Below are 142,812 nucleotides of genomic sequence, written 5' to 3' on the forward strand. Positions count from 1 at the left end.
TAAATTTGAATTTAGAGATGTTTTGTTGATATCATATGCCTGAAAAAATGTTGTATGGTGAGCATGAAAAACATAATGTTTATCATAAGGCAAAAAAACGGTATCACATGGACATCGCAACCGAAGGGCGCACTGTATAATTGCTATAATTGAGGGTGTCCTTTTACACCCCAAACTTACTTTCATAGCCTTAGAATTTTACTATGTTGTTATTGACTGCTGTTAATTATTGTAGTACTAGCCAAAAAGTTGGCTAGTACTACAATAAAAAATAATAAAACAAACCATCAAGTTTTATAACTCATAAAAAGATACAAAAATTAACAAAAGGTGAAAACCTGACACTAGTTTGTAAATGAAATTGTCTTCTCCTTATCAAAAATAATATATTTATTTTGATTGGGAACAGATTTGAAGCGAAGCTGAGATGTCTGTCCTTTTCCTTTCGCTCCTCATTTTAGTAGAAATGTAAGTGTTTAACGTCTATTGAATATGTACATAGCATAGAGTTACCCACATTGAGTTACTAGCATAGAGTTACCCGCATTGAGTTACTAGCATAGAGTGATGTTATGTTGAGGATTCAGCCATGATGAGTTAACTAACTAGTAAAGGCAGTAAACGTGTACTCACTCTTATGTCTGCTGGTATGGGAAGAGGACAGTTGCGTTGACAGCGTCTCCCTGGTGCCGCCAAAACCAAGTAGTCAGAGAGTTGCATTAGCACGATGAGCAGCAGGAAAGCTTTAGAGGTATATCGTAATGCGCTGTACATTTCGCTAATCTGTCGTGTCAACCAGAAGGCGTCTTTAAATTGGTGCGTCCAGAGCTTAACTGGCAGATGAAAATTCTGAACCAGGAGAATACTCAGCAGTTAGAATAGTAATAGTTAGTATGAATCGGTGAGTTGAAGGAGTCAGGCTGAGATCGACAACAGGAGAAGACTGAGAGTGATTGCGGTTTGAATTGCTTGTGGTTTCTGCTGACCATATATACTAGCTGAGCTTACTGTAATGCCTCAAATATTTGCCCTCCGGTAACCATGAACACAAAGGGCTTTTACAGAGACTAACCAATTATTTTGCTTGCATCACTTAGGCCGGTAATGTCGTCACCTTCTGATACTTCCTCCAACAACCAACAACCATGAAAAATATTGACCATATTTACTGCTGATCAGTAATGCATGAACAATACTGTAGGAAAAACTTTTGTCCTTGCAACTTATGAAAAAGTTAAACAGTCTCGTTTCATTATACGTGGCATGAGCGATTGCTGCAGATAGCATCTTCAACTTTGTATAACTCTTGAGTCAATTGGAAATCGGCATGCAAGGTTAACATGATGAACAGCAGAATTGAAAACTTAAAGATGTTCTTAGATTTTCTACCTGTACTCTAGAAGGGTATATGTGGCCAAATATTGAAAACCTGTCTATTTTAAAAAAGTTTGTGATAATCATTTGTTTAGTTATGTGCTTATACATAGTCTTGGAGTTATCTTCTCTAAGCTGCCGTTAACGACATAATTACCTAAAAACATAAAGATAATTCTAAAGATCCTGATACACAGCTGTTAATGCTGCATACTGTTGACAAACCCAATTCTGTTGTCACCTGCTCTGGGAACTGCACCTGCTCTAAGATAAACCGCATAATTTCCTCAAATTGTGGGGGAATGTGATTGAAATCCAGTTTCCTTGTACCTAAACCACCCACTCCATAGGTGTAGAGGGTCCAAAAGTACATCATATTTCCTGGTTCATAGCCTCTGCAATAAATTGCAAAGCTAAGTTTTCTTTGAAGTTATCTTCCCTATTTTATTAGCAAAAACTGTATGCCCAAGTCTCTCTACACAGCCTGCTGAAGACACTACAATACTTTTATTAAAATCATGCAGTGTTTCAAACCCATCAGAAGTTGCCAGTTACAGCAAGACACTTCAGCAGTTATTTCTGAAGACACTACAATACTTTTTATTAAAATCCTGCAGGGTTTCAAACTCATCAGAAGTTGCCAGTTACAGCATTACCTAGTTACGCATGATATTCGCCACAGTGCTTGGAAGTGGAGGCAGTTTATCTACACAATTTTTTTAATATTTTTTAGAAACACGATATATAGGCATGCATGCTAGTAGTACTGATAATGCACCCTGACTTTATCCAGTGAATACTTTGAGATGAATGATAGAAACACATACAATGAAATTGTGGACTGCAGGCTAAATGCTGCGCAATAAACAAACCTCTTCACCCACATGTACTCAGCAACAGACTACAATCAGTTGAAGAATTTCTATAGAGGTATTTTACAAAATGTTTTCGTGTGCAGATGATGTCACAGAATATTGACTTCGTAAAACATCATCATCAATGCGACATCAGGTGTCGTATGAATCATTGTTCTTGCAATGTTATGATAAACCTGCAGAGGATGATCCGTTACTCTTCCTTCTTGTTCACAGTTAACAGCTTCTCTCTAAAACTTGGTTTAATCATGATCATAATGAATACCCTTTCTGCCTCACCTGCTTATGGTTGTCGCATCTAAACAAGGTGTTTACAGTGTAAGCTAGGAGGCGGCAGTCAGAAATATTGGCCATTTGCCAGCAGAGGCGGAAATGGTAAGGGAGAAGAGCAGAGGTATTACGGTGGCTCTCGTCCCACGCCAGTCAGTCAGTTAATAGCTGGGCCTTAGAGTAACCACAAGCATTGGCTACCTTAGTCTACGCATACAATTTTGTTTAGCCGCGACAAAACAACCTTGAATAAGGCTTGATCAGATCCTTTGATAGGGAGGCGAGTGCCAACATTTGCATTGAGTGTCATTCTGTAGAACTAATTGCTATAGGAAGTGGTTGGAGAGATGGCCAGCCACTAGCGGAGGGTGGAGTTAGAGCATCCCAACTGCTCTAGTTCCGTGGCAGGACCGAAGAAAACAGTATTTGTTGGCATGGCATATAATAATAAGCAATGCATTGGTTCAGAGTTGTCAACAATTAACTGCACAAGTTGGCTTCACATTTCCCTTTAACAAATAACATGAAGATTGGGCAAAAGATGTAGAGAGGCTGATGAGCTTCCTAGGGGCTGCCTCAGAATGCCCTTTCACTGAGCCAACTGAGGGACCCTCTCAATTTGCTCGGCATCCTCAGAGAGTGCAGATTGATTTGCTCAAAGCGTGCCAGATGAGAGTGAGAGAGCAGAAGGTCAGGAGTGATGGCAGCTAACAGCCCAATTAGTAAAAGTATCCAATTACTGAATTGCTTCTCAACAAAGACATTTACTGCGATTAAAAGTTTCGTGAAAGCGGCCAATCATATCTTGGCTATTTACTGATTCCTATGTACGCAATGGAGTTGAACATGTGAATATGACAGAGTACAACAACATATATTTTGATGATAAATAACTTTATAAAAATAGTATAAAATAATATATTTCTAACAATCTATTGCATTTTTCCAATGATTATGAGAACGCCAGTCTGAGAATGCAGATGACTGCCTCCAAGCAAGACAGCAACGCCTACCAGCATAACTAATATGAAAAATAAACGGTGAAACAGGGCAACAACATATAAACATATCGGAAGCCATATTGAAGAGGAATCATGAGTTGCCTTCCCTCTGCATCTATGATGACAACAAAACTTCCAGCGCAGAATGAAAGCAGCCAGTAGTTCTCGAAGGAACGTTCTAGAACCATGATGATGAGAATCTCCAGCAGACAAGAACTCGTAAATCATATCAAATGACTGACTGTCTCCCGGGGCACCTGAAAGTAATAACTGTCTTACGGTGACCACATCAATAACTCTCTGGGCCACCATATCATAACTACAACTGAATTCTTCAGGATAATACCATAAAGACGACCGAGGTCATAGCCATAGGTGTTCTGGTGAACAAAAGCATTGTTATCTTTTATGAGCTCAAGTGTTGCCACAGGTAACTTTGTAGAAATCACTACATAGCAATCCTACAACTCCCGACAATCCTACAACTCCCGACAATCCTACAACTCCCGACAATCCTACAACCGCAGTACATACTTCAACTACCATGTTTGATGTAAGCCTATATTCTTAACAAAATGCTTGCAAAGGAATCAATAACCGATGCAGGGGAGGTAATTGTAATATTTAACACAGTGAGCCACCCACATCCAGGTTCGTTGAGTGCAAATGTCCAACTTGGTTGAAAGAATAAGATTACAATAGCACCCAATGTGCCTAAGGGCTCTGTGGGTCGTGCCTAAGGGCTCTGTGGGTCGTGCCTAAGGGCTCTGTGGGTCGTGCCTAAGGGCTCTGTGGGTCGTGCCTAAGGGCTCTGTGGGTCGTGCCTAAGGTCCCTATGGGTCGTGCCTAAGGGCTCTGTGGGCCATGCCTAAGGTCCCTATGGGTCGTGCCTAAGGGCTCTGTGGGCCATGCCTAAGGTCCCTATGGGTCGTGCCTAAGGACTCTTTGGGCCGGCAGTAATGACAGGGTAAAAGATATTTCATCTATTTCATCAACTGGTTCGAATTCAGGACCCCCCCCGTTGCTCGTTGAGAGGCCTAGCTATGATAATCACAGGCCTGTCCAAGTCTGAGCCTTTACATATTCATTAAATATTGTATAATATTTTGTGATAAATAATACAATTGTGCAATATAATTATTTACTACCATCTGATAAAATCACGATGTGACACTCGCATGACCTTATGAGTACAGTCGTACCTTGGCATAGGAGCTTAATGCGTTCTGAGACTGAGCTCGTATGTCAATTCTGTCATATCTCAAACCAAATTATCTTATATAGAACAACTAAATACAAATTTATCCGTTCCCATCCCAAAAAAACTACCTAAAAACAGGATCCTACAATGTAATCTTAATTGTTCTAATGCATCACCTATGCTCATACAAAAACATACATGTAGATCTATTTAGTGGTTAGGATCTGTTATAAAATATAACACTATTACATACAGTACTGTATGGAGTTCTTACCTTTGAGACAGATGTAGCGGCTAACAGCATTGTGAGAGAGACTTGATGGCAACACATTCAGTATACTTTTAGGACACAACGTAACGTAACATAAACTTTAAATTTAACCTAAATAAACTTAGCTTACTACAAATTTTAGCGTTATGCTAAACTTAGTGCTAAGTATTTTTGCTTTTTCAGTTTTTTACATTTTTCCTTCCAGATTGGTTATTTTTGTCTTCCTTATACGTTCACCTTCAGCTGACCTTTAAAACTTTCAAATTGATCCGATGAGGAAGACCGAGCGATGCTTTACTCATGTTCTTGTAAGCGGCCACCTAGCCACTTTGAGAATCATCCCGGATGCTCGTATCTCAAAACAGCAATTTGCTCAGAACATTCTTCCTGTCTCAAATTTCTCGAAGATTGGGACACCAGCATGTAGAGATATGATTGTACATTATTTAGTAGTGAAGACAGCTCTGTTTCTAAATACATTTAATTCAAAAAATTCAAAAAACAGCAGTCGCTCCTATGCTAAGAGATCATTGAGACCCAGCGCTGGTCTACCATCATTCAATCATACAAACTTACACCAGGTACATGACTAAATCTAGAATCGAGGTTGTAGATACTGCTGAAAGTAACTGTAACTAGTTGCAAGTGTAATCTATCTTGCACTAGTACATATAAAATATGGATCTACGATTGGACAGAACCTTTTGCATGCAAAACATCCACATATTTGCCAAAGACCTATGCTGAATTAGAAAGAGTTGTCTGCCCTAAACACTTTTCCTTCCATGGCCTAAAGAGCACCAGAGTTGAAAGCCAACGCAGTTAATGATTTTCAAGGTCCGACAATGAAGAGATATTTACCTGCATAGCGCTTGTACTACTTTACGTATGGGTGACTCAACAGTTCCTCTATACTGCCCCTCTCTTTGTAATTCCTTTGGAAACACAGCTAAAACAAATATAATGTCTCCTGGAACAGGTAGCTGAACTAGCTAGAGGTCTCGTTAAACCAAATCCAAATGAAACAATCTGTTAACACCATGTTGTTAACACCATGTTGTTAACACCATATTGTTAACAACATGGTGTTAACAACCTGGTGTTAACAACCTGGTGTTAACAACCTGGTGTTAACAACCTGGTGTTAACAACCTGGTGTTGACAACCTGGTGTGAACAGCCTGGTGTTAACAACATGGTGTTAACACCAGGTTGTTAACACCAGGTTGTTGAGCAGAGTCTGTTATGTAGAATCACCTAATGTCAATTAATTTGAAGCATGAGTTATCTTGTAACTGGCTATCAAGCGTACCATAAAGTGTACCCGCATACAGAGCAAGTGTAGCATGAAGTGTACCTGCATACACAGAAAGTGTACCATAAAGTGTACCTGCATACATTGTCAGTGTACCATAAAGTATACCTGCATACATTGTAAGTGTACCATAAAGTGTACCTGCATACATTGTAAGTGTACCATAAAGTGTACCTGCTTACATCGTAAGTGTACCATAAAGTATACTTGCATACATAGTAATTGTACCATGAAGTGTACCTGCATACATTGTAAGTGTACCATAAAGTGTACCTGCATACATCGTAAGTGTTGCATGAAGTGTACCTGCATACATTGTAAGTGTACCATATTGTGTACCTGCATACATAGTGAGTGTACCATAAAGTGTACCTGCATACATAGTAAGTTTACCATAAAGTGTACCTGCATAGGCCTACATTGTAATTGTACCATGAAGTGTACCTGCATACATTGTAAGTGTACCATAAAGTATACCTGCATACATTGTAAGTGTACCATAAAGTGTACCAGCATACATTGTAAGTGTACCATAAAGTATACCTGCATACATTGTAAGTGTACCATAAAGTGTACCAGCATACATTGTAAGTGTACCATAAAGTGTACCTGCACACACTGTAAGTGTACCATAAAGTGTACCTGCACACACTGTAAGTGTACCATAAAGTGTGCCTGCATATTTAGCCATGATATGAAAAACAACTCAAGGTTTTGACCTATCATTCGCTGACAGGTAAAAGAAATTTCACGCTATTGTTTAGGGCACCCGGTACATGAACCATATATATAAAACGTGCAAAAAACGATAATTGAATTTTTCAGTTATCCTACTGAATGAAGCTAATCATTGTCAAGGCAGATGAAGGGCTGTCAACAGTTGCTTCTCCTTAAATCATTTTTTAGAAAACTACACTTTCAAAGAGCTCGTAGATTTCTAAAATTTTTTTTAGCGATGTGTGGGCGAAGCTTGTCATTCAAGATCAAGTCTAGGGCTGGTTTCACTGAACTTTATCAATGCCTACACGAATATACCAATTCAATGTTCTGCACATACATCGGCCCCTGCCGTATGACATTAATTCATTCCGGTGTTGTCATCGTAAGGCGAAGATGTCATATAGAGAGATATAGAAACCCATAGTAATTATCTAATGCAAACACCCACTGGTAAAAACATCAAAATTACTGTACCTACTGTACATATTACAAATTATTAACAAAATATAATTCTAATCTTAGTAACTATACCTACTAGTAACTATACCTACTAGTAACTATATCTACTAGTAACTATACCTACTAGTAACTATACCTACTAGTAACTATACCTACTAGTAACTATACCTACTAGTAACTATACCTACTAGTAACTATACCTACTAGTAACTATACCTACTAGTAACTATACCTACTAGTAACTATACCTACTAGTAACTATGCCTACTAGTAAATATGCCTACTAGTAACTATACCTACTAGTAACTATACCTACTAGTAACTATACCTACTAGTAACTATACCTACTAGTAACTATACCTACTAGCAACTATACCTACTAGCAACTATACCTACTAGTAACTTTAGTGTATTTAGTGGTTATGAACCGCAATAAAATGTAACATTACATTGTATTACATGTGTAGTAGGTACCGTGGGGATTTCTTACCTTCAAGATAGACACATAGATAGTATAACATAAACTTTGAATTTAAATTTAATTAATTTAGCTTACTAAACACTCAAATCTGAGTTGGTATATATTTTACTAATCAAAACTTTAATTTTGTAACCTAACTGTTTACAGTTCCATTATCACTGTAACTTATAATAAATAAAGCTAAACTGAGAACAAAGTATATCTTTCAGGCGTTGTGGGAGGGATTTTGGTGAATATCATAACAGCATCTTTGTAATTCTGACGTATTCAGCACACCGACTGCCAAATTTGAATTCTAAGAAAGTTTTTGGTTGATGTCATATGACGTGGAAAAAACTTTGTACGATGGGGATGAAAAAACAGCGTGTGTGACATTGGAAGGCAAAAACAATAAGAGAGCCATCGTAACCAGGGTGCAATGTACTTTTGTACTATTAGCAAACGAATTTTACTCCAAAAATAGATTGTGATTGGTTGAATTATTTATGAACTGGTGCTAGCCATCTTGCTCACACTAACGGGCGCAATTCGTTTTTAGGTCACCAACTGATTTGTCGAAACCGGAGTGTTTTTTGAGCTGTAGATGGATGTACATTTGAGCCAACTACCAAAAGCTGATGGTTCAAATTACCTGAAATTAGGTGATTCCACATAAGAGACTTTGGTTAACAACATGGTGTTAACAGATTGCTTTATCTGAACACGGCATAACAGAACCTTTCAAGTAAGCCTGCATTGCGTAGCAAGAGGAAACAACTCCAAAGCAATAGCTTTTACAAAACTTTGCTATTGTATGACAAGCTTCATGCTGCCAGTGCAAACACCTGCTGAGTTAGTCAATAGCTCAATGCCGAGGTGAGTCATGGCACCCCACGAGGCAAAGGAAGGTAAAGAGGCCAAATGAATCATCAGATCATATGATGCCGCTGTCGAAGATGAAGGAATTATATCTACCTACTCGCTTGCACAATTTCCCCAAGCTATCTGTGCAGGACTCTAGAAGCAGGCGACTATCGAGCTGTCACATCACTTGCGAAATACTCATGGAATGTTGGCAGCCACCAATAAAGCATATTGCCAAGCTGCCTCTTAGTACATTTGTAGTATATAGTTGCATTATGTGAAAAGGTCATGTAATCTTTCACGCAGCATTCATCAAGCCTTTCACAATGGGATATGAACTTATCTCACCATAGCCTGTCCATAGCCTGACTCCTTTATGATGAATGATAGGAGAATCTGAGGGCTGCCACTGCTGCCATTCGCTAGACTAAATTTTATCAACATAACTTTATAACTTGGCCCGTTTTCTCTTGCTTGTATAGCGAGAGCTGAGAGCTAAACAGACAACAAGCCTTGTCTTCTGGCAAGAGATGTACCGATTAGCCTCATTTTTTACTTATAAATCTGGTAAACAGAACTAATTCCAAATGTGCGGCTTAATTTCTTGAAGTGGAAGCATTTGGAAGCCCAAAATACCTGACAGGTTTTGGAAATTTTTTCTATCCAAGTAAAGGAAAGATAAATAGCGGTTGTGAGCTGGTTATTTCCATATACAGCAGCACTCCGAGCAAACTGAATCTGGATGCGCTATGGAAGTCACAACAGCCTAGATCAATAGCTGTGCCAAACCTCTCTCCAGTAGAAACGTGTTTACATAAGAACATGGTTGACCGGTTTCCTGTTCCTTCCGGTCATGTATTGACACTCTCACGTTTTTCACTTGGCGCCCACACATTTTTGCAGATAAAGACCAAAAATATTTACTTAGTCTGTTGCGAAACAATATTTTCAATGTAATAAGTAAGAAAGGAGGAAATAAGCGTGTAATCTACAACCGGTCTGGAACTATCCAGGGGACTTTCTAGCGCTGGGTTTTTCCGTAAATGAACAATGAATTAAAGAAATGTTCCAGATAATGCTTATAGTTCAACTTTATCTCACGATCTCTACTAAATTTAGCCACTTTTTAGAATTGAATCTCACGCGTGTCAGTACGCTAGTTATATTCAAGAAAAGTCAGACAGGTTCTGAGTCTATGCTGAGGTTCTGAGCCTATGCTATGCCTATGGTTCCTATGCTATAACTATAGTTCCTATGCTATGCCTATGGTTCCTATGCTATGCCTATGGTTCCTATGCCATGCCTATAGTTCCTATGCCATGCCTATAGTTCCTATGCTATGCCTATGGGTCACAGCGCTATTTTTGATGCATTTTAAAACTGCCGAGCAGCTAGGAGCAATTTTTAACATATAAATAGTTCCGACTGCTTTATTCTTGGCAACTTGAAATCCTCCGAAAAATAGGATACGGTTGATACAAAAGCATTTATCAAGACAGGAATCGCTTTCTCCTGCAAAATGTTAAATAATTCTACACTGACGGTCAAATTCAAGATTGACTTTATTCTAGCAGACATCAGATATCCGGGTTTAGTAAAACGCAGGACGGCGTGATGAATTGCGTGACGCTGTGTAATGGCTAAAAGCTGTGTGATGTCTAAAAGCATGCCAGATCATCATAAAATTGCTCCCAACAGCTTACCAGATACATTTTAAGTAATATCTCAACAAACCAGTGATTTTCTTTTCAAGTTTAAATTATTTTCAAGCTAATACAGGTCGAAAGTTTTTTTTTCAAGCATTTGTGAATATGACTCCCGACAATTTCTAATAGATTTTAAAGTGTTATTAGCTAGGTTAAGTACATTTTGGACCAATTTCGACCCTAACATATTTTCCTAGTTTCAGAAAAATCTTAAAAAACTAGAAAAATACATGAGGGTCAAAATTGGTCCAAAATGTATTAAAACTAGATAATAACACTTTAAAATCTATTAGAAATTGTCAGGAGTCATATTCACAAATGCTTGAAAAAAAACTTTCGACCTGTATTAGCTTGAAAATAATTTAAACATGAAAAGAAAATCACTGGTTTGTTGAAATATTACTTAAAATGCATCTGGTAAGCCATTGGGAGCAATTTTATGACGATCTGGCATGCTTTTAGCCATTACACAGCTTTTGGCCATCACACAGCGTCACGCAATTCATCACGCCGTCCTGCGTTTCATTAAACCCAGACATCTGATGTCTGCTAGAGCTTTACTCTGCCAGACATGAGCTGTTGTGTACGTGTGAGAGTACATGAGTACCTGTAGGGTGTCAGTCAGGTGTGGCTCCCCGACATCTGGCATGTCTATCATGTGCTGGTCATTGGTTATAGCTGTGACCTTAGCAATGAGTGAGGAGAGAGACTGAAACGGTGTACTACCGTAAGTCATGTAATAGAGAATACAGCCCAGACTCCATACGTCTGCCTTCCTCCCAACCTGAAAGTGAGAGAACGACGTGCTTTGCGGGCGATGAAGCAAGGATAATGATAACAGGAAAGGCCAGATTTTAAATCATGACAGAGCGTACCATTTGGAAATTTTTATCATTGTGGGATCGTCTTTGTTCAAGATACAGTAAACGCTTCTATAATATAAACCTCCTTTTACATAAATTCTAACGTAAAGAATTTATGTTAAGTTTTTGTTTCGTGTTATGTAAAAAATTTCATATAATATAAAGCATCAAGTCGGTGCTTGTCCTCAAATTCGATTTGAGTAATGAGAATTTCATAAATAACATTAAAAACATTGTTTTCTCTCTTGTCGTACTTGAGAAAGAAAACGGCATCTAGTGGTATATTTATTATATAGACTAGTACCCCGGTAGTCTAGCGGTATATCTATTATATAGACTAGTACCCCGGAAGTCTAGTGGTACATCTATTATATATACTAGTACCCCAGTAGTCTAGTGGTATATCTATTATATAGACTAGTACCCCGGTAGTCTAGTGGTATATCTATTATATAGACTAGTACCCCGGTAGTCTAGCGGTATATCTATTATATAGACTAGTACCCCGGAAGTCTAGTGGTACATCTATTATATATACTAGTACCCCAGTAGTCTAGTGGTATATCTATTATATAGACTAGTACCCCGGTCGTCTAGTGGTATATCTATTATATAGACTAGTACCCCGGTAGTCTAGTGGTATATCTATTATATAGACTAGTACCCCGGTAGTCTAGTGGTATATCTATTATATAGACTAGTACCCCGGTAGTCTAGTGGTATATCTAGTATATAGACTAGTACCCCGGTAGTCTAGTGGTATATCTATTATATAGACTAGTACCCCGGTAGTCTAGTGGTATATCTATTTTATAGACTAGTACTCCGGTAGTCTAGTGTGCCATGAAAGATCGTCTGGTGTGTCGATAAAGCGCAGACAATAAGTAGCTGCACAAGTATTCAGAATTATCACAAAGCAGTTGATTGCGGCAGGTGTTAGAGTGTAGGTCTACCGAGATGCTGCTATATTTTTGACTATTTTAGATAGATTATTGTTTTACTTTATTTTAAGACATACATTTTTCTGCATCGCAGATCTTGCTGGGTAGCAGAAAGTTCGATTTAAATTGACATTGAAGACATGCGCTCCCCTTAACGTGAGATTGCCGCAATCATGACCCTAAACGAGGTGAAGCTGATATGAAAAAAAAAAGAAAAGTTGTTGATAAAACCGACTGATTTAAAACTAATTTAAAGCGACAAGCATTAAATTATTAAATTAAATATTAAATTTTACAGTTATTAAATTAACAAGTTAAGTTTTGTTATTCTTTTTTGAAAGAACAACGGAGTGAGTTTGGGCAGATGTTAGAACGTATTAGACAATTAAACGTATTTTACTGTTCATATAATGTATAATCCTTTCAACCTAAACGTTTCCAGAACAGATTATTTACGTTATAGGATAATCTACTGTAGTGTACTTGGCAATTATTACAATTTTCTCCAATAACCATTGAAATGAATGAATAAGGTGTGGACCTCAACACAACTGTCTCTGTCTATGAGCATAGATGGTGATAACAGTTATAGTCTAGAACAGTGGTTCTTAACCTTTTCAGTGTATTTCCCACTTTGACAAACCACACTTCGAGATTTCCCCCTCTCTAGCAGCCGAAAATTGTGGTATTTTTGCCACTATCAGATTGCAGGAGGAGGCTTTTCAGATATCATTTTGCCATACAGTCAAAATGAATCAATTATTAATTGAACTGTGACAGAAATCATATTTTATGGTTAGTTTGTCATGATATACTTTTTAATTATGGAAAAATAAAGTTCAAGATAAACACAACAATAGAGTAATTTAATTATAATAAAAACAGCACAGTACAAAGTTAGCAGTCATGATCTTAGTGGGCTCTCTGCTGCTGTTTATTTTTTACTAGCTCTGGTATGTTTGGTGTATGCTTGTGCGATGCCTCAGTAGTATGGTAGTGACGCATAGCTGATGCAATGTAGACTAATTATCCAATAAGCTGCTCGATACATCACCAGGCTTGGTTTCCGTATTTATACAGTTTTACCCACAATAAAAGCATGTATCTACACCATGTATGTGGTGAAAATACAGTACAACAGCTATATCATTGCAATGCGCGTAATCAATACTCTCAATCTGAAGCTTGAGAATTTCCCACCTCAAATTTCCCACTGGTGGGAAATTTCCCACTGGTTAAGAACCCCAGGTCTAGAAGTTTCAAGAGAGGTATGGTGACCCTAGAGGTATAGCGGAAGAGATGACCATATGACAGAAGAAGAAAGAACTGCTTGGTCTATCCATTAGATGGCCTACTAGTTTTAGAATGTATAAATCTTTGTTGAAAATCGTGATTGAGAACATAACGAATGGAACCGTGTAACCGTAAAATATGAAACTCGATAACCTTAATTTTCAGATTTCAGTTCTGACTCTTGTAGAAGCTCCTTACAGACTTTGGTTGCATCCACCGCGATATGCACACTTTACAAGCATCAGGTTACTGTATGTCCAAACTTAAGACATGACAGGAAAGCGAGTTCAGCTTATACAGGCTACTAGCTGTGCCACCCGGCGTTGCCCGGGTAATAAAAAGTCTTTGGTCAGAAAATTGATTGATATTTAACATATAACAACATTTGCCTTTCACATACTACATATCATGAAAAATGTGTTTTGTGTAATTGAAATAAATTAAGAGAGAAAATAAAAACAACTGTAAAGGTTTTCAAACAACTATTAAACTTTATATCATAAGAAAAATGCTTCGTGCAGGTCAAATAAATTAAAACAATTAAAACGACTATAAAGGGTTTAGATGTAAATGTGAAATAATTGACAAGTAATAGCTAAATTAAGTCTGTTTTGCTACGATTACAATATGAGATGATTCGGTAATAATACAATTAGTACGAACTGAAAAAACAAAATAAAGATCCTGAATATATGTAGAATTAATAATAACAATTCTTGCATAGAAGTGTGTGTGTGTATATAAAAAAGGTTACTGTTCCACCAGAAGCTACCCATCAAAACTTTGAATACGGCGATACGTAAACAATATAATTGTCCGCTCGAGAAGAATTGACTTTGATACCAGATATAGTAATCGAATCTTACGAAAAATATTCCTTAAAAGGGACGTCATAACGCGTGGCCGCATCGGTAAAATAATCAGCGTGCGCTACAACTATAGCCGAAATGACAGATCCATAGACATACTTTGAGAAATATATATATAGATGGATGATATCGATTGAGAGACCTTGAGAACTAACGATGAAAATCAATGTAAGTGGATAAAAGACTGGTAAGGATACTATACTGAACCAGAGCTTGAACTGGTGATAATCAAACATAAATATTATTGATATTAATGAACTTTCTGTAAGCAAAATTAATTGAAGCAAAAAGTTTACGCGTATCAGCGTTTAGGGAAAACACGAGGAGACAACTATCATAGCTGCAATCGCTTCCTGGTCTCCAGCTCTTATTCAGAATGCATAAATTATGAGGAAAAGGCAAGACACAAGGTCCTGAGGCTAGGAGAAAGGACAAACTCTCATGAGTATTCAAATAACTCCTTTTTTTATATATAATTAAGTAGATGTTATTTTTCAGCATCTAAAGTTAACAAAGAGTTGTCTTCTCAAACAGTAACCTCTACAAACAAGCATTGAATGCATTTAGTTGTTTTACTGTTGCAGATCACTTGAACGCTATTTCGTGAATCACGGTGATTATCATTAATACTGCCAATGCAACTCTCTGTTTACGGATATAAACCTTTGGAAATACGCAATTTGATGAGTCGAATCACACAATTGCCTAACGAAAACCGAGTTCAGACTGAGTTTTATGGCTTTGTACTTTGTTAACACAAAAAATGCTTTGAGGTCAGCATAGATAGAAGTGACGGCGTGTAACAAACAACAGACTATCAAATAAACCGTAGTCACCTTGTTTATGATTACTAAACAGGAATATGTTCTACGTGATAACCAACAGTTAATCCATTAATACAGAGGTCAATGTCAAGGTCAATGTGGTTTCACAACACGTGCGCTGATGTACTTGGTATTTCTGGTTTCAACAACATCCTCTATGGAATAGGTGTGTGGCTAGAGACTATGTGTGTGGCTAGAGACTATGTGTGTGACTAGAGACTAGGTGTGTGGCTAGAGACTATGTGTGTGGCTAGAGACTATGTGTGTGGCTAGAGACTATGTGTGTGGCTATGGAATTGGTGTGTGGCTATGGAATAGGTGTGTGGCTAGAGACTATGTGTATGACTATGGAATATGTGTGTGGCTATGGAATTGGTGTGTGGCTAGAGACTATGTGTGTGGCTAGAGACTATGTGTGTGACTATGGAATTGGTGCGTGGCTATGGAATTGGTGTGTGGCTAGAGACTACCTGCGTGTGTGGCTATGGAATAAGTGTGGTCTTGTCTGGTGGTGAAGTATGCTATGAATAACCTCTTCCGTATTATCCTTACAATACGAAATCAAACTGCTTTTTGTAGTGCTGTTAGTGGTACGTAGAATTGTTGTTATATACCTGGATATACGTATACGCGCAGTGAAATAACTTGGCAAGTCATGGTTGTAATAGAACTCTATAAATGGCATTTAGTAAAAAATGTTTTTCTTTCAAATTGGTATGTCAACGAGCAATTTTTACATTGATTTTCTAAAATTATATTGACTGGTTTCATAGTGCAGGAAAAAACTCAAGCCAATACTGTGTAAGATGTTAAAAAGAATTCGATGTTTTCACCAGTAAACTTCATAACAAGTCTTACTCAGTTTTATCCTTGCTACAAGTAATATGTGTACTAGTAATACCTCAGCTAGTAATATGAGTACTAGTAATACGTCAGCTAGTAATATGAGTACTAGTAACACCTCAGCTAGTAATATGTGTACTAGTAGTACCTCAGCTAGTAATATGAGTACTAGTAAGACTTCATCTAGTAATATGAGTACTAGTAAGACTTCAGCTAGTAATATGAGTACTAGTAAGACTTCAGCTAGTAATATGAGTACTAGTAAGACCTCAGCTATTAATATGAGTACTAGTAAGACTACAGCTAGTAATATGAGTACTAGTAAAACTTCAGCTAGTAATATGAGTACTAGTAAGACCTCACCTAGTAATATGAGTACTAGTAAGACCTCAGCTAGTAATATGAGTACTAGTAAGACTTCAGCTAGTTATATGAGTACTAGTAAGACCTCAGCTATTAATATGAGTACTAGTAAGACTACAGCTAGTAATATGAGTACTAGTAAGACCTCAGCTAGTAATATGAGTACTAGTAAAACTTCAGCTAGCAATATGAGTACTAGTAAGACTTCAGCTAGTTATATGAGTACTACTAAGACTTCAGCTAGTAATATGAGTACTAGTAAGACTTCAGTTAGTAATATGAGTACTAGTAAAACCTCAGTTAGTAATATGAGTGCTGGTAAGACTTCAGCTAGTAATATGAGCGCTAGTAATATGAGCACTAGTAATACTTCCATTGATTCAGCGACAGAAGTAAGTAGAGTGACTACTAGTAGCATTTGATAAATATTTCTCAAACCAGTGAGTGCTTTCCTGTCTCATCGGTTACAAACCTCTAATAGACACATTAGACATAGACAGACCTCTAATAGACCCATTAGACATAGACCTCTAATAGACACATTAGACATAGACAGACCTCTAATAGACACATTAGACATAGACAATTTCCAGTATTCCCACGACCAAACGAGCGGATGCGAGGTTTGGGAGTTTTTATGATAAATGCATGTGCACACAACTTACGAAAATTATTCATCAACAATGAGACGAACTATTGTATTAAAATTTCATCAACAAATTTAACCATCGTTTTGTAGATTAGTTAAAGTATAATAACGATACAAAACACATATAGGCCTATTAAAATATGTTACCAAGTCTTTGTAAATTGTCGAAATCCTCAAAAAAACTTACCCATCTGATCGGATTATACACAAATTGACAGATTTATTTGGACGAAAATCGTCACAAAACGCTTGAAAAGCTTGGTTTAATAAAAGTTAAGACCGGAAATTGAAACGCCGGTCGACAGATATTAGAACGATTAAATCGTGCGCATTTCGCGAAAAAATAATGTGCATTGTCGACGGTTTCTGTCACTAACGTAGGAGTACTGAAGTCGTTTCATCTTTGCCGATGTCAAAGTATCTGACTTTTTAGAAACATTCGAGTACTTTGGTATTCTAACTGATGTCCAACGCAGTGTAAGTATAGGAAATGACGACGATACTTTTTTCTAACGATTCTTATAAGATTACGATATTTAATTATAAGCTTGGATATTATTCTTGACACTTCTTGATATTGTTAGCTATGACGTTTTTAAATGTAAACAAAATTGTTCATTGGTTTTCTATTATTACTGTATTACTATTATAAGTTTGGATATTCTTTTTTACACTTCTTGATATTGTTAGCTATGAAGTTTTTAAATGTAAACAAAATTGTTCATTGGTTTTTTATTATTACTGTATTACTATATTAATAATATTGGTTATTCTAATAATATCAGTGCATTTTAGTTCTAATATTGCATTTCTCCTATTGCAGCGGGAGAGATATAAACATATAATCTTTTCCTTTCATTATTGCTGTTTGTCATGATCAAACACGTTTTTAAATAGATTTTCTAAAAATCTATATGAATATCACTTCTTGATATTGTTAGCTATGACGTTTTGAAATGTAAACAAAATTGTGCATTGGTTTTATACTATTACTATATTAATAATATTGGTTATTCTAATAATATCAGTGCATTTTACTTCTAATATTGACCAATATTGCATTTCTCCTATTGCTGGGGGAGAGATATAAACATATAATCTTTTCCTTTCATTATTGCTGTTTGTTGTATATAATAACACCCACACCCAGTACATTACAGCTACCATTGCAGTTATCCTATTGCACTGCAGTGCCATTTGACTACTAATATTACATTTCTCAACCATCAATACCCTTTCTTTTTTCCAATATCACTTTGGTCGTGGGCTGTATGACAGTGGAATATCTTTTTGGTCGTGAGCTGTATGACAGGGGAATATCACTTTGGTCGTGAGCTGTATGACAGGGGAATATCACTTTGGTCGTGAGCTGTATGACAGGGGAATATCACTTTGGTCGTGAGCTTTATGACAGTGGAATTTCTAGTTACTATTCGAAAAGCAGCTTGACTTGAAAATTAATTTTTTTTATAAGATTCCAAATATATTTATTAAAAGTTAGCATGTTTTCAAATAAGCAATTGTTGTACAAAGAACCATCTATACCGCAAGATACGGCTGTTGCAGTGGGCCAGTCAGTCTCTCAGTTCTATTCTGAGTCAAGGTTGCACATCAGCACAGTATCAGCTAACCGTACGCTTGTTTATTATATCTGTGGTAAAAAACTGACCAATCTTTAATTGGTTAACTGAAGCATTATGAGAGTATAAGTAGAACAGGTATTTCTGGCCACCACTTGATAAAAGCTCTGATTCCATCATAATGGTTGTTTACTAATACAATGGTTTTAAAAAGGCTGTATTTCGACTGTCTCATTCTAAGTGTACAAGGTGTTGTTACACAAGTTCACATCCTGAGGATATAAACAGCAATTGTGAGGAAATAAAGAGACAAAGGGCTTTAATTTATTTATTTAATAAATTTAATTAAGTTATTTAATACTGAATCATATAATCAAATCAGCCAAGAGATGCCACCATTGTAACATAAGATCCTCATGTTTTTATATTTATCTAGAGCTCACAAACAATTAGAAAAATTCATCACAAATGGATTGGCTAATGAATTATTCAATAAGATTCAAGGTTACTTGTGCTATTTGGGTATGGCTGAAGTTTTACAATTTTGTTCGCAAAAGCTGATCCCCCAGTTGTTGTTTAATCAAGGTTAGAGCTTCACTTTGATCCGTAGTATAGCCAAGCTCCAAGCAGTGTGCCCATCCACGAGCCTACAGCTTGATACGGTGTACGCTAAAAGGTCTCCTATTACCTCAATGAAAAGATAAACGCGAAGTGCCCAAGTTTTCAAACTCTGAAATGAAAGGGAGGGAAAAGGGCCATCCCGCCATGACTTGCAGCAAAAATTACTGAGCTACGCAAACCAAACGGATCAAAAAGTGCATGAAAATTTTGGTACACTGCCAAAGGTTTCGGCGCCGAGCCAATTGGATAAAGGCCAACTATTGTATTGTGTCATCACCTTTTCTAATACGTATGTTGCGTTTATATCGGGAGCCACCTGCCTACAGCTGCCACTCTTGATGGATTGATAACACAAAGTATTGGAAGTATTGCATCATATATAGCGAGGAAAAGTCCATGAAGGCTTGCAGTGTTGACAGGTTCAACAAGTGAGTGCCACACAGCTTCAAGTACTGGGATGTACCAGAGCCATATAGCTTCATAGAGTCCCGCGGCAAAAAACCGGAAACAAAAACGCTTGATTCCAAACAAACCCGATCGATCAACAAACTGATCTCTAATGGAATATCCATACTTCACTTTCAATACCGCTCTTTTTTGCATTTACTTTACGTATTTTACAAAAAGTTATTAGTAGCGTTTCATAGGGAGTTTTGTCCTTTTTAAAATGGTGTATCATACAACAATCAATTTTAAAATGACTGTCAACGGAAGTAATTTTTGTTGGTTAATGTTATGGCCTCTCCATTATAACTTATATAAAAATAGTAGACGTGGCCTGACTGTTTGGAAAGGAGCGAGCTCTAATATACGCTTTCGTTGGTCGAGGGACTCTGTGAAACTATACGGCTCTGGGATGCACAAGGAAGACAGTCAGTCAGTGAAATAGCCATGTGGCAGCCACAGTTCACCACAACAATTATAATAATTATAATACAAAATTAACAATTTTAAACAGTTTTTAAATTGGTTGGCTGAACTTAACCAATTCTTAACACCTTTAAGCCTAGGTTTGTATATACGAGTAGGACCCCTGATCACAGACCATATTAGCAACTTTCCATCTGTGAAAGTACTTAGCCTACATGTAGAATAGCACAACTCCTTCTATACTGAATACCATTTTCTAAGCTTGCAGAACTCAATGGAAAAAAATCAAATGGAACCAATAATTTTTTTCGCATTCTTTTAAATACACGATGTTTTAGAAGTAACTGAAGAAACACAATGACTGCAGTAAACTGAGTCAGATAGAGTGTATATTTGTTAGGAACATAAAAACAAATAGATTTTGTATAAAGTTCTTGTTGCTGAGGAGAAAAAGTTTTCTAGGAAATGTCTTAGCTGAACAGAAACTATTATCTTCACATTACAGCGATATCCGATGTTTAAACATTATTTTATATTTAAGAATTCTTCATTAGGGGAATGTTTCAATTATAAATAGCATCAAAAAACACAGCCATAGCAAATGCAGTTCCGATAAACAGACAACCAGACAAAACATACTTGATGGTTTGTTAGCGTGTATGCACTACTAATATATTGATTAAAGTTCACCGCTGCTTTCAAGACATTTTATAATTTCATCAATAGAAGCCATTATTGCCATGGATGGTTTATTATATTTGACCCTTATTGAAAAGGCACAGATGTATTTGGTGCTGACTGACTCAAGGTTGCAGCACGCTCGTGGTCAAATGAGAAGAATTACAATTAGGGCTAGCGTCATCCTTGTTATAGGCCTACGTGAAATTATTTGACCTTGACATTTACAGAAACAAATATTTATTATAACTTTGTAACAAAAATTGTATAATTTTATCAATTTATCAATTTTAGCAATTTTATTCATAAATAATTTTTTTAAAAGAGAGTATAATAAAAACTTATGATTTGTTTATGATGTTCGGCAAAATAAAAATTGGTAAGAATAAAAACAATTCTCGATTTTACGTTCGACTGTGCTGGTACCTGTAGCTGTAATATGTTTTACCTTGCTGTCGACACCCTTGGTGTTGAGACCCTGCAGCACTTCTGGAGACATGTAGTTTAAAGTGCCAACGCAAGACTCCAACATGACCGATGTAGCCTCTGGGTCCAGCTGCTTCGCTATGCCTGTCAGTAGATAGCTAAATAAATAAATACATGTTCACTTCCTGTCCGTCCTCTATGCCTTCCCTGAGGATGCTCCCTACGCATACCACTTACGAACAGGAGTGGATAATATTTATTATTAAAGATAAAAATCGCACAGACTTTTAGCACATTTCATCTGAAGGTATTCGTATTTTACTAACATTTGTGATTGTTTCTGATGTTTGAGGTGTTTTGACAACCAGAATTTTTGAAAGATTAAAATCGACAAAACTTGATTGCGGTTAAAATGCTCTGATCAAGCGAAAGTGAAATTATGACGTCTATAGTTTTAACTGCGATCAAGTTTTGTCAATCTTAATCTTGAAACATCTTGGCAGTCAGATCACCTCAAACATCAAAAATAATAACAAATGATAGAAAAATACCCGTACTTTCTGATGAAATCTACTAAAATTGTATGAAAGTTGATCTTGAACAGTGATGAGTGATAATTGAGGCATTATAAACTAGGGACATCTTTTACAAGCCACCTTCAATTATCTTTCAATTAGAGACGATCCAAAGACTAACACAATAAAAAACGTTTAGTGTCCACCTAACAAGGGTGTTTACTACAAGCAATTGGATATCAGAGCCTAGATCTCTGGCCATCGGTTCTGCTATTCTTGCCGACTCAGTTACCAACCAACCGCCATGTACTCCGTGTACTCCGACCATCCTAACAACTACTGTAGTACAATTGTGAGGAACGTGGGATTAAAATGCAAACTCCATCGAGTGTACCCCATACGCTTAGGGAATCTGAGAGCAACTCAAACCTTAGCAAGCCTAGACTCAAAGTTGGCGAATGAATTAGTTTGGGGAGTCAACAAGGAAGGCAAGAGTCGCTTTGGTGTTACGGCAATGGCAACAGTATCCTCCTATTCGCACGGGTCAGACGACTTTGACATGCGAAGACTTTGAATAAATGTTCTGATAAAAATGACTGACTGCCTGGTAACATAAATACACGACCAGACAATTGCGATCATATTCCTTTCCGTCTCCCCCAAACCGATGAGTCAGAACTAGAAAGAACGAACGTTTACAACAATGAACAGTTTATTGGTCAATCTAGCTACCAATGGCAATGGACAGCACTGAAAAGAAGTGCAAGCACGGGGTGATTGCCTGCAAGGAAATGCTGGTCCCACTTGTCTTCTGCACTGACAATCTCTTTTCAAAGAGGCTAAAATAGATGCTGACATGTCAGCAAATAGGATAGTGTGAGCAACTGACAGCTCTGCAATGTTTTGAAGTGTTGTGGATACAGATGCTAAGCCTGCTCGTTTACGACAGCAGAATATGCCCCATGTCATTGCGACGCTCTGCCTCTCGCTGCCAGGGAGATATTTATAGCGCCAAGTTTTCACCTTCTGGGAGTCGCGTGAGCAAGAATAGTATGAGGCAGGAAGGAAGTGGCGCTACTAGACACAGCGTGTGATGTCAGCAAAGACTGGCCTATGAGAGGCAAGAACTGGGGGGAATGGAGAGCTATATTTACATGAAGCATTGTAGATCATAGGGAAATATTGTAGCTATATGAGGCAATAGAGAGAAAGAGAGAGGAAATGATATAGGCCACCCGGTAGAGTGCGAATACAAATCATACGCACTTAGAGAGGTGAATGGATTAATGACAATATCAAAGTCAATGACTCATGGATGCCGTAGGACTCACCAAAGTCGATGAGCTTGACCTCTCCTCCAACGAGCATGAAGTTAGCCGGTTTGATGTCGCTGTGTACAATGCCTACAACAGAACAAAGCTAGGTAATCCCTCCCAGCCACAAACTTGCATCAGCACGACCTTTAGCTGTGGGGTTAAAACGACTCAATTGGGGTAAGGAAATGGTCATAGTAACTGGACGAGATCGAATTCATTCATGAATTGAATTGTACCAAATCATCCACAGCAAGATCAACTTCACACTTTCCCTTAGCCTCATTTCTGAACATAGAACCTGGGCTACATGAGCGCTAAAGGCAGTGTAACGCTATACCGCTGTGTGTCGGAGTTGTCCTCTCGGTGATTATTCGTTGACATTGCGCACTGTAAACTGATGACATTGTGGATGCAACACGGAACTTCGGCAATGGTGATTGGATGTCGTAGATTGTTTGATCTATATTTATTTTTATAACAGTTGCTGCGGGACCGCGTCGTATAATGCAAAGGCTGTGTAACGAACTATCCACTGATGTAAATGGATTAGGTTGTGATAGCGTGAGCGCTGCTATCACAGACGATCACCAAAGTTGGTGATCACAATCACCAAAGATTACCTTATGGCATCAACGCCGAGATACGGTGATGCAGTGTGAACCAGCTTTGTGCTGTGATCCCTAACATATGCAATGAAGATATATATACCAACCATTCCTCACAGTATCTGCTACAATAACATAAGTATTTAAAATGCTGTCTATCTCTGCATAACAGACTGACTGAGTAATGGAAGATTTATTAAACTGGTGTATGTTGTTTGTTACTGATGCATCTTGGGAGAATCTACGGATGTTATAAAGATAGTTGTTCTATTAAAACTGGAGGTTTCTTGGTAGAATGAGACTGAGTATTAACTTCGTCATTTCAAAAAATGATAAATCAATAGAGTTAATTTAAAAAAAAGGGTCATTGGAAAAAACTTCCCATGCTCGACGCTGAGTTGTCACGATGAGAGAAGCAGTTTTTCTGAAATCCCCTTGACCATCATATTAACACTTAAGACCGCCATGTTTAGAAAATGTCTCCAGCAAATTGATAATCATAGAAATTTTTAAATGATAATGATCCATGAACAAATTTTCAAAAATAAATTGGAGTTGCCTTTCCTAGTAAATAAGAATATAACTCCAAAGGTTTTGTCTTTATAAATTATGTTATTATTAAATTTTGTCAATATAATAATTAATCACAATAAAAAGCACAAAATACTATACAAAGTTCTATAGTTAAATTAAAAGTTTACGAAGAGGAACTGTTCTGTAAATACAACAGAATGGTTCTCTGATCTTCTGCCCTTGTAATAATATATTATTTATTAAACCAACATGATTACTGTTAACCTTTACTATTAATAATAAGAGAGTGGGAGCAGTGTCCATCTGTTCGAAGCCATGCTAAGAGCGGTAAGAAATAATGAACACCTCGTACAAGAATTAAACTTGGATACTCCGACTAGAGTCCGGCGGTGTAACCATTATACCACTCAGCCACCTCACCACTTCCCTTCACAAAATAATTATGCATGTACTGATTACTCATTACAACCTCTCAAGGTCGACAGGACTGTCAAGTGAACTAGTAATTATAATAATTGATGATGATTAAAATAACATTTGTTTATTTTTGTGATGAAGAGTAATGACATCTAAAATTACCATATGATCGCGGCATAGAGCTACGATCATCCAACAGTGTTGACTAATGTTTACAAATAGAGCAGTACATGATTCTCTGTGTTTACCTACAGTTAACACTTAGAGGTCACATAGAGGTCATGTATATACAAGAAGGTCCCCTGATCCCAGACTATACTAACAACTTTCCATCTACTCTGAAAGTAATTAGGAGAGCACAATTCCTTTTCAACTAATTAACATCTTCAAGTTTGCAGAACTCCTAGAGAAAAACAGAAATAAAATATAACTTTTTTTCACATTCTTTAAAAAATGTGATGTCTTAGAGGTAACTGAGCATGATGGTTGATGTACACAGAGTCAGAGTGAGTATTTTTCTTATGAATAGTTTAATTGTGAAGCTTTTAATGCTGAGGAGAAATCTAATAGTTTTGTCTAATTTTATATTCATTACTAAGAACTTCCATCAGTGTGTCATAAACTAATGCTCTGTCAGCAGCAATTCTTTATTTCTCAGTCGGTTAGAAGTTTCCTTGGTATTTTTGCAATATATTATTATTACAAGAACTAATAGTTAAGTTATATATTAGTTCTAATTATATAATATACAGTATACAATTATATAATAGAAACAATATATAATTATAATTATTACAAGAACTAGTAGTAAAACTATATATTAGTTCTAATTATATAATTAGAACAATATATAATTAAAACTATATAAGTTTTGATTCTACGTTCCTCAGAAGTACATAAAGAGCTTATGTTCTGTCGGCCGCCATTTGTCATCTCGTGGTCAATTGGAAAGGCCCTCGTATTTTGGTGGTATCACAAGTACTAATTGCCTCGAAATAATTTCAGAATCATCTTAAAACTTACAGCGCACAACATCACCAAATTTTTGTAACGCTCTGTAAACCAGAAGTCCGTAAAAACGAAGCAAAACTACGAATCCGAGTTTACTCGGGCGTGGGATCAGGAGGCAAAATATTTTCCCGAATAACCGCAAGTGTTAAAGCTCTGCATAAAGTTTTTCTAAAATTTGGCCAAAAATTTGAGCAAATATCTCACTCTAAATCTAATCTCATAATCGTACCTACCTCTGCGCACCTACCGCTATACCTACTCTATACTTACCTCTCACCTACCTGCCTATCTCTGCGCACCTACCGCTATACCTACTCTATACTTACCTCTCACCTACCTACTTATTTACCTCTATACCTACCTACCTCTGCTCACCTACTTACCTATTTACCTCTCGACCTACCTGTCTATCTTTGCTTGTCTACCTACCTATCTCTGCTCACCTAGCTGTCTATCTACCTACCTCTATACCTACTGTCTATCTACCTGCCATTAACCCACTACCTACAACTGAGGGCCAGGAGGTACTATTTTTCAGGTATCTGAAAAATGTAAATGCATTGCTTAGGAAAAAGTTTTTTAATCACCTTCAACTACCTGCTACTACTAACTGCTGTATTATTATTTCTATGCATACAATTAGCAGGCATGTATAATATTAATTTCTGATACTGTTTGATTCTGACACTTGAGACTCACATTTAAAAATTTGATGATCATTTTAATTTTTAAAGAATAACATCATTTAATTTTCTGATTTAGGCAGCATTGGCAATTCCGCCTCCCTTGGTACGTTTTTAAAATGTCGACACATCAGACTAATGCTCTGCAAAGCTAACCAACCATAGTTCATGTTTATATAGCAAAGCTAAAAAAGGGCAGCTAAATATGTAAACTTGACATTCATGTTCAATATATTCAAATGTGTTTGACACAAACAATTAGCTTCTAAAATTTACTAAGTATCAACATAAGGTGGTGCACCTTGAAGCACTCATGATAGACATAGAATACAATAGAGAATGATTCACTCATCAACAACTTGGTACTAGAGGCATAATACAAGTTGGTCTGTCTAATAGTGAACTTCATCGACAAGGTGAAATGATGACAAGAAATAGAAAATTAATTATTTTTCTCTGAAACAAAATGCAGGTATCCACCTCACGCAGCTTATTACTGTTGCACCACTTCTTGTAGCTATCAGTTGAAGCAGCAGTCAGTTACTGGAATTCTTTTTTATTCTATTAGCATTATAAACAATATTATAATATAATACTATAAACAGCATTATAATATAATACTATAAACAATATTATATAATATCAAAAACAATATTATAATATAATACTATAAACAATATTATAATATAATACTATAAACAATATTATAATATAATACTATAAACAATGTTATAATATAATACTACAAACAATATTACAATATAATACTATAAACAATATTATAATATAATACTATAAACAATATTATAATATAATACTATAAACAATATTATAATATAATACTATAAACAATATTATAATATAATACTATAAACAATGTTATAATATAATACTACAAACAATATTACAATATAATACTATAAACAATATTATAATATAATACTATAAACAATATTATAATATAATACTATAAACAATATTATAATATAATACTATAAACAATATTATAATATAATACTATAAACAATGTTATAATATAATACTACAAACAATATTATAATATAATACTATAAACAATATTAGAAACAAAAAGAAAAACGAACATTCTTCACTCATCTTTCACATAAATGGAGGGTTAGGAAGGGATTTCAATTTACTAGAACCTTGTACATGTACTAGTTTCATCAAGGGACAATCAAGGGGAGACAACTGGTGCAAACATGCCATCAACTTAAGCATAAGACCAGCCTAACATTACCATTGTTCCAAAGAAAACTGGCTATTTTACATCATAAGGTTATAGCCCTAGCTCCCTAGCTTTATTATGCCTCCACTCTAAACAGGACTGTAAATAAAGATGCTCGTGGATTCCCAAGGCATGAGGAACTTGTGAAGCACAGGGGAACATGTGCGTGTGAAACAGCCAATATAATATAGCACGTGAGCTCCTTATAGCTTTGAAAGAGATATGGTAGTTTTTATCTAAATTGGGGTACACGATGGCACACGGCAGGTGTCGGGTAGTGTCTATTGCCCGTGGATGATAAGTGCATGATGTAGCTCGAGATCTTTAGAAATACCATAAAGGAGGCATATAAATGCATCCATGTACCTCTCATATAATGAGTTGTTTGTAAATATATCATCTAGTTTATGTGATGTCACATCTAATAGTGTAAGTGCAGCTCTTGAGTGCGGTGTATCCCTCTACAGTACGGTGTACCCCTTTCGGTGTATCCCTCTAAAGTACAGTGTATCCCTCTAGAGTACAGTGTATCCCTCTAAAGTACAGTGTATCCCTCTAGAATACGATGTGGAAAATTTAAAATCGTTCTAGTGTATCCCTCTAGAGTAGAGTGTATCCCTCTAGAGTAGAGTGTATCCCTCTAGAGTAGAGTGTATCCCTCTAGAGTAGAATGTATCCCTCTAGAGTACAGTGTACCGCTCTAGAGTGTAGAAAATTTAAAATCGTTCTATACAGTAATCCCTGGCTACTTCGCGCTTCAACTTTTGGGGTTTCAGCACTTCACAGGATAAAATACTATTTAAATCAAAATACACAGGCTAAACCACATAAACCTCTGTCATACTCTTTTATACTTACAAACATGTGACTTTCTTCTCACAACGAACCCAGTTAATCACCAGCACGAATATTCCAATCAGAAGAAGTACATACTAATGCTTAAGTGCATTCTCCGGCTTAAAATACTAGAACTGAAGCTGAAATATAAACTGCAAGTCAGTCAAGAAAACTTCAATTTATCTACTTAATATTATTAGATGTATATCTACTTATTAGATAAAACTCCACAATAAATACGACAAGTATAGAAAGCAGTTTAAATGTTCCGGCGTTAAAATTGTGACTCACAATTTAAAAATTAATTTCTAGTTTCGGGAATTTTCCCTTTTGGCAGAGGAAGCCTGGTCCCGGATCAACAGTGAAAGTTGAAGGATCATTGTAAAGACGCCGGGCGCGTCTAAAAGTACCGAACTTGGCACTCTGCCCGGATTGGCTGATAAACACTTGAAATGCTGGTCAGGCACTTGCGGAAGATTCCACAGCTCCTGCCATTCATAAACACATGTAATACTCGCTGAATGAATGAAATCAACTCAAGCACTTGATAAGGCGACAGCCTTGAGAGGTGGGAGGAAAACAACAGACCTGTTTGTTATTGCTGCGCGTGAGGGACATTGAAGCAATGCTGAGATGTGATACTCTAAATCTAATCACGTTAGCCACTGTTCATACTTCTAGCATTCCTCAACCTCTCTGTGTCTATATACTCACACCAAGTTAATTGATTTGTTTTTTAGTTAAGCTTGTGTTTAGGTTCTGTGAAACTCTATGACAGTTTACATGTAATAACTATATGATAGTTTAAATATAATAACTCTATTATAGTTTAGGTGTAATAACTCTATGATAGTTTGCATGTAACTCTAAGATAGTTTACATGTGATACCTATATGATAGTTTACATGTAACTCTATGGTATTTTCAATGTAATAACTATATGATGGTTTACATGTAACTCTATGATAGTTTACATGTAATAACTCTATGATTCGAGCTGTCTCAAAGTCTGACAATCTGCCAAGTAGAATAAGAAAAAATGGACAAGCGAAGTCTATTTAACCTTGACCCTAGTTTAAATTAGACTAATTCACTCCTCATATCTCCATTAGCCTGTTTCTAAGGTCAAGTCAAAACACAAACCTCTTTTATAAAATGCATTGTATTGGTACTATGCGCACTTTTCTGCAGAATGCTATAGGCCTAAGTATTATCTGCAGAATTTATTAACATAAAGTTATTAAAGCTGCATACCTCTATGAATCACTCCTCTACCTAATCCCTTTTACGTACCAATAGATGTATCAATATATCCGTAAGCCTTCCTGAATATGCATGTATGGGTAAAAGTTCTACTCTATGACTATGTACTCATGTGTGTAGGCAAGCATATTTTAAAGGTTGACTTGCAACAAAATTCACATTACAGTTATTTGATATGAAAAGATTTACCATGTCTTACTCTGTTGTGTTGTAGGCGCAAAATATGTGAAAATGTAATTACAAGCTCTTAAAAGCTCAAAAACGAACAGTTAATCGCAGCCACACGAGACTGCCGTAGTTTGGATTTTCTTTCCAAAACGGCTCAAATGTGACGTAGCTGTGGTAGATGGTTTCTGTTTACACTTTCATGCAACCTCATTCGTCGAAATTTTTTCACAATTATACTTCACGCATTCAATAAAACCATGTCTATTGTTCTTATGCATCTGTTTTATCGTCATTGTAATGCTGTCACTTTTAGCAGTGATATCTTATAACTTACCATAAAAATTCATTTAATTTTTTAACCTTAGCTCGAAGGACAAGACGATAACCAAACTGTAATGACTACGTCAGAGAAATAAAGAGATTCAAATCTATGGCGGCTTTTCGTTTTTGAGCTTTTAAGAGCTTGTAATCACGTTTCCACATATTTGGCACCTACAACACAACAGAGTAAGACATGGTGAATATTTTGATACCAAATAACTGTAATGTGAATTTTGTTGCAAGTCAACCTTTAACAACAGCTTCTTTGGTTTCTGTTATATTTCTTGTATTATAACATGCATTATATTATGCATTTGTTTAGGGAATCTATATAAACATATTATAAGCAAATATAATACATAACACAATATACATAAATTTATATACATGTACATGTATATGCCATACATAATATGCCATATAAATATACATAAACAACATACACAAACTTATATCGATAATTATAGTAAGTATTGTCTAATATTTACTATGAATGAATACATGTACACACCTATATTTTTTAAATATAAAAATAATATATAATATACATAAAGGTATATATATGTATCTGTTGGTACATAGATTAGTAAGTGACGATTGATTACAAGCCTATTCTAGTATGGCTGTAGGATTTAACACAAGTTTCTATCCTGCGAATGAAGAGAAAGACCTTTTCTTATATAGAAGGGTAATACGACCTTGTATAAAATGGTCACTACTCCAACAAGCAGGCTGAGAAGGCTATCAGATAATCGACGATTTACTAAAGTTTGCTGATATGACAACTCTCGATGAACTAAGTCAACGAGATCATGTGACCGATCAATCCTATAGTAGGACAGCTGACCTAATTAAATTGTACATATTTGTAACAAAGTGACTTGCAAACTCATAAAAAATGCACTTGTATAAAAAAGTGATTTGTTTACATTTGATGTTAGCCAGTGATATTAAGAATCAAAATTATACAGATTTCTGGTAATCGTCTCCTCTTTGTCTATAAAGGACATGGTTTTGGTTAAAAAATATTTTGCCCCACCGTATTTACTGCTAGACTGTTTAATACAAAACATTTGTTTGAAGAATTACTCAGCCAACAATCAGCACAAACATAGCATTTTAAAGGTGTTGTCTTCTCTTGTGAAAATGCGAACATCCTTATCCAAACAGAACCAATTTGGCTGCCAAGATAAATGGCAGCACTAGAATGCTGCCTGCACTACTTAACTGATCTGTTATGTAACCTATTATCATCAAAGCTCTGGTATGTCTACCAACATGCCAGAGCTTTGGCGATAATAAAAATATATTGCGTTGTTTTTCCTCCTATCAATAAGGTTGTCGGGCTGTAAAAATTGTAAATATTTCTTACACGACTGCATGACGTTACCTTTTTCTATAATGCTGGAATGTTTTGACAACAATAACAACAAATAAAAACCCAACTGCGAGCAACTCCAACATTTTCACTCTATGAACTCCCATCTTCCTGATTAGCCTAAGCACCCCTCCTATACATCTACACACATTTTAATTGGGTTCCTGTCCTTGCTTGGTTTACTTGGGGTTAATTCATGCCCTTTTATCACAGAGAGCAAGCTTTTAGAGTATCAATTCATGACTCATTGGTTAAAGATTATTAGAATCTAGGAAGAAGAAAGTGGTTACAAATATAATAACCGCCGATTGCACAAAGCACATCTATGCAGATCTCACAGGAGACACGACTCCAAACACATCTGTCAAGCATCAGCAAAATGGAACTGGGATTAAAAAACCAGATTTGTATGATTATTGAATTGATCTACTGCTTTTATACTCTTGTATGATTTGTTAACATACCATAAGTGATCATGTCATGCTCTCACATGATTTCCAAGATAAGCTTTCAACATATATTGGCGACAAATTAGAGCATTCTCTAGTAGTAGCATTCTCTACTAATTCTCATTAGTAGCAACTACAAACCTGAGAAATGTCATCATTGCCTTTCGTTTGTTTTCATTAAAAGTGATTGAAGCTGGGCACTAACCCAATTTGTAACGCCGTTGAACATTTTGGTGAAATTCCTTGACCTTTCAAGGTCGTAGAATTACGCTGAATGCGCATACACTTAGTTGTACATTATATACTAGAACTGGTAAAAGTCTAGTTAATTGTGACTAGAATGTGAGACTATGTGTGCAAGTAATTCCTTGTAAAACCTGACTTAATTTTCAACTATAAAGAGCAGACAATTTCTCATTAGCAGAGTAAAGTTCTTTCAAGGTGTTTGATATGATTGATAAAAAAACTGCTCTCATAGAAGGAATGTTGAATCATCAGTTTGCTAAATGTTAGAGGGAAAATTTTAGGTCAATACGGTGTGCGTTATTTAAGAATATGCACACAAACGGGCAGAAGAGCAGCGAATAATGACCACCAACCAAGCAGAGCAAAGAGGTCTACGTGAGTGAAGTGGATGAATCACCCAAGAGGCTTGCTAACGGTAATAAGAGAACTTCTCAAGAGGATGTTGCACAAGAATTGAACAGCTCTTATGACATCATACATGTCTAATAAACTTCAATCGAGAGGCAATCCAAATGCAGGCAAGTACAGACTAGCCAGCCGGAGAGGATCACACTAAGTCTCCTACTCATGAGAAGATATCGTAAATTCCGGAGTACATGTCGACGTGGCGTAAAAGTCAAGCTTTATAAGTTTGGTTTAAAAATCCTAGTTTTGGCAAGTACCTGTCGTATATGTCATTCCCTTCTCTGGCTCAAATCGCTTGATGGGAGTATTTCAGTTGGCATTAGAAGCCGGATATGCGTAACTAAGAAGATGGCATTCAAAAATCAACTGCAGAAAACCACCATGTTGTTAGGTATCGTCGGCAATACAACAATTAATAAAAGAACGAGAAAAGACTTTTCTGGTGAAGACTGCAGGGCACAAAAACAACACTTTATCGTAGTATTGGTCTGCCTCCCACCTATGATGGTCTCTGGTCCCACCTATGATAATATTTAAAAGAAAAGCGCAAGTCTGTTGCAAGACTGAGTTAGGCCAGGATTGTGATTCGCTTATCAGAAAAAGATGGATGAACGATAGATAGTCGATGAGTCAAATGGATTATCAAAGTGTGGATCAGCGAATGGGCCTACTACAAAAAGCATTAGATTAAAAAAACACATTGTTCCTGAAGAAATTCCTAGCGACGAGAAATTGAATGGTGAAGAATGGGACTCTTGATTTATCTCATATTTAGCTGGACTTTACTATTATATAATATTTTACTATCTTATAAATAAATTCCTACATGTCATATTATGTGATTTTGATATGCTATGATTTTCTCGAATCTGAATTCACTAAAATTTGTTTAATGAAAAAAATAACTGCCATACAAGTCGAGGATGAATTTTTAAACTGGAAAATTGGAGTTCGATTTCCGATTTATGCGCCGGAATTTATGGTAGGAAACTTTTAATCAGAGAGAAAATGTTATTTTCCATAGAGACAGCATTGACAGCAAAATAGAAAAGCAAACACCAAATAAGTATAACTTCGGAGAATTTCCACAGCGTAAAGGAATTTCAAGCAAACGAAGATAAAAAACAATGAATGATCTATAAGAATGTTAGGGAACAATCTAATAGAAACAGCAAAGGATTGAGTCCATCACAACATAGAGGCATCACAACATAGAGGCATCACAGCATAGAGGCATCACAACATAGAGGCATCACAACATAGAGGCATCACAACATAGAGGCATCACAACATAGAGGCATCACAACATAGAGGCATCACAACATAGAGGCATCACAACATAGAGGCATCACAACATAGAGGCACCCACAACATAGAGGCATCACAACATAGAGGCATCACAACATAGAGGCACCCACAACATAGAGGCACCCACAATATAGAGGCACCCACAAGAAAGCCCCATTTGATGGTATACTATGATGGTGAGTTCCTATAAGCCAAAGATAGCCATCCCTGTTTTCCTGTTTGGTCCTGCTTGCACACTGGAAGCAACGCTTTAAAAAAACTTACCGAAGACATCCAGAAAATGGCAGAAAGATGAAATGTGTTGAAAAGATTATGCAAGAAATATTATAACCCTCCTTGCCTTACAAATATAACTTGAGATTTATATACAGTACTATGTATCAGGCATATAAATGCATCCGTGTACCTCTCATATAGTGATTTGATATTTATAAATACATCATCTAGTTTATGTGATGTCGCATCTAATAGTGCAAGTGCAGCTCTTGAGTGCGGTATATCCCTCTAGAGCGCAATGTACCCCTTTCGAGTATGGTGTATCCCTCTACAGTACGGTGTACTCCTTTTGAGTACAGCGTACCCCACTAAAGTTTCCCTTCTAAAATAAGATAACCTGGAAGGTCAAGGTTTAACTCTACTGGTCTGCATTATCATGCACTAAGATCAACCGTAAAAATTACCTGACTTTACGCTGAGTCAGGACATGTGACCCTCCGGTGACACCTGCTAAGTTTATAGACACAGGTTGATGCTGCCGCTCGTCAGCATCACCTGTCAACGACCTCTGAATCAATCTTGATAATGATAGTAGCAAGTGAGGGATCTCTTTCAGCGAGGCAATACGATATCATAAGCACGGACATTATGCATATCAAAGAGTTGTCCAACCTTGTCAAAAACATTCAATGCGCAGCTTACTCTGGTTGCACTGCCTGCTAAGCCTGGCCTGTTGATCTGGCACCTGCAGCGCATGCCGAATGACATGCTATTCCTACCGAGTTTGAGTAGCACCTGCACAACTTGTCATATGTTATATAAAGGCTACCATGTTCAAATAGCACATATAATACCGAGTTACTAGACATACCTTGATCATGTAGCACCTGCACTGCCCGTAGCATGTCATACCAGAATATGCATCTCTGCATTCGGTGCAGACTATTATCCTGAAGTTTCTTCTTTAAGTAGACAGCCAGGTCCGTATCTCCACATTCCAGCAGTAAGTATAAATGCTCTGAGCTCTGTTCACTACAAATAGACGCAATTATGTACATGAAAACCTACTGTTATGGGATTGTATGACTTTTAGAGACAAGTTACATGTACAACAGATCACGATAGCTTTAACATACAAATGTTCCAACATACGAACGTTTTAACATATGATGTAAAATTTGATTCAACACCCAAAGTATTTCTCAACATCTTAATAGCTTCTCAAGACATATCGGCAAAAAATTAACTAGAAATTCCCCTGTCATACAGCCCACGACCAAAGTCATAATGGAAAAAGAACGGGTACTGCCGGTTGAGAAATGCAATATTAGCAGTCAAATGGCACTGCAGTGCAATAGGAGAACTGCAATGGTAGCTGTAATGTACTGGGTATTATTATGTACAACAAACAGCAATAATAAAAGGAAAAGATTATATGTTTATATCTCTCCCCTGCAATGGGAGAAATGCAATATTATAAGTAAAATGGCAAGCTGCTGTGTAATATACACAGGCTGGGGGCTGTATATCATTGGTCATAGCAACCAATATCAAGAAGTTGTGATATTTATTTAGATTTCTGTAGTTATATCTAAAATATTATGCTGAATTTAAAAATCTAACACATTTCAGCTGGTTTTCATAGAGATAGATGTATATCTATAAGAAAATGTAGGCCTATTACTTAATTTTGCAGATATTAAAAACGGCTTGGCAGTACCGCGATTTGGGCACAGCAGTAGTATCAACAAAATCTTTAAAAAATAATAACAGAAACTTTTCAAAGACTCGGTAACATATTTAAATATGTGTATATGTGTTTTGTATCATTATTATACTTAAACGACTCTACACCAAAATGGTTAAATTTTTTGATGGGATTTCGATACAAGGGTTTGGTTACGGCGGTTGACGGATAATCTTTCAGGAGTTGTGTGCGCATATGCATTTATCATAAAGCTCCCACACAATCGCTTCGCTCGTGTTTGGTCGTGGGATTAAAAACATAAACGGACACAAAGTATAAAAATAATAAAACCATTACGTTAAGGATTACGTTAAGCTAGGTTTAATTTTAACTAGTTTGAGTCAGACCATCACTTAATCGAACTCTGAACATATTCATTGCTCAGCCTACACTTCCATTTCTCTAATCTAAACTCTTCTTATTGACTACTTTTTGATTGCTTCATTATTTGCACTTCTCTTTACATCTCTCTATGAAACGCGTAAGACATCTCTCTATGAAACACGTAAGACATCTCTCTATGAAACACGCAAGAAATCTCTCTATGAAAAACATAAGACATCTCTCTATGAAACGTGTAAGACATCTCTCTATTAAACCTGTAAGAAATCTCTCTATGAAACACGTAAGACATCTCTCTATGAAATACGTAAAACATCTCTCTATTAAACCTGTAAAAATCTCTCTATGAAACACGTAAGAGATCTCTCTATGAAACACGTAAGACATCTCTCTATGAAATATGCAAGAGGTGGGGTGACTGTACAGCACTGCTATCTTTCAATCCAACAGTGTTTGCGTAGTAAGATACAGTCGTGTGCAAAATAAACCGGACTACTTTGATGGAAAACCAACACTCTCATTTACACCATTGTTACTTATTGTAAATTTAGTCGATAGCCATAAATTATACCAAGTCATATGAGTGTTCCAAGAAAAATAAATTTTAAATACTAAATTATGAGCATATATTTTATTTTATCAGCTGCTAGGTAGTCGAGTACGCGAGAGGCTGCTTACGGGAACAGCATCACTTGAACTTTGTCGTAGAATCAGTTCGAAAAAGTTTTAAAAGAACCGGCTAAAAGTGTAAAAGTGGAAGCGAGGCAAATGCGAAATAAAAACACTAAACCAGAAAAAAATCAAAACAGTATAATTGAAAACGAAATTAAAATAAATTTAACGTAAAACTTATCTGGACTGACTCCATATCTCTATTCTCACCTCTACCTACACACCCTGTCTTCTGCATCGCTACACAAGGCTGTATCTTAACTCACAATTTCCCCGTGAAGGGGATGAAACAAAAACCTGTTTATGAATTATTACCTAGTTTCTTACATTTAAACTACAATTTGTGCATTTAGTTTTGCACATTGTTTTATACTATGTAATTTTTTTTCATGTTATAAGTAATCACTTGGAGTATTTATTGTTTTTGGCTTTGTAATGGATTAAAACAAAATTCTATGTGTTCTTATATGAACATGTGCTCTGGCATACAATGGTTTTGACATACAAAGCAAATATCAAAATAGAATAACCTAGAAAGTCAAGGTTAAACTCTACTCGTCTTCATTATCATGCACTAAGTCTACCGGAAAAATTACCTTTCTTTGCACTGAGTTTGGACATGTGACTTCAGGTGACATGTGACCTCAGGTGACACCGGCTAAGTTTCGGCGTTAAGGAAAAAGTAAACAGTTCGCTTTTCTTTGTTCGAATATCGTTCTGAGTTGTTTATGCTTCGCACCCAGCCGGTTCTGACCAGTAAAAGTAGGTCAGCGCTTACGTCAACGCCTTATGTTCTGTTTTTCCGCCCAACCCGCCATAAACACAGCAAATACGTGAGCGCATCTGAGAAACAGGTTATCATCTTGTGACCAACAGAAAATTTAGTTTTAGAGCAAACAAGGAAGTATAGATTGAATAGAGCAAATGTTCTCAGCTTGTTTGCCCACACGAGTGCTAAAGGATCGGCTTACAAGATAGCAGACACTGTTATCACTCAAATCATAAAAATACCCGAGCCAAAACAGAAAGCTTATGCAATACTGACCAGTAAAAAGGGTGTAACAATAAAGGCCAGCAGGTGCCAATTCAAATAAAGTACAATTACAAGAGCGGCATGAAAACATGTTATCGTATTGAGATACAGAAATTCCCACGGGCGTCAGTAAAACGATGAGATTAGCCCTAGGCTCAGGTTGCACAGAGGTGAATCACTCCACTACTCAACTATTTTTTCCTCAAATTGAATTATCTCGACGAAAAGTAAGACGACTCCTCGAGAGCTCTTATCGCCTTCATTGTTTATAACAAATATGTTTATGGCTGAGAACGTAATACTGAGTGACGGAAACACTACGATGTTGGCAAAGTTTTCTTCTCTACAACAGCAAGGAAAGGCAACTACCTAAAATAGACAAGAAAGCGGCATTTGGATGCAATGTTTTGAAAATCAATGTTGGACATCAAAATCATAGATGAGATGAGCCCACCTTTAGCAGGCATCATGATAGTAGATAAAACCCATCCATACCAATAGAATTCATAGAGCCTTATAAAAACTGCAATGCATTTTGTTCTATTGATTACCAGAGACAGACAACTACTAACTAGTTTGTAAAATATGACTAATACAGACCACAACCTAATGAGCTATGATTGACGGTGACCACTATCTATTGAGCTATGTATAAAGAGGGATACTTACAAATCCACTGTTTTTTGTGACGATTACTATTCTAGTAGTAGTGACAAAGAGAGACAGCTACTTACTAGTCTACCAAGGTTATGACCCTCTCGCTAAACTCCAGCTTTTTCAGCATCTCTATCTCCTTTTTGAAACCAAGAACTGTCTGTGGTTGTTGCCCGACGAGATTTACCGTCTTGAGTGCCAACCGCTGTGACCTCTCGAAGTCAAAGACTTGTTCAACCTGTAGAGACATCAAGTAGAGACATCAAGTAGAGACATCAAGTAGAGACATCAAGTAGAGACATCAAGTAGAGACATCAAGTAGAGACATATAGGCCTTGTCAAGTACCCCGATGTCAGAAAATGTACACTGATCTCCACACAGCAATCAACTCTATATCTCACCTTTGAAGAGCCTCCTTTACCGAGGAGATTGAGCACTGTGTAAGGTCTGCCATTCACTTTAACGATATTTTGGTTTGTGTCTGCTGCCACCTAAAGAAACCAAGTGCTCACATTTGAATTGTGTGTGTTACACGCGGGGCAAGTAATAAATTAGAGAGGTATGTCCCGCAGACATAAAATGTAGGTGTAAACACAAGCTATAATAAATTTTAAAAACTTCTTTTGCTTCTAATAGCGTGAGATGTCACTAAAATGTTGAATCCAGAACTATCTCAGAAAAAAACAACAGTTGAAGTGAAGGAAGACAGGCTAGTAAATAGCAACTTGGCAATGTGAGCAAAGAAGAACAGAAATGCTGAGAAACAAGAGTGAAAAAAAGAAAAGTACCATAAAGTAGTAGTAGAAGATAACTCCAAATTTTGCATTGGAAATTATTCTTTGCTCATACAACTATCCGAAATTTCCAATTATAATCGGTTGTCTTTTTAGCAAAAATCCATCACAAGTCAGACAAAACCTAATATCAATCAATTAAACCAAGTATCAACTGCTTTGTTTTTTTCAATCCAGTGGCGCAGCTCAGTGAAATTGGAACGCTATTTTTGATGCGCTGCAAGTCTCGTGAGACAATGACAGACAAAAAGTTCATAAGGACGCCATTGCTAGCTAACACAGGTTGCTATAGCGGCAGTGTAATGTATTAACTAGTTTGCCTTTCAATTTGGTTGATTTTATAGTCATGGAGGCTGTCATGTGTCATCTTACAGCCGAGTTCATATAGACCATTATTATGGGACTATCAGGTTGGACAATATGAAATCGCTCATATTTAATATTTATAGAATATGTGACATACATATTACTTCTGCAGTCAAAGCTCCTCTCAGAATAGTTAATGCCATCACAGTAACTACCCAATGTGTCCAGTGTTACTGCCACCACAGCAACGACCCAATGTATCCAGTGATTTGGAAATATTAATTTTAGCACAAATTAGGTGTTAGTAAACGAGCCCTGTATAATAAATAAATATGACTATTGGCTATTGACAACGTGGAGATGGTTGCCAGATATTCTCGCTGCTGCATTTTATTATAGGCTATAAAAATACACCTCTGGGCTAGTTTTTCTTCTGCGATCTAAGCGAAGAGAGAACATAAATCTTAAAAGGACTTGAAAGCAGAAGTGACAATGCATGGCTGGGATAACCTTCAACTTAGTAATAGACACAGAGATCTTAACAACTTTGCAAAGCAATAACTTCTTTACACCAAAACCATTTATGGAATTGCCTCCCTTGCTCTGCTCTTTGCCGGATAAAACATTGGAATGTTGATGAATGATGACCCTGCTTGCTAATTGCAAACTATGCAAAATTTCAAGTAAAACAAAATATTGTAAGATATTAAATATATATATATTTAATATATATATATTTATTATTATTATTTATTTATATATACACAATAAAGAAAACAAAATATAGAACGAAAGATTAAGCTTGTTGTATATTTTAGTGCAACCAAAACACTGGGAGTTGTCTTGAGCTGTTTTACATGTTCCATAAAAACAAACTTTCACCTGCGTTTCAATTTGAGTAAAGACTTGAGTAACGACTTGACTAACAATTTGAGTATCACTCCAGTAATGACTTGAGTAATGATTTGAGTAATGACTTGAGTAACGACTTGAGTAACGACTTGAGTAACGACTTGAGTAACGACTTGAGTAACGACTTGAGTAACGACTTGAGTAACTAATCCAGTAATGACTTGAGTAACGACTTGAGCTCCAAGTCAGACGAGTTATCACTATGATTATTAGTTCTGGTATTATTATTAGTACTGTTAGAAATAAAACAATCTCTGTCACTAGTACTATAACTCAATAGATAATCATCAGAAATCCATAGACCAATGATTTGTGAAGCCGTGGTAGCTGAAACGCGCCTGACACAGTTGGTCTGTGCAAAGAAAAAACTGCGAAAGAATTTAAAATTGTTACAATGTGAAACTCGGCTTATAATGGGCTGCAAGTACGCTTGCCATTGGCTTAAAACAGCTGGCAGGTTGTTTTCTTTCATATATGTATACACACGATAGGTTAATTAACTATTCACCAATCAAAAGCATTTTACTAAAGCCGCATCACGCAGCTCTTGGTCATACGCAAACGCTGTGCTGAGCCATACTACACGGCTCGTGGTACGTAATGAGTTGACCGTTAAAATGTTAGATGTTTACATGTCTAAGTTACATGTCATGTTTACATGTCATTCCAAGTTTCAGTTTGCAAAAAGGGTGAAAATTTAATGGCGACTTTTTTTAAGCAATGGCCATCCGTGTCAGACACATTACAGCTAACCGAGACTTCCCAGATTGTAAATCAATGGACTCCTGGTGATTATCTATTGAGTTATAGCATGAGTGACGATGATTATTCTATTCTTAATAATAATATTAATGTCACAAGCTATAATAACAGTGATAACTCATCTGACTCGGAACATGCTTGTTATGGCTCACTAGTTACTCACTTATTACTACTTAGTAGGAACACAAAAGTACCTGAGCTCATCTAGCAACACATTTATATCTAGCCTTGTTTAGATGGCATCAGCCAGCGTTAAGTTTTATGTTGATTAATTAGATAGCAAAATCTTTTTCATAAATCTTGTGGTTTGAAATTAATGCCAACGCTAAATATTAGGTTTCATTGAACATTTAATCATGTCCTGGTAAAAAAAAACTAATTTGGTGGTGAAAGAGTTAAGCAAAGTTCTTCAATATCTCAGACAACGGAAGACGGCGTCGTCCAGGCTATCAAGCATTCAGTCAGTCGACTATAGACATAAGACTTCGCATTTGCCATGCATTAATACTCGTGCACCAAACGATTATAAATTGTTTTACAAGAAATTACTCGTGATCAAAGTAAAGTTGTCTCCCTTTGATAAATTTTGCAGAACGCCAAGACTTGCCATTGTCCCATCTACTTTAAACAAATATTTCAAATGAAGCCAGTACTACCAGAGCCACAAACATTTTTTAATGGCTAGCACTTAGCGGTAGGCAAGAATGTTGTTCAATAGAAGAAGTCAATATCTTGTATATAGCAACAACCAATAATATTATATACTTATTAGCAATAACCAATCGGATGGTTAAGTTAGATGGAATACAGAAGCCTGTGTACCTGAGCCTTCGAGTCTTCATCTTTACGAGAGGTTGTTGTTTGAACTGCTATGTTCCTAGTTTCTTTTTTCGTGGGTGAAGGTTTCTTGAGACTAAGAAGAGACAGAATGTTGGAGAATTACTGAAATCTACGGAGTATATCAGTCATCTATAATTTTTACATATAAATATGAGTGTCTGTCATTGTTTGTATGACATTTTAAATATATACATATATACTTACACTCATATAAATACGATTGTAAGTATTATAAATATAATAACATTTGTCTGCCCAGTTTTAGAGATTAAGTTTCAGTGAGGAAAAATCTGCCTCACTGAGGATTTGAACTCCCGACTTTCAACTCACAGTTCAACAAACATAACCACTAGGCTAAGCCATTTTTATCGTGTTTGACTCTTAATTTATCATTATCACGGATTGCAAGTTACAAACTAAATATGCACTTATATTATTAATTAATAATAATAATACTTTTTGAGTTTGTTTTTCTTTTGGAATTTTTTTAAGTCATTTCAAAGCCAATTATCTATTTTTAATCTGTAATTTTCAAATGTACCATTACACACCAAGTTACACACATTTGCGATTTCAACTAAGGATGATAGCTAAATCTACAAAGTACCAAAATAATACCCTCATGTGCTTCACTGCTATAGGTTTGTACCGGTATCGTCCATTGAAAGTTTGAATACAATGAGCTGCTTCTGCAACAATAACCTTTTCTATACACACACGTGTATGTAGTCATTCTTATTATTGATTCAATATATAATTATTCATGCTTTTTATTTTGTTTTCTAAGTTCATATTAATCGTAACAAATCATTTTTCATTGTAGCAAAACTATTTTGCCATTACCCGCTAATTATTTAACATTTAAATACATTTACAGTTATTGTATGTTTTCTCTTAATTTATTTGAACTGTACAAAACACTTTTCTTACGACATGAAGTTTGAATGTTAGAATGGTAACCGTAGTTATATGTTAAACAAAAATACAACAAAAAATATGCCGTAAAAGTATATTAGTAATTCTAGGTAAGTCTCAAGACCTTATAAGGTAGCAGATGCACATAGAGAGTAATGCTAATAGTACACTTAATGTCAAGGTCAATCTCATAGAATATAACTCATCATTGACTAGTTTCCTTCATTTCTGTTTTTGCATCAGTAAACGGAGAAGACGATCAATATTGACAACTGACTCACCTTGTGCAGTTAGCCAATGAGCTGACTCACCTTGTGCAGTTAGCCAATGAGCTGACTAACCTTGTGCAGTTAGCCAATGAGCTGACTAACCTTGTGCAGTTAGCCAATGAGCTGACTCACCTTGTGCAGTTAGCCAATGAGCTGACTCACCTTGTGCAGTTAGCCAATGAGCTGACTTACCTTGTGCAGTTAGCCAATGAGCTGACTCACCTTGTGCAGTTAGCCAATGAGCTGACTTACCTTGTGCAGTTAGCCAATGAGCTGAATCACCTTGTGCAGTTAGCCAATGAGCTGACTCACCTTGTGCAGTTAGCCAATGAGCTGACTCACCTTGTGCAGTTAGCGAATGAGTTGACTTTTAGAGCCTGCAGATGATTGGACAACCCAGACAGCCCTGACTTCCTCCCTTCAGTTGGTTGATCAGAGTCAAAACTCTGAATGAACAGGAAACAAGCAAAGTACTACTAGCAACTAATAATTGGTGGCAGAAAGAATAATACGAAGAAGAATGGAAACAATTCAAGCTGAAAGGAATTGATTAACATTGATCACACCTATATCTTCTACCTTCAAGTCCGCCAACTGATTCGTATACCAAAGGAAATCCATAACTTCTGGACACATGCTAATATTTAAGACAAATACGCCAATATTTAAAAGACAAACACACTAATCTTTAAACCACAATTATACTAACTTCTAAAAAACGAGTAAAGCGCGACCTTAGGATACAATGTGGATCCGTTCCAGGATTGGCGTCGTCTGGTGAAAAAACCGTATGTAGGGGTATGAAAACCATAGTAATTATATAATGCAAACATCCCTGATAAAAATCATCCAAACTTTATACAGTACTGTACATATTAAACATTAGTAACAACTAGTGTGTAACTAGTTACTAGCAACCCTAGTAACTATAGTTACCTACACAACCTTTGGTATATTTAGTGTATTTATTGGTTATGATCTGCATTACAATGTAACGCTGCAATGTGCTGTGTAGTGCGTAGACAGTTCTTACCTTCAAGACAGAAGTACATATAAAATAAACTTTGAATTCACTTTAAAGGCCAGTTCACACTATATCGTCGTTTGTTAGCGTTTTCCCTTCGATGTTCTTCGTCGATTATTTGAACCGTGAACCGATGGCATCGAGTAAGCATCGCTGACACGTCGGAAAAGTTTTAAGCTGTCAAACTTTCCCGATATTTCGTCGAGCATCGACGACTGCCTTTCAAATTTGAACCATTTCGGTGATGGTAATTCGCGGTCACGGATAGAGTGATTCATTCATATCCGTTTACTATAGTCGCTGCGGGACTAGTTTTGTTCCGTACGCAATGTCCGTTGTTATAGTATGCAAAAACAAAGAGGGTTCTTCGCAATAATTTAAAATGATAAATGAAAACGCCGCGTCACGGAGTATTTCCTGATGCAAACGCAGATGGGTATGTGATAGTGTGAACATGGTTATCATCGACAATCACCGAAGTATTGTGGCATCAACGCCGAAAATATAAGTATAGCTCGCTAAGCACACACTTGAAACTAAGTTTAAGTATGTATTTTTAAATATTTCACTGAAGTTCGGCTTTTTATCCCTAAAACCATAACACGTATTAATTTCTGGCTCCGTTTTCAGTATAATTTTAGTCGATCTTATTAAAACCCTTTCAACCTAATTCGGCATAAAAGCCCAAACGATGCGGTTTTTGTAATGAAGTGGACTTTTGTTAGCAGGTTAAGGGAGGTTGTCTGACCACTGCCCTTCTGTTTGAAGGAATTGCAGGAACTGGTTTTAAAGGGAAAATATTACCCTTTTACACATAATAATTGCTGAATTGAGCGAAATCGGTCTTCATGTCTCTTTCGGGCATGGTGAAAATGTTTTCGGCGAAAAGCATTTTGGCGTCTTTGTTAGTTTGAGGTGCGTAATAAGCACACTGACTGCCAAATTTGAACTCGGGCTATAATTTTGTTGAATTTGTATAGTGAAATAAGATTTGTATGGTGAGGTGAAAAAATTATCATGTTCCAATTTGTAAGGTGAAAAAGTCGTATATCAGGGTAATCGTATCCTGAGGGCGCACTGTATGCCAATCTTTCCAAAATAATGCACAATTTTTTAAATAGTGGAAGCAACAATCTTTAAACATCAAATCAGCCCTTTTTCAAACAGCAAGTACACTGATAATAGACTGATTTAAAACCAAGAACAACAAACTAGAAACAGTTATACTAAATATTCATTCTCAACAACATAATGAAAGTAATACAGTAGTCCTTACCATGTTCTCCTTATCGCTGACGCTGCCAGAGCTCCTCTGTCTGGTTGGGAATACTTGTGATCTGTCTCTGAGCAGTCTTGTCTCGGTAGAAACTTGTGAATCCGTATAAATTTGATCACTGGTAAAACTAAGAGCACCTATTGAGCCTTTAGAGCTTGCGGAACCATGAGTACCTGTATAGCTTTGTGAACCTATTGAGCTCTGTGACCCTGTGGAGTCCTCTATACTTTTAGAGCCATTACAGTGCGTAGAAGAGAACTTATTCAAACCGATGAGAGACGATTTCCTCTTATGAACATCTGATGGAATATGGTAAGATTGGGTGAAACAGCCCGTATCTTGCTCCTCTACTATCAACAACTCATCTGATGAGCTGCTAGCCTACAACAACAAAGTGTAGCCTCAGATCACAGTTGCGTGTTTATAAATTGTCACGAGACATGAGGTGACAGCCTGCTGTCTGCAATCACATGCTAGAAATTGTTAGCAACAGACAAGAACGAAAGTGAACAGAAAATAAACAAACAAGAATGGAAGATGAAAGAAGAAGGCGTACCTTGCTGGGCCTCTGATCAGATTTTCCTTCTGGCCGCGATTCTTCCTGTCCACCAGACCTTTAATGACATGCACCTTCATATTAAGTTATAAGAGGTTTACATTATAAGAGGTTTACATTATGGGAGTGACTCCTGTAAGCTTACTAAGATATCAACTGTACTAAGCATACACAGTAATCTCTTACTACTTCGGGGTTCAGCTTGAGCGGCTTCAGTACGTGACGGAAAAATTTTTTTTATTAAAAACTCAAGAAAATAAAAAACTAAACACCTGAAATACATAAATTCCTCTCATACTCGGGCCCAGTGAGATCCTCTCATACTCTGGCCCAGTGAGATCCTCTCATACTCTGGCCCAGTGAGATCTTCTCATACTCTGGCTTAGTGAGATCCTCACATACTCTGGCCCAGTGCGATCCTCTCATACTCTGGCCCAGTGAAATCCTCTCATACTCTGGCCCAGTGAGATCCTCTCATACTCTGGCTCAGTGAGATCTTCTTATACTCTGGCTCAGTGAGATCCTCTCATACTCTGGCTCAGTGACATCCTCTCATACTCTGGCCCAGTGAGATCTTCTCATACTCTGGCCCAGAGAGATCCTCTCATACTCTGGCCCAGCGAGATCATCTCATACTCCGACCCAGTGAAATCTTCTCATACTCTGACCCAGTGAGATCCTCTCATACTCTGGCCCAGCGAGATCATCTCATACTCCGACCCAGTGAAATCTTCTCATACTCTGACCCAGTGAGATCCTCTCATACTCTGGCTCAGTGAGATCCTGTCATCGTGAAAGCAGTAATCGCGGTTCAGTTTTCCTGTTACATTTTTTCAAGTGTACTGGCGCAAAGTCTCTGTGACACCCTTCAGCATGTCTCTCAAATGCCCTTGACCTTCACAATTGTCTAATGGACTCACAAAAAAGGACGAAAATGTTATCAAAGAAACAGTGATTTTATTAGTTATGAAGTTAATGGTTTTATTTCACGGACTTTCTCTTTTAGCGACGTCGGGGGTGCGCGGATCCGCGATTAACAGTCATACGCGAGGGACCACAAAACTGTTAAACTGTATGGGCTAATATAAAAGGTGAACTGTGTGCACTAATGACATGAACAGCAAACCTTCTCCAAGGAGGGATGAATGTATATTGCTGTTTTGGAGGGTCAGCCTCCCCTTCACTTTCACTCGAGTCCTCTTCAAGTATAATAATAGGTTGACTAGGGGTGCTGCCAGCTACAAATATTCCAGGTGAAATTTTTAATCTTGAAACATCCTGGCAGTCAAATCACCTCAGGCATTAAACACAATCACAAATAATAGATAAATACTGATATTCCTACTTTCTGGTTAACGCTACTGAAATTTTGTGCAAGATCATCTTTAATTCATACAACAAGCATGACATTTAGCCTTTGCTCCAGCCATACTAAGGCTGTTTGTGAACTACCAAAATCATGCAGTCTTACTAAATACAGAGTAGAACAGCACAAAACACACTTTTAAAATCACCAGTGTTTGATTCCCTGGCATTTCGCTGATCAATTTTGTCGTATACACTGAGTGGTTTTCTCCGTCCTTCTACCGGACCAGAGTCCCCCATGATCGCAGATGTTAAACTCCTCTGCATAAACACAAATAACAATATAAGATATTGTATATATACTATATATATAAAATATAATAACAAATATCACACAAACAAAGACTTAGTTAAAGTCAGGAGTTATATCAATACTGATCAAAACCTGCTTTCTACTTTATCGATGAGCATCTGTATTAATCAATCCCACTTAGGTGTGCCCACGTCTGTTAGTCTGCGTAAATACTATCCATTTCCACATTTTTGGAATTTCATCCAAACTTCTCACGCATCTGCTCCATTTTGAAGGATACTAACTATTTTGGTTTGCCTTTTAAAACATTGAGTTTTTGTCAAAATTGATTGTAAATTGTCAGTGAGCAATTTTGTAATATTTTTATCTACCATAACAAACAATTTCCAATAAATACTGGTATCATGAGCAGGTCATGCATATACAAAAAAAAATTTACTTTGCATTCTATCGTATCATATCATATATACATATTAATAAACTCTACTTATTGTCCAAATCCATCCAAACTTCCAATGTATATGCTATATAGTGACCTTGCATCTGCAAGGTCACTAAAAATATTTGGTTTCAAAACTCTGTTTGGTTCCGTAAAACCAACTTCTTAAATGCTGACCTGCAGCCTATCTGATTGAGAATGAACATAGTCCCGAGCAGCGCCGAGCTTACCACTAGTTGTCTACTGCATTGAAAAATGTGATTGAAAACAACCATAACAAATGAGCTCTCAATTAGATCTGCACCAAATTATTAGACACAAAATTGATACTGCAAACAAAAATTAATGCCGGCTTCAAATACATGTAATAGAATGAATTTGTAATAAATAATATGTAATAAAATGAATTATTCGACAGGAACAATTGCTTTAGCATATATTTTCCTTCATTGATGCTATGCAAATGACTAGATCATTAAGATAAAAATGGCTGCAGTGATGAATGTAGTCAAACCAACACAAAACAGGACAAATATGTCTGTCATAAAACTATCTGTTGAAGAGATAAACCAGCATTGCTCAAGCCAGTATTGCACAAACCAACGTAGGAATTGGATACGTTTTGGGTTTACGCGAATGTCACTTAGCCTACTAATTGTGTAATAACTGAACATGTAAGGAAGGAAAACTTTATAATGTTGTTGTGGTAGTTACCATTGCTATGATCTACTTGCACAAGCATTGTGTCATTTATCTCAAGCCACATTGTTATAAATTATAAAACATGTTAAAGAGTTAATTTAACTAAATATCGGACCAAATTGTCAGTAAATCTAACAAGCGTTTTAAAACCAGCTTATACACCTCTTCACCAACAAGTATGCTTTTTTAAAGTTGATTTTCAATCATAGAAATTGTTTTTTCAACTACCACAAAGACATAATTTATGTCATTACTGAGATCAGATAATCAGATCAGATAAAAATTTTCCGCAAAAGACCCTCCAATGGAGGTAAAAAACAAAATAGCAGAACTCAGCTTAAAAGAGCAAGCTAGCTATTCAACCTCGGCACGAACTTCCCTCACTGTCCAAGGCCAAAAAGAATATCTTAACTGATCGGTATTAATGTGGGGCAAGTAATACTTCCCAAATCGAGTAGACAATGCAGGAGGCCCATACCTGCCAACTCTCACGCATTGAGCGTGAGACTCACGCAATCACCCCAAAAAAAAAATGAAAATGCGTGAGAAATGCGTGAGATTTTTGCCCCAATTTCCACAACTTTATATATACTATCATTAATACATCAATTGCCCCAAAACCAAATCTCACGCATTGCCCCACTCTTGGGTTGGCAGGCCTGAGGAGGCCTTCCCTCTTTATCAGAACCACTTTCCCTGACTTTAACTCCCACATTTATATCAATATCGCCTCCAACGATTCTACCAAAAATATTTTTACGCAGTCTGGATCGTCTCTCCTCCAGCGATTCAAAAGAAGTATTCTCTCTTAAATTAGTGAAACTAGTAATTCCTTTTTTCTTAAAAAAGGAACTGAGGGCCAAAAACCACTTGACAGTTAAAAATAAAACTAACACCTAATTTGCAGAACCATCGAAACGTACAACCACAAAAAATCTTTGCATAACAACGTGGAATAAATATCATATTCGTACATAATAACACTAAAAAAGAGAATAGGTTAAAGAACAGAGCAACTTCAAAATGACATTCTAGTCTTAATAAATCCATATTTAAAGAAATATTTTAGAAAATAATAAGATGATTCACCCTTTTACTTATTTCAGCTTGTAAACAAAATATGTTATTGAGTGAGAAAATTAGGATTAACTAGTTCGGTTACAATAATCTTGCTCTCGAATCTTCATTAAAAGTTGCCAAAATTTAAATTGCAGAAAAAGTGAAAATTGTGTCGCTACAAAAGGCTTAGGCCTTTTAGAATTATCGAATTATTCGCGCAGTCCAACGCTACGTTGGAAGGGGCTTCTGCAATCGCAAAGATTATACGAAAAGTTTGGCGCGACATGTAAAATCTGCTACAGCTGTACCGTAGGAACATATTATACATTTATTTGGTGGATGCACGGCGTTACATAGGTAATCAGAAAGTTCTTGCACAGAAAATTTATTTTCGATTGACGTATTCAAAATTTACTATTCTAGCTTTTTGTGCTTTTACCTACAACTTGTCAAAGATCTTTAAATAAATATGCATTGAGAATCTGAAAAATATTTCTACTAATTGTTGTCTATTGCTTGCAATTGACCTGCGATTATTCATAGTCTGTGTCTTGCTTTGCAATTTGCTGTTTTCAATTTTTTACTGCATTTTAAATTTGAAGGCATATTTTATATACTTTTAACAGTGTTACATAAAGGCTCATTGCACTCATTGATATGTTTGCTACAGTTTGCAGCCAAAACTGGCTTTCTATCAAGACATGTTAAACATGTAATTTGTTTTTGAAACTGAATATTTGCTTGCTAGCTTTGCAAATTGGGTTCTGATTGTTGCACTCGATAGAAGAAACATCTTCTAGCTATTCAATACCTTCCATAATGTTTTCTGACCTAACTATTTTCTTCATGACAGTTGTTGCGGGACTTCTAATTTATCATTTCAGCAACTGCTTTAATAATCAGAATGTGATGCAGTAGGCTCTTGATAATGTAAACAGGAATGGGTTGACGATGGTGTGAACATTGTTATTACTGACAATCACCAAAGTATCGTGGGATCAACACCAACATATGGCGGACCAAGTGTGAATCAGCCGTCACACCAAACTATTGAAATAGACTCAAAGCACATTTTGTCTCAATTTGTGAAATGGATTAAAATATTATGTCTCTAAATCCTATTTTATGTGATACAAAACAGAGCACATCTTCAAAGTTACATTACATTAACATTTTGTTATTAATTATTAATAAAATATAATAAACAACATTGTACATGTTAATCAATAAGGCATATTTGCCAATGCTATTCCTCACATTGCTGCCAGTGTGACTATTTATTTTTTTAGGCTATTCTGTTACTAGTATTAGTAGTAAAATGTTGGTTATTTCATTATATGCCATTAAAATATTTAGTTAAAATTTGTTATCAAACTGGCTGATAATAATCTTTGTGTTGGCCTCTTTTTATTCATTTCAAGCAGATAAACTTCACTTTAAATAATAAGCAATAAGTGAAACCAGCCTATTACAAGGTTGTAGAACCAGCCAATCATGAAACTGCAATAACAACTACCTCCTGTTCTTTTATTCAATATCTGATAAATTCATCATGAATCAGTTTGAATAACTCTTATTCAGCTCAGCCAATCAGGAGACAGATAACATTATTATAACCTGCTACAAGCTATAAAGAAGCCTGTTGTAGTCAGAGCGGGTGACAAACAGAATAGCAACAGGTAAGTATAACTTATATATTATACAGTCAAACATGGATAACTCGAACTTCAAGGGACCGAGCAAAAGTGTTCGAATTATCAGAGCGTTCAAGTTATCAGAGCACTGTCACAAGTCCATATATTTACTTATTTATTAGTAGATACATGTACGTATACAAACTATAATATAAATCAAAAGCACAAATGGCTTGTTTCAAATTAAATGCTTCTAATGTAAAGTTTAAAACGTTTTCATGAAAAAGTATAGAGATTTTTCTATCACTTGAGATTGGTTTGTTGTTTGAGGTGATGTTATTGCCAGGACGTTTTTCAGATTGACATTGGCAAAACTTGATCGTTGTTGAAATGCTCAAAAGAAAAGACATTTTTTTCTTTTGGGGTTTTACCCACGATCAATTTTGCCGTTTTTTCTTGAAGTTTATGCAGATTACCTTACTTTACCTGGCATTCGTTAAGAGCAACACTCCGAGGCAGTTCAATTAGAAGTTTTACGAGGTTTTACGGTACATTCTATATCACTCACGCTTTTTTAATAGATACTTATTGAATGTACACACGTATTCTGTGTTTAGGTCAAACGATGAATAGTTTTTTGTAGCTCAGACAACGTATACGTGTAATTACAACATTTTTTAAGACGTTTTAAACATTCAACATTCCGACGTTGATTCAACACGGAATCAACGTCGGAAAACTATTCATCGCGGGCTAGCCGGGTCACGCACTCAAGGATTTTCGCCACGCACATACAAAACAACATGCGATTTTTGTTTTGTATGTGCGTGGCGAAAATCCTTGCGCGCGTGACCCGGCTAGCCCGTGCTATTCATCGTATCGCAGTATAAATCAAATTTCACCAAACTTTTAGAAAAGTCGTTGACAAAAATATTTTGCCGATGGTGGTAATAACGACGCTTATGAATTACGAAAAGATGAAGTTTACCTCTATGGCTTTGAATAAAGTGATTTTCTAAAGCGATAACAACCGTTTCGGAAGCCGTTGGGCAAAAAAACAGTTCGAATTAACAGTGTTGAGTTCGAGTTATCTATAGCAATTTATCATTACGTGGGAACGGACCAAAGGAAATGTTCGAATTAACCATGTGTTCGAGCTATCCGTGGATGAGTTATCCATGTTTGACTGTATTAGTATCTGCTGATATTGTACTTACTGGGAATAATAGAGTAGATGAGAAGAGATACTGAGTCAGTGTGATTATAATATAACACTGACCTCCTGAGACTATCACTCTCTACCCTGAGGAGACTCATAGAGTCTGTCATGTAGTGAGGTTAAGTTAAACCATAACTGTCACGAACAACTTTTATCGTACTAACTAGGTAAATAAGACACGCTGATTCCGATTTTGTACTCAAAATAAAGATTAGTCCACTAACCTTCAAAGTCATTTAGGCTTTTTTAAAGCGTTTCAATGTCCGTTTCGAAAACAACACAATCGGCATTACAAGCTCCGCCCATAAATATGTGACGAAACCTAGCTTTTTCAGAAACGGAAGTTCGGAATGTTTAGTCCGATTTAGAATAATAGAGATGGGTGTCTTAAAACCCATTATTATCTAAATCCAGCCTGTAAAATAATTTCAGTTTTTTATGAAAGGGATATAAACTATTTAAAATTGCTCGTAGCTTGTTACATGACGTTTAAATGGGCTGGACGCCGAGAAAAAATGAGCTCAAAAAGCGCGGTTTTATCACGAACTAGCGTTGTTATCGCGCTTTTTAAAAATGCAATGCTAAATAGCTTATCTACCTTTCTAAAAAGACTGATATTATTTTTAAGACTGAATTTAGATATTAATGGATTTTAAAACACCCATCTCTATTATTCTAAATCGGTCTAAACATAGATATGTAACTTCTGTTCCTAAAAAGCTAGGTTACGTCACGTATTTATGGGCGGAGCTTGTTATGCCGATCGTGTTGTTTTCGAGACTGATATTAAAACGCTATAAAAAATCCTTCATTACTATGAAAGTTAGTGGCCTAATCTATATTTTGATTACAAAATCGGAATCAGCGTGTCTGATTTACCTAGTAAATACCATAAAAGTTGTTCGTGGCAGTTATGGTTTAAGGTCAGGAGGCTCTGGTCTCATTCCTCAGTCATAATCAGATATTATATTATATCTGCAGATATTACATGTTTCTCAGCTCTGCAAGAGTATGACATCCCTGGCCTCATTTTTATACTCTGTAAATATCCAGGGTTCACCTGCAGCCACTCTGTCATGGTTGGTAGCTTTCCAAGTCAGCAGTTGAGTCACATTTTGTACTTAGTTCTCTATCATATTTTACTTTATGCAGCAGCAAATCGAGTGCAGTACATATGTTACAGTTAAACATGGAAGGATTGCTGAAGGATTATGTAAGAAATGGAGATGCATGCATTGAGGGCAGCCTTAGAGAGAGTCCAACCTGAGCTACTAAGGTTACTGATTACTGTCAGGAATGACTCATACACAGCTATTAAGGAAGCTGCAGGAGATGGCCACACAGAAGCACGTTGTATGCTTCTCTCACAAATCAGAAAAACGGCAGATGAGTTATGCAAATTGTCAATGTAAACCGTTTTTTACATACGTCGAAGTGTCAAGATCATGGAATTACTATTAGCCTGATACAGTTACATGAACTAATTATTTCTGTAATGTTGCTTTTAACATTTTAACAAACGAAAAAACCTAAAAGCTTTGAAGTTTTGCAGTTCGGAAGCTTGAAGTTCTTGAAGTTGAAAAGCTTTGAAGTTCGGAAAATGGACTTCGATACGAACAGAAACAATGAAAGAATTAATAGTTATTGATGTAATCGAGTCATTATTAGAACCTAAAAATGGAACCGAGTGTAGTCATTTTTAGGTTTACCGCGTTCTTTGTTAGCGAGTTCATGATGGAAAGCAAATTGGAAGAAGGCTAGCTTCAGATCCAACAAAATATGAGCTATTCTATCGAAACATGGAGTTGAAATACAGTTAAACATTCTAATCTCAGTCAATCAATATGGAGTAAAACAGTAAAGAAGCCTAGCCTCAGATCCAGCGAAATATGGAGTAGAGAAATATTAAAAAAAGCCTCTATGGTGATGTGAGCGTTATCTCTTTCACATTGGAACATTTCTAGAACAGATTCTGTGAATTCTTAAAAGTCAAGGTTAGTAGCCAGTTGTACAAAGGAGAATTATGTAACATAGTACATATACAACAGTTTATTAACTGCCCCTGTATTGAACACCCAGTTGTTTTTGTATTGTTGTAAACTGAAATATTTCAATGTATAATCGTTAATGTGAGCATTGCGTTCAATAATTGCAATACATTTGTGACACCTTACGTGCTGCTCAGATGTCTTCAATTTCAGCAATCCTTCAAGGGCAACTACTAGATAATGAAGGTACGTAACAGACACCATTGATGGTGGGAGGTAACCTACACCAGTGATAGTAAGTAGCAGAGGCTAGCAGTTGTAGTAAGTAGGCACTAGCAATAGTGGTAGGTACCAGACATCAGTGGGAGTTGTGGGTACCAGACTCTAGTGATAGTGGTAGGTACCAGACTCCAGGAATAGTGGTAGGTACCAGACTCCAGTGATAGTGGTATGTACCAGACTACAGTGATAGTGGTAGGTACCAGACTCTAGTGATAGTGGTAGGTACCAGACACTAGTGATAGTGGAAGGTACCAGATTTCAGTGATAGTGGTAAGTAACAGACTCTAGTGATAGTGGTAGGTACCAGACTCCAGTGATAGTGGTATGGACCAGACTCCAGTGATAGTGGTAGGTACCAGACTCCAGTGATAGTGGTAGGTACCAGACTCCAATAATAGTGGTAGGTACCAGACTACAGTGATAGTGGTAGGTACCAGACTCTAGTGATAGTGGTAGGTTCCAGACTCTAGTGATAGTGGTAGGTACTAGACTACAGTGATAGTGGTAGGTACCAGACTCCAGTGATAGTGGTAGATACCAGACTCCAGTGATAGTGGTAGGTACCAGACACTAGTGATAGTGGTAGGTACCAGACTCCATTGATAGTGGTAGGTACCAGACTCTAGTGATAGTGGTAGGTACCAGACTCCAATGATAGTGATAGCTACCAGACTCCAGTGATAGTGGTAGGTACCAGACTCTAGTGATAGTGGTAGGTACCAGACACTAGTGATAGTGGAAGGTACCAGATTCCAGTGATAGTGGTAGGTACCAGACACCAGTGATAGTGGTAGGTACCAGACTCTAGTGATAGTGGTAGGTAACAGACTCTAGTGATAGTGGTAAGTACTAGACACCAGTAATAGTGGTAGGTACCAGACTCTAGTAGTAGTGGTAGGTACCAGACTCTAGTAATAGTGGTAGGTACCAGACACCAGTGATAGTGGTAGGTACCAAACTCTAGTGGCAGTGGTAGGTACCTGACTCCAGTGATAGGTACCCGACTCCAGTGATAGTGGTAGATAACAGACTCTAGTGGTTGGGATCCTGTCATTACTAGATGTGCTATCGATCATATCTTTGATGTGTCTGTTTTAATGTTACTCTTGAGTGACCTACAGACTCATTTAGTTATAGACTCTTTGACGTGAAGAATGAATTAAGTTCCTTTTGACTGCAGAGTAAATCTTTTTTTGCCAGACTGACAGCTGACATGATTTCCTGTCGCCAGACACTGCAATCACTGACGCTATGAGCAATTTACGACGGATAAAAATACAAGCTATACGCTAAAAATTTTGTAACCTCTAAACCCAACCAAGTGATGCAAAAAGCACTCATCATTGGCCCATTACTAACATTTTGAGAATTCGCTACATTTTTGACTATCTTTGCTCTTTTTGTCATAACCAAAAGAGGGAGTTCTCTGCAATTTTGTTTGCTATTAATTTCACTAGACAAAAATCACCAAAATGAATACCTGCTGATAATCTTTCACGCTTCATTTAGGACGCTTGAAATTGAGGAATTGTGCTACAGTTTAACTTATTGTGTTGCATTCAAAGCTTTTGGTGCTACAGTTAAACATTTTGTTGCATTCAAACCTTTTGTGCTAGTCAAACCTCCTGTGCCGCAGTCAGAAATCTGTTTCTTATGTTAATATGTTGAAGCAAACAATGTCATTATATTTCATTTTACAGCCTATGAAACGAAAATTACTTCTTAATAAATCTGTAGGTAATTACTCATAGCATTAAAAAGGTTCATTATATATAACTATGTAAAACTAAATGCTAAAAACTAAATTATATCTAATAATACTAAATTATAAACATAATATATGCACTTACAGTTCTCTCATTCAGTATGCTCAGCTGTTGAGACTGAGAACATTGAATTGTAACTGGTCATACAAAAAGTGAGAGGAGTTGTCTGCTTATGCCAGCTGTCACATGTCAACTTTTAAAGGCTGTTTGATTTAGCTGATAAGAGTGAGGAGCTCATAACAATTGTCACGGATGATGATGAGTCAGTCCCTAGCCATGACAAAACTCCCTTACCCCAATATCGCTCCAACCCAGCAATATGCATCCAGGAATATATGGCTGGCATGGACTCCTCTGTCTGCCAAGGTATTTTTAATTTTTTGATTTCGGGGAGTTATCCGATCTTAGCATTGCGTGTCATATTGAATGGGTAAGGTATCTTTAATTGCTCTATGGCTAGCCACAGGACCTCAGGTTGTTTGCAGCTGATCATATTTTCATTTGTCTCCTGCTAGCTTTACTTCATGACAGATTTGTAACACAGGCTTGCTGCAGAAATCCATTAGTTTATCAAGAAGGTACAGCACAGAGGGATATGAACACTATACAGACTCTGTTGACAAGGTCAAAAAGCTATTGGGAAATTTCTCTGACATGGTATGCGAATTCTGTTACATAGTATATAATTTCTGTGAGATGGCGTGTATATTCTCTGACGTGCCATGTAATTTCTCTAAGATTGTATGTATATTCTCTGACATGGCATGTAATGTCTCTTGGATTATATGCATATTCTTTGACATGGCATGTAATGTCTCTAAGAAGATATGTATATTTTCTGACGTAGTATATACCTAACTTCTGTAGCATAGTATGCAACTTTACTGGCATAGAATGTAATATATATAGGGTTAGAACCAACTGATAGATGAGATTGTTGAGGGATGCAGAGATGATTAGAGGTCATATAAAGGTCATTTCTTTTTAGTTTCACTCTCATTTGTTGTTGGTTATCAAGATACCAAAGCATAAAATTATTAACACCAACAAAACTTAACAACAGCTGTGAATGTCAAGTTACAAGAATGGAGAGAAGTGGGTGATGGCCTTCCTCTCTTACTAGATTGTAGTAATATTATTCCAGATTATTGAAAATATGCCACATCATGCAGTAGAAGCCATGGAGAGTGAGGTAGAGGGAACTGGTAACAAGCCTCCTGAGGTACTCTTAGTGCGAGGGATTATCACTGCCGGGAATTCAAAGTATGAAGCCGCCATTGAAACATACAAGTGTGTGCTGGTATGTTAGATACTAACACATACAACCTCATCCACACATTTGCGTAGGTAGGAGTAACCTGTTACTTTGTGTCAGGCTAGCCAAGAATTAAACTGACACTCGTTAGCCACTTGCTAATTAGTGTCAGTTTAATTCTTGGCTAACCTGACACAAAGTAACAGGTTAAACTGACACTTTTTAGTCACTTGTTAACTAGTGTCGGTTTAGGAGAGAATATCCATACGGTATCAGCTTGGTGCAGACTTCTTTTTAGACAGTCGTTTACGGCTTTCAAGCCATGTCGACTTTATCATTTCAAAAACTAGACTCAAAAGAACTCATGCTCTAGTTCAGCTCAGATAGAACCAAAAGTTCTTCCACTTCTCTCCCTGAATTGTGTATTTCCATTCTGTCATATACTACTCCAAGCGGGTCTCCCTTTGTATTGGAGACCGATGAAGAAAAATTGGAACGCCTTCAAAAATTATGTTGCAAGGTTATGCGACCTAATATGGACAATTATGATCAGTGTCAAATTGCTGAGCTAAAAGTGCTCATTACATATTTGCTGTCTAAAATACTCAGATCGCATCTCCAATCTACCTGACCATCCATTGCATTTCTACTTCCCCAGAAACTTCACTATACCTTATACCAGACACCAACACCTTGTCAATCCTTATTATAGAACAACTTGATGCAAAAAAGGTTTCTCTTCCAAAATTCATAGTTTTACTTTATTAGTCTTTATCTCTTGGCTTTAATTCACTTGGAACGGCATCAATGAAGTTCATATCTATTTAGGTGTGTTAATACAGGCTCATCACGTTAAAGGTTGACTTGCAACAAAATTCACGTTACAGTTATTTGGTATCAAAAGATTCACCATGTTTTACTCTGTTGTGTTGTAAGTGCAAAATATGTGGAAATGTGATTACAAGCTCTTAAAAGCTCAAAAACGAAAAGCCGCCGTAGATTGGAATCTCTTTATTTATCTGACGTATTCATTACAGTTTGGTTATTGCCTTGTCACATGATGTTCTCACGTGATTTGAGAGGCCAATAAAAAGCTCAATATAAACCTTATCGTAGCACTAGTTTATGACAAACACTTCGGGTTTTACTGAAGACCCCGTGTCAAATATAGATGCCTCGCTACTTTACAGTTTTGTTTCGGCTTGGTCTAATCGTCTAATCGTAATCTGATCATGTGACCCAATGCTTCGCAAATAATTTTTGCAGCACTTTTCGATTATCACAGGTGACCAACAGGCTCGTCATGATTATCAGACAATGATATGTACTCCTTCGCGGTGAGGTTAAAAAATTAAATGAACTTTTACGGTAAGTTATAAGATATCACTGCTAAAAGTGACAGCATTACAATGACGATAAAACAGACCCATAAGAACAATAGACATGGTTTTATTGAATGCGTGAAGTATATTTGTGAAAATATTTTGACGAATGAGATTGCATGAAAGTGTAAACAGAAACCATCCTGTTACAACTACGTCACATTTGAGCCGTTTTGGAAAGAGAATCCAAACTACGGCGGTCTCATGTGGCTGCGATTAACTGTTCGTTTTTGAGCTTTTAAGAGCTTATAATCCCATTCCCACATATTTCGCACCTAGAACACAGCAGAGTAAAACATGGTGAATCTTTTGATAACGAATAACTGTAATGTGAATTTTGTTGCAAGTCAACCGTTAAGGCAAGTGCATGAGGATTATTGGTAGTAATTAGTATAAAGTTCACACTATATCACTACGTCTGTGTTAATCACACAATACTTGGGTGATTATTTGTATTCGGCGATTCTTTAATCACACAGTACGGTGATCCTGTGTGATAACAATGTTCACACAATCACAAACCTATCAACATTTACATCAGTACGTGTCCGCAGCATAGCGTTCTCATTATACAATGCGGTGATGGAAATGATGAAATACTAGTCCCGCAGCAACTGTCATAAAAGAAAATACGGATTGAGCAATCCCAATCCGTGACGACCAATCACCATCATCGAAGTGGTACAAATTGTACAGGATGTCGTGGATGCTCGGCGAAGGGTCGACAGCTACAAACTTTTCTGAAGTATCTGCGTTGCTTCGACGATGCACATAGTCGACGAATAATCGCTGAGAGGACAATGCCGACACACGGCGATATAGTGTGAACCAGCCATTAGAGAGACTGATAAACAACTTGTCAAGCAATACCAAGCCAAGGATGTCTCTGGTTTATGGTCAGCTTGAGATATATGTTGTGTTTATATATTACAGAGGGCGTGTGAAGGGGCAGCGGTGAGGTTTAGAGAGCTGCGTATCAGCACACTGAACCATATTGGCATTTGTTTTTGTCTCATGGGCAATTTTGCGGAGGCCGAACGATATTATCAGGTACTGGAATTCTCTCACTTATTAACCTTCACTCTACCGGGCATCAAATACTTTTTATTTCATCTTCTGCTGGTTGCAGTTCGCACAGGATGAATACAGGAAAGACCCAGAACTGTTGGCCCACAACATATCCAACTACTCAGAGATAACTGATGTATCAGAAAGTGACTTCAAAAGCAATCTGCCTATAGAAAAGTACCTTCAGCAGCTGAGCATGAAACAGATGGAAAACGATGACTTCACAGGTGGATCTTCCAGCTCTTACGACCACGGAGACTCGCAGTTAGCTGGTAGGAAACTTTTTTTGTGCTTCACCCAATGTCACACTTAAACCCATAAAATGATATGAATCATTACCAAAAATACGTACACCAATAAGCCGGACCATGTGACAGCTTTACGAATATTGGCATTCGAAATAAAATTTATATCAACTATAAAAAGACACTCCTGTTGAATTTAAAAGCAAGTAAACAAATCGCCACCAAAATGGCTGCTTGTCAATTTTAGTCTATATATATATTTCTCAAAGTATGTCTTTGTGTCATTCCGGCTATACGTCTTTAAAAAATCTTAATATTAAAATTCCGCACACCGATGAATTTGAATTCATGACGAATGCAGCGACAAGTTTCTTATCCGGCCACTCTACCACTGAGCTAGAATGCCATTTTCATGTAACGGATGCACCATGCGCGTGCCAATTATTTTAGCCTTGTGTCCACGAGTTACGATGCTGTTCAGAAATGTTTTGGGACCTAAGTATTTGCAACGCGATGCTTATTCGTCTTTTTTCGTTAGGGCTAATTTATTCGGCCCCACAATATCGACATAATTTATCTCGAACTTAAAATTTGGCGATTTGTGTACTGATTATATACAGTGGAACTTGGGTTCGTGAACGCTTCGTTTCTCAACCAACTCGGTTTTCGACCAGATTTTGAGATTTGTTCGTCTCGGAGCTCAAGCATAAATTCGGTTCTCAACCAAACCGGAGCATGCCCATTGGAATTAGAACAGCTCCGGAAACAGCATGGAAACATTCGTTGACAAACAGAGAAGCATTTTATGCTTCATAGATTCTTTACAAAAAGGGAGGAACCATCTGGGACGAGGTCTCCTCTACGAAAAAATTCGCTAGGGAGATAACCCCTCCAGTCGAGCTATCCTAAGTTGTTTTGCAGGATTTTCCTTTAAAGATGTGAAGTAAACGTGCCATTGCTGTTTATATTTTCTTTTTCCTATGATTTTTGATGTAACTGATTGCTGCATTTTTTGCTGTTTCATTATCAATTTCTAAATTTTTTAGTATTGTTTCTTAACCTTTAATGCTTTTGATGTTTTAAGAACAAAACATACAAAATGTTTTCTTTTCTCACCATCATAAAAAGAAAAACTTTTATAAAAATTAAACACAATCTATCTACAATCTACCCGGTTTTATTTATAGTATACAGTACAGTTTATGGTGTAAAATGTTGAAAAAACACTTTACCGAAGTTGTTTTTTTTTGCCTTGGAAGTTTTTTGCCTTGTAATTTAAAAGTTGGAATGGCAAATTTTGTCATATGTTAAATACAAATTAATTTTCTGTCCAAAGACTTTTTTATTACCCAGGCAACACCGGATAGCACAGCTAGTATTTATATAATCTAACTCTTTCCTTTAACTTCACTACCAAATTACAATTGTTCATATAAACATCAAATGGCATCAAATATTAGTGAGTAAACACTTTTTGTTGATGGTAGTTAACCGAGCTTCGTGAAAATCAGGGTTTAACAAATAAGTGTTAATATTTGCACAAATATATCTGCTATGGCCATTTCTGTTATGGAATCTTCTAGTCCGGTAGTTAAAACACACTTTAAGAATGTTCATATTCAATACAGAATGCAAATCCTTGCGACAATATAGCCAAATTGACATCTCCGCTGTCTTTTGCAAACAAGCTTAGAGTTTACAAGCTCAAAATAATTCTTTCTCGATTGTAAACCGTTTTAGAGATGAACGAGGAGCCATTCTGCACTATTTAAATGAGCTTCCATTACTCTTCTAGTATTCCAGTACACTCGGCTATCAAATTAAGATTTGTTTTGCGTTTAGTTTGACAGATTATACTAGTTGTTGGTTAAATACGTTAAAGCCAAATTGATATATCAGTTATCTTTTGTAAACAAGCTTGGATTGACTGTTTTAATAGACATGAAGGAAGATTATTCAATAAAAAATGAGGCCACACTGTCAGCGCGGGAGACGCCATTAGAAGTCCAACTGGATGAAAGAGAAAAGGGCTGGTTTCCGGAGAGCAAGGAGGAGCTACTAGATTATAGCGCTGCATACATACAGCTGATGATCATGGGAGCAGAGATGGTCAGGCGGCAGCAAGACGCTGCCAGAGCTTCTATTCGCAGAATATGACTGTTAGACATTAATATACAGCTGTATATTATCAATTCAATGAGAATATGTATTTAGCTATTGCATCAGATGTATAGTTCCTAATTTAGGTCTGTTGTATCTAGTAGCGCTTCATGACAGAACATAAGTATATCTAATTTTCCCTAGAATTATCTCCACTTGCAAAGACCTTGGATCATTTGGCAACTTGTTTACAGTAATAGTCCCTGAGAGCTCATCACCTAAAATAAATAAAAGCAACCTTTTGGACTCGATCTTACCCTATATCTACACACTTTCATATCAAATGTATGATCAACTCATGTATTTCATCATGAATTTAAAAAGTGCTAACCTTTGAGCCTGGCGAGAGGCTTCTCTAAGAGAAATACTGTCTGCTTCCAGTGAGTGGGTGTGCTGAGAGGTCCAGTAGAAAAGAACACCTGTAACATTGGAAAATTGCCTAAGTCTGACACATGACTACACATCTCTCCACCTGATGACACCTGACAACACACGCCTCCACCCACTGACACCTGACAACACACGCCTCCACCTACTGACACCTGGCAACCTGTGTGATATTCTACTAAGACTTGCCATCAAAACCGATATAGAAATGCTGTAATACAGAAGAGTACCTGCTGCTAATAGTGAAACTTGTGCACATATAAAGTGTATTTATGAAAGCAAAGGTATATACAATGGGCTTCCGGTACTCCTTTGTGCAACACAAGAATTTGTATAGTCAACTATCAAATTACGATTTGTAATATTTCGTGTTTAGTTAGACAGTAAAGATTATACTAGTTGTTGTTACACTAAAGAGGGAATCTTGAACTTAAAATAGATAAGTAAATTTTTGGCGAGTTTATTAAATTTTTATTACTGTCTCCAACATTCTATAATCGGGTGTCAAATTGATTGAAAATCTTAATGTTTCACGCTGAGTGTGACAAGGAAAATGTATGCTGAGGCTTGATTTATGTACCGTAAGTCCTCATGCTCAAGCCGCACGGCTTGTGCTCAAAAACAGATGACTCACGAAGGAAAAAATAATCCTCCAACAAGCCGCCTGTGGTATCTAGTCGCCCTTACCAACAAGCCGCATATGCCCACAGATCGCGGCTAACGACTGAGGTTTTGTCGTCCTTGACCCCTTTGGGAGCGAGAGTGTTGAGACGGGTTTCGCTATATCCCGTCCTCTTAAATAAGAAAACAGGCTACATCAGTTACATGTGAAAGGCATTTTCTTTTATTTCCAAGTACGAATTACAATTCCTGAACCCTTGCATCAAGATCTTATTAGCCATGTCTCAGCTAGATTTTTATTGCGCTGTTAGAGGGCTTACAGGCTACACTGTAGGTTTTCCATGAAGGTTTAGCACTAGTGGACATGGTTGTATCAAATTAATGAGTTTAGTCTTGCTGCTGCTAACGATGTGAAATAACTGAACACCTGTGGCTTGCTGCAATTTGTTTGATGTGGTGAGTTTTGCACTCAGTTTGGTTCATAGTTTCTGCTTCGATGTCAGCAGGTATTAACACGCTCCCAACCACTTGTCTCTCACTCGTGTGTCATGAATTCATCTCGACTGAGAGCGATAAATTCTTCTTTAGTCTAAAGTATTCCATAAACATAACCTTGAAAATAAACGAGTAGGTCGCCAAAAACTCGTACATAAAAGTGTCATGAATGCGATTCTATGGTTATTGCGCGGGAGCTGAGCAGACACCGCATTTATCGAGAAGCCGCCCTGAGTTCCACGTAAGCTTTAAAAGTTTGGCCTATAGCTGCGGTCTATGACCTTGAACCAGAAGCCGCGCCCAACGACAAGCCACGCGACTTGAGCATGAGGACTTACGGTATTCACAAGAGAATATAAATTTTCTAGCTGAATAATTGTTTGTCAGTCGACATTTACAAAAGTTAAAGAGGCTGCAATTGCTAGAGCCATTTGTTCGTGTTAGTGAATTTTTCACCGAATTAAGTTAAATGACAGTGTAATAACTTGAAACATATTGTATTTATAGCTGAATAAAATGGACCATCTCTAGCAGCACATGGATAGCAACTACATTAATGGTAGTTGATTTGCCTCCACACTAAAAACTTATAATTTGGACTGTTTTGTAAAAAGGTTGTTCAAACCATGCGAATTGTTTTGCAATCTCGCTATAAGAACTGAATGAAGTATTGAACATTACTCCTAAACCAGCGCATGGATTACTACTGATCTGCGTGTAGAGTTGTACAACCATTACCTTTATAAATACATTGATGGGTAGACAACTCCAAAATCTAAAAAATTGTCAAACTTCATAATATGATGTGAACTTAGAATGTGTACTTTAGAATTAAATGTTAGCAGGCTGTCGATATGACAGAACAAATAAGAATATGATATGTGGGTAAACAAAAGTTCACAAAAGACAAAATATAAAAGAAGAGATCATAGATGTATCCAAAGCGGTTGGCGTGGTGGATCAAACTGCCAACTCCCATCACTGTTACTGACATTTCACTGATCCTCTTGATGTACTCACAAGCATTGACGAGTCATGACTGTTCAGCATGAGTGAGAAAAGGAAAGAGCAGACAACTCACATACCTTTGAAGTCGCTTGGCTGGAGTCAAATGAGCTGTCAAAGTAACCAATGAGTGCCGTCACATTGCAGTCACGGTCCAAGCAAAGCGAGAAGTCAGTGGTGAAGTTCAAGTCAGCAACACAGCAAGTGTTACAATCAATCGTCTGCAATGAAACTTAAACACTTACATAGTGAACAGACACTTGATACTCACTGAGAGATTGCGAGATGAGAAAACTGTACTGACCTTGACACAAAATGGTTGGCAGACGATGTGATCGGGAGATACCAACTGCACCAAACCATCCCGACACACCTGCCCTTTCATGCACGACATTTTAAAACCATAGACGTCGTCCCAGTAAGATACATGCTTACAGTGTAGGGCTGAGTCAGAGGTCGCCATCAAATAGATTTTGCATTCATTCGGCCACACTAAAAGGGTAATACACTATTAATACAAAGCTAGAGATATGTTCCACAGTCAGAGATGTATGCTAAAATTATAGATGTAACCTATAGTTATTGAACCATCAACGCCGAAATATATATCCTTCTGCTGCAATTTTATCTCGCACATAGATATACAGACAATACTTGTGCGCATAACCATGGAATGTTATGCGTTATTGTTATGCATCTATGGTTATGTACCATAACCATAGATGTATTTTACAATCATGAGGGTAACTGACAGTAGATGATGCATCCGTCAGCAACTACAATTATAGATGTAGATACACCCTATAACCAAAGAAACACCCTACAACAATAAATACATTTCATGAACCTATAGAACTATCCTAAAACCACAAACAGAATATCACAGATACAGTAAGTCGTCGCATCACAACCGCATTTGGTTCCGACCGGCCGTAAGACGATTCGGTCGTAAGTCGATTCTGTATATTCTGATCTAACTTAAATGAATTTAGCTTACTAAACATATACTTGAAGAAAGTTTTGGTATGTATTTTAGTAAACTTCAAAATTTTAACTAAGATTTTAGCATTTATCTGTTTGCAAATCCGTTTTTACCGTCTAACTAATAGTCTAGCAATAGTCTAACGAAGCACAAGTATCGTTGCCCTTGTCCTTGTATTATGAGGTTTCTGACACTGTTTCACAGTGACAAATCACATAGAGTGTCAGAATGTACTGACTTTCTATAATCAAGATATGACATAACACACCTAATCCACCCTCTTTAAGCCATTTGTTGCGTGCAAATATGACAGAATCCAGCATGGACTCAAAGAGCAGGAAATAGCCCATCCACTCGGATATGATGATATCAACTTTAGCTACTGGTAGATTCACCTCCTCCATCTTACCCTTGATGATGGTTACCTTGTCTTCTAGATCATTCTCCCTGCAGTGACAATTAGCCTACTTAGGGAGATCATGTTACACGCAATTTACCAACTGAGATTTAAACCTGAAAGCCAACAATGGACAGACTTGCAACAGCACCTAACTATAACATCAAAGTAGCATAGCAACAGAGTATTATAGCAACAGAGTAATATAGCATCATCAGTGTATTATAGCAACAAAACATTATAGCAACAGATTATTATAGCAACAGAGTATTATAACATCGGAATATTATGGCAAGAAAATATTATAGCACCAGACTACTATAGCAACATAGTAATATAGCATCATTACAATATTATAGCAACAAAATATTAGAGCAACAGAACATTATAGAACAGAGTATTACAATAATAGAATATTATAGCAACAAAATATTACAACACCCGACTACTATAGAAACAGAGTAATATAGCAACATTAGAGTAACCTTCATTTTTTCGAGACGTCATTTTATCGTTGTCGGCCATCTTTATAGACAATTTTATGGTTAAAAACACGAAGCTTTTGCAATGAACTTTTGAAAGGGATGCTTTTGTTCACAATTTTTTTATTATAGTATCAAAACAACACCAAAAAGTACTATTAAAGAAAAACAATCGTTTTCTACAAATATGGCGGCTTTTTCGCGAACGAGGGCATGTGCAAACGGCTTGATGACGTCAAAAAAAAAACGATGGATTATAGCAACCAAATATTATAACACCAGACTACTATAGTAACAGAGTAATATAGCACCATTGAAGTATTATAGTAACATTATGGTTGATTATTATTATGAGTACAGAAATACTTCTACATGTAATAGTGACAATGGCATGACCTTAAAGAGAAACACTATCACAGAGAAATCACACTCACTACAACTGCACAGCAATATAGTTTCTATACTGTAGCTTTAGCACAAAATAACCTGCATACCTGACAATGGCCATAGCCTGGTAGACGATATCAGACATATCCACGCTGATGACTTGAGTTGCTCCAGCACTCGCAGCAAACAAAGAGAGTATACCGGTACCGCAGCCCACATCTAGTACCACCTTCCCTCTAAACAAGTCACGGTTGGAGCAGATGGCTTTCTTATAAGCACCTGTCCGTATTGTGTCCTACAAGAAGGGGAACATACATCCGCTGCATCTCAAGGTGAACGCAATAGAGATACCTACAGCATCTTAAAGTGAACACAATAGAGGGGGATACCTGCCGCATCAGCAAGGTTGACTTGCAATAAAATTCACATTACGGTTATTTAGTATAAAAAGGTTCAACATGTTTTACTCTGTTGTGTTGTAGGCGCAAAATATGTGGAAATGTGATTACAAGCTCTTAAAAGCGAACAGTTAATCGCAGCCATCATGAAAACGCTGTAGGTTGGAATCCCTTTCCAATAACTAATTTTTACGGTAGGTTTTGAGATATCAGTGATCAAAATGACAGCATTGCAATGATGATGAAAAAGACATCTAAGGACAATAGACATGGTTTTATTGAATGTGTGAAGTATATTTGTGAAAATATTTCGACGAATGAGGTTGCATGAAAGTGTAAACAGAAGCCATCGTGTACAACTACATCCCATTTGAGCCGTTTGAGAAAGGGATTCCAAACTACGGCGTTTTCATGATGGCTGCGATTAACTGTTCATTTTTGAGCTTTTAAAAGCTTGCAATCACATTTCCACATATTTTGCACCTACAGCACAGCAGAGTAAGACATGGTGAATCTTATGACACCAAATAAATGTAATGTGAATTTTGTTGCATGTCAACCTTCAAGGTGAACACACTAGAGGGAGATACCTGCAGCATCTCAAGGTGAACACAGTAGAAGGAGGTACTTGTAGCATCTCAAGGTGAACACAGTAGAAGGAGATACCTGCAGCATCTTAAGGTGAACACAGTAGAAGGAGATACCTGTAGCATCTCAAGGTGAACACAGTAGAAGGAGATACCTGCAGCATCTTAAGGTGAACACAGTAGAAGGAGATACCTGTAGCATCTTAAGGTGAACACAGTAGAAGGAGATACCTGCAGCATCTCCAGGTGAACACAGTAGAAGGAGATACCTGCAGCATCTCAAGGTGAACACAGTAGAAGGAGATACCTGCAGTATCTCAAGGTGAACACAGTAGAAGGAGATACCTGCAGCATCTCAAGGTAAACACAGTAGAAGGAGATACCTGCAGCATCTCAAGGTAAACCCAGTAGAAGGAGATACCTGCAGTATCTCCAGGTGAACACAGTAGAAGGAGATACCTGCAGCATCTCAAGGTGAACACAGTAGAAGGAGATACCTGCAGCATCTCAAGGTGAACACAGTAGAAGGAGATACCTGCAGCATCTCAAGGTGAACACATTAGAAGGAGATACCTGCAGCATCTCCAGGTGAATGGAGTAGTGAGAATATGAGCCTATGTAGCTGTCATCTTCCTCTTCTGTTAGTCTGTGCACATCTGAGACATTTCTCAAGTTTGAATGTAATTCTGGTGCAAGTTGGTCTCCGGAGGCGGGAGTGCAAGGAACTGAGTCTATGAACCTTCTTGCAGATGACCTAAGTAGAGGGGATAGCAAATGAATATGTCAAGTACAACCAATCAGTTCATTTCCATGTTTACAGTATTCTCAAAGTATAGTTCTGAAAGTATATCTCAACCAGACAGTCAGGAGAGGTGATTGAGTGAAACCCCTAACCTCAACATCACAGACAACGCGTTTTACGAGTGATAACATTTATTATGACCTATATTAAAATTTTGTGCTGATGATTGGATAAAGAAGAGATCTTATATTTATCTCTTGTGGACTTTTTTCATATACCCTAAGAGACTTATGTATTTGCGTCATCTAACTTTCGCATTTTCGCGGTGTCATCCTCTCGCGAAAATTTCATGAGCGAAACTAAACTATCATAACGAATGAGCGAAAATGCGAAATTAAATAGCTTTGTTCATTGATATCCACAATAAAATCGTCATATTAGAAATGCAGACAATTTTTGTCTGTGGTTGGGATCAATGGGAAATTTCTGGTAAACTCATTATAGCTAATACACCGACTGAGCAGCATGAAACGCAAATTAAGATGATATCAGTTTAGTCACCGAATTTGTAACTGATGAGGATGAAAGTCTGGTAGGTGAAGTCATAAAATTGAAGAATAACTATTGTAGTGATGAATTTTATTACCAACCAAAAACAATATCAACCCTCATCAGGTCCAACCACATTATCTCTTTCACTGCCAACCATGTACAAATTCGCCATCAGCCTAGTGCCAGCCATTTTACTGAAATTGCCGATATTGCTCCATGATATGCATACCGTAAGTCCTCATGCTCAAGCCGCGGGGCTTGTGCTAAAAAACGGATGACTCCCGAAAGAAAAAATAATCCTCCAACAAGCCGCTTACGCCCACAGACCGCGGCTAATCACCAAGGTTTTGTCGTCCTTGACCCCTTTTGAGAGCGAGAGTGTTAAGACGAGTTCCGCTATACCCCCGTCCTCTTGAATAAGAAACTAGGTTACATCAGTACACGTGAAAAGAATTTTCTTTTACTTCCAAGTTCGAATTAAAATTCCTAAACCCTTGCATCTGTAACTTATTTGCCATGTCTCAACTAGATTTTTATTGCGCTGTTAGAGGGCTTCACGTTTATGGAAAGATGTCGGTCAAAAATGAAACGGTTTAATAACCTATGACTGCGGTGAGTTATACATTAGCGATAAATTCTTCTTTATCTACAGTATTCCATAAACATGACCTTGAAAATAAATGAGTAGGTCGTTAAAACCCCGTACATAAAAGTGTATCATGACTGCGATTCTTTGGTTATAGTTCGGAACTGAGCAGAGACCGCATTTATCGAGAAGCCGCCCTGAGCCCCACGTAAGTTTTAAAAACTTGGCTTTAGCAGCGGCCTATGACCTTGAACCAGAAGCCGCGTCCAACGACAGGCCGCGCGGCTTGAGCATAAGGACTTATGGTACAGTATTTTTTCAAGTTCAATCTCTATCTAGAACATTTTTGTTACATATTTTATTTTGCCAACATTTTAACCAATATTGCTATGCAGAAATTCAATGTATCTCTACTTGTGCGCGATGATAAGGCTATGTGAAGCTACGCTCGATCCGAAGCTAAAACGACCCTCCACAATGTTCCTTACTCTTACAAAACTATTACTTTCACCATTGTCAGAGACAGTGCTGCTACTTTAATTATCTGTATAATCACGAAAATCTAAATATCGATTGACTATAATGTCATCAACAACTAATTACCTGTTTTATGACTCGCGCGCGGTAGTTAATGAACTCACAAAAAAATGTTCGTTTTTAGATTAGAAATTCTCAAACAAATTTGAGAATTGAAATTACTTCGTTGTTTTAGGCTGATTTTATAGAGAAATCTTCGGACAACACAGTCAATTTCATAAAACTCTTAAAGATTGTGGGTTATGTGGTCAACGAATAATAAAATCAGGTTACCACGCAATTGCTGAGAAAGTTCAAAAATGCATTTATGGCAGTGGCCCCTAGAAAACGCATAAATGCGTATATGGCAGCGAAAGGGTTATACAGTTTTGGTTGTGAAGTTGGTCGTTACCTATCTATTTTCTTCTTTTTGGGATTCGAGTGTGAAAGTCACGGCGGGAGGGACCTAGACGTCATTGATAGTCCAAGAAACAAATGGCAGCAAGTGATCAAATGAATTATCGATCTCACCCAAACATTTAAACCTGCGGTTTACAAATACGAACTAGTCCCAAATTGAATTTTTTTTTCTTATTAGCGAACTGGGCCTGAGGAATGTAATCTGTTTTTTCCACTGCATTTATTTTCACATCGCTATATTTTCGCATTCATCAGAGCCGCGAAATTAAATTGCAGCGAAATTTTACTCTGTGTGCTACTCACGAAACTAAATACTAGCGAAATAAAAGTGTCCTAGGGTATATCACTATACACGTCACGAATAACGCACTCGCTCGAATCTGAGCGTTTCAAAAAATCATTTCATTCAAACGCATATATCCCTGGACAGGGTTAGTAGTCTACAAAGACTAAAATGACATCAAATTGTAGCTGATGTTTAACTGTTATCAATCTTGATTTTATTTGATTGAATTTTTTGACGCAATCACATCTTTAATGCTGCTACAGGAGGATGCTGCGTGTCTTAAAATTTTGAACATCTAAGAGGGCACGAATATTTCAGTCGGAGGAAAAACTATTGGAGGAAAAGTTGAACCGTAAATAAAACAATGATTATTAGCAAAAACATTGACAACTGAAAGAAATACCGACTACTGAATGAAACATCGACTCACCTGAGACCATCCAGATCGGCGGCATAAGCGGCCTGTAGAGTATCCAAGTTAGCCTTCATCCTAAACAGAGACAACAAACATTAGAGACCGAAGGGCGACTGAAACTGGTGAAAGAGTAACTACAGTGAAAGAGTAACTACAGTGAAAGAGTAACTACAGTGAAAGAGTAACTACAGTGAAAGAGTAACTACAGTGAAAGAGTGACTACAGTGAAACAGTAACTACAGTGAAAGAGTAACTACAGTGAAAGAGTAACTACAGTGAAAGAGTAACTACAGTGAAAGAGTAACTACAGTGAAACAGTAACTACAGTGAAATAGTAACTACAGTGAAACAATAACTACAGTGAAAGAACAACTACAGTGAAACAGGAACTACAGTGAAACAGTAATTACAGTGAAAAAGTAACTACAGTGAAAGAGTAACTATGTGTACGGTGAAACAATAACTACAGTGAAACAGTAACTACAGTGAAGCAGTCGATAAATCAGCAACCTCTTAAGATGCTAAAACGAAGTCACGTGACAGAAATATTATTGCAGTAACAGCAGTAGATAACATTACAGATTTTGATTTCAATAATTTGTTGTGTAAATTTGACCAGTTTCCAAGTTTTATCAAATTTTAAAGTAGTGAAAGTGGACAGAAAAATTTGCCATCTTAGCAAAATATCGTTCAGAAACAGCTGCAACGTTATATAATCATATTAAATCGCCCACTTTTTTAAGGTTGACTTGCGACAAAATTCACATTAAAGTTATTTGGTAAAAAAATGTTCACCGTGTCTTACTCTGCTGTGTTGTAGGTGCAAAATATGTGGAAATGTGATTACAAACTCTTTAAAGCTAAAAAACGAACAGTTAATCGCAGCCATTACGAAAACGCCGTAGTTTGGAATCTCTTTTTTCCGATGACGTACTCATTGTATATTATTGTTTTGGCACATGATGTTCTCACATGAATTGAAAGGCCAATAAAAGGCTCAATATAAAATGTCTCGTAGCACTAGTTTATGACAAACATTTCGGGTTCTACCGGATAGCCCTTATCAAATGTAGATGCTCGCTACATTACAGTTTTGTTTCAGTTTGTCATAATCTAGTTTGTCACCATCTAGTCATAATCTTATCATGTGAAGTATATTTGTGGAAATATTTCAACGAATGAGGTGGCATGAAAGTGTAAACATAAGCACATGGTGCTCAACTACGTCACATTTGAGCTGTTTTAAGAGGGATTCCAATCTATGGCCGTTCTTGTGATAGCTGCAATTAACTGCTTGTTTTTGAGCTTTGAAGAGCTTGTAATCACATTTCCACATATTTGGCACCTACAACACAACAGAGTAAGACATGGTGAACCTTTTGATACCAAATAACTGTAATGTGAATTTTGCTGCAAGTCAACCTTTAAACTAGCTTATCTAAAACTTGTCCATGAAAAATACTTATTTAGTGGAGAATGCATGTACATGTTTCACACAGACGACTTCTGAGAATAACTAAACTGTAAGAGCAATTTTTTAAATTTCATATTTGTGTGAAAAAAGAATTTGTGAGACGCACAAACCGATTGATGTAATTCTATAACCATTGCTCGCAAATCTATGCAGATATAAAATACCAAATATAAAATACGGTTTGCTTCAGTATTTGTGAGGTCTGCTTCGAACTTATGTTATAATTATCAGCCATGTTGTTAGAAGTTGTGGCCAACAGAAGCACTTATGTCTCGCATTGGCTAATCATCGACATTGACATCAAGTATCATACATCCATGTTTTGCTGAAAAATCGAGCTATTTATGTCCCAGTATAGAACTAGCATCGTGAGTGTTTCATCTCCAAAAATGTTTTTTGTCGTTCTTTATATATCAATATTGCTGAAAATATCATGATTATTTTGTTATATATGAAAAAAAATTTAAAATGCTGTCGATTAACCTTCAAGAGACAAGCCTCCATAACTGAAGGCAAAAGACTTGACATCTTGAGTTATTCTCAATATACGTTGGTAAGACAACTCTAAGAGTTAACAATTTACCACTTCATTTGTTGTTACCGTACTTTTCGAACTATAAACCGCACCCCTATATAAGCCGCATCTGTTTTATTTTCCAAAAACGATAATAAAACAATACATAGGCCGCACCTTTGTATAGGCCGCAGAGCTCAGGACGGTGCTTTTTAACACGGCAGCAACTTTGCTGTTTAAAACGGAACAGTGTCTAACGGCACTGTTTCGTATTAACCGACACTTTTTAACCTAGTGCCAAACGGCACAGTATCATTAGGCATTGTTTCATATTTTCTTTCACCGCTAAAGGCGCACTAACCATAGATTACGGTATGGTTAATGCGCCCTAGCGGTGAAAGAAATAGCCACAGATGAGCCGCACTCTTATATAAGCCGCACGGCTCAAATCGTCAGAAAAAAGTAGCAGCTAATAGTCCGAAAAGTATGGTAATTAGTTCATGTTGACAGAAGAGAGGACATAGCGGATATGATGTCATCAACTTGACTGAATGATTTAGCAATAGACCAGATTATGTAATATGCATTATAATGTAGTATATTATAATGCTTATTATAATATACATTATGATATGTCTTATATAATGTAGAATATTATATAATTGTATATTTATTATATTATTATATAAATATATATAATATATATTAAATAACATACATAATATATATTATACAATATTATATAATTACATATGAGTCGAATATTAAGATGTCACAAGTACTAATCGTACTTATTAGCAGTATAGTTACTTGTACTTCGTTATTGTTAATAGCATTACACTTATTATTGCTCGTGATACTATTTGAAGCTTTGATCGGTATCGATACCGGTAGATATCGACCGTGTTTAAAAGTTGCCCAAGCAGCATTTGTAGCTGCATTAAAAACATGAAGACCATCCATCGTTTTGCGATACAAACTTACTTGAACTATTTCCTAAACAGAATTGGAAATTCCAAATCACTAGCGTCTGGCAGTGTCGTATAGTTTCACAGAGTCCCGTGACCAAGAGCCGGAAACAAAAACGCTTGATTCCAAACAAACCCGATCGACATACTGATCTCTAATGGAATATTTTTACCTCGCTCTCAACATCTCACTCTTTTGCATTTACTTTACTTTATTACAAAAAATCACTGGTAGTTTCTTGTAGAGAATTTTGTCTTTTTTCAAATGGTGTATAATACAACAATCAATTTCAGAGCGACTGCCAATGGGAGTAATTTTTGTTGGTTAGTGTTGCGGTCTCTCCATTATAACTTATATAAAACAATACTGGGCGCGGCTTATTTGTTTGGAGCCATGCGAGCTCCGATATGCGCATCCGTTAGCAGCGAAACTCTGTGAAGTTATACAGCTCTGTACTGGCAGAGTCATATAGCTTTAAAAAGTCTCGCGACCAAAACCGGAAACAAAAACGTCGGATTCCAAACAAACCGGATCGACATACTGATCTCTAACGGAATATTCATACCTCGCTCTCAATACCGCTCTTTTTTGCATTTACTTTACGTTTTTAAAAAAACGTTATTAGCAGATTTTTGTAGGAAATTTTGTTTTCTTTCAAATGGTTTATGATACAACAATCAATTTTAAAGCGACTGCCAATGGGAGTAATTTTTGTTGGTTAATGTTATGGCCTCTCCATTATAACTTATATAAAAAGAATAGGCATGGCCCGTTTGTTTGGAATCGAGCGAGCTCCCGTATACGCTTCTGTTAGTCGCGGGACTCTGTGAAACTATACAGCTCTGGCGTCTGGTTGCACCCAAACATAAAGGACAGATAGAGGGAGTAAATTCCTAAAAGTAGTTTTGACATATTGTAAATCCAAATATAGAAAAGATGTCATTGCGTAAATTTCAAGACATTTTAACAACATACCGCTCGACCTCTTGGGCTTGATGTATCAAGGTTTGGTACTGCTGAAGAGGAACGGTGATGGTTTCGTCAGAAGGAGTGGCAGGAGCCAACCGACGAAGTTTCTCCTGGTACATTTCAAAGTCTACAGAAAAAAACGATTTTTTTTTAGTTTTATTGGAAAGATACAAAGAGATTCTTCACATAAAAACAAGGAATGTTAGGGAGGATGAGGCAGCTTGTAATGCGAGCAGGAGGCGAGCACAAAGGAGTGACAATAGAACTTGCAAAATTAGGATTTTGATTATATTTAAAAACATTTTTTAAATATATGTTTAAAGCCCATTTAAACATATATTTAAAAAATTTGGCTCTTTCACACTTTTGATCGATCTAAATGTGAGAAAAGTGTCAGTATAATAATATTACAACTGGATGAAATCTCAAATAAACTTGAGTGGTGATAAACATGGCTTGAGTGGCATAACAGCATGACACAGACGATGTCACTCAGAGGACACACAAATTGACATGCGAGCCTTAGCATTCTGGGACGGCGCTAATATGTCAATTCTCTCGTATCTCAAATCACTTTTTCCTATAAAAAATAACTAAATACAAATTAATCCGTTCCCACTGTCTAAAAAACCACCTATACCAGGATATTACAATGGCAAAATATGTTTTTAATGGTTTTAATTCACTAGCTATGCTCGCAAAGTAACAAAAACCTATCTAGTGGTTATGATTAGAAATAAATTGTAAGATTACTATGTACAGTAGTGTAGGGAGTTACTATCTTTGAGAGAAATAGCATTGTCAGAATGAGACTTGACGGCAACCCCTTTGGGTAGACTTGAAACTTGGCTTAAATGAATCTAGCTTACTAAATAGACAGCTAAAGATAAGTTTAAATTTTACATCAAACTTAATTCTAATTTTGTTTCCATTTTCAGTTTTGTTCTGGCTTGTTTCTTTTGCCTCACTTTCACCTTTTAGCCAGCGCATTAAAAACTTTTTCAAACTGATCTGATAAAAAAGACTGAGTGATAATGTTCTTGAAAGCAGTCTGTCGTATACTCAGCTACCTAGCGTCTGCATTGAGAACTCTCTCGTGTACCAAAATTGTTTTGCATCTCAAAGCAAAAATTTGCTCAGAATTCTTGTATTTCAAATTTCGTGTAAGTCAAGATATGACTGTACATCTATATGTACAAATCTCATGTTTGTCTTTTTGCCTTTTTGTTAAACCGTGTGTCCAGTTGTAGCAATTAAACCCTGTGTCCAGTTGTAGCAATTAAACCCTGTGTCCAGTTGTAGCAATTAAACCCTGTGTCCAGTTGTAGCAATTAAACCCTGTGTCCAGTTGTAGCAATTAAACCCTGTGTCCAGTTGTAGCAATTAAACCCTGTGTCCAGTTGTAGCAATTAAACCCTGTGTCCAGTTGTAGCAATTAAACCCTGTGTCCAGTTGTAGCAATTAAACCCTGTGTCCAGTTGTAGCAATTAAACCCTGTGTCCAGTTGTAGCAATTAAACCCTGTGTCCAGTTGTAGCAATTAAACCCTGTGTCCAGTTGTAGCAATTAAACCCTGTGTCCAGTTGTAGCAATTAAACCCTGTGTCCAGTTGTAGCAATTAAACCCTGTGTCCAGTTGTAGCAATTAAACCCTGTGTCCAGTTATAGCAATTAAACCCTGTGTCCAGTTGTAGCAATTAAACCCTGTGTCCAGTTGTAGCAATTAAACCCTGTGTCCAGTTGTAGCAATTAAACCCTGTGTCCAGTTGTAGCAATTAAACCCTGTGTCCGGTTGTAGCAATTAAACCCTGTGTCCAGTTGTAGCAATTAAACCCTGTGTCCAGTTGTAGCAATTAAACCCTGTGTCCAGTTGTAGCAATTAAACCCTGTGTCCAGTTGTAGCAATTAAACCCTGTGTCCAGTTGTAGCAATTAAACCCTGTGTCCAGTTGTAGCAATTAAACCCTGTGTCCAGTTGTAGCAATTAAACCCTGTGTCCAGTTGTAGCAATTAAACCCTGTGTCCAGTTATAGCAATTAAACCCTGTGTCCAGTTGTAGCAATTAAACCCTGTGTCCAGTTGTAGCAATTAAACCCTGTGTCCAGTTGTAGCAATTAAACCCTGTGTCCAGTTGTAGCAATTAAACCCTGTGTCCAGTTGTAGCAATTAAACCCTGTGTCCAGTTATAGCAATTAAACCCTGTGTCCAGTTGTAGCAATTAAACCCTGTGTCCAGTTGTAGCAATTAAACCCTGTGTCCAGTTGTAGCAATTAAACCCTGTGTCCAGTTGTAGCAATTAAACCCTGTGTCCAGTTGTAGCAATTAAACCCTGTGTCCAGTTGTAGCAATTAAACCCTGTGTCCAGTTATAGCAATTAAACCCTGTGTCCAGTTGTAGCAATTAAACCCTGTGTCCAGTTGTAGCAATTAAACCCTGTGTCCAGTTGTAGCAATTAAACCCTGTGTCCAGTTGTAGCAATTAAACCCTGTGTCCAGTTGTAGCAATTAAACCCTGTGTCCAGTTGTAGCAATTAAACCCTGTGTCCAGTTGTAGCAATTAAACCCTGTGTCCAGTTATAGCAATTAAACCCTGTGTCCAGTTGTAGCAATTAAACCCTGTGTCCAGTTGTAGCAATTAAACCCTGTGTCCAGTTGTAGCAATTAAACCCTGTGTCCAGTTGTAGCAATTAAACCCTGTGTCCAGTTGTAGCAATTAAACCCTGTGTCCAGTTGTAGCAATTAAACCCTGTGTCCAGTTATAGCAATTAAACCCTGTGTCCAGTTATAGCAATTAAACCCTGTGTCCAGTTGTAGCAATTAAACCCTGTGTCCAGTTGTAGCAATTAAACCCTGTGTCCAGTTGTAGCAATTAAACCCTGTGTCCAGTTGTAGCAATTAAACCCTGTGTCCGGTTGTAGCAATTAAACCCTGTGTCCAGTTGTAGCAATTAAACCCTGTGTCCAGTTGTAGCAATTAAACCCTGTGTCCAGTTGTAGCAATTAAACCCTGTGTCCAGTTGTAGCAATTAAACCCTGTGTCCAGTTGTAGCAATTAAACCCTGTGTCCAGTTATAGCAATTAAACCCTGTGTCCAGTTGTAGCAATTAAACCCTGTGTCCAGTTGTAGCAATTAAACCCTGTGTCCAGTTGTAGCAATTAAACCCTGTGTCCGGTTGTAGCAATTAAACCCTGTGTCCAGTTGTAGCAATTAAACCCTGTGTCCAGTTGTAGCAATTAAACCCTGTGTCCAGTTGTAGCAATTAAACCCTGTGTCCAGTTGTAGCAATTAAACCCTGTGTCCAGTTGTAGCAATTAAACCCTGTGTCCAGTTGTAGCAATTAAACCCTGTGTCCAGTTATAGCAATTAAACCCTGTGTCCAGTTGTAGCAATTAAACCCTGTGTCCAGTTGTAGCAATTAAACCCTGTGTCCAGTTGTAGCAATTAAACCCTGTGTCCAGTTGTAGCAATTAAACCCTGTGTCCAGTTGTAGCAATTAAACCCTGTGTCCAGTTGTAGCAATTAAACCCTGTGTCCAGTTGTAGCAATTAAACCCTGTGTCCAGTTGTAGCAATTAAACCCTGTGTCCAGTTATAGCAATTAAACCCTGTGTCCAGTTGTAGCAATTAAACCCTGTGTCCAGTTGTAGCAATTAAACCCTGTGTCCAGTTGTAGCAATTAAACCCTGTGTCCAGTTGTAGCAATTAAACCCTGTGTCCAGTTATAGCAATTAAACCCTGTGTCCAGTTGTAGCAATTAAACCCTGTGTCCAGTTGTAGCAATTAAACCCTGTGTCCAGTTATAGCAATTAAACCCTGTGTCCAGTTGTAGCAATTAAACCCTGTGTCCAGTTGTAGCAATTAAACCCTGTGTCCAGTTATAGCAATTAAACCCTGTGTCCAGTTGTAGCAATTAAACCCTGTGTCCAGTTGTAGCAATTAAACCCTGTGTGCAGTTGTAGCAATTAAAATTTAGCAATAAAAAATCTACAGGGCACTGGATTTGATCTCAGGACCTCCAGATCTAGAGGTGGCAAACTTAAACGTTAAACTATATGAAATACAATGGATTCATTGGGCCAATTAGTCATTACATTGGTTAAGATACTCACACATAAAGCGCTTGCTTGGGGTTAATAACTAGCACTGCTGTGTGTAAGGATTGTCAAGCCGGGTCCAAAATGCTTTAGTATTGCTTTAGTAAAGATCTAGCTTTCCAGGTAAGTTACTCAAATTTATTAGGTAATTATTCCTATTATTATAATTATTCCCTGACCTTCAGAATTCCGCTAGTTAAATATACATGTAATATAACTTGCTGTGCTTCCCGGCGTTACCCGAGTATTAAAAATCAGCTTATAAACAATGAGAAGCAATGAGAGTTGCCTGCCACTTGCTATTAGCCTTGCACATTGCCGATGGAAAATTTTAGTAAGCTTACTAATGAAAGCTATTCGTCTCACAATACAGAATCACCCTGCGTAGTACGCAAAGCCATTGAATATTTGCTCCCATATCGCGACAGCTGTTAGCTAACAAATAAATCTCTATGGCCTAATAAATCCTCTATGGGTACGGTGTCAGACTGGGCGAATGGGAGGGTCCGAGATCAACTCTTCTTCCGTACAGATTCTTTATTCCAAGATTTTAATAGCTATAGCTGGAGGGACACACTTTAATATATATATATATATATATATATATATATATATATGTGTATATATATATATATATATATTAAAGTATCTGTACCTTATCTACTTTGATACAAAAAGTAAGGTTTTCTATTGTTAAAAATATTTAGATAATGTGGTTTAGGAGAAAGACATGAGAAACAGACCAAACTGTAGGAGGCCATCGTCCTCCTCCACCGGTAGCATGTACGAGTCGTCTAAAGACTTGAGCTGCATAAGACTTGAAATAGAAAGCAGATCTTCTGCAGCCGGTTTCTGTAAATACAAGATTACTGGTCTCACTTTTTATACAAACTTAAATGTTTCCAAACCAAGGAAAGCAAACAGAGGGAAGCTGTCAAAAATTCAACAAAAATTAAAAAAATTATTTAATAGACAAGTGTAGATACAAACACTAAGAGTCTCATCAAATCTCTTACTCAGACCCAAAAAGGTTACGTGTGAAAAAATATCAAAAATACCGTAAAACCTCTAATTGAACGCCATGGGGTTCTATTTTTCAACAGTTCCTTTAATAGTGGTGGTCATGTGGAAGCGCCGTTCAAATAGAGGCTGGCGGTGTATTTTTGAAATGGCTCGTCAAAATTTTCGGATGATAAATTTAGCCCTTTTTCGAGCGAAGCAAATGTCACCTTTATTTTGCCCTCTTTTTCCGGTAGAATGATAATAAAACTTTTGGATGCAATAAATCTGCTAACTTACCTCCAACTTGTCGAAGATCTCTTAATAAACATGCATCAAGAAACCGAGAAATAGTTCTACCAGTTGATATCTATTGCTTGCAATAGACCTGCGATGATATTATAGCCTGTGTCCTTCTTCGCAATTTGATAGCATTTCAATTTTTATTTTATTCTAACTTTGAAGACATATTTTCATTTTATATCTATATTAAAAAATAATGCATAAAAGCTCATTGCACCCATTGATATGTTATCTACAGTTGCAGCCAAAACTAGCTTTTTATGTACAATAGAATTGGAGTTGTGAGAGTAAGATCTACTTTAAGCTGTGTTAAGATAGCGGCAAGGATGCTGTTAAACAACATGCTATAAATCTGGCATATTCACAAGTTATGTAATGACGATCTATCAAGTGATACAAATATATATTCATGAACAAGTGACACAAACAAACCATACTTATATTACATGCAGAAACAAAAATTAACATTTTTAAAACCAAAATATTGTCATTGTTTGATCGGATAGCTGCGTTCTGATTGTTGCTTTCGATGGCACGAACATCTTCTAGTTGTCCAATACCTTCCACAATATCTTCTGGCCTTAACTCTTCTGCTGCACTGCTGAACTAGTCGACATTAATGTCCAAACAATTTTTGGCAAACTTAACCTTTTACACGCTGCATTTAGCACAATTGCAACGCGCAAAAGTTTGCTCGTTAAACGTAACCTTTGGCCCAAAACTTGCAAACCGTTTTTGATATGCATGTTCTTTGAAGTATTAGGACCGCTTTAAACAAGGAACTACTATTAGCCTGAGACCGTTAGTAATTATTTCTATGGTGTTGATTTCAAAGTTCATCTACCATAGTAAATTTAAAACGTTTTTTATATAGGTACCATGTACTTCAAAGTAGAAAGATCACTTTAAACAACAAGGAACTACTATTAGCCTTAAACTGTTAGTGGTTTTATGTAGTTGCTTTCAAAGTTTTTTCAAAAAAGGCGGAAAGCTTTAGAGTTGGAAGAGAGAATTGATTGTTATTAATGTAAACAATTCATTATTAATAAGAGTCTGTGGACATTTTTCTACTGACCACTTGATATTATGGGTTCATAAAGATCAGACGGAGGTGGCGTTCGAATAGAGGGTGGCGCTCTATTTTGCCATCCTTCTCTCGTAGTGGTGGTCAAATAGAGGTGGGTTCAATTAGAGGTTTCAAAGTACTATATCTATTGTGGAATGGGAATCATTTCATCTTACTCATATCCATAAACTTAGAGTTATCCTCCATATGCCCCTTTCAGCAATATCTAACTAACATGATAATTGATCTCTAATCCAATAAAACATTTTTAGCGTATATCAAATGCATTTGTCATAAAACAGACATTCAGTAATTGTAACCAGTGAACATTAAATTACAGTCATACTTCGCCTTACGAGCTTAATGCGTTCCGAGACTGAGCTCGTATGTCAATTTACTCGCATGTTGGTGCAATTTATTTATATATAGAACAATTAATTATATATTGATTGGTTTCTATACTATAAAAATGCAAATAAAACACTCAAAACAAGATATTATAACAGAAAAAACATGTTGGCTGTTGTCCTAACTTATTACATGCTTTCAAAAAGCAAAAATTAAAAAGTAATGCAAGGAAATGTGATTAATTAAAATGTAAAATTAAATACATACAGTAGCAGCTAACGCTAGCATTTTGCCAGGGAGGGAGATATAAGTGTTATCCTTCATTACAACAGTTGAATTTGATAAATTTGGATTTTATCAAAGTCTGAAAAACAAACTTAAAAGCAAACCTAAAAGCAAACTTTCATTTTTAACTTAACGTAATTAAGATTTCTTCGGCGTTCATAGTTGGAAGTTTCTCGCTGGTTAGCTAATTTTTCCTTTGTTTCGCTTTTACGACTATCCGGCCGTTTTAAGATAAACCTATCTAAGGACGTTTGCCTTTGTCCGCCCTTTCAACGTGTTGTGATTAGGACGAACACTGGTGTCGTCACAAAAGGTTAATGCACGACCACTAGCCAACTTGTCCGAAAGTCTATTTTTATAATTTTTATAGATATCACCGGCCTTTTCACATAGGCCTTTTCGCCTTTTAAACACCGGCCTTTTCGCCTTTATTGAAACATCGTTTCAGTTACGCTATCACCGGCCAATTGTTTATCTTTTATCCAATGCCTGAGCAGTCTCTCCATCAGCGGTCATGAAGATCGCTGCGTCGTTTAGAAACTATGGTTAGTCCTTTTGCGAGCTAAATACCCTGAATATAATCCTTCTGTTTGATAATTGTGGATGTATTTCTGTCATATTGCTGAGCTAGCTCAATCACGCATACACATTTCGCATATTTTACAATAATTTTCTGTTTAATATCAATTGTTATCATTTGCTTTTTCTTTGCATTATCTTTCATTTTTACTGGCAAACTTTCGGTCTACGCATTGTACTTTTAATTCACATAACTCTGCACTGAAAATTGCGCACAAAAACACAAAAGTACAAAAGTGTGTACAAAAGTATAACCTGATTAGTTGAAAAATACAGAGTGATGCTGTTCTCATAAAACACCTCCGGCATACTTCGCAACTGACTCACGCGCTCGTATCTCAAACATTGCTTGTCTGTTAGTGCTAAAACTTGCTTAAAAGCTGGCTCGTATCTCAAGTTTCTCGTACGTTAGAGCACTCGTAAGTTGAAGTATTACTGTATATATAAAGACCTCAGGCTATGCTATGGCTATTACCGACATATCATTTCCAATTAACTCTAGCTAATTTGATTGTCTACATTGTAAACAGCAATCAGGGCAAACGCTAAAGCATGTCTAATACAACAGTGAAAGGTATGTGATGGTAAACCGAATGTCACAAGCATCAAGTATCACAAACGCCTACCCATATGGAATTTTAAAGTGCCCCAAACTGGAACAAAGGCTAAGCAACACAATATAATTTCCGCTACTCACATGCTTGCGCAGGTAATTGACAAGTTTAACATAACTGTAGAAGTCATATGACGGCTTCCTGAACAGCTCATTCAATGGTAGCCCGTGCTCTTCCTCCACGTGCTTCAATACCTGGATAATGTATAGATGCACATGGTTAACTAAATTCTCAGGCTAATAGTCACTGCTACCCGTGAGACCCTAAACAATGTACAAATCAGAACTGAGATGAGAGGAAACAGCTAAATTGTGAGCTATCATGCCCGGCGAGTTTTAGAAGCACAGAGAGGAGTTCTATTATTGGTTTCAATCTCTCGCATTCAAATATCGGGTGAAATGTGCCAACAGGAGTTGTGCAACCTTTGAGCTAACATTCATAGCTGTATAGCTTCACAGAGTGACCCAAGGCACACTGATCATGTTACTAGCATGGTCAGAGGCCAAAAGCACTATCCCAAAATAGGAATCCTGTCGACATGAGAGGCACGCTGAGTATTAAGCTAGGTTGAAAATATAATAAGAATATATAATATAATAAGTTAAAAATATAATACAGCAATAAATAAGTAGAATTCCGTAATTCACACTCTCCTGGAAAAACAGTACAATAAACAACTATATTGATAGTAGAGTCCTTGAAATCCCTCGGTCCCTTGAAGTTTGAGTTATCCGTGTTTCACTGTATATTGATAGTAGAGTCTGTTTTGGTCCATAGTAATAATGGGCTCAATCTCAAATAAGCTTTCGCAAAGCCTTTTGCACAAAAACCCGCAGTAATAATTCACTGCTAATCGCATTGTTTTTTAGATCAACAAAGTAGATGGTCAACTAGACAACAATGACAACTAGTGTTTATTACTGAACTCCGCCACTACTCATCGGTAAGCATGTCGAATGTTTGAAACTTTTTCATAGAGAAATTATTTAAGATTAAAGAGAAAGTTAGAGGCTCCATAACCAAATTGGTTGAATATTTGTACTCTGTCAGTGTCAGACCCTCAAGGATACAAACCATTTCTCCTGACTGATGAACCAGGTTACAGAACGGGCACTGACTAGGAGGGCAGGTAATGACAAGTTCTTCATCATCTTCATCACCCAAGTCATAATCTCTAGTTGTCTCATCCTCACTGCTCTCTCCCGAGTCTGCACATACCCAATATTGCTTCACGCAAAACTACTTGGCAGATGTTTGTAAGAAACTATTAGGAACTATTTTATTCTAAAGAAACCCCATGAACCTTGACCTTAGTTTAGAAGTTGCAATGGATAAGAGAATTCTAAATTCTTAAGCTCATAGCTAACAAAACGATTGGAGAAATTGCAAAACTAAAAGCTGAGAATATATGCTAAGCCTTATTAGTGACTTTGATAGTTTCAAAGGACTGACTATACATTAGGGTACAAAAACAAATCCTTCTAAACTAAAATAGCTGCTGAAGTTTCAAGTAGTGGTAGCATTAATTACTTCATTGTTGACGTTTTTCTTCATCCATTAACGTATGATCACTTAATTGCTCACTTACGTTTTTCACATAGTGCCAGGTACAATTTTTAACAACCGACTAAAACCCCACTCTGGTTCAGTTTTCTTGTCAATTATTTTAGTCCTCTAAACCAATTTCTGAAGCGCAAACTCACTGATAACAAACTAGGCCAGTCAGTTTTGATATGTGGCGTATGTCTCATATACCATCGTACATACCATACATCATACCATCGTACATACCATACATCATACCATCGTATATACCATACATCATACCATATACCATCGTATATACCATACATCATACTATATACCATCGTATATACTAAACATCATACCATATACCATCGTATATACCATATACCATCGTATATACCATATACCATCGTATATACCATACATCATCGTATATACCATACATCATACCATATATCATCGTATATACCATACATCATACCATCGTATATACCATACATCATACCACATACCATCGTATATACCGTACACCATACCATATACCATACATCATACCATCGTATATACTAAACATCATACCATATACCATCGTATATACTACACATCATACCATATACCATCATATATACCATATATCATATCATATACCGTCGTATATACCATACATCATACCATATACCATCGTATATACTATACATCATACCATATACCATCATATATACCATATATCATATCATATACCGTCGTATATACCATACATCATATCATATACCATCGTATATACCATACATCATACCATATACCATCGTATATACCATATATCATATACCATACATCATACCATATACCATCGTATATACCATACATCATACCATATACCATCGTATATACCATATATCATATACCATACATCATACCATATACCATCGTATATACTATACATCATACCATATACCATCGTATATACTATACATCATAGTGGCCCCGGTGAAAATGTAATACCTACTAGAAATTCCACTGTCATACAGCCCACGACCAAAGTAATAATGGAAAAAAGAAAGGGTACTGTTGGTTGTTGAAAAAGTAGTTCTCAGCAGGAATTGACAAAGTATAGTGTAATTGAGACTTGTTTGAAATAGAAATGTTCTAGAAATAGCTTGAAAAGCTTGGTTTAATACAATAATAAATCACACTTAAAGATGTAGTTGCGTCAAAAATGAAATTAGGACCCATAAAAGGCTAAAGCATCAGCTACAATTTGATGCCATTTTTGTCTTTGTAGACCATCCCTGTCCAGAGATATATGCGTTTGAATGAGGCCCTCTTTTAAAAAGCTCACGTTCCAGCGGGTGCCTATTTCGTGACGTCATAAGCAAGGTATCTGAAACGAAACCACGAGCAATAAATATGAGGTCGATTCGTTAGCCAATCATGCGTGCGAAATTTTTATATAGGCCGTAATAAATGTTATCACTCGTAAAACGCGTTGTCTGTGATCTCGAAGATTCTCATCGTTAGAGAATTCATTCTCATCGTTACTGATTCAACGCGTTTCAACAATTACTAAGTTATACATAGTTTTAAAATGGCTTCAAGTTCGAGCGACCGCTACTCGTTTTCTGAGCAACTTTTAGTAAAAGATTAGAGTAGACAGCCTATGGCCAAAGCTGACAGGCGTCAGCAGCGTTTTGCTGCAGAAGAAGACAGAATGGAGGTAAATTAACTTAGAGTCTTCTATACTTTAGTAAATGTAATATTTTTTATAGTCATAAATACATATACTAATTAATAAAATGATAATTCTTTGCTATCTCCAATCATCGTTTCATAGCTTATCTGCCGTTTTACCTAGCTATAATATTTTTTTCGAATTTTCTTTGGTAAATTAGAGTCATGATTACAAATTATTTTCACTCGTAGGAAGTGGGTAAAATCGATTGATCATTGCAAACCTTTAATTTCCAGAACCAAAGCTTCGACTCGTTGGCTTGGCGTACTTGTGCCTTTATTAAATGTTTATTCGTTTTTAAAATTACACTCGCAATCTATTTAACTCCCAATTTGGAAGCTGTCAATAAATACGCTTTAGAATGACATATCTATGAATGACATATTTATTGCATCTACTTTGTTTACATTTACTTGTTTTACTGATTACAGAATGTTTATGTCGTCCCACCAGCCGAAGAAGCTTTGTCAGTGTGGAAACTGCCATAAAGGAGAAAGCGAGACTTGAATGCGTGCTGGATGATGTTTTGTTTGAGTTTGTTGCAGTAGATGAATTTGTCTTATTGTATCAGCTAATACTATGTGAGTGGCCACGACTTGATGAATATTTTTAATAAAAGCTTTATGCCGAGATGAAAATATTTTTGCTTGTAAAAATTATATAATAAAATAATATTGTTGAAGATAATGCAAAACATGATTTGCAGAATATTGTAGTGAATCGGATATGGTATATGGGTGTCCGCAGAACTGGAGAATGTGAGTTCAAATCCAGTTTGCAGCAGACTTCTCATCCTTAAAACTCTATCCCTGTCTATATTCTTTTCAAAGAGGTGGCTTGCTTATTTCAATTATTTAGTATTCGGTAAGAATACTAGTAAGAAACTAGTAAGAAACTAGTACGTAGGCAATAGGTAATAGGCGACATAATGTGGGCGGGGCTTATGGGAGGCTGTATATCGTTTATATGGGTAGCTGCAGAACTGTGCTGATACAAAGACCGCGTTCTACATAAAGTGACTTGACAGAATTACCGTAGACCGGTAGAATTGGTAGTCGGTACCCAAATGTTTACACAACATTTGGAGAAAGTGAGTAGAACAAATTTTCAATTTTCGTTATTTGAGGCCTTTTAAACATTCATAATAATGCATCTGTAGCAGGATTTAAAATTTTATTCTAGCCAACATGAGCAAATACAAAATAAGATATATGCCAATTGAGCCGCGTAAGACTAGACTTTTATCGCAAATAGCCGATGTGAATACGAGAGATAGAGACAGGTTGCCAAACGCGTGACATCATTTTTGGCGAGGCTGGGCACGTTTTTGTGGCCTGAGCGTTTTTACGGTGATCAGATTTTTTCGGTTTTAATCTTCAAATATCTTGGCAATGCGATCGCGTAACACAACAAACAACATATCAACTGATAGAGAAAAAAAATGCTTTCTTTTAAGATCAACTTAAATTTTGACGCAACTACATCTTTAATAATGCAAAAATCACACCTATTATACTACTACTATCTCAAACCTGTTTTACAATGATAAAAAAATATTAATTTAAGCTGTAGGCTTAACCTACTGTAATGTATGTATTTTACCAACTACGATAAGGAAATATGTTTATTATAACTCAGAAATGCAAAAGTAGAAGTAAAATGACAAGCTACTGGGTACTATGCGCAGTTTGAAAGTTGGTTGCGTTGAATGTAGAATGGTTTTGATAGCGATTTTTCACAGAAAGCAAGTATTAGCCAGCCAATATTAGTAAGCCAATATTAGAAGTAAAATGCACTGATATTATTAGAATAACTAGTATTATTAATATAGTAATACAGTAATAATAGAAAACCAATGAACAATTTTGTTTACATTTAAAAACGTCATAGCTAACAATATCAAGAAGTATCAAAAAGAATATCCAAACTTAGTAATAGTAATACAGTAACAATAGAAAACCAATGCACAATTTTGCAGCGATCTTTAACAGAAAGCAAGTATGAGCGTTCACGCGTCTGAAAGTTTTCTGCAAACCGGAGCAAAATAAAAAAAGGTTCTCGTCATAAAGGGGCGTTGTCGTTCAGCCCTAGCTTGTACATAAGTTGTAAAGAATTTCGGCTAACGTTTTAAATAATGAAGCCTTCGGTGATTAGACAAAAACATAAGCTGATAAACTGTGTACTACAATTTCGTACCTATAAATCGGTCAACGCCTCAAACGGTCTACGTTTATTACAGAAACCTTCGAATAAATTCGATTACAAGTAAACAATGCCATAGACTGGTGAAATGTGCACGTTATTTTTTCGAGAAATGCGCACGACTTGATCGTTATATTCTCTGTCGACCGCCGTTTCAATTTCCGGTCTTAACTTTTATTAAACCAAGCTTTTCAAGCGTTTTGTGGCAATTTTTGTCCAAATTAATCTCTCTATTTGTGTATAATCCGATAAGATGGGTAAGTTTTAAGATAATATCGACGGTTTACAAAGACTTGGTAACATATTTAAATAGGTTTAAATGTGTTTTGTATTGTTATTATACTTTAACAACTTAACAAAACGATGCTTAAATTTGTTGATGAAATTTCTAGACAAGGGTTCGTCTCATTGTTGATGAATAATGTTCGTAAGTTGTGTGCACATGCATTTATCATAAAAACTCCCACACTTCGCTCCGCTTGTTTGGTCGCGGGATTATAGGATGCTTCCAAAATAAGCTTACTGTCAATAACGCCTGTCATGACGATGTACGTTGTACGTTGTGGACCAACCGAAAGCATTGCTTAGTAGACATGCTTGTGTTTGTTTAGGTCTAGTAGCACGTACATGTGATGTTGATGATGTAGGTAACAGTAATGATAATTTTAGGGCGGAATTCCCCAAGAGTTTTGTAGGGCTAGGTAAGATGGAGCATAGTGGAGGTATTGAGTTGAATGACAACTTCAAACCGTTTGTCATTCACGCACATCATACAGTCCCATATCCGCTAATGGACAGCGTTAAATCAAAGTTAGAGGACATGATCTCTTACAAAGTAATCTTTCCCGTAAATCAACCAACCGATTGATGCGCGCGTATGGTATTAGTGCCTAAAAAGAACAAAGTTAGAATCTGTGTCGACTTTACAGAACTGAACAAGCGAGACGCGAAGTGTACCAAGTGGCTCACGCTCAGTCTAGTTTAGCTATGCTGGGCACAGGCGCGTATCTTCACCAAACTCGATGCCAACTCAGGATTTTATTAAACTCCCCTCAAAGAGCAGAATAAGTATCTGACTATATTCTTGACCCTATTCGGGAGGTTTGTGCTAAAAAAAGGCCCAAAAATTTACTCCAAAATTGTTTCCCAAGTCCTTAGTGGCTTGGAGGGAGTTATCTGTCACATAGATGATGTTTGTAATCGGAGAAAAGATACACACACCCGGGTTCGTGCGGTGCTGGAGAGAATGTCGAACATAAACATGACCCTTAACAACTCTAAATGTGAGCTTTCCTGTTGTCAGATAACATTTCTATGACATGTAATATCTACTGGCATACGAGCTAGTCCAGATTCAATTCAAGGCATTGAAAGTTTTGCCATGTCTACATGCACTAGAGATGTCTGTAGCTTTCTCGGCATGTGTTCAACCAGCTTAGTAAATTTTCGACTCAGCTTGGAAGTATTAGCACCCCTCTACGTGACCCATTGCATAAAAATTGCATGTAGTGCTGGGGCAAATAAGCAAATCAAGAAGGAGCTACGGAAATCTGTAGAGCTGGCCGCATACAACCCGGATCAGAAAACTAATTTAGACTGATGCATGTCATGAAGGCATAGGAGCCGCTCCATTGCAGAGACAAGATGATGGCAGTTCGAGACTGCCAGTTTCAGACTGCCGCTTACCGAGCATTGAGCAACACCGAAATGCGTTATGCAACAATTGAGAAAGAGGCACTAAGGAGTCGTCTGGACCTGCGAAAAGTTCAAGCAGTATATAATAGGCCTGAAAGTAGCAAGCCTCTCGTGCCTCTCCTGAATGATATTGAAAAATAGATGAGCATCTTACTCACACCCAGAGATTTTTCATGAAACTCATGAGGTTTGTTTATCACATCGACTATATCCCTGGAAAAGAGAATATAATTGCAGACGCTTTGTCGCGCTCCTGCGCTGTTGCCTCGCGGGGATCATGCATTCACTGCTGATGTATAACTCCATGCTATTTCTGCACTGCACCAGACTGCTTCTGCTGCTCGGCTCCACGAACTAAGCATACTTCAGCGGGAAGATGAAGTCTCAGCAAGGGTCATACACCATGTTAAAAACGAGTGGCCTGTTTACTTTCTGTAGACTGAGATCCTCCTCCGCCCGTACTTTGAGAATCACGAAAGGCTCTCTCTGATAGGAGAGATTCTGGCCCTAGACAGTCGAATTATTATCCCTCAAGTTAATTGACTGGCAGTGTTGAATCAAGTTCACCTAGGCATAACAAAATGTCCGAAAGAGCCAAAAATCTGTTTGGTGGTCTGGAATGTCGCAACAAATCGCGGATGTTGTCCAAAATTGTACTTCGTTTTAGATGTTCTCTAAGACACATGCGCAGCCATTACTTCGTTCGGACTACCCAGAAAGACCCTGGGAGTAAGTAGGTAGCAACCTGTTCCAGTTCCAGAGTAAAACATACCTCCTGCGGCTAGATTACTATTTGCGTTATATTGAAGTAGCGGTGCTCAATGCACTGGCTAACACCAAAGTTATCCGTCACATGAATAGCATATTTGCTCATCACACTGTGCCCGAAATGTTGGTGTCGGACAATGGACCCTAATACGCTTGTGAGGAATTTAAAACCTGTGCCGCCGAATACTCATTCACTCACATTACGAGCTCGCCCAAATACCCACAGAGTAACGGGCAGCTGAACGCGCCGTCCAAATGGTAAAATCCAACCTCAAAAAAGAACTCGACCGTTATCTGGGGTTAATGGCCTAACGATCATCGCCGCTTGAAAGCGGGAAGTCACCCTCTGAACTGCTTACGGGGAGATGTATCCGTACGACGGTGCCGTCATCACCCATTGTGCTACAGCTGGTAGCTATCGATACCAAGGACATTGTTGCTAAGGAAAAAGAAAGCCAGTAAAAAAGCGCTATAAACTTTGATCTCAGACACCGTGCTATACAAAGGCCTATCAAATGAGGTACTGCGGTTTATGTGCAAGACCTTTGTTGTAATGCAGAAGTCACAGGTGCACCCGCAAGTACCCTGCAATCTTTGGTTGTACAAGATGATACCAACAGAACCGTTCGTCGTAACCAATCTGATTTAGTAGAGCTCCCCACCTTAAAGCCCACCACCTACTCACCACTTCGCCAAAGCAATCGAGCTTTGGTCGAGAGTTAAAACCGCATCGTATTCTTGATACGAAAAACAGCTGCTCCATCCCACAAACATTTAGAGTTAGACTTACTACAAGTATAGTTTTATCATTCGTAATGTTGTATTCTGTTTTGGATCCTTTTGGTTTTTCAATCTTCTCGGGAAGGGGAGATGTTGTGTTATTGTATTAACCACAGATAGATGTGACTTCCGGTGGAAGGGTACTCTGTGACATTTTGTGCAGTAATAAACGTTGTAAATTCTAATCCACCATTAGCCTAACTGTATCTGCCTGTATAAACTAACAGTTATAGCTATTAAACCTCGGTTAGATATTTCTAATAGACTGTTCAATAAACTCTCACCAATAATTTACAGAGCTTTGTACATCAGTGCTTTTATATCATATAGTAAAGAATACCGCATTAAAAATCGAGGGTTGGTGGATTACTAGGTGGTTAGAGAGGGTTACTTTTGTTTTTCAAAGCATTCGTAACAACTCTATAAGGGTACTACCCAATTTATGTTCGATTAGCATAGTCTGTAACGACTAATTCTACATGTTGTTAGAAAAATTTCAAACATCTTCGAAGGTGCCGTGAGCCATGAACTTTTACAAATAAATAACTACGATTTACCTAAACGTGTGCTTATGGAGGACGCCATACTTTTAAGGCGAGTTCTTTAATAGAAAACAGCGTTGCTTATTGTGGTACCTTAGCTAGGTAGTATTTTGCATAATTTTTAAAAGCTTGGGCTACAAGGGTTCATGGCTACCGGAGATTATTTTTTCGGTCTATGCCTGAGTTTACAATTAGGTCTGAAAGTTTAGATAAGGACGTCAAAGCAATGACGTTTCCGTGGCGGTGGAAATGCCACGCCTCCAATTGATAACACATGTTTTATTGAGACACTAACTTTCACCGTCTAAAAACCCACTTAAAAAGTAGCCAGTGTTACTTAACTACAACAGTTCTACTTTTCCATTTTTTCCTTTGTTGGTGATTTTTATATATTTAAAGTTTTCTTTTCATAGTTGTTTCAAAAGATAACTTCAAAATTGTATATTAAATAATTGGTTAAGTCCGTTTTTTGAACAGTAATTAATATTTTAATTATTAACAGATTTTAGACTTTTTTGCTAGTTTACTCTAATATAAAAGTCGTTTAATTAATATGTTTTTTAACGCTAATTCTGAACTTCAAAAAGTGTTAAAAGAAATTCAGCACAATGCAAATGTATTTAATTTCTCTGAACTGGACACTCGCCGTTACCGGAAGTGAGACTTTTTCATAAAACATTGCTTACACGATTGTCTAAACTTTTCTTTTTTCCACTCATGGCACGGTAACTAGCTCACGCGCAGTGCGTTCATTCGCGTGAGCGTAACTCGCCAGTGCTGGCTTTACACGATAAATATACCTAGTTTGTTTGGTTGATGGTAAGAAAATACTTTATCGCCCCACTTTATAAACTTATTGAAGACCCGCCTTTATAATTGCATTACGGTTTCTGATGGTTATAAAAACTTGTTTGCTAAGCGTTGCTATAACCAATGCCAAAATGCTTGCAATATATTTAGGATTTGCCGTGATTGCAAAAAACTTGATTTCAAAATGGCATGCCTGTTTAGCTTACACCATGGCTTAACAAGGTCTTTGATGGCAATATTACAGGTATGAAATCTCGATTTGTTTGTTTATGTCGAAGTAGTTCTATGGTGCTGTTGGGGCAAAAAGCTGCTGAGGTCGGTTACGGAGATTGATATCTCTACGGTTCTGATTCATTATTATGAGTTTTTACATTAAGTAAACTAGATTATCGTATTCTTTTCTTATTGAAGAATCTTAGTTTTCTAGAACTTTCTGTTGTTTACTTATTAGACAGCAGTAGTATGGGCATTTTCTAGTGCAGCATTGTTTCAATACAGTCTGAGTCTCCGACCATATCACCTTTTTATCGTGGGATGACTTGATTCGTTGTAAGCTGGTCATGTAAAATTTTAATCTCAGGTTAATCTGTTGTAGAACGTAGCAATTCCTAAAGTCTTTCAATGGATGTTTTAATAAGATCAGAGGCAGGTGAGGCAGCAAGTGGTACAACATCAGAGACAAGCAATTCTGTATTTCAAATTAATACGGCTAGCAACACAACAAGTTCCTCAGATGAGAGATCGGTTGTTATACTGCGTTCTAATCCACTGATATTACCCATGGTTTGTGGACTTTGTGGAAGTCAGTATGCCACTGCTCGGGGTATGTAGTATCCTAAAGACTAGCATAATAATTTTACAGCTGTCTTTAAACTTTGTTTGTTTTAGTGTAAGGTCAAGGCCTAATTGTGTTCTCATATATAGCTCTAAGCCACAAAATGTTAGCTCTAGATTTACCCCTTTGTGTGTAGAATTGGAGAGCCATCTTGATATGCATAGAGATGGCCTTCCTGCTGCTAAGAAGGGCCGAGGCCGACCCAAGGGCTCGCGGAACAGAAAATTAGAAGACATAGAGGAAATAGCAGAGAGTCCATCTGAGGCGCCTAATAATCTGCCACAATCAGGAAACATCATGAAGTAGGTTTTCTTTGTTATCATAGAGCTATACTGTTTCCTGTCATAGAGTTGGGCGATTCGCTTTCATGAGGCTTCATTGTTTGTTCTTAAGCTTCTTGAGTTTTATTATTTGTTTCAAAAAATCCAGAGAGTCTTGTTTGAACATATCAAGTAATTCAAATCTATGTCAACCCCGCAATCATTTAGATCTACTTCTAAAAAATGAAGCCAGCTGGTGTCCGTCACTAGCTAGCAGGTTTCTAGCACTAGCCAGCAGGTCTCTGACACCTGCCAACAGGTCTCTGACACTAGCCAGCAGGTCTCTGACACTGGCCAGGTCTCCGCCCATAGCCAGCAGGTCTCCGGCACTAGCCAGCACGTCTCCGACACTTGCCAGCAGGTTTCTGGCACTAACCAGCAGATATCGAACTTGTATTTATTATCTTCATTAATTCCTTGATAATTCTGTTAGTCGAAAAATGATCTATATTGACAGCACACAAGCGGGGAGCTCAGGACGACCCCAACGGATTGTGAGGAAACCGGAGAATGACGAGTTTGTACACGATGAAACTGAGCTGGACAATGTGAGTTTTTGTTCTTTGTTTTGTTAAAAAATTTCTATATTCAGTTTCTGATAACAAAAATAAGAACTTATGTTCTTATTTTAGTTATCAGAAATCGAATATAGAAATTTACTAGTGTAATTTACTAGTGTAAAAATGTAGAAAATAGTCATTCATAGTTGAAATAGTTTATAGTAGTCAGTATAAGAGAGCGAGTGGCGCAGTCTTTTATTTAAAAAATGTTCTGTTTCAACAAACAGTCAAATCTCGACTTAGGAATTTTTCAACATGTTGTAAAGGTTGAGCGTGTATTTGTCTCAATATATTGAGTAATTTCCCGCATAAAAATTTTGTTGAAGCATTGCAATTTTATAAGTAAATTAGTTGTTCTACCCGGCTGCTAGCTGTGCTACATATATAACTAGTTGTGATACCCGACGTTGTCCGGGTATTAAAAATCAGCTTATAATCAATAAGAGGCAATGAAAGTTGCCTGCCACTTGCTATTAGCCTGGCACATTGCCAATGGATAATTTGAGTAAGCTTACTAATAGGAGCTACCAGCTTCTCGTGACGTTTTGCCATCACTCTGCGTAGTAATGGAAACCCTGTGTGTATTTGTTCCCATATACCACCCAGGCACTTATCAAGTTTGTATGGCCAAATTAGTAAGGCGTCGGACTGCCAAACAGGAAGGCTTGAGATCAAATCTTCCGCGATACAGAGTCTGTATTCCAATATTTTAATAGCTATTTTGAGAAATAAATATATATTTTGGCTGTGCTGCCCTGTGCTGTGTGCTGAGCTGTGCCCCTGTATCAAAATGTCTTCGGACAAAAAATTCTTTTGTATTTTACATATATAACAACATTTACCATTCTAACTTTCAAACTACATATCATGAGGAAATGATTTTGTGGAGTCAAATAAATAACAAAAATAAAACGACTATAAAGGTTTTCAAACCACTGTAAATTTAAAATTTCATAATTATCGGTGACGTATATCTTTTAATAACGTACAGTGGAACCTCGGTTCTCGAACATAATCTGTTCAGAACGTTGTTAGAAAACCGAGTTGTTCCGAAACGGTTTTTCCCATTGGAATAAAAATGTATGTATGTAAATTTTAATCCGCTCCAAGGCGAGAAAACAACTTCAGTAAAGTATTTTACATTTTACACCATAAACTGTACTGTATACTATAAATATAAACAGGTAGATATAGATCATGTTTAATTTTAATAAAGGGTCTTCTGTTTATGATGATGGAAAAAGAAAACAAAAGTAAACATTTTGTATGTTTTGCTCTTAAAACAAAAGAAATTGAACAAAAATTGAAGAAATTGATAATGAAACAGCAAAAAAATGCAACGGATCAGTAACATCAAAGATCGTAGAAAAAATAAAATATAAACAGCAATGGTACGTTTACTTCACATCTTTGAAAGAGCATCCTCCTCCAAAACAAAACTCGACTGGAGGGGTTGTCTCTAGCAAATCTCTTCGGTGAATGAGACGTCGTTCCAGATGGTTCCTCCCATTTTGTAAAGAATTTATGAAGTGTAAATTGCTTCTCCATTTTTTCACGAATGTTTCCGGAGCTGGTCCAATTCCAATGCGCATGTTCCCGTTTGGTCGAGAACCAAATTTATGTACAAGGTCCGAGACGAACAAATGTCAAAATCTTTGGTCGAAAACCGAGTTGGTCGAGAACTGAAATGCTTGAGAACCGAAGTTTCACTGTATATAATCAGTACACAAATCGCTAAATTTTAATTTTGAGAGAATCTATTGTTAATACCGTTTTGCTAAAAACAAATTAGCCCTAGTACGGCGAGGACGAAACAGCATCATAGAGCGAGAAGAGTTGGTAAAGTTTTAATTAATACGTCATTTTTGTGTGAAAACGAGAAAGGATGTATACGTTATGTAGTATGTGCTATGTACCGCAAGAGCTTTCGTGGTCTCGTGGTTAGAGATTTGGATTGCAAATTTTCAATCGTGTTCTACGCAAGTTCAAATCCAGCATAATGTGAATTTTCAAGTCCAAAATTTATATGGCTATAGCTGGACATACCGAACACAGAAAACAGACAGAAGACAAACTTTGAGAAGTATGTAGATAAAAGTTTGAACCCTGGTAGAAATTAAAAGCATAATGAAAAGAATAAAAGTATAGAGATTAAGTTCATCACAACCGCATTTAGTGTGAATTAACTGGCTAGTGTGAGTTATCTGGCATGTTAATATCACTTAATCTGCAATTAAAACTACACACAAATAGGTTATACTTTTCATGTTTTTTTGTATTTTCACTCTAAGATAGAGTAACAATAAAAACCGTGTTACTGATTGTTATTTGAATAATATAGTTTTTACATTTTTATTTGTATTTTAAAATGTATGCTTTTGCATAGTTTTATATAATTCATTTGTTTTAATGCTGTTTGTAAACTGGTAAACTTTATATGTCGAGGATTGGACTCACGTGTTGGTTCACTTGTTGATTCACGTGTTGGTTCACGTGTTGGTTCACACGTTGATTCACGTGTTGGTTCACGTGTTGGTTCACATGTTGATTCACGTGTTGGTTCACGTGTTGGTTCACATGTTGATTCACATGTTGGTTCACATGATGATTCACATGATGATTCACATGATGATTCACATGTTGGTTCACATGTTGATTCACATGTTGGTTCACATGTTGATTCACATGTTGGCTCACATGTTGATTCACATGTTGATTCACATGTTGGTTCACATGTTGGTTCACATGTTGGCTCACATGTTGATTCACATGATGATTCACATGTTGGTTCACATGTTGATTCACATGTTGGCTCACATGTTGATTCACATGTTGATTCACATGTTGGTTCACATGTTGGTTCACATGTTGGTTCACATGTTGATTCACATGTTGGTTCACATGTTGATTCACATGTTGATTCACATGTTGGCTCACATGTTGATTCACATGTTGGTTCACATGTTGGTTCACATGTTGGTTCACATGTTGATTCACATGTTGGTTCACATGTTGATTCACATGTTGGTTCACATGTTGGTTCACATGTTGATTCACGTGTTGGTTCACATGTTGATTCACGTGTTGGTTCACGTGTTGGTTCACATGTTGATTCACGTGTTGGTTCACGTGTTGGTTTACGTGTTGATTCACGTGTTGATTCACGTGTTGGTTCACGTGTTGGTTCACGTGTTGGTTCACGTGTTGGTTCACGTGTTGGTTCACATGTTGATTCACATGTTGGTTCACATGATGATTCACATGATGATTCACATGATGATTCACATGATGATTCACATGTTGGTTCACATGTTGATTCACGTGTTGGTTCACATGTTGGTTCACATGTTGATTCACATGTTGGTTCACATGTTGATTCACATGTTGGTTCACATGTTGATTCACATGTTGGTTCACATGATGATTCACGTGATGATTCACATGATGATTCACATGATGATTCACATGTTGGTTCACATGTTGATTCACATGTTGGTTCACATGTTGATTCACATGTTGGCTCACATGTTGATTCACATGTTGGCTCACATGTTGATTCACATGATGATTCACATGTTGGTTCACATGTTGATTCACATGTTGGCTCACATGTTGATTCACATGTTGGTTCACATGTTGGTTCACATGTTGGTTCACATGTTGATTCACATGTTGGTTCACATGTTGATTCACATGTTGGTTCACATGATGATTCACATGATGATTCACATGATGATAAATGCGGACAGCAAAATTAAAGCAAGTCTGGTGTTTCTCTTGGCTCAAATGCCTTTTATACCAATGTTCACATAAACCACCAGTTCCATGTTAAAGCTCATGGCCTGTAGTCAGATTTGCTGACAAAAGACAATAAGCTCTTACTGAAGGTGTATAGAAACAATTCCTGTACTCATGAGCACCCTCATGATACGATTACGCTGGTATACGATTTTTTCTCTTTACGAAGTTGAACATGATGATTTTTTTCATTTCACCATACGAATCATTTTTCACCATACAAATTCAACAAAAATTTTGCCCGAGTTCAAATTTGCCCGCCGGTGTACTTATTACGTACGTCAAAATAACAAAGATGCCAAAATATCTTCACAACGCCTGAAAGAGAGACCAGTAAGCTTAAAGGTTTACTTGCAACAAAATTCACATTACAGTTATTCAGTATCAAAAGATTCACCATGTCTTACTCTGTTGTGTTGTAGGTGCCAAATATGTGGAAATGTGATTACAAGCTTTTAAAAGCTCAAAAACGAACAGTTAATCGTCGCCATCACAAGACCGCCAAAGATTAAAATTTTTTTTTAACGGCTCAAATGGGATGTAGTTGTACAAGTTGGTTTCTGTTTACACTTTCACACAACTTAATTCGTCGAAATATTTCCACAAATATGCTTCACACATTCAATAAAACCATGTCAATTGTTCTTACATGTCTGTTTCATCATCATTGTAATGCTGTTACTTTGAGCTCTGATATATCAAAACCTACCGTAAAAACTCGTTTAATTTGTTAACCTTAGCTCGAAGGAGTGCATATCATCCTCTGATAAACATGACGAGCCTGTTGGTCACCTGTGATACTCGAAAAATGCTGCAGAAATTATTGGCGCTGTTTGGCAGTAAGTATGGGTCACATAATCAGATTACGACTAGATGATTAGACCAAGCCGAAACAAAAATTTAACCTAGCGAGCATTTATATTTGGTAAGGGCTTTTCGGTAAAACCCGAAGTGTTTGTCATAAACTAGTGTTACGAGAAGCTTTATATGGACCCCTTTATTGGCCTTCCAATTTATGTGAGAACATCACGTTACAAAGCAATAACCAAATGTAATGGCTACATCAGAGAAATAAACTGATTTCAATCTACGGCGGTTTTGGGATGGCGGTGATTAACTGTTTGTTTTTGAGCTTTTACGAGCTTGTAATCACATTTCCACATATTTTGCACCTACAACACAACAGAGCACGACATGGTGAATCTTTTGATACCAAATAACTGTAATGTGAATTTTGTCGCAAGTCAACCTTTAACCTATATGAGATGAATTCAAAGTTTATGTTATACATACTTCTGTTCTGAAGGTAAGAACTCCCTACGGTACATTATCATGTTACATTTTATTACAGATCATGACCACTAAATATACTAAAGTTACTGTAGGTAACTATAGTTACTAAAGTTAACATACTATCTTGTTACTAATTTTTAATGTGTATAATACTTACAGAAAATTTGGACAATTTTTTTCCAGGGGAATGTTTGCGTTATATAATTATTATGGTTTCTATGCCTACAGACGGTTTTTTCACCATACGATGTCAACCCTGAAACAGATCAAAATCGTATCCTTAGGGTGCACTGTACTAGGAGTTGTCTTTTCTATACTAGACTAGCGCTTATCAAGAGTCAATGTTCTACCAGACTACTTGACACATCCACGGGTCAGCACTGTAACCATGGTCAAAGACATGTCGTTTTTTGCTCTGTTAATTTTAGCTTTCCATGTAGAGGTTAGTATGGGCCATCATATTCCTGGTGGAATACTAAAGTTGTGGATTGCAAGTACAATCCATGTAGTTGCACTCAGCCAGTCTTGGCTATACAATACCTTTGTACCTGATCAGCAGCGGAGTTGTCTTCTTTTGTCTAGTTGCTGGTAGCCGAAGATTCCTTTGCAAAACAGAACTTGCCTGAGTGTACAAGCAGTGGAGTGCTTATCGCTCGACTTGAGGACTATGTAAACTCGAAGGTATTAGTCCTTGAATCAGATGCACCAGGTGCACCTGGAGACAGAGATGCTGAGCTGGTGAGCCAGGGCCTGCTAGAGACCGCCATGGGCGTGGCCTCAGCCAGCAGTCTGTCGCAAGTACGTGGCATATTGATTTCATAGATGTCTTTGTCGTTAGTAGTTTTATATGAGTTGGTATCAGAGTTTCTACGTTACCTTGACATATTGGTGGATTCGTTAGGACACACTCAGTCTTCAAGCAGATGAGGCTATGAAGGCTTTGATCAGCAGCAATGACCTCTCAACAACATCGACTGACGAAAACATGCAAATTGCTTGTGAGGTCAGTGAAGAGAATGAAAACCAAGACAACATTACGCACATTGAGGTCTGTCTGGAGACAAATAAAGATGGTGAGAGAATAATTCTTCATAGTTACTGTAAAACCTCTATTTGAATGCCACCTCTATTTGACCGCCATTGTGAGAGAACGGTTGAAAAAAGAGTGCCACTCTCCATTTGACCGCCACTTTGACAACCTTTGATCTTTATGAACCCATAAAATCAAGTTATCAGTAAAAAAGTGTCCACAAAATCGTATTAATAATTCATTGTTTTCATCAATAATAATCAATTTTCTTGTTGTTCAACTCCAAAGCTTTGCGCTTTTTTTCCGTTAAAACTTTGAAAGCAACACCTTAAAAATAATTAAAAATTGTATCAGGCTAATAGTAGTTCTTTGTTCAACTTTGAAGTACGTAAAAAATGGTTTACATTTACGATCGTAGATGAACGACTAATTTAGTCCGAAGGCTGCGTTTAGCGAGCAAAGCATTCGTGCTAAATGCAACACATAAAAGTTTTGCTCTGCCAAAAAATAGTTTGGATGTTAGTATCGACTAGTTCAGCAGTGCGGAAGAAATGTTGAGGTCTGAAGACATTTTGGAAGGTATTGAACAATCAGAAAATGTTTGTTCCATCGAAAGCAACAACCAGAATGCAGCTATCCGAGCAAACGATGCAAATATTTTTGTTTTACACGTTAATTTTTGTTTCTGCATGGTTCGTATATGTCACTTGTTCATAAATATATATTTGCAGCATTTAATCGATTGTCATTGTATAACTTATAAATTTGCAGATTCATAGCATATTATTTGATAGTATTATTGCGGTAATCTGATCCTACACTCATAACTCCTCTTCTATTGCACATATAAGGCGAGTTTTGGCTTCAAACTGTAGCAAACATATCAATGAATGCAATGAGCTTTTATGCGACATTGGTAAATAGAGATACAAAATAAAAATATGTCTTCAAATGTAGAATGAAATGAAAAATGAAGCTTCAAAAACTTTCAAAGCAACATACAGTCAAACATGGATAACTCGCCCGCGGATAGCTCGAACATATGGTTAATTTGAACGGTTTCTTTGGTCCATTCCCACGGAATGATAAATTGCTATAGATAACTCGAACTCAACACTGTTAATTCGAACTGTTTTTTGCCCAACGGCTACCGAACAGTTGTTATCGCTTTAGAAAATCACTTTATTCCAAGCCATAGAGGTAAACCTCAACCTTTCGTAATTCATAAGCGTCGTTATTACCACCATCGGCAAAATATTTTTGTCAACGACTTTTCTAAAGGTTTGGTGAAATTTGATTTATACCAAACATCCGCTCTGCGATCGCCCTTCGGAAGCGAGGTAAAGTGAGGTAATCTTTGCATGAACTTCAAGAAAAATCGGCAAAATTGATCGTGGGTAAAACGCTCAAAAGAAAAAGATGTCTTTTCTTCCGAGCATTTCAACAACGATCAAGTTTTGCCAATGTCAATCTAAAAACGTCCTGGCAATAACATCACCTCAAACAAAGGACCAATCTCAAGTGATAGAAAAATCTCTATACTTTTTGATGAAAACGTTTTAAACTTTATATTAGAAGCATTTAATTTGACACAAGCCATTAGTGTTTTTGATTTATATTATAGTTTGTATATGTACATGTATCTACTAATAAATAAATACATGGACTTGTGACAGTGCTCTGATAACTTGGACGCTCTGATAATTCGAACACTTTCGCTCGGTCCCGTGAAGTTCGAGTTATCCATGTTTGACTGTATATCAACTGGTAAGATGTTTCTCGGTTCCTCTATGCATATTTATTAAGAGATCTTTGACAAGTTTGAGGTAAGGTAGCAGATTTATTACATACAAAAGGTTTAATATCGCTTCACCGGCAAAAGAGAGCAAAATATAGGCAACATTCGCATCGCCTGTAAAAGTGCTAAATTTATCTTCCCAAAATTCTGACGAGCCATTTGCAAAATACAACGCCAGCCTGTATTTGAACACCACCTCCATTTGACCGTTGCTATGGAGTAAGGGTTGAAAAATAGAGCGTCATGGTGTTCAATTAGAGGTTTTACGGTATTCTTGTGACGCACTGTTTTGCTTTTTTAAATGGTCTCTGCAGTCGTAATTTTCTATTGAAGTTGTGTTTTAAGGTATATATTATCGTATATATGTTATAGTATATATATTACAGTATATATATTATAGTATATATATTGTAGGGTAGTATATATATTATAGGATATATTATAGTATATATATTATAGTAATTGTATTGTAGGGTAGTATATATATTGTAGGATATATTATAGTATATATATTATAGTAAATGTATTGTAGGGTAGTATATATATTGTAGGATATATTGAAGTCTTCTCCCTTAATTTCAAGGTAAGTTTATTTCTTATTTGCTGTACTGTTAAGAGTCAATGTTCTTTTTACACTGGAATAACTGAAAAGCTTTGTTTAAGTATATAGGGAGTTGTCTCTCCTTTGCTGTATATGGAAGGGATTGATATTGTAGACATGCAATTACAAGTGAGTAAACCTCCTGTTACTCGCAACAGTTTTTCAGATTACTATGAAGTACTATCTGTGTTGAACTATACAGCTCAAGTTCTCTATATGAAATGAATTCATTTTAAGACTCACTGTCTAGTATTAATTTCATATAGAGAAGTCTGACTGTATTTTTCAGGTAAGGAGATGGTTGACTGTATTATCAGCAGAGTTTAGTTCTAGTTCTTATTCTGTAGGAATGGTGGTAGATGGGGGCGCTAACAAGGAGTCCGTATCGACAAATGCCAGGATGTGTGAGCTTTGTTGCGTCGTAAGTCAAGTGCCTTGTATATTGTTCTTTTGTTAAACTCAATTTAATGAGAGTAGGTGAGCTAGGAGTTTGTGATGTCATTGTTGCATTCTGATCTTGTCAGACGCTCACTTAACAAGTTGTAAACCTAAATACTATTGGTCAGTTGCCCCACTCGCTATATACTATTGGTCAGTTGCCCCACTCGCTATATACTATTGGTTAGTTGCCCCACTCGCTATATACTATTGGTTAGTTGCCCCACTCGCTATACATGTATTTCTCAAAGTAGGTCGTACGTCTGTCCGCATTCCAGCTATAGCTATTAAAATCTTGACATTCCGCGTTGTGATAGATTCAAACTCACAACGAATGCTTCAACAAGTGCCTTATCCGGACGCTCTACCACTGAGCTAGAACGGCATATTGATCACAGATGTTTTTATATACCGCCTAGCGCATGCCAATTATTTTAGCCTTGCGCCCACGCGTTACGATGCCTCTGTTAAGAACTATTTCAGGACCTAAGTTTATGTGACACGATGCTTCTTCGTTTTTTTTTCGTTAGAGCTAATTTATTCCGCCCCACGACATCGACAATAATTTATCTCGAACTTAAAATTTGGCGATTTGTGTACTGATTATAAACGCTATGAAAAGATAAATGTCACCGAACTTGCCATGGCGAGTTATCTATGTCCATTATATCCGGTATTCGTTATAATAAAAACGTTTCGCAATGATAAAATTAATGTTAAAAGTTCAAAGTTTAATAAGATACATACTAAAACTTCCTTCAAGTAAGTGTTTAGTAAACTAAATTCATTTAAGTTAAATTCAGCGTTTATGTTACACGTATGTCTCGAAGGTAAGAACTCTCCACGTAGTACATTGTAATGTTATATTATTTTGGGCCCCCAGGTCATAACCGCAAAATGCACTAAAGTCATTGTAGGTAACTATATTTACTAAGGTTAACATAGTATTTAGGTACTATTTTTAATGATGATGATTTTTACCAGAAGGTGATTACATTAGATAATGACTTTGGGTTTCTATACCACTCTATGTACATCTATAGCCTACATGCCAATTTTTGCATGCCAACACTGAAACAAACTGAAATCATATAATTGTATCCCAAATAATTTTTGATTTAATCGTAGCTAAGTAGACCTTATTTATCCATTACTTGCTAATGATTTTACATTGAAACACTTTTACATTTTTAATTTTCCTTCTAATTTATTTCAACGAAACACTTCTTTCAAGTTATGAAATTTTAAACTTACAGTTGTTTGAAAACCTTTACAGTTGTTTTATTTATTTTTAGTTTAGCTTGTACTGCACAAAACCTTTTCCTCGTGATATGGAGTTTGAAAGTTACAGTTGTTTGACAAAGTTTGAAAACCTTTACAGTTGCTTTTATTTTCTCTCCTAATTTATTTCAACTACACGACACACTTCTCTCATGATATGCAGTTTGAAAGGCAAATGTTGTTTTATGTTAAATACAAATCAATTTTCTGACCAAAGACTTTTTTATTACTCGGACAACGCTGGGTGGTACAGCTAGTACTATTATATATCAGGGAGTGATGCAATTGGCATATCTTCTTGTCTCAACTACAATCATATTGTCTCTTATCTCATGTATATTCTAACACTTTTATCTGTATTGCTCATATCGGTTACAAGGCAAAGTAGTTACCTCTGATAACTAAGTCTGTTTGAATCTGTGGCGTGTGTGCAGGTGTTACCTATGGCCGAGATGCGTGAACATATGGTTAGTACACATATGAAAGGTTCCAACCATGAGTTTCATTGCCCGAGAGTTGGCTGCAGTCAGCTGTTTACTACTATACCACGCCTAAGGCGTCATCTCAGTGAGCAGCACCCGCCCCTCGCCGGCACCCTTACACCACGAGTCTATCCTTGCCTTGCACCCAACTGTGGCACTGTGAGTCGTTACTTTCACTTCTTTTATCTGTCATCGGGTAGCAGGTGGCTGATGTCAATACTATAGAGGGATGAAGTACAACTGGGATCACCCGTGGTGTGATGCGTCTGTTATCTTGTTTGTTGGCAGATTCACAAGTCTAAGCACGCACTCAAGTTGCATACGTCTGACATGCATTCATCACTTGCAGAGGTTTCTACCGCTTGCAACTTTTGTCCCAGGGTGAGTTCAATGCAAGCTCAATCGTTTCTTTGTTCTAAGGACCGACAAGGGAGAGAGTGGGTATGATTAGTTTAGTTGCAGTCTATATAAATCTAAGGGGTGATATGATTAGTTTAGTTGCAGTCTATATAAATCTAAGGGGTGATATGATTAGTTTAGTTGCAAGCGATATATATCTAAGGGGTGATATGATTAGTTTAGTTGCAAGCGATATAAATCTAAGGGGTGATATGATTAGTTTAGTTGCAGTCTATATAAATCTAAGGGGTGATATGATTAGTTTAGTTGCAGTCTATATAAATCTAAGGGGTGATATGATTAGTTTAGTTGCAAGCGATATAAATCTAAGGGGTGATATGATTAGTTTAGTTGCAAGCGATATAAATCTAAGGGGTGATATGATTAGTTTAGTTGCAAGCGATATAAATCTAAGGGGTGATATGATTAGTTTAGTTGCAGTCTATATAAATCTAAGGGGTGATATGATTAGTTTAGTTGCAGTCTATATAAATCTAAGGGGTGATATGATTAGTTTAGTTGCAAGCGATATAAATCTAAGGGGTGATATGATTAGTTTAGTTGCAGTCTATATAAATCTAAGGGGTGATATGATTAGTTTAGTTGCAAGCGATATAAATCTAAGGGGTGATATGATTAGTTTAGTTGCAGTCTATATAAATCTAAGGGGTGATATGATTAGTTTAGTTGCAAGCGATATAAATCTAAGGGGTGATATGATTAGTCAAGTTGCAAGCTATATACATCTAAGCTACATAAAATTTAGTTTTTTTTATACTAACAGTCATGTCCGCCCATTGCTGTGGCTTGTTTGGGTAAAAGATCGCTTTGGATTGGTTTGAAACTAACAACCTTGGGAGACCGACACTCTAACACCGGTGACTGGCGATCGCCTTCCGGCACCTCCGAATGCACTGATTCTCTGTGGTTTATTTTATCTCTAACTGCACACTAGACTGCTAGAGTATCTATAATGTTTTGGGCTAGTTTCTGTTATTGTTAGACGCACATTTCAGTTGTTGAAGTAGCCGTTGTATATGTTGCCATGGAGACAATGAACATAGCTTACTTTTTCTAGGTTTTCAAGAGTAGGAGAGCTCAGTCTAGTCATATGAAAGCTCACACTAAGGTCTTAAATCCTGTTAGGTGTGAAAAGTGTTTCAAGGAGTTCAGGCACCCCTCCGCTCTCAAATTTCACATGTAAGTTTTCTTGTACACAGTTATTCATAACGTGAAACCTGATTATGTCATCTTATCAGTTGACCTGACAGTCACCTTGTGAATGTGTACACCATCATGCTAGCTAGTCGTAAGCTGTACAGCTGCTTAATCTTGTTAATCTCTCTTGTCTCATGCTCCTTGATTGACTCTAATTGAAAGTGTCCTTTATTCCTGTGCTTACCTCTATGCATCACTCTATGCATCACTCTATGTCACTGACCTATATATGGTTTAAGATGCTGTTTAAGATTTTTTCTATGTGCAGGTCCATGATGCCCAATTGTGATAAACCAAAATACGTCTGCGCGATATGTGGCTACAAAGCTGTAACGCCATGGAGGCTGAACAGCCACCAAAAACAGGTGCACTCCAGTAAGTTGCCTTTCCACCTGCTCAGTTGCTAACACCTGATTACTGCTATATGTTAGGTCAGGTCGGGCGGTATCCTTCCTTCCTCTGTCCTATCATTCTAAAGTTGAATAGAAAGATCAATATTGAAAACACTAGAGAGAGGGCTAATCGTGTCTTTTTCAATAACTTTTGAGTCTTCCACTAAATAAAGCCTATTAGATTAGCTGATTGGGTTTTTCTGTTCAGCGAGCAGACCGTACACCTGCGAGTACTGTCACAAGACATACAAAACAAATGAGATGCTGCGACAGCACACATACAAGCTGCACACTGGTACACCCACGTATGAGTGTGAGGTCTGCAACAAGAAGTTCTTCTACGCTGCCGAGTTGAGAGAGCACAGCCAACTACACAATAGTGAGTCAAGTCCTCTACGCTAACCTCTCAGTCTACAAGCGCGCAACAAGTAATTTCCATTGCTCATTCAGATAGAAGACAACTTCTCTAATTTTCTTTCACCTCCCTTATGAATTATTCCAATGTTTGGAGATCATGCTTACAGTTTGTATCTTGTTATAAGGTCAAGGCTATTGTTACAATGGGTTCATGTGTAACTCATCATAAGAACATGGTTATGGGTAATTCAACACACTTTTTCTTAATAGCCACAAAGCAGTTTGTCTGTCCTATTTGCCACCGAGCCTTCAAGACCATGCATGTCTTCCGAGGTCATATGAATGGCAAGCACTCTGACACCTGGTATAGCTGTGGCTTCTGCAAGTTCACTACTTCCCATAAAAAGTCGATGAAACGGCACATGGTATTAGGTGAGTGACGCTTAGCGTAAGGTGAATGACACTTATTACTCGGTGAGTGACATGTGGCATAAGGGGCATGACATGGGGGTATTAGGTGTGGGGCACTTTGCGTCAGGTGAATGACATATGGCATTAAGTGAATGACACTCAGCATAAGGTGAATAACACATGTTATTCGGTGAGTGACGTGTGGCATAAAGGGAATGACATGCGGTATTAGGTGTATGGCACTGTATTTCAGGTGAATGAAATGCGGTATTAGATGAGTGACACTTTGCTTAAGATGAATGAATGTGGCATTAGGAGAATGACACTCGGCATAAGGTGAGTGATACTTAGTATCAGTTGGGTGACTCTCAAGGCTGGTTGAGTGAGATTTTTTGCTTAGTGAGAGGTACTCCATGTCTGGAATGTGACACTTGAGGCTAGGTGCTGGTGCTTTAGGTTCCTCTCACTAGAATAGCAGCACGCATACAAGATTAGACTGTCAGACTCTGGAATGTGACACTTGAGGCTAGGTGCTGGTCCTTTAGGTTCCTCTCACTAGAATAGCAGCACGCATACAAGATTAGACTGTCAGACTCTGGAATGTGACACTTGAGGCTAGGTGCTGGTCCTTTAGGTTCCTCTCACTAGAATAGCAGCACGCATACAAAATTAGACTGTCAGACTTAACTGATTAGCTGCGTCTTTTGCTCTTTTAGTACACAAGTTGAAAAATGTGACATTGGAGGTGACACCTGAGGAGCCCCAACACCAGCAAGTGGAGGTCATACAGGGTGATGGAGAGCTCATACAACTCTCTGATAGTGGACATGTCGTTGGATCCATACATCAGATGCAGGTAGGTTGTCTTAACCTCTGCATATCTTACTTTCTCCACAAAATATGAGAGCATGTAAGACGCTTTGCTAGCAAAAATTTTTCTCTTTGTCTTTTTATCAACCAGCACTTGTGTGGATACACCTGCTGCATGTTGTCAGCAGATTATCAGCCTACACTTACGTGGGCGTACCTGCTGCATATTGTCACCAAAGTTTCAACCAACACTGTTACATTGTCAGCTGGTAGTGACTCTGCTGCTGAAATCTGGTCCATCTTTGTATTACAGTATGAGGATGTGGGCAATGTTGTCATTCAGAACAACAATGGAGAGATCATTACACCTGAGCAGCTTGCCAGAGAGGTCAATGTTACAGGAGGTATGATAGCGAGTCAGCAGATACATGTAGAAGGAGATATGATGACGACTCAAACAATCACAGAGGAGCAAATGGATGACTCTTTTCGTCATCTCATCACACACGAGCGGACTGGTGAGTACAGTCATATAGAAAAGACCGTGAGTGAAGTGCCTGGGGACACACGCTATCTGGCTCATACACTAAGCTTGTTTGTTTACTGAGTTTTGGAGTTTTCTTCTTTGTATAGATAACTCCTAATATTTGATAGTTTCAACTAATATTAGCTCTTATCGCTTAATTTGGTGGTAGTCTGAGTACAGGTAAAGTTACAAGTCTGTATTTGTGATCTTATTCTAAACATTGCATGGCTGAATTGCATGAACTCTGATGTGAGGACAGCAGGTGTCATGTTGAATGTCAGTTTGCTAGCAGAACTTAGGTGACCAATCAAACTAATCTCAGGTCAAGTTAGCGATGCCTACTTGTTGTGACACAACTCCAAGATGATTTCATCACCGTACATTACTATCCTAGGGAGCTGCCTTTATATATTTGACTTTATTAGTACACACAAGACTATAGGGAGGTATTTCAGTATTTATTATAGCAAGGCCTTTGAAGCCTGTAAACCCAAGCATTATCTTTATTGAGACTGTTAAAGCTAGCGTAGGGTTACTGTTTAGCAGAAACTCTAGCTAATCTTAGCTCTAACTTTCCTGCTGTTGGCTTCTATTTGCTACATGTCTCAATGAATTAGCATGTTTGTTAAAATTTTGAAGCAGTCCCATCAGAGTCATCTGCTATCTAGCTATAACCCATCAGAGTCATCTCCACCGGCCCTAACTAGATAACCCATCAGAGTCATCTCCACCTGCCTTATAGAACAGTTTTACATGAGCAGCAGTGTGTACTTCTATTAAATCAGTCTTTAGAATAGATGATAGTTCTTGCAGCTGAATTAGAATCCACTTATAGTCTTGCATGTTAACATTACATTTTAAAATAGATTGTCATGAAACAGCTGAAATGGTTTGTGGACAAGCCATTTGTGGATATATCTACGTAAACTAAATGATAGTCATTTCATTTGTTAAACACCTGGCTATTTATTTATGTTGTCACATCTTACTGTTTAAATGGACTCGCTAACTTGTTACGTGATATCATAACAAGTTAGCTGTTATTCAAAGCCTGCTATTCATATCATTTGTGTGGTTAGTGATTTGTGTAAGGGTACACAACTCCAGTTGTGATCTACCTACAATAGTGGAATGGGCGCTCTCAGACTTTCTACTCGAAGGAGTCTATGAATGGAGTGCATGTAAGGCATTTAGCTTGTGATCATCTACCCTTCATGATTCTTAGAGAATAAGTTGCTTTTGTTTCCAGAAAGTAAATGTTGGTGCACGACAATCGAGTCGGTCTATTGACAGTGGGTGAATGCATGTGTGGCGATGCATCGGCAGAAGTTGTAGTTCAATATCTTTATATGTTAATATTTTTGATTTGTGTATCTTAAAAATGTTTTATTGGGTTCGTTCGACAGACTAATTACTTTGTCTGCACAGACTCACAGTAGCGTGTAGCACAAGCAGCCTGTAGAGGATAACTCCAAGCTTATATAGAAACGTTGAACTAAATGGGTGTTTATTGCATACCCCATTTCATGACGAATATTTTTTTGATAGTTTGTTGCGAGTGTCACCCTTAGGTGTCCTGAAAGTTATTTTGCCAGCACGGTTGTCTGAGGCTTAAGAATATGCATATAGTTAAGTGTAAAAGGTCACATTTTAGCATTCAACTAAGATTAGCTCAATCAGTCGCTAATTTGTTATCACAATATAGTTGGGAAGACAGAGTAAGACTTACTATTTTGTAGGCATCCTTAGATAAGTACATTGTATCTTTTATTATTATTATACGCGTGTAACTCGGAGTCTAAATTTGCACAGACTAAGAGTTGTCTACACATGGTGGTCATCTTTACAGAAGATCATGTTTTTCCTGTGCGTTGCAGTCAATGAGGGGGAAGTATCCGAGGTGCTCGTATCCTTGAGTGCGGCTGGTGGACCTGTTGAGAGTTCGGCTATTCCATCGCCCATAGCAACTGACACTGTCATCACTTCTGGCAACTCCTGAGACCAAACTAATTTCTAATGTCAGTTTTGTCAGAACACTTTGTAGAACCTTCTCGATGTAGTCTTATATGAATGTAATTGTATAGTATGTATTTGTTCTCTCTGACTTTTTAATAAAACTTCACAATGCTCAATTATTGACTTTGCCCTTTGGATTCTAACAGAAAGTCTGCCCATACATCAATAACACCGCTATTATATTTGATTACGGGTTTATTTCAGGAAACTTAACAAGATTGTTCTAAAAATCATATAATCAGTAAAATTAAGGATTAGAAAAAATATTAACATGTAGATTGAGCAATGATATATACAAATGTGACAGTTGGGGCAGTCAAACTTGAGGAAGGAGATTACCAGGGCCTCCATGGCTGAGGTGCTAATTGTCTAGACGCAATAGTTCTATGCCCAGTTGCTACACCCAGTGATAGTGTAGGTAGACCATTGTCTAATAATGTATTACTATGTATGCCGGGGTGGAGTAGTAATGGTGCCCCATTCAGCTGTACGTACTGAGGTGTAGCCTGAGTTCCTGGTAGGCTTGGTGTTGGGGATGGGTAACCCGTAGATGTCCCGCTAGGACTTCTGGCTGGGCTTGGTATTCTAATGTCTAGTTTGTGAGTTGCTGGTGCTGGAGGATCGGGCTGTAGCAGACCAAGTCTGTGCATTTGTTCCACACTCATCGAGTTGTCACCGCACTCTACAATAGTAAACAAGCATTGCACAAACTTGAAAGGTTGTAGTCAGGGAATGACGAATCACGAAACGAATGTGTAGCCGCCGCTATTAGAATCCCAGTGGGTATATCATTCAACTTACCTATTACTTTAATTCTGAGTTTGTTTTTGAGCTTGCGAATCTGGCTGACGGCCATTTCTAGGATGTCAGCTTTCTCAAGTTTGCTAGCTGGGGTATGATTCTCAGACTCTGTTAGTAATCCATGCAACTCATAGAGGTATTTGTTAATTCTTTCTCTTCGCCTCTTCTCAACCAGTGGCTTGTTTATCTACAATGAATTATGTTTCAATTAAAGCTCATCTACTGAAAGTCATGTAGTCCAGAAGGCTCAAACGGGGTTACTAACTGGGAGTCAAGCATAAATAATCAAAAATAACACTTGTTTCAAGCAATGAAAAGATTTTAAGCAGCATAAAGCATTAAACATACCTTGCGGCGAATCTTAGCTTCATCTTGCGAAGTCGCTGTGAAACCCATTGTAAAATTATTATGGTAAAACACTTGCGTCGGTAGTGGATCTGTTTTTGTATAGTTATGCCTTCTCTACTCGCCTGTTGAGCTTAAGTACTACTAGCCCTAATCTATCAGCCAATCAGAAAGAGCAGTAGCCCGTAGTTATTGCCAACCAATAAAAATCAGATTAGCGCTCGTGTAATCGTGATAAGCCCGCCCATAAGCGTGTCTGTGAGAGCATTATTTTGACAAGGCCACAATCTCTGTTAAAATCACCTGCTCACAAAGGTTCACACACTTCAAGCCTATTGAAAAGTGTGGGAACTCTGAGGTTCCCACGTGCTTCTAGACACATTCCACTAGATAGCGGGTCCCTAAGGAGTCCTTAAGCATATTTGCTTACCCTCCTATCCCAGATGATACTCTCCTATTCAATAGACCAAGGACTACCAACTTGGAGCTTGGCCTCTAATTGGCTCCTTCAAATTGGTCACACAAATTTCACAACAATCTTATGTGAAAAGCGTGAGATATTGTTTGGTTCTTTGTGTGTTTGAGATAGGGACTCGTATTGATAAGCATTGTGCATTTAATTGTGGCGTGTGTATACACTCTACTTACCGCTTACAGCTATAAATACCATGCTGTAATGGCATCGAATAACAGGTGACTGTTTGAAAGGTGCCCAATTATTTTAGTACATTTCCATAAGCTGTTTGTAAACTGAAGCCTTTTAAGCACCAAGCGTTAATTGTCATTACAGGTTTAAAATAGAACTAGCTGTTGGAATGTCACCAGCAGTGATATTTGCAAGCACCTGTGTTTACTTGTCCCAAGTATTTCTAACCGTAAAAATCAAAAACCAAATATTGTTGTTGATGCGTGACTTTTTAAATGGCTTGTCCGTCTCAAGGAAGAGTAATGAAAGTTTTCCAAGTTTTTTCTAAGAACAAAATTTTACAAATTTCACTGACAATCATCTTGGTCCATTGATTTTTCAATCTTAATTTTGTACACTTCAATCACAGGTTTCTAAATTATTTCAGCTTACATGATATGAAGCTGATAGTATATACCTGTAACAGTTATTGTAAAAGTATTATCGCTAGCTCCTATAGCAATGCTCTACCGAATATCCCATAACTTAACTCTTTCGCTGCCGCGAGCTTCATAGGAACGTTTGGCAAAGCGTTTGCGTATGGCCCAGAGCCGCATGATGCAGCTTCAACAGGCTTCAGATAAATCATTTCTGATTAATAAGCAGTTAACTAATTAGCCAATGGTATCTGTTCTTAATGTAAGGAAACAATGATCTGCACGCGTTGAGCCAATAACAGTATGTTTACTCCCCATCTTGAGCATACTCTAGTTTCAGCTTCCAAAATCTTTACTTTTCATTGTAATTTTTTCTTAGCAATGACCAGTCATGTCAGACACGGAACAACTAGAGCGCTTTTACTGATTTCAGATCCATGAACTCCAGATGATTTTCTATTGAACAATAGTACTACTGAGAGGGATTATTTTATTGTTAGCTGTAATAATATTGATAACTCCTTTGACTTGGACATGCTTACAGTAGTAGGGGAAATGGCTGAAAATGTCTCCGAGCTCATTCTGCAACACATCTGAGGCATTTTTATGCCGTCAGCTGATTTAAAATTTTATGCTGATTAATTTGATATTAAAATATTTTTATGGAATGGATGGCTCAAAGTTATGACAGTTTATATGCACCCTTGACAAATATTAGGCTGGTATTATGTAATGACATAATTACATATTCCCTTGCCAGAAATCTGTATTATTTGTCTGAAAATCACTAAAATCTAAAATCTATTTAATCTGAAAATTATTTTAGCGGCAAAAAAGTTAACGATAGAAAGGCTATGTCAAACCAAGTATTTGGTTCGATTGACCAACCACTACTCTTGTGCAAAATAATTTCGAAAACATTCTGTTTTTAAATGAAGTTATTACCAACAAAGTAATCCGAAATATTTTTAGCGATTTTTCAAAGTTTCGCTGTTTTTTTCTATTTAAACCGAAACAATGCTTTTATATCAAATATTGGGTCAGCATTAGTTCTATATAGTAGATGAGATTTTATTTTGTTTTTAATGCCTCTCTTTAATACAAACCATTTATTCCAGGCTAATTGGTAGCATGGAAAAGTTCTATGGCATATTTTCTAATCTTAATATTATTTTATGTTATATTAAAGGGAAGCGAGTTAACCATTTTAATAGGCAGCCAATCTTTGATGCCAATGCACATACTTCAAGTCTTTTTTGCGCTTGCTCTCCTTCAAATAACATCCTTTAAAATAATTTCCTTCATTGTCGGTGATGACAAGGCGTTGACCTGCATACTTACATGTACGTATGTTTCAACATTCAGTGTTCAGCTATTTATTGCTAGAGAAGTATTTCCATGACAGGGGGTTGTAGAGGAGGGGGGTTGTAGAGGAGGGGGGTTGTAGAGGAGGGGGGTGTAGAGGAGGAGGGGGTTGTAGAAGAACACCAAGTCAGACAGTACTGTTGCCTTGTACCACCTCGATTAACTAATCATCGTAAGGCTTTGTAGCTCTTTTCTGCGGTCTAGCTTTCACCTAATATTAACCAATCAGTATGTACCTCTCTTTCTTTCTCTCTTCTGCAGTCAGCCGAGGTGACTAAAACTGTTTATGGTTGTGGCTCACATAGGATGGCTGGTCTGCAATCAGCTCAACTACATGCATGAGTCTACCATGAGTTCGTATTGTTTCAAATTCCTTCCAGCTACATCTTTTTATCTTAATAGATTTTCAAGTCAAGTATTCATCTTCAGCAAACAGGAGTGACTCACATTGAACTTTTCCATTCCTTACATATTATGGTTTATTGTACTCTTATATAATATAGGCCCACAATAATATATTATTTTATTATATAGTTATAACTTGATTTATAATTAAATTAATAATTAAATGGTTATATATTGTTATAATTATATAATTAAATAATATTATATTTTATTTATGTATCAATTATATTTTAATGTAATAATATTAAATATAAAATAATATGTAATATAATTTCATATTATTATATGATTTTATAAGATATTTAATATATTATTATACAAATTATATTTCTTACAAAGTAATGGTAGTTATTGCTTTTATTAGGGTATATTAGGGCACACAATAGGTTCACTGAGCGTAATTTAAATATCATGGACTGAGGCTTTTATAAATATGTCGATATTCTTAGGCAATTAAAACCGAATGCCACCTTATTACAAGTTCAGTATGGGCTAAAATTCTTTAATGGATTCATATGCAGATCATCAATAGAGTATCAATCAATAGAGTATCAATCAATAGAGTATCAATCAATAGAGTATCAATCAATAGATATCAATCAATAGATATCAATGACAGTGTTATTCAGAAGATAAGTTGAGAAACACGTGTAAACATAAACAATGCTTATCAAGTATCCAAATCCCTGATAGATATTTTGTCACTCATACCAGTTTAGGGTACACCATGGAGAAATCAAATTTACCCAATTACAGTTACTGCCCACTACAAGCGCGTTAGTACATTTATGCCTTCAATCGTGAGTCTGCCTACTGCATTTGTTATATAGATATATTTGTTATGTTATGTTATGTTATATGCATTTGTTATATCGCTGAAATTAGGATGAAGTGACCAATAGCAGCTTGTGTTAGTTTATCAATGATTAGACTGTTTTTCGCCGAGATCACCCACACTGACCTTACACCAAATCAATCACACAAATTTTTTTAGCAATCGATGACAAGTCCAACGTGTTAACCTTTGACCTCTGCTGATCATAAGTGGTCACATATAATTAGGTAATAAACCAGCACATCACAGTGAGTCCTGTGGTACTGCTGGTTGTTTTTAGCCCTGACTGCTTTAGCTTCTTAGGAGCAGACTTCTCTGTAAAGGCCATTCCATAATCAGAGGTCAAATGTCAAATATTGGCAGCATTATGATGCTGCTCAGCAAGTGATGACAGTGTGAATCAAGTTGACTTCATCACTTCATTAATTATTCAAACTGGGTGCCGGTACTAGAATAGTCAGTTTATGGATCATGCAATTTTAGTATTTTAATTCTAATATTTTGTCTTGTCTATAATTTAATTTTTTTTCAATATATGGTTGTGATTTATTACCACTAGTACGCTGACAGTTCCATGCGCAGTGAGAACTCATTAGGTGTAATAAGTATGCGAACAATTATTTTTAGGTGTGGAAAGGTGATCGAGACATGCAACGGTAGCGCAGTTACTTGTGAAGCTGAATACCCGGGTTCGATCCCGGTGTGATGCAATTGTTTTTCGTAAGGCTGTCGCGTAGCCTTGGATAGAGCTGGCTCTTATTATAGTAAGATTAACTGTCTCATATTCAATTTCATTGATCAGTGTAAATATAAAAAAAATTTGTTTCAGTTGAGCATGCTGACTTTTTATTGCCATGGATGACAAAACAGGTCAGGTATGTTCAAACATGTCGATAAATTGTTTTTTCTTTGCGAGTGCAATATAGAAACATCTTGTACATGTTGATTCAACTCTAGCCTCTAATCCTGAAAAAAAGTTATCTTGATACATTTTCAAGTTTGTTTAGCCGTGACAATGATATCGTAGCCAATAGAATATAGGGTGACATCACTAGCCCCCCTCCTAGCAATAGTTTAGGCCACGAGAGGAGACTAGATTCTTGTTCATCATTTTAATCATTAAGGACTCTCATTAGAGCAGCCCTCATTTTAGCAGCCAACTCATATCCCTCTCTCTCTTCCCACAAGCTAAGCGTGTTTGACATATCATGCATTCCGCAACTCTCGAAAAGTGAAACTCAATCCATCATATAATGAAATTGTTTATGGCTTAAAGCTACCTCTATTCAGTTTATCGCTGTCATTAGCGTAACGCTGTCTAGCTCAATCGTGCCTAGGCTCTGTTCGACTCCTATTTGTTTACCTTGTCGTGTATCTGGTGGTCACGGCACTCCAAAATTACCCCTTTTCATCTATTTGACCATTTTTGAAGTTGGATAGTCTTGTTGGTGCAAGCACATGCAAGCACTTGGCAGTTTTATGTCTCTCTATTAATTTACTCAAGCCTTGACGCGGGCCGTTGACATGGTCGAGTCGTATCACCGCTGGGGTACCACAGGTCTTTTATGTTTCACCAAGTCCTTCAGAAGAATAAAAAGATAAAGGTTTTGCCGCTTTATCCAGTTAATTATCTCATTAACTCGGAAATTAACCTGAGTTTATTTTAACACTTATTAGGCGCTAATACTCTCTGCGAGGCAGAGATAGCGTGGAGAGATGGAAAGTTTCCCGCTTGCACTTGTCGCTAATCTCAGTACAGTAAATATTACTCCCCGAGACCAGTTTGCTCTTTCCTGTGCTGAGTGTTATCGTGTGAAAGAATTATTAGTTCAGTTAGGGAAGGGTGGTGATTTCTTTTCAACTCCGCCTGAAGAGTTGGAGGAAAAACTCTAGAAGCACGGTTTGCTTACATTATTAAAGAATTATTGGTTTAGTTATGGTAAAGTGGTTCATTATTTCCAAACATTCTTGAAGAGTCAATGGCTAATGCTGTATCTTTACTGTACTGCGTGTTGTAACATGAAAGAATTATTAGTTTAGTTAGGAAGGGATGGTTCATTCTTTCCCATTCCCCATTACAGTGCTGCGTTGTTTTGAAAAACAACTCAAGTTAAAAGATATAGCCTGAATTCTTAGCATGTGTGTGATAAAAAGTTCACCAGTCCTCCACTCAACTGTTTGACAAAATAGGTGCCGCTGTTTATATCAGTGTGGACTGGCTTCAACCCTGCTTCAGTTTGTTTATCTGAGTCTCAGATTCTACTTTTAGATCATAAGCTGTGACACTTATTTCGGCAGCATTGTGGTTAACAAGTATGCGAGATGCTGCCACCAAGTGTGGGAATTTATGCTAGTGTTTGCCTTATAGCAGGCCCGGCAAAAATCGGGTTTCTTTATATTTCCTATACAAATGCTATGTAGCTCTTCATCATTGTTAATAATTTCTGTGTCATACGTGTAACTAGCTGTGTGGAGAGTGTCCGTGCGCATTACCTTGTAACATTTGTTTAGTTCAGTGGTGTTAGTTACCATTCTTATGTGGCTCACTCAAGGCAAACCAGATTAGCATAAAGGCGTGGTCACACTAACACCGAACCAAACTAAATGACGCAAAACGACGTCGCTCTCAGCTGTAAAAAGTTCGGCCGAAGACATTTCTGGGCCGAAACGAACCATTTCGGTACTGCTCGAAATTTCGTGGCCGAACCCTTGCTGTTATTGGCTGGTTAAAATTCTAGAATTCTAGCGAGCACGCGTCACATTTCTCTTTACGTGCGTGTGAGTAAAGTTAAAAAAGAAATGGGACGATACTTTTATTTCGTTAAATAAACAACATGAAGCAATTTACAACAAGGTTCACTCAGACTTGTGATTGTGTTGCATAAATGTAAGATGTTGCACTTTGGTTTTGCATAAATGTAAGAGAATGGTTGTGATTTTCTTTTGTGTAGAATAGAAGTAATGTGTCATATTCATCCTGATGAAGTATCGTTGACTGATTTATTTATGTAAAACCACAGTACTATGATAAAGACTGTTTTTGTATGTTACGTAGTCATCATAGAAAAACATTCATATGTTAATAAAAAAATATAATTATGTTGATGGGTAGGGTTGGCAAAATCTTTGTGTCGAGTGATTTATTTTGAGCAGCTGAACGATCTTCTGATAAATCTGCTGTGTAATTATAATTGTTCCTCAAAGTTTTTTGTTTACAATAGAAATATTTAACTCAAATACATAACAACTACTAATGAAACCGTGTCCTGTCTCTATACGTATGGTATCTAGGAAGCGAAGTGACTTCAGATGCCGTGTGACATGTGCCACGAACCGAACCAGCCTCCGAACCGATCCTACGTCGATTCGGTGCTCGTGTGACCACGCCTTAAGAGTACTGTGAGAAAATCCTCCGGGCTGTCCTAGAGCATGCTGCTATCTAGCTCCCTCCTTGAGCATGCTGCTATCTAGCTCTCTCCTAAAGCATACTGCTATCTAGCTCCCTCCTTGAGCATGCTGCTATCTAGCTCTCTCCTAAAGCATACTGCTATCTAGCTCCCTCCTGGAGCATGCTGCTATCTAGTGCCATCCTAAAGCAGGCTGCTATCTAGCTCCCTCCTAGAGCATGCTGCTATCTAACGCCATCCTAAAGCAGGCTGCTATCTAGCTCCCTCCTAGAGCATACTGCTATCTAGCTCCCTCCTAGAGCATACTGCTATCTAGCTCCCTCCTAAAGCATGCTGCTATCTAGCTCCCTCCTAGAGCATGCTGCTATATTTTTCCCTTCTGAGTAAGTGTAAAAATAATGAACATGGTTGTAAAAAATGAAGTCCTCCAAGTTTCTGTTTTTTTGACGTGCTTTTGCTGCTTTTGTTTTATTACGATTGAAAACAAGCAAAGAGGTAGGCTACTGACCTGCAATATCTATCAGCTCTATGAATAGATCTATGTTCTCTAAATAACTTGTTAGAAATAAATTGGCAGCTAGTTAGTGGCTCGACAGCTCCAAAAGTACCTTGTGAAACTATTCTGTTATAGCTCAGTTCTGGCCACTACGGATCAAAGCTGCCGTGCACACTAGCAGTACACCCGGTGATGCCTAGGAGGTCTTTCAGTTGCAATCAGATAGTCAGCAGGTGGGTGATTAATAGGCCGACTCTTGGGAACCAGGCGGAAGTTTGAAACCAAATATTTTAGTGACCTTGTGGAAGGCACAGAGCATATACATGAAAAATTTTAATGAATTTGGACAAAAAATGTGGAAACACATGGCATTTACTCCAACTAACAGACACATGATGACAAAGTTGCTTAATATAGATATTATGGAGAACAAATTCCTTTTGGTATTTGCATGACTTGCTCATTATGCCAACATTTATTAGAATGTGTTCATGATACGCGATAAGAAATTACAAAATTGCTGATTGACAATTTGCGATCAAACCGAGTTTTAAAAAGCAGGAAAAGTAATAAGTATCCTTCAAAACGTTGGCTTCGTGTCAAAACTTTCCAACGGCCGGTTTAGAAAGAATTTTTTTTAATATTTCAGTCTGCTCAGTGAAAAGAAGGTTTAGCTTATGTCAACAAGTTTTTTACTTAAACAAAAATATAAACATAGCTATAAAACTTGCTGAAATTCAATGAATACAAATCAGCTATAGGTTTCACCTATTTCACCTGTAGATAGCTTTTAAAATCTTTTGTAATCTGCACTTGAAATGGCTAAGAATTTGGTAGACCTATGAGAGCAAAACTTTCGTTTTAACAATTGTCTAAGGTGAGCATTGACACATTTCACTGTGACAGAGAAACGTATATGATAAAAATTGTGCATTCGAATGTACTTTTAGAGGTGTAGTCAATATTATGGCATTGAGTATAAAAAAAATTATTAGAAATTTGTTTTTATTATTGTTTATTTTATACAATACAATACACTTTACTGAAAAACAAGTTTTGAACCAAAACAAATTATCTCTCAAAAATAATTATTTATCATTATTCTTTCAAATGCACAATAGTAAAAGAACGTTTTGGTATCAATTGTGCGGAAAGGTCAAAACTTTTTTGACACCGTGGGAATATGATAGACATGTTTTGCGAGAAGATGACCACACTGAGAGACAAGGTATGGCGATGTGAAGTCGGCAAGATGAGAGGAAGGAGAATGGAGATCTTGAATTCGTTTACTAATTGTCCGTGATAGGATAATTACAGTCAATGCGCACTTGACTCGACCATCCCAATCATCCCTATCTTACAGCGTTATAGTCAAAAGCCATTGGCTATTAGCTGATGTTTCTGACTCGGTTCCGGGCGGTTAGCACACCCCCTGAACAGAGGAGAGGTGCTCGCAGTCTGAGACTATCACATGAGAAGTCGGCGTGAGAACCAAAGAATTACAAGAGCATAACTTAATGCCTCTCAGTTTCAATGAAGTTGTGACTCACAGAGTCAGCCAATCAGCGGGCAGTATTTTAGGGGGCAGGTGCGTTCCCACGGAGGATATCCCTATTAAAGTTATAACCAGTTGCTTGTCGTTGTCAATATGAATGCTATCACGCTCGATTACCTTTTAAATAGAGAGTCAGTCAAATTAGCCCTCAATAACAGCTGATATGGCATGCCAGCACTCATTCACGGACAAGCGCTCTTTTCAAATCTCATACCTGCTGAGGCCTGCCAACAAGGCACACGTTCCGGACTCGCCAGTATGGCACATGCCTAGACCTGCCAGTCAGTCATCTATTACAAGAATTTTATCTTAAATACATCTGACTGAGCCATTTGACACTGTGAATGTATCTTGGCATTTAATTGCGATACAAAGTTGTACAAGGACGATTCTGAAAATATTTGGGCAATCTTAGCCATAGAGTTTAAAAATGAACTGACACAAAATTTTATTAAAAAGTGTCGATATTTGTTTATCATTTAGTGGTTGTTTTTAATGATGAAGGTGTGATCTTATTGCCAAAATGTTTAAGATTAAAATAAAACACTTTCTTTGGGGTTAAAATGCTCAGAAGAATAATGTGTCTCCAAAAATAACACCGCTAGTCATGTTTCCTGTTTGTCCCTCTCGTTATGTCATCAGCTATTGCGTTCGAGTTGCAGTGTTACACGTCTCTATTGGCATATATTCTACCATCTGTATTTGGTATTTGCTTTTAGTGTTAAAATAAAACTTCAAATATAGCTTCAGATACATTTCTATAGATGTTTCAAATAATTTTAAAATAGGTTAGGTTGGCTAAAAATTGTGTAGCGTTTTCCTCTAAATGCTGTGTAAAATACCCGTCTATGTAGCCAATGTCTATGAGATCGTATATTTATCACTTATAAACATTATGCACGGCTGCTGGCATAATTTTGTAAAAAGTTTAGACACGTCGTTTTTTTTTGAGCGTTTTAACCGCGATTGAGTTTTGTCGATTTTAATCTTGAAACATCCTGGTAGTCGGATCTCTTCAAACATCAAAACAATTGTGAATAATAGGAAAATACCGATACTTTCTGATACAATCTACTAAATTGATGGACAAGTTCATTTTCAAAGACCAATTCAATAGGTTACATCGCGATATTAACATCACCCCGTCCAAAACTGTTATTATGTTTATGGTTACACTAGGCTATGTTGTTAAACTCTGCTGTTATGCAAATACGAAGTGGGACAAAAAATGTCATCCAAAGAAATAAATCATTAGCAATGGAATTTGTATTTTATTGATCTTTTTAATATAAAAGCTCAGAAGAGGGAGTTGAAAGAGTTGAAGTGAAACCTAAATGGGTTTAAATACTGTTGGCAGTGAACCCTTATAGACGACATCTAATGATTTCATAGAGCAGATTAGAACACGAGCGATCTTTATTTTCGTACAACTGACAAAAAATATCCTTTGGTCATGTGAGATGAATAAAACCATTCAAAGATGCAAACGCATCAAATCATTTGAAAAGACTTCCTTTCAAGTATGTATTCATGCTGGTTGAACTTCATTGTGCGCCTCTTCTCGCGCCCATCTTCTGTGTGAGCAACAGATCATTTCAATAGCATTGAATCACTGTGAGAAAAACAAACAGAACAAAGAGGTGACACGTTCATATTGTCATTACTAATCTTGCAAGCACTTGCCTCGAGCTGTCAATCATTTTGAGTCACCTTATACATCTGTCGTAAGGGGTTGTAATAACATGGACCTTCTTGTTGTATGCTAAATGATAATAAGTCAAAACTGAAACAGTAGCCAGTGAGATTTGGTCCAAGTAGCTCCCATTAGGCTGTCTAAAGATAAGGAAGGGTGAAGAGGTCACATTCATTACTAAACTGCTGTCATAATGACTAATTTGCGAGCAAAATTCTATCATGATCATAAAAATATCTCTACAATCGGATATTGACACCAATTTAGTGGATCTCAAGCTATCTATACTCTAGCTTGTGAACCAAAAGTCAAAGAGCCGCTAGTAAGATAGGCTGATCGTGGGTGATAAGAAGGGGTGTGAATTAGAACTAGGCTAAGAACAAAAAAGGTCAAGTGGAATGGCCACTCTTGCAGCAATTCACACGAGCTTCTGCTCAATAAAATCACACTCCCACCGAGATAAGCTCACAGCATGAACACTTGGGAACAGCTTGAACTTAGGGCTGTACCGGGTGCATTAATAGCACACATTGTCGACGGGTCCATTTTTAACCACCAAGGCATGGAAGACTTGGAATGGAAGGGGGTATGCAACTGTGCATGCTAAACAAAGAAAAACTACTTGAAGACGCAAAGACGCCCTCCGGTTTGCTCCGGAATAAGCATAGCGGTACACGTTATGTTACAAGGCAGTTCTGCTGACAACCACGCACTATGTTTTACATAGTCGCAATCAAAAGACTGAAGTTTCCGTTATAAAAAATGGCAAAACATTGACATAATGTTATTACGATAGATAACAGGCAAAGGCTTGTTGATATTACAACTTCACGATTTCCAAAAATCTTGATTCAATATTGCAAATTGACGATTCATGATACACCGGGATATTATTATTGCTACGACACTTGGCAGCCTTGTGCATCGAGAGAGATTGAAATAAGTGCTAATTATGGGGTGGCAAGGCGGCCTAGTGATGTAGTGGTTAGGGTACTAGTGATGTAGTGGTTAGGGTACTAGTGATGTAGTGGTTAGGGCACTAGTGATGTAGTGGTTAGGGCACTAGTGATGTAGTGGTTAAGGCACTAGTGATGTAGTGGTTAGGGTACTAGTGATGTAGTGGTTAGGGCACTAGTGATGTAGTGGTTAGGGTACTAGTGATGTAGTGGTTAGGGTACTAGTGATGTAGTGGTTAGGGTACTAGTGATGTAGTGGTTAGGGTACTAGTGATGTAGTGGTTAGGGCACTAGTGATGTAGTGGTTAGGGTACTAGTGATGTAGTGGTTAGGGCACTAGTGATGTAGTGGTTAGGGTACTAGTGATGTAGTGGTTAGGGTACTAGTGATGTAGTGGTTAGGGTACTAGTGATGTAGTGGTTAGGGTACTAGTGATGTAGTGGTTAGGGCACTAGTGATGTAGTGGTTAGGGTACTAGTGATGTAGTGGTTAGGGTACTAGTGATGTAGTGGTTAGGGCACTAGTGATGTAGTGGTTAGGGTACTAGTGATGTAGTGGTTAGGGCACTAGTGATGTAGTGGTTAGGGTACTAGTGATGTAGTGGTTATAGGGCACTAGTGATGTAGTGGTTAGGGCACTAGTGATGTAGTGGTTAGGGTACTAGTGATGTAGTGGTTAGGGCACTAGTGATGTAGTGGTTAGGGTACTAGTGATGTAGTGGTTAGGGTACTAGTGATGTAGTGGTTAGGGTACTAGTGATGTAGTGGTTAGGGCACTAGTGATGTAGTGGTTAGGGTACTAGTGATGTAGTGGCTAGGGCACTAGTGATGTAGTGGCTAGGGCACCAGTATTCGAGTACTAGAGTTCAATGCCTGTGCAAGGCAGTTTTTTCAACACTTTTAGCGTAGACAGACAGACATACACTGCTTTTACCATAATAAAATTATTATTATGTACTCAAAAACTTTCAAATTTTTGTTAATTTCTTTTGTATATTCTAACTCAGAAAAAAACTGTTTTGCGTTTGTAATAGATTTATTTAATGAATGTCCGTGTATGAGAGGCCATGGAATGACTTTACTTTACTTTATTCCAGTATCGCTCATTCTCAGAATCTTCAGGTATGAAATAAATCGCCATTACATAATTATATCGTTGTACAATTGGCAATACCTCTTTTAAATGATGATGATTTTTAACTCATCTACCTTAATCGTCACCAAAAAATCAAATTTCCACATCGTGAAGCTCTAATTGACGTTTACACGGCTTTCACACTCTACTTCGGCGTGGATGCCACAATACTTGGGTGATCATCAATGGTAACGATGTTCACACTATCCCAAACCCATCCGTGTTAGCATCAGCGAATACTCCGTGATGCAGCGTTCCCATTTTTCTTTTAAATTTTTCCTTAAAAACCTTTTTGTTTTTGCGTGCTTAAATTAAATACTAGTCCCGCAGCAACTATTATAAACAGAAATAAATAAATCACGCTATTCGCAACAATAAATTACTATCGCTGAAATGGTTCACTTTATACAAGCAGTTGTCAGGAAAGTTTGACAACTGCAAACTTTCTCGACGTATCCGCGCTGCTTCATCGATGCCATCAATTCACGGTTCACATAGTCGACAAGAAACCCCGAAAGGTGAACGCCTACATACAGCGATATAGTATGAATCAGCCTTCACTTTCAATTTACTAGTGACTTGCGCTTTGTCCGTTATCCCTAACAATTGAAGGTTTGACTAATGGCACGCATGTGTCTTGCATCAACACACGAATATAACAGTCCATAGTTTGTATATATTACAGTAAAATTGTATAAACCAGAACCTGAACCTTTACAGACATTTTGTGTCATCACATTGTTTATTCATCGCGTCTTCACTTCATTTTGGAGTTGTCCTACTTCTCCTTACTCATCTCATAGTCGGGCAAGAACCAGTAGGTTATGAAGAGGTCATCACTCTATGTTGGGCACTGAGTTTAAGTTATTCAGCTTTAACTAGGGCTCTGTCTCGTAGGCTCACTGAAATCTATGAAAATATTATGCCCGGGTTTATGTAAGTTCATCTCTTGTAATCATCTAACTCCAGTTTTTTTCCCATTGGCAAGCATAATCAATCAAAATGTGGTAAAACATGTAAAAGTGAAGAAGTGGAATTGGTAAAACAGTTAGATTTGGCGCTCTTTAAATAGACACCTACTGTATATACTGTATTCGGTTTGTAAAAATGATTTGTTGGTTCCATAACAATGTCACTATGCATTCGTGAGTGTGTGGAGTACAGCTATTTTAAATTTCTGCTTTTAATTTCGGATAAAACCAAAATTATCTGAAATTGAATTACAGACATATACAAAATCAATCTTCACTGTGTCTGTTACACGATCGAGCAAAGGGTCTGATTAAAGAAGGCCTGATTATTGATAATAGTTAAGACCACACAACAACAAAAATGACAGTTTTGACATTAGTATTATACTCCATCGGGTGAAGCAGTCGATGTTCCCAAAGCGTAAAAACACCCAAGCAGTTTCAATAATGCTCAAGCATAGCTGAAGCTCATGTTTGATTGGACAATGCATAAATGAAGCTGATGTTTGATTGGACAATGCATAAATGAAGCTCATGTTTGATTGGACAATGCATTTTAGCGAATTTATGTTTTACTTTATTGCCTCATCATAGCACATTTCTGCTGCTTTGAGTTAAGCCAAATATAAAACGCAATAATTGGAATTGTGCGATTTTAACGCAGGCAATAGGTAAAGGGACGTTGATCTCTTGAATACAATTCAGAATTAGGTGGCTACTTGTTACAAACCGGTAGAGATTTATGCGTTTTGGACGTTTCGTTTTAGCTGCCATGTGGCGGCATCTTAACAGTGTTTTGCAAAATCCTCAACATTTTTAGGCAGCATTTGGAATCCGCTATTGTGAACTCACCGAAAGCTAGACATATTGGCCAGGAATTATTCATGTTTGCATTGTAACGTTATTATATTACACTTAATATGAAAGCCAAACGATATGTACCTGTCTATATGGTAGGCAGCTAACAAAAACAACTAGACACGTATATGATTAGCAGATGATACAATATATGCAGCTAGTAGTTCATACATGTCTATGGTAGTGTTTAATAAAAATTTGGCTAACATAGATGCGTAAGTAACATGCATGCTTGTACATGCATACATAGAGATAAGCCGATAGGAGTACATGTGGTCCATAAATAGACCCTAGTATAGTAGGTATAAGATTGCTAACGCTGTTGACTGGATCAAAGAAAGAAGTTGTGTAACAAAGCTCTAGATAGGTCAGTGGAAGGCTGAAGGCCCATTTCTTGACCTCTTGGATCAGTGCACCCTTAGCTCACAGGAAGTAAGCCGACACCTATTCAAACATTTAATAGCTAAATAGTCTGTAGACATAAGCTAGCTTATCAAATACGCCTAACCCTTGCCTGAGAGGATAGAAAAGAGTTCTCATGTCTTGCCTGAGACTTACATGTATTGTCAAGAAGTCAATGAAGGGTAATGTTGGAGTTGTCTTTCTTAGGGGATACAACTACCTAAGTACCTTTCTTCAGCTAATCTGAGGACATTAGCATCTGATATGGATGCTAATAATGGATGGAAAGCACTTGTTGGCAAGTGGCATAGATAGACATAGAGTGTCATAGAAATTGACATCCCAACGCTTATCTTGTACAATTCGCTAGAGATGGTAGTCGGAATATCAAAACTACTACCTGTTTTTGGAGGAAGAAGGCTTATTTCATAGTTGGCTCCCTAGCATTAGCAGTTGCTAATAGATGCTAATATTGGAAAGTGAAGTCTAGTTTCTTTCTGGTATATTTTCGTTTCAAATCAAGATGCATATGATTCCTCGTAAAGCAGAAAAGTTGGAAGTCTACTAATAACGTCAAGAGGAAACAATTCCAGTTCCACAAGTTTTATGGATCTAAACACCGAAAAAGATTTACTGTAAATAAAATTGATTTAATGTGAACATCTTTGCAGGTTAGCTAACAATACTTTATGACAAATAACTGTTTCTCTTTAACTTATTTTATTATAGCTTTTAAGCAGCTAAAAAACTAACATAATGAATTAAGTAAATTAACTTAATTAAAGTTTAAGCAAATTAACTTCACAATCAAGCTAATTTTTTTGTTCACGCTCTAAAAAAAATGGCTTCTTTGTCTACTCTGCTTGTAGCCTAATACTGAAGAATTAATGATACAGACTGATATCTGTTAGAGCTGAAGGTGAACACTTGTAAATCTGTGTGCATGTTTAAGAATTATATTTATCTGAATTGAAACAAAAAAAAGAAATCAATTGTCTTTTTGCGGGCTGTACTTGTAAATCAATATAATTTTGGCTTAGTTCAAATAGCTAAGAAAGGTCATGTTGGGAATTGTGTGCTCTACTTACTACACTACCTACATACTTCTAGCACAACTCCTCTCACCAACCAAAGAATTAACTTTCATGCCAAAATTTTAACAATAAATGTTTGGTCACCGGCTATGTGTTGTCATACTATAATACAATATACCATAATATAATTTCACTCAAATACTGTACCTACTCACGACAACATAAAGAACAGAACCTGAGCGACTAAACATCTCACAGGCTAACAGATAGGTGTACAAAAGAGAACAACTCCAATGACTAAGCCTCTTTCTCTTCTGACTGTGGAGACTCTTAGACATGAGAAAGTGAAGGAATGAGCATATACAACTGTTCATAACTTTCATTGGCCATTTTAATCTTTTCTCACTATTTTAACTAAATTAAAAAAAATTTAAATTAAAAAAATTTTTAAATTAAAATTTTACTATTCAAATTTTTTAGAGTGTTTTAGAATTTAGTTTGTATAGTTAAAGTGTTGGACCTGTAAAAATAAAGAATATTTCTTTATTGGTAACTAAATATCGGTATTACTTATAGCTTAGTATCTTTAGTAGTGTTTGAATACTAATCAATTAGCTCACAAACCTCCGAAAAGGCACAAATAACTGAACATAATCAGAAATAGAAGAAGATGACAAGGCAAGCTCAACACTGATGCATTTGCAAAGCATGATTCTTCCCAACAACATGTATAACTATATACTATGGTATAATTAATCAAATATCACGATTGAGACTCTTTTTTCAAGCCATTGACCAGGTCTTTAAGGCACTCTGATCAACAGTATATAACTGTCTGCTTCATCTCATGGCCATATTGAAAACTCTTTTGTACAGAAAACTCGTCAACCTCAATGCCATACCTCTTCACTTCCAAGTCAGTCAGTTTAAGCAAATGGGGCTATATAACAATGTGGACAAAATCAGAACATCTACTAACTACATGCATGCTGAGGTTTCATCATGCCATCACCGTTGAGAGAGAACCTCAATGCTCACAATTTAGGGTATGACAGTTTTTAAAATGCATAATACAATGTAGTGATTCAGCATGCATGTCCCATAAAGAGTTGCAAAATTCGCTTTCTGTTTACAATAAAGTTCTCAGATTCGTCGATTATATTTTGAGGTCTGGCAACAAAACACTGAAGTTAATTTTTGTCTTACCATAATGAATATATTTTATTTCTAATAATTAAAAAAGCTCTTTGAATGTTAAGAGCTTTCTTATTCTTGTGTAAAATTATCAAATAGTTGAGAAAGTGATGAAAGCTGACAGAGTTGTGTAGCAGTTTACTTCTCCGTAAATAACTAACATACTTAAGACTTTTGATTCAAAGAGAAGACAGGTTAAACCATGTTATGCTGAAGACTTTTGATTCAAAGGGAAGACAGGTTTAACCATGTCATACTTAAGACTTTTGATTGAAAGGGAAGACGACTTCCTGCTTCAACCATGTCATTTTTTAACTACTGATTAAATAGCAACAACATAACTAAATACTTTTTAAGAAGTTTTTTATGCTAACAAAAGATTTTATGATTAAACCATCTTTATTCAACGCAACACAAAAACTTTATGTTTTAGAACAGCACATCATATTATATTGAACATCCACAAATATTTTTGCTTTTAAAAGCTTGTTTATTTACGTGTTACAGTCGGTCTAAACAAAAGGCATGAAAAATTAGATGCTCTATTACTGCTGTAAAAAAAAGTGAAATGTGGGAGTTGTTTGTTCGCGGATTATGAACAAGTTTTCCAATATATATGAACCAATATATATGAAATTTTTAGCTAATTCGTTCTTCCATATGAGGCATTTATAGTTATACGCACCAACAGACTTTTTAACAGACTTTGGATAGATGGATGGGTTTCGATTCAAATCAGTGTTGAAGAAAGTCAAATAAGTGAATATTATTGAATAAAAAAATTTCATATCATATTATTCTTGCGGCTGTCCAGAAGTATTATTATATATTGTCAGATATCAGCTCTGGAAGAAAACAGAAGAACCTTTTATGCCAAGGAAACCAGAAACTACTATGACCTACGATGACAACAATACACGCAGAAAAAAAATTTAATGACCTATTCATCTTAGACACAACACACGGACCACCCCACAGGTGTCAGAGGCTAACTGGACGGGAAACCCCAAATCACTGTATCTCACCATAATATATACATTTATTTATATACTTATTCAGATTCAACACAACTCATCAAAGTATTGCATAAACATTGGAAGGAGAGACGTGATAGCTGAGCGGCTATCCAATCCTATAAAGGGACTGTACAGAGTGGAAGAGAGCCTCCATGCGTACATCTCCGAGCTACAGCAAAAAGAATGAGTATATAACATTAACAATAACTGCATGGCTTGAGCTTACACTTTAATATTTGTATTTTATGCTTTTACTTTATTTTAGTTTTAAATTTTGTTTAAAGCTAATTTTTGTTTTATTATACACTGGCAATGCAATGGCAATGTCAAAGCAGTCCTCAGAAACTATCAAACTCATGAAAAACAATCCTTACAACTACGTATGTCTTCATGGGATTCCATTTAATCATGGAATTTCCCAAGGAGCTGGCTTCTAGCAGTAAGCAGAACCTCTGGAAAATAAGCTTTAATAATTTTTCACAACTAAAATAAATTTTTCGAAAATATGACATTCAGAAAATCTGAAAGAGTGGAGCAACCAGAGGTCAGGCCAGGGAGGCCAAATAGGTGAGATTATATAACCCCTTTTACCTCGAGGAGATAAGGCCATTTGGCTGAGTACTACGATAATACTTGTACGTTTCTCAGGACACCTTTATATTGAACATTTTGACGAGATATACTTTTATTATACTACGACCTATTTGAACGATTTTCATCATTCGTTTTATGCTCACGTGAGGCATGTTATTGAAAAATATACTTTATACCGAAGCCTGAGATAGGCCAATCTATTATTGATATGACGACGATATTTGAGTTTGCAACCAGCATTTGAAATTGACGCCCGAGAGAAGCTATATACTGGTAATAAAAGTGGCGAATACTCATACTACAGAGGAACAGACAGCGGTGCCCAAGCGAGGCAAGACAACTACTGAGAGATAAGTATACAAACATTCAGGAGAAGACAACTTGTGTCAGAATTATAAATAGTGTCTAACAGATCATACACAAATTCACAGGATTGATTTGACAGTTGATTGACATAGAGAATATTTCTTTGCCTGGCCGGAAGAGCCATTGTGACAGTAAGAAAAATTTATTTGTTACGTGAGAAAATCAGTCAGGAGTGCTACCTTGCACAACATTATATAGAACCACACAAAAACACGATTGCATTTATAAGTTACATTTTATTAAATTTTAAACATTGATTTATGGTTAAATAATTATTTATAAAATTAAATTTTCTCTAGTGACAAGAGAGAAAATAAAACACGATTGCATTTATAAGTTACATTTTATTAAATTTTAAACATTGATTTATAGTTAAATAATTATTTATAAAATTAAATTTTCTCTAGTGACAAAGCTGTAGCTTTGTACCGCAATATTTATGTAAATGCATTATACCAAAAACATTTATATAGTTTCATTATATTTCTATATTATATTCTTTTTTATTATTTTCTTTTTCTCACGTGACAATATATATATTATCTAATAATATATAATATAATATTATTATATATATTATATTATTATAGCTCTGTACAGTAATGGAATTAATGTAACTAACCAATAATCGAAAATAATAGACTTCATACAGCTAACCAATAATGGAGAATAACCACAGGTGTCCTTTAGTGGGCGATTGCCGAAGCCGAACACACACACATACTCACAAAAACAACAAAGGTCAGCCTAGTTATGATCAAAAATAAAGTTTGCATCCAAATATCTCACCAATCCGATGGGCAGCACACACGAAAACTAAACCAAGCGACAGGACCACCCATCATGTCAAAATATTCCAAGTTTCCAAGTCATGTCTTGTACAACTCACCTTATGGTTTCTCAAAACTTGTCCATAAGTCCCTAGTAATTTGAGACTGTCCAATTGCTGTTTTTTAAATGGTCGCTGCTAGCCTAGCGTTCTGCTTCAACACCTCAGTAACTATCGGGGCATCGCTGAGTGCTCCCAAACTTTTCAATTTCCTTTGAAGCATGCAAGAACCAATCAAAATCGGGTTAACACTAATGTAAACAAAACCATGCGCCATTTGCATACTGCACGCATCACATTCACAACACAACAACAGCTTACTACTGACACCATTGTATAATAATCTACACACCTGTACACACCTTGTCAGAACTTTTAAATTAGAGTGAAAAAGTTAAAATCAGCCATGGTATTGAATGATAACCAGCAGACAGTTCTGCAAGCTATTCTCACTGAAGAAAGCTCCTGTTTTACCACTGGACCTGCAGGTAAGTGAGAATTATGCTATGCCATGATTGTGATATCAATGTTTCTCTTCTAGGTTCTATATCATTGGTTATATAGGTATGCAGAGCAGAAATGGTGTGCATCGAGACATTGCGATTCTTGTTAAACCATTTTCAGTTTCCTAGTCACAAATGGATCGTTTGAAACCACTCCAAAATATAATCGAGTTGACGAGCTTTGACAATTGACAAGCATGCAGAAGCATCATATGATACAGAAAGTATATGGGCTTTCGTCCTGATTTGCTAATATATCATCTGTTTTCATCTTGGAAAATGGTCTCCTGGCTGTTGCTAATTATGTCAACGTCTATTTCAATGGTATCCACAATGTAATCCTTGAAATAATTGTTACCAAACAAAATGAAAAAATTGCGAATTTGTTAGCATACATTTTATTTTTTATTTTAGTTAATAACTATTACATTATTTATCAACATGTATGTTACAGTTGTGATGAAAGGTAACACAGAATATGCACTGGGATGGAATCATCAGAGTTTTCAAGGATAGGCGAATCTGAGTAGGAGTGCCCATTTTGTGAAGAAATGAGATATGAGTATTTGTATCTAGATAAGTTGATGGTTTACCAAAACACCAACTTATAATAAAGTCACCATGGCAGTGTTGTAAGGTGAATACATAAAGTTATCAAAATGTCAGAAACTTGACATGTGCGTTTCGCTTTTTAGATAAAGACACTGGTTGTGTCAAAAGAACACTGTTCTGTATATAGCAATAGGTCTTATATGTTAAGTCTCTATTGGCACCATTATGAAGGGTTCGCACATTACAGAAGTGATTCTTTATAGCATCCGAGTTGATGAGTCCAATTGTAAGTGTGCCCTTCTTTGATGATACCCGTCTGGTAAGTTCCAGTATAGCGGTTAGACAATTTACCATGTCCCACGTGCATTCTGCGGTGAAGCTTTCATACCCCTTAGCATCCAGAAATGGCTTAAAGTAATCTAGTGCTCTTTGTATCGTCTTCATCCTCGGATCACCAAGAGAGCTCACTGGTTTCTGATCGTTGAAAACTTCAATCAAATCACATGTAACTTCAAGCAGTTCAATCAGGCCATCAACTTTAGTGGGATCGCTAAGGGTCCTTCTATACATCTAAAACAAAATATACCATGAACAAAAATGTGACTTCAATGAGATATGACAACCCCATTGAGCTGCCTGTCTTAGGCCACCCGCATTATATTTAATGGACCCCTGGATTGAGCTTGTCTTAGCAGCAATATAGATGATTGGTCAATCAGTGCTGTAAAATGATAAGATATATGAATGGTTCTTAACGTTAATTTTGTTATGATGGTAATCAAGCCTACCCACTTGAAAAAATAGCTACCAATCATGTTGATTGTTGTGCAATGTGAAACCAACCTTGAAACTGTTCAGCAATGTGAAACCAACCTTGAAACTGTTCAGCAATGTGAAACCAACCTTGAAACTGTTCAGCAATGTGAAACCAACCTTGAAACTGCTCAGCAATGTGAAACCAACCTTGAAACTGTTCAGCCATGTGAAACCAACCTTGAAACTGTTCAGCAATGTGAAACCAACCTTGAAACTGTTCAGCAATGTGAAACCAACCTTGAAACTGTTCAGCAATGTGAAACCAACCTTGAAACAGTTCAGCAATGTGAAACCAACCTTGAAACTGTTCAGCAATGTGAAACCAACCTTGAAACTGTTCAGCAATGTGAAACCAACCTTGAAACTGTTCAGCAATGTAAAACTAACCTTGAAACTGTTCAGCAATGTGAAACCAACCTTGAAACTGTTCAGCATATCCCTATCTAGCATCGCCTCAGCCAGGTCATTCTTCAATTTTAGGCTAGTCGTAAGGAAGAGATGCTCATTAGTTAATCTTCTGGCGATACTGACTTCAGTTTCATTAGACCATCTGTACAGATCAAGAAAGTGGTCCCACACCAGATATCCTAAACCGGCAGATAAAACAACATCATTGAATAAAATAGACAATTGTACTATTGGACATGTTGTGACAGGTGACACTAACTTACCATTCCTGCTCTTAATCTTGCTCTTGGTCCCCACCAGCCTGGATCCATATAAAGAGTTTCGTAGGCTTTTCACACAATGCTTAAAAAGAAACATATCATGTCGTGACATGGAATATCTTACTAAAATTATGTATAAATAACTTATTTGAAACAAACTAAAAGTTTAATTCCAGTCCTTACCTTAGGATCCATCAACCATGAGATTGTGGCTTTCCTATCATTTATGTTGCGGCTAGTATATGCGTACGATCTGATTGGGTGTGTAGTGTTGATTTCTATAACTTTTCTGTTAACAGCGGCTCCATTAAGATTAACATACTCAACCTGTTTTGTAAAAAGTTCATTACTAAAAGGAAATGAAGGTGCAGGCTTACTGGTGTCTAATTTCTATTTTGAGTGAGAGGACAGTTAAATTTATTCCCTCCATTGATTATTATATCGATGATCCTCTCAATTCTTGATGGATAATGTAGCCGAGACACTTGGCTTTTGGGGGCCAAGTGTCTTGGCTATGGATAATGTATATGTACTATGTCATACAGTGGCTTCAAATCAAAAAACTTTGTAATGCAAAATATGATTATTTCAATGCTAACAATAATATTATGGTTTGATTACTTAGATCAGTGCCTGAACCATCTTACTATCATTTTATAGAGTTATGAGATATATGTCTTTTGGGTTCTGTTAGTTGACTCACTATCGTGGACAGACAACTCCACCAAAAGACGAGTCATGTTTTATCTATTAATTACTTACATTGAAGTTATAGCCATGTAGATGGTAGATAACATCTTGGATAAGATGGTTCAGTTCCTCCGCTGTATAGGTCTTTACAGGATAATGGCAAACTGGGAACCCGAAGCCACCGTACCCATTAAAGTAGAACTGTAGGACGTGTTGGGCCAGTACACTATCCTTCTCATCTCTCAGATTGGTTATTACTGGATCCAGCTCCTCATAGCCAATGAACTCATGTAAGCCACTACCACTGCCGTCATAAGCCACTTCTAACTTCTTCTACAAAACAAACCACTAATATGATAAGCCCAAAGAGTCGGTGTTATAAAATTTAGCCCATCTTATGAAGAAGCAGTTAATAAACTTAGAACACTGTCTCAAAGGTCTCATCGCATCTCAGCGTCCATCCATGAAACAAAATTTACCTGTATTGACATCTCGTCAACAGCTAGTCCCCCTCCTACACCTGCCAACCCTCTCTTGTTGGCTTCTCCACGCAGCCAAGCCAATAAATCAATATTTATGCCTGGACTTTGCTTTATCTGGTTCTTATGTTTGATTAGTGTACTCTCAGCGGGCACAACGCCAATTATCTTGCTCTCTCTGAGGTTCTTATAAGCATTTGGACTCTTTATGAATAGCCTTAGCATAGTGCTCATTGTCCTAAATCAATAGAATTATGCGATCATAATATGTTAACAATGTTCATTTTTGTTTACACCTACAGTGGCTGTTAGGTGTTAGGTCGAGAGGAGGCAACTTCACAGACTCAACAAGATATTGGATTAGGTTGTGATATTGGTTTTGAACGTCAAGAAATATGTATGGGTGAATACTCACTCGTCATCATATGCTGCATTGGGTGGCAGACCTCCTCGCTTCAACTGTTGCCTGACATACTCCCCAAAATCAGGAGATATAGCATCAAACTGAACTAACAGCTGGCTCTGAGCATGGGTGTAGTGTACCTTCTTTACCTGAAATCTTTGTTGTGCCTCATAACGACTACATTTGGAGCATGTTGGGTCAAGAGATACGAGTTCACATACAGAAGAGCACTGTCTGTTGCATTCTCTAAGGTTACACACTGCATTAATTATCAGCTGAAGGTGTTCTGGATTTGTGAAACTATTGTCAAGGTTGAAAGGCAGAGTGTGGCACGTTTTTTCTTTTACCATCAGAGAAACAGTTCTACTTTCCGTGTTAATAATCAGAACCTTGAAACCAGTGTCACTTGAAGATAGCAAAAGCTTCCATGTTCCATTTTCATGAAGTTTGGCGCTTTTAACTTCGGCAGTGATTGTTATTGTGCTGAAAAAATCCTCATTGATTTTAAGAGCGGGTGTTATTTCCAGTATTGAAACATTATGATATTTGTATTCACCGTTTGATCTTTTCCTTTGAATTTTGTCAGAGAACTTGGAAATCGTCTTTAATGTGGCATTTGCAAATTGCTTACTCAACTCTTGTGTAAAGCCAGGTAGGCGATGTCCTATATCCTTACGATATACCAAAGTCTGTCCAGAGTGGAGTCTGACATTGTAAAGCAACCTAAACAAATGGGACACAAACTAATAACAAAGAGTTATGGAGGGAGGATAAATCTGAAACACCACAGGTGTCCTTAAGTGGGTCCAAATTGGCAATATCATCTAATTTGGACCCACATAAAGACACCTATATGAAATGCAATATAAGGGTAAGGAATCGTGCTACCTTGGCTTTACAAGCCAGATGTGCTGGTGATGTGCCTTGCGCTGAAATATTTTTGCATAAACCTAAAAACAATCCATGGATAGAACCAAAAGTATACACTGTATACTTGTATAAAAAGAACCGAAAGGAAAGTGAACAATAGAATATTCATCCATCCATCCTATAATTCCTATTATTTATACAAAACAATGATCACAGCCACCTCACTTATCTTTGTCCCTGGTGTATAAATGAGGACAGATCCATTTCAATCAGATCACCATGATATACAGTACCGAATTTATAATATGAACTATTAATTAATACAAGATCATACCATTTCACCACTTCAGCATCAGGTGCACAATTAGATTTAGGTACTGCTTCAGCCATGCTAACAAGTGTGCATTGTATTGTTGTTTTTGTGTGTGTGTGTGTGTAGCCTACGGCTCGGCTTCGCCTCGTCTTCGGCAATATCCCACTAAAGGACACCTGTAAGAATAACAGACTTCATACACCTCGTCAAGAATTGACTCATCTAACCATTGAATATTGAAAAATAGCAAAATATTTTAATATAAATATAGATCAGACAGAAGTTCGTTAAAAAAGTCTGTAAACCAATTTCGGTGCGGGAATATACCTGCCATTATGATAGCCTGTTATAAAGCAGGTCGATAGCCTCAAAGTCGCATAGCCTGAGCTATATACCGATTCGAAATGCTCGTCTGTCTTTTAATACCTACCTAACATTCGCTACTCCACAAACTCGTGGCTAATAGTATGGTCAATATCTGAGTAATGCTTTGTTTTACGTTCTATTTATATTTTTTCTCTTTCGGTTTATTCAAATAGACATTTTTGGTTGTAAACGTGCAAACACATCTTTTGCCTCTTTGGAGTAATTATATTAATTATTGATGTACGATTTCGCAATTTTGGCGACATCGTTTCGCTGATGGCGTGGAACAGCGTTTGTGCTTTTAATCTCTTAAGTTTGTGGCTGTTTGATGAATTTTCTCGGATGGCTTTTTGATGTTTTCAAAGATTTTTGTATAATTTTTGTAGTATTTGTCTCACTGTAGTATATCTCGCTAATTTGACACAATCTTCATCAACTTGGTCATATCGAAGTACGGATATATAGGAGAGAAAAATAAGGTTGTATTCAGGAATCGGTTGGTAAAAACGATAATTTAATATATTAATTGTGTTTGAAGTAATATAGTCAAAATATTTATTGTTATTATCCTTTGAGTGTGGTCAATGTAGTATCAATAAAACCCCAGTTCCTCGGTCATATCGTCGCAGACGGCCACACCACTCATTGTCTGATTCGACTTTTGCGCAACATCTGGTCGTTCATTTCAATATGCCGATGATTTTTCCTTGACCAACGCTTGCAAGTTTCTTCAGACTCAATACAAAAATTTGAAGAACCCTTAGGATGGGTATGTTATCACGCCAGTTGGTGAGACAAACACCATTGCTTCGACAAACTGCTCCAATGTGCAGCGTCTCTTCATCTTCTTGTCAGAGGTCAATTTTACTGGCAAGTACTTTGCACTGGTGGTGCTAGTAAAAGAGATTGTCTTTGGTTGTAAGTGCTCCATCAAGTGGTAAAAAACCCGTTGCAAAAAATATCATGACCACTTGGAAGGATTTCAGTGACACAGTAACCAGTCCAGTCGCCCCAGAGCAAGTTGCCCCTAAGATAACTCACCCCAGTAAGTCTACTCGCCTCAGTCCACTCCCAACTGGTCAACTCGCCTCAGCTCCATGAACATCATTATGACCGCAGTGCTCAATGAATCATTACATCAGAAACATGTTTACTATGTTACAACTAATGTAGAGTTATCTTTATGATCAACTATTGATTAACAAGTCTTATTTTTGTATGTTGTACCATGATCGATGGTGTCAGCAGTGGTGTAGCAATAATAATTGTTACCCATATAATAAAATGTTAAATTAATGTAGTATAAATCATATTTTTGTAATAATATTAAAGTTTGGTGTAAAGTTACGGATCACATTAATATCTGATTGCGCATATGGATTCCACTGCACCACTGAGTGTGAGATATATAGATTAACAACTTTTACTTTATGGTGAAATACAAATAGTAATAGGCAATCCAATAATGATATTAGTAATTATCCTAAAAAAGCTATACAAAACACCAGCATTTTACTTGACTTGGGTATGTATTTTTTGCACTGTAGGCCTAACATTCTTTCGTGACTTTGCTAGAAACAACTGTTACTTTTAATGGTAAAAAATTATTTTCAACTTGGTTTTCTAAACTTTAAAACCTTAAATAATTTGTGCTGTTTCTCAATTTTTAAATATTAGATAAAGTCAAATAGTTGTCGTCTCATTACAACTTTGGGGTAGTGAATTCAGGTTGACTCGGAGCGAGGGGCCTCATCAGGGGTGACTGGACTAGGCCGAGTTATCTCTGGAGCGACTAATCATGGATTCGAGTGGGACAGGATTGCCCCTCCCTCTCGCTTAACAGGTTTTCTATTAAGGAAGTAGCCTGGAAAACATGTCTTGCCTGAGTACAAGCAAAAGTCAACAACAAACCCCATGCCAGTGGCCAACACAAAACTCTTGAGTCCTATAGGGGACGACTTTCTTGACACATGTTGTCTTGAAGGGCATCTACCCGCAAAAAAAAAGATCTCCGAGCTCATCGAGACTGAAGGATGTTGTTTTCTCAAAGGTGTTACACTTGGTATGCACTCGGGTGAGAAAAGGACGAACTTCTTAAAAATCCTTTCTTTTGGGTAGAGACATATTCGTTGTCGACAAACTTTAAATGGTCGTGCAGAAAGAAAAAATGATCTTTCAGCATTACACCAGCCACACAGCCAACTTTGGTAGAAGTCTGCCAGTACATGCAGGTTCACTGTATGTCGGTACAGCTCATAGTCAGCGTCATGCCGAAAAAATACTTCATCTCAAGGGGAGTTGCAGTCAGCTGGGATTTTTGTCAAAACAATAGATGTTGGTGAGCTCAGACATGGAGTTCTTCACCAAAATGAATGATGAAACCAAAAATTTCTCATCAAAATTACTCTAAGAGAGCTTTCTCCAAGTTTTATCCAGTGTATGGTGGAGGAAGGCTGTTGATCTTGGGTGTGTACGGTTCCCTCCATTCCGAAGAAGCTGCAGCTTGAGACCTCGATTCAGCTGCACTAGTAGAGGACATAGGAGCTCCTTGATCTACTTGAGTCTGTGAACTTTGA

At 37.1% G+C, this 142,812-nt stretch overlaps 7 protein-coding genes across 10 annotated transcripts in view; 2 read left to right on the top strand and 5 right to left on the bottom strand.

The window, feature by feature from the left end:
• The window catches only part of LOC137404328 (uncharacterized), a 7,687-nt gene extending 6,738 nt beyond the window's left edge, over window positions 1-949 (bottom strand). The window contains exon 1 of the mRNA XM_068090521.1: window positions 634-949. Within this exon, the coding sequence (XP_067946622.1) occupies window positions 634-774 (141 nt within the window). The 5' untranslated portion in view covers window positions 775-949. The remainder of the gene's footprint in view (window positions 1-633) is intronic.
• A 2,425-nt stretch (window positions 950-3,374) lies between these two features.
• Window positions 3,375-47,961, bottom strand: LOC137404211 (uncharacterized). Its single transcript, XM_068090372.1, has 14 exons — window positions 47,859-47,961; window positions 47,483-47,594; window positions 46,357-46,414; window positions 45,801-46,181; window positions 43,843-43,946; window positions 42,299-42,389; window positions 39,104-39,193; window positions 38,782-38,939; window positions 35,125-35,285; window positions 23,182-23,253; window positions 21,358-21,479; window positions 11,123-11,299; window positions 5,854-5,941; window positions 3,375-3,777 (listed from the first exon to the last, which is right to left on the bottom strand). The coding sequence occupies exons 1-13, from the start codon at window positions 47,959-47,961 to the stop codon at window positions 5,870-5,872; spliced, it is 1,701 nt and encodes a 566-aa protein (XP_067946473.1). The 3' UTR covers window positions 3,375-3,777; window positions 5,854-5,869.
• Window positions 47,962-50,503: 2,542 nt separating this feature from the next.
• On the top strand, window positions 50,504-63,170 carry LOC137403520 (uncharacterized). Of its 4 annotated transcripts, none has more exons than XM_068089458.1 (9): window positions 50,504-50,531; window positions 51,756-51,853; window positions 54,211-55,310; window positions 57,280-57,429; window positions 57,608-57,720; window positions 58,187-58,363; window positions 60,634-60,750; window positions 60,830-61,040; window positions 62,953-63,170. In XM_068089458.1, exons 4-9 carry the CDS (start codon window positions 57,399-57,401, stop codon window positions 63,168-63,170), a joined length of 867 nt encoding a protein of 288 aa, XP_067945559.1. In that variant the 5' UTR covers window positions 50,504-50,531; window positions 51,756-51,853; window positions 54,211-55,310; window positions 57,280-57,398. The 4 variants fall into 4 exon arrangements, with proteins under 4 accessions (XP_067945559.1, XP_067945557.1, XP_067945558.1 ...); XM_068089456.1 differs by having other exon boundaries at window positions 54,211-55,261; XM_068089457.1 differs by having other exon boundaries at window positions 54,211-55,261; window positions 58,208-58,363.
• Window positions 63,171-63,261: 91 nt separating this feature from the next.
• Window positions 63,262-93,926, bottom strand: LOC137404212 (uncharacterized). The gene is made up of 13 exons (XM_068090373.1): window positions 93,899-93,926; window positions 85,715-85,848; window positions 84,724-84,834; window positions 81,190-81,298; window positions 76,364-76,484; window positions 72,447-72,506; window positions 69,488-69,668; window positions 68,037-68,224; window positions 66,932-67,110; window positions 65,986-66,173; window positions 65,762-65,902; window positions 63,505-63,592; window positions 63,262-63,391 (listed from the first exon to the last, which is right to left on the bottom strand). The coding sequence occupies exons 1-13, from the start codon at window positions 93,924-93,926 to the stop codon at window positions 63,282-63,284; spliced, it is 1,638 nt and encodes a 545-aa protein (XP_067946474.1). The 3' UTR covers window positions 63,262-63,281.
• A 718-nt stretch (window positions 93,927-94,644) lies between these two features.
• On the top strand, window positions 94,645-113,365 carry LOC137404058 (uncharacterized). Its single transcript, XM_068090214.1, has 16 exons — window positions 94,645-94,702; window positions 95,289-95,516; window positions 95,665-95,830; window positions 96,306-96,396; window positions 102,082-102,297; window positions 102,401-102,572; window positions 105,276-105,349; window positions 107,082-107,288; window positions 107,418-107,510; window positions 108,607-108,728; window positions 109,015-109,121; window positions 109,347-109,517; window positions 109,766-109,927; window positions 110,623-110,762; window positions 111,030-111,234; window positions 113,120-113,365. The coding sequence occupies exons 2-16, from the start codon at window positions 95,315-95,317 to the stop codon at window positions 113,239-113,241; spliced, it is 2,250 nt and encodes a 749-aa protein (XP_067946315.1). The 5' UTR covers window positions 94,645-94,702; window positions 95,289-95,314; the 3' UTR covers window positions 113,242-113,365.
• An 89-nt stretch (window positions 113,366-113,454) lies between these two features.
• Window positions 113,455-114,499, bottom strand: LOC137404593 (transcription factor HES-5-like). The gene is made up of 3 exons (XM_068090813.1): window positions 114,408-114,499; window positions 114,060-114,246; window positions 113,455-113,940 (listed from the first exon to the last, which is right to left on the bottom strand). The coding sequence occupies exons 1-3, from the start codon at window positions 114,453-114,455 to the stop codon at window positions 113,594-113,596; spliced, it is 582 nt and encodes a 193-aa protein (XP_067946914.1). The 5' UTR covers window positions 114,456-114,499; the 3' UTR covers window positions 113,455-113,593.
• A 20,990-nt stretch (window positions 114,500-135,489) lies between these two features.
• On the bottom strand, window positions 135,490-140,063 carry LOC137404110 (uncharacterized). Its single transcript, XM_068090263.1, has 8 exons — window positions 139,892-140,063; window positions 138,700-139,410; window positions 138,285-138,522; window positions 137,878-138,138; window positions 137,299-137,442; window positions 137,119-137,197; window positions 136,865-137,034; window positions 135,490-136,201 (listed from the first exon to the last, which is right to left on the bottom strand). Exons 1-8 carry the CDS (start codon window positions 139,945-139,947, stop codon window positions 135,734-135,736), a joined length of 2,127 nt encoding a protein of 708 aa, XP_067946364.1. The 5' UTR covers window positions 139,948-140,063; the 3' UTR covers window positions 135,490-135,733.
• Window positions 140,064-142,812: the final 2,749 nt, after the last annotated feature.

The sequence above is a fragment of the Watersipora subatra genome, chromosome 9 (genome assembly GCF_963576615.1).
Source record: "Watersipora subatra chromosome 9, tzWatSuba1.1, whole genome shotgun sequence".
NCBI classification, from domain to species: Eukaryota; Metazoa; Bryozoa; class Gymnolaemata; order Cheilostomatida; family Watersiporidae; genus Watersipora; species Watersipora subatra.

Coding starts and splice junctions, on each gene's coding strand:
- LOC137404212 (XM_068090373.1), bottom strand. CDS start 93,926: ATGGCGTCCTCCATAAGCACACGTTTAG. Junction 69,669..72,446: donor GCCGATCTGGATGGTCTCAG/GTGAGTCGATGT, acceptor CCCTCTACTTAG/GTCATCTGCAAGAAGGTTCA. Junction 65,903..65,985: donor GCCAACCATTTTGTGTCAAG/GTCAGTACAGTT, acceptor GTTTCATTGCAG/ACGATTGATTGTAACACTTG.
- LOC137404211 (XM_068090372.1), bottom strand. CDS start 47,961: ATGGGGGACTCTGGTCCGGTAGAAGGACGGAGAAAACCACTCAGTGTA. Junction 23,254..35,124: donor GCAGGTGCTACATGATCAAG/GTATGTCTAGTA, acceptor GTTCTGTTGTAG/GCATTGTACACAGCGACATC. Junction 11,300..21,357: donor CCAAGGGTGTCGACAGCAAG/GTAAAACATATT, acceptor TCTCACTTTCAG/GTTGGGAGGAAGGCAGACGT.
- LOC137404110 (XM_068090263.1), bottom strand. CDS start 139,947: ATGGCTGAAGCAGTACCTAAATCTAATTGTGCACCTGATGCTGAAGTG. Junction 139,411..139,891: donor GATGCTGAAGTGGTGAAATG/GTATGATCTTGT, acceptor CCATTTGTTTAG/GTTGCTTTACAATGTCAGAC. Junction 137,198..137,298: donor CATGGTTGATGGATCCTAAG/GTAAGGACTGGA, acceptor TTTCTTTTTAAG/CATTGTGTGAAAAGCCTACG.
- LOC137404593 (XM_068090813.1), bottom strand. CDS start 114,455: ATGGGTTTCACAGCGACTTCGCAAGATGAAGCTAAGATTCGCCGCAAG. Junction 114,247..114,407: donor AAGCTAAGATTCGCCGCAAG/GTATGTTTAATG, acceptor AATTCATTGTAG/ATAAACAAGCCACTGGTTGA. Junction 113,941..114,059: donor ACTCAGAATTAAAGTAATAG/GTAAGTTGAATG, acceptor TTACTATTGTAG/AGTGCGGTGACAACTCGATG.
- LOC137404058 (XM_068090214.1), top strand. CDS start 95,315: ATGGATGTTTTAATAAGATCAGAGGCAGGTGAGGCAGCAAGTGGTACA. Junction 96,397..102,081: donor ATGAAACTGAGCTGGACAAT/GTGAGTTTTTGT, acceptor TCTTTTGTCTAG/TTGCTGGTAGCCGAAGATTC. Junction 102,573..105,275: donor TCTGGAGACAAATAAAGATG/GTGAGAGAATAA, acceptor CTTATTCTGTAG/GAATGGTGGTAGATGGGGGC.
- LOC137403520 (XM_068089456.1), top strand. CDS start 55,213: ATGTCTTCAATTTCAGCAATCCTTCAAGGGCAACTACTAGATAATGAA. Junction 57,721..58,186: donor TGGGAAATTTCTCTGACATG/GTATGCGAATTC, acceptor CTCTCTTACTAG/ATTGTAGTAATATTATTCCA. Junction 61,041..62,952: donor CGGAGACTCGCAGTTAGCTG/GTAGGAAACTTT, acceptor CTGTTTTAATAG/ACATGAAGGAAGATTATTCA.